The 122,909-nt window shown below is 41.4% G+C and overlaps 6 protein-coding genes and 1 long non-coding RNA gene across 13 annotated transcripts in view; 2 read left to right on the top strand and 5 right to left on the bottom strand.

Moving 5' to 3' along the window:
- pde9aa (phosphodiesterase 9aa) overlaps positions 1–10,716 on the bottom strand; it is a 53,257-nt gene extending 42,541 nt beyond the window's left edge. Inside the window, exons 1-3 of one of the 2 annotated variants that reach the window (XM_035651650.2) lie at positions 10,384–10,716; positions 848–918; positions 294–371 (exon numbers count right to left, since the gene is read on the bottom strand). In XM_035651650.2, coding sequence (XP_035507543.1) covers positions 294–371; positions 848–918; positions 10,384–10,446 — 212 coding nt within the window. In that variant the 5' untranslated portion in view covers positions 10,447–10,716. The remainder of the gene's footprint in view (positions 1–293; positions 372–847; positions 919–10,383) is intronic. The other variant, XM_035651649.2, reaches the window with a different exon arrangement.
- Positions 10,717–19,821: 9,105 nt separating this feature from the next.
- On the bottom strand, positions 19,822–45,358 carry slc37a1 (solute carrier family 37 member 1). 4 transcript variants are annotated; one of them, XM_047337202.1, is made up of 21 exons: positions 45,183–45,358; positions 42,723–42,930; positions 38,354–38,435; positions 37,371–37,497; positions 36,954–37,032; positions 36,053–36,188; positions 34,369–34,445; positions 33,614–33,780; positions 33,324–33,376; positions 32,930–33,004; positions 31,002–31,040; positions 29,938–30,060; positions 29,038–29,128; positions 27,956–28,018; positions 27,698–27,783; positions 26,870–26,918; positions 24,936–25,009; positions 24,762–24,840; positions 24,364–24,461; positions 22,646–22,710; positions 19,822–22,447 (listed from the first exon to the last, which is right to left on the bottom strand). In XM_047337202.1, the coding sequence occupies exons 2-21, from the start codon at positions 42,776–42,778 to the stop codon at positions 22,432–22,434; spliced, it is 1,635 nt and encodes a 544-aa protein (XP_047193158.1). In that variant the 5' UTR covers positions 42,779–42,930; positions 45,183–45,358; the 3' UTR covers positions 19,822–22,431. The 4 variants fall into 4 exon arrangements, with proteins under 4 accessions (XP_047193158.1, XP_035459556.2, XP_047193160.1 ...); XM_035603663.2 differs by having other exon boundaries at positions 32,930–33,007; XM_047337204.1 differs by lacking the exon at positions 31,002–31,040.
- A 9,825-nt stretch (positions 45,359–55,183) lies between these two features.
- On the top strand, positions 55,184–64,709 carry LOC118283153 (rho-related GTP-binding protein RhoE-like). Its single transcript, XM_035604874.2, has 5 exons — positions 55,184–55,435; positions 55,981–56,068; positions 60,368–60,477; positions 60,624–60,749; positions 62,344–64,709. Exons 1-5 carry the CDS (start codon positions 55,184–55,186, stop codon positions 62,587–62,589), a joined length of 822 nt encoding a protein of 273 aa, XP_035460767.2. The 3' UTR covers positions 62,590–64,709.
- A 663-nt stretch (positions 64,710–65,372) lies between these two features.
- Positions 65,373–72,609, bottom strand: nmi (N-myc (and STAT) interactor). 2 transcript variants are annotated; one of them, XM_035604873.2, is made up of 9 exons: positions 72,416–72,609; positions 72,262–72,327; positions 71,908–72,066; positions 71,704–71,820; positions 71,369–71,531; positions 69,888–69,994; positions 67,166–67,352; positions 66,577–66,680; positions 65,373–65,919 (listed from the first exon to the last, which is right to left on the bottom strand). In XM_035604873.2, exons 1-9 carry the CDS (start codon positions 72,452–72,454, stop codon positions 65,716–65,718), a joined length of 1,146 nt encoding a protein of 381 aa, XP_035460766.2. In that variant the 5' UTR covers positions 72,455–72,609; the 3' UTR covers positions 65,373–65,715. The 2 variants fall into 2 exon arrangements, with proteins under 2 accessions (XP_035460766.2, XP_035460765.2); XM_035604872.2 differs by having other exon boundaries at positions 72,262–72,345.
- On the bottom strand, positions 67,525–69,881 carry LOC124851002. Its single transcript, XR_007032134.1, has 2 exons — positions 69,045–69,881; positions 67,525–69,005 (listed from the first exon to the last, which is right to left on the bottom strand). It is a non-coding gene; the product is annotated as an uncharacterized LOC124851002 (long non-coding RNA).
- Positions 72,610–73,014: 405 nt separating the features above from the next.
- ubxn4 (UBX domain protein 4) lies at positions 73,015–90,344 on the top strand. 2 transcript variants are annotated; one of them, XM_035604870.2, is made up of 13 exons: positions 73,015–73,575; positions 74,040–74,142; positions 75,061–75,089; positions 75,370–75,488; positions 77,502–77,643; positions 78,577–78,664; positions 81,395–81,449; positions 82,642–82,806; positions 83,937–84,064; positions 85,080–85,182; positions 85,753–85,884; positions 86,795–87,009; positions 89,723–90,344. In XM_035604870.2, exons 1-13 carry the CDS (start codon positions 73,494–73,496, stop codon positions 89,859–89,861), a joined length of 1,500 nt encoding a protein of 499 aa, XP_035460763.2. In that variant the 5' UTR covers positions 73,015–73,493; the 3' UTR covers positions 89,862–90,344. The 2 variants fall into 2 exon arrangements, with proteins under 2 accessions (XP_035460763.2, XP_035460764.2); XM_035604871.2 differs by having other exon boundaries at positions 86,795–87,062; positions 89,723–89,819.
- A 2,655-nt stretch (positions 90,345–92,999) lies between these two features.
- On the bottom strand, positions 93,000–113,344 carry itgb2 (integrin, beta 2). Its single transcript, XM_035604869.1, has 17 exons — positions 113,264–113,344; positions 111,812–111,856; positions 110,849–110,900; positions 109,871–109,968; positions 108,311–108,512; positions 107,922–108,092; positions 105,436–105,677; positions 104,733–104,891; positions 104,399–104,494; positions 104,200–104,289; positions 103,925–104,062; positions 98,331–98,521; positions 96,618–96,850; positions 95,498–95,717; positions 95,187–95,398; positions 93,932–94,098; positions 93,000–93,502 (listed from the first exon to the last, which is right to left on the bottom strand). Exons 3-17 carry the CDS (start codon positions 110,895–110,897, stop codon positions 93,437–93,439), a joined length of 2,334 nt encoding a protein of 777 aa, XP_035460762.1. The 5' UTR covers positions 110,898–110,900; positions 111,812–111,856; positions 113,264–113,344; the 3' UTR covers positions 93,000–93,436.
- Positions 113,345–122,909: the final 9,565 nt, after the last annotated feature.

Raw genomic sequence — 122,909 nt, forward strand, 5'->3', positions numbered from 1 at the left:
AGACGCAATGAATCAAAATTGGCATGTTTCTTATGAACTCACGGTACGAACAAAGAAAGAGAGAAATTTAGAACAAAAATACAAAATGTTTTAGTATTGACTTGGCTGTTAATATAATTACTTGTGAACTAAATGGATTCAGGTAGGAGGGAAGTTTAGGAAGGTTTGGGAAGGAGCACAAAACACTGCTCAATTAGCAAATGAGTCAATTAGACAGCCATCTGATGGAGTGAACAGATGTTTTGTCAATCAATTAATAAGTCATCAACATAAGAGTAGTAATTTTCCAATACCTCTCTGTGTTGTGTGGCATGGTGGGGTCAATGGATACCATGGCTCCGGAGGAATCCAGCAGAGACAGATTAGTGTTCCTGCATGTAGACATAACAATGTGTCAGGCCTTTCAAAGGCCACTCAACAGATTGTACATTTATTTATTTTGTTTCTTAATCCAAATACTTCTGTCCTGCATTTTGCATTTGGATGCTGCGGAGACCGTGCCCAACGTTTTTGCAAATACGTGCCTACAGATTTGTAAACCATGCATTTCACCACGTCTTTATTCCATTAGCAAGGATTATTACGGAACATTTCAACGATGATCGCATCCCGCCTAGTAAATCCAATTTATCTATTTACTTACAAGCCATGGCCATCCTCAAAATGTAGCAATCCTTGCTCTCTGAAGAAAGAACTGGTTACATGCATGCACATGTCAAATCTGTGGGTGCAGATTGTAAAATTGTGGGCACGGCTTGTAAAACTCTGCAAATGGTTTACAAATCTGTAGGTATGGATTATAAATCTGGGGGTATGGATTCCAAAACCGTGCGTAGTGTTACTGTACCTTGGCACACCTAGGGCTGTACAGAACAGATCCTTGATGTCACATGGGCTGCAGAATCTACTGAAGACCACCTGAGAGAGAACAACACACATGATCACACATGATATTGACCTAAATTAAAATATTAACAACATTGTGGTAAACTGAAAGGCAGATAAAGTGAAATGTCCCATTCTTACTGCACATCATATAAAAAGAAGGTAATGTTTTGTTCAAATGATCTAAGGTTTGTTTCTAAAGTAGATTTAATAACTAGCAGGGGGTTATAGATGGATATTATTAAGATTTTTTAAGAGTGCTTTTACTTGGATACTGCTAGCCGATCAGGCACTTTAACTGTCCACTACTGACTAACTGTCCACTGGGCTTAAAATATGAAACAAAAGAAGAAATTAAGACTATAATTTACATTGCTTTATTTTCTTATATGTACTGTACATAAATTAAATTTCTTGAGTATTAAACTGCAACAGCATTGTTTTGAACAAATCTCAATTAGAGACATTATTGAAATTGACAATACAAAAAAAAGCCTTTTTTACAATAGGGGAAACAGCAATGTTTTTAACAAATCACCATTATAGATTATTATGAATGGGTGGGGCACACAGGCTACATAATGCCTAACAGTTCTTAGCCATTCTTCTGGAGAAATATCAGTATGTTAACCTTCTCTGGCAGAAGTTAAGACCTTTCCTGGCTTACAGTGTTCCCTGCAGTTAAATATTCCCTCTTGCTAGGGCTGGAGGAGGCTTGATCACATGGATAGCTTGTTGTAGTGTTTGTGAGGAGGTGCAGAGTAGATCTCTTCTCCCACCACATGACTATCTTTGGGGAAGGAAGGCTGTTCTTTGTAGAACTCAGGTCAATGTTTGCAGAGGGTAATGGACAAGGTGGCTGTTCTGTTGAATTGCCAAACTCAACTCCCTGTCCTCCACTGAGAACAGCTCCCCAAGGAACTCTAGATGGAGGGTCTGTCTACTGCATTTCCTAATCCACAGACTCCTCCTCCTGCTGCTGTTGCTGTGTTGTTTTGTCAGGAAGGCTTGAATGTCGTCATTCTGATTCTGCCCTTGGAGACCCCCCTACACCTTATCTTTGCTGGATATTTTCATGATTAAAAATGGATGCTCTTCTAGTTTTTGGATGGGTCTGATCTGCTCACAGATGGTATTCATTTCACTTGTCACAGTGTGGACGTCTAGAGGATTCATATTAGCAAACTCTTTAGCCTTATTAAGCCTTCATTATTCAGATGATTTGCTCAATCATTAGATAGTCAAAGTTCCATTTGGTCTTGTCATTAAGGATGAATGAGTGCTGCTGAAGGCCTGAAACAATGAAAAACAACCTAAATTTAAGTAGCACACTTGAATATTGAATTAGATAGTTGAATTTTGAAATGTCAAAATAAAACCTTTCTGGGTTTAACTGGGCTCTTACCTTCTGCTTTGCCTTCAAGATGATTTTGGAAATTGAGGATCCTAATGAACCATCCAATCACTGCTCTGATTTGGGCTGCCCATTCATCAAGGAGTAATTTGCTAAATTTTCTGCAACTGCTGGATTAAATGTGTGCAAAGCACCCAATTTTTTAGGATATCTAGCCTGTTGATGGCAACATCCACATTGTCCTTAGTCGCAACTACAATCTTACTCTGCTCCATCTCATACTTCTTGGGAATTACATATCTACTCTGCGTCTACTTGACAATTGTGATTTTTACACGGCCCTAGTGTGGAGGACTTTCTGTGTTACATTTGTTTGTGTAGTGCACTGGTCAGAGATATAGTAGTCCTACACAGGGTTTCAAAAAGACTTGCAGTAGTTGAAGCTATAGATAATGATAGACAGATGAATAGATGGATAGATGGACAGATGTACTTTATTCATCCCAAACTGGAAAGGTATTCAGGTATCAGGCACACAACCCATCAAAAAATGTTAAAAATATATATATATATAAAAGAAATCAAATGTAAAAATATAAGAACTGCAAAACTAAAATACAAGGAATATAAATATAAAGAAAAAAAACAGATTTTCTTAAGACGCAAAGTAGCACATAGAGGCAGATGCAACATGGTTAGAGAAGGACAGCTGGTCATCAAAAATGACAACCAGGTCTCTCACAACATTGGTTGGGGTGAGAGATGAAGGGGCCATTTTGATGATGATGTTGTGCTTGAGACATTGTTTGGCTAAGATGGCTAAGAGTTCAGTCTTAGAGAGGTTCAGTTGAAGGCAGTCCTTTATCAATGTCAGTCTGTCTGAGTGACAAAAGACTTTAGGAGTCTGACGGGAAGTCAGGCGATAGTTCTCATCATGAGCAATGTTAAGTGAAGGCTATTTGAGAAGAGATGTTACAAGTACAAGACTTTGAGAGTAGTTGATAATTTTCCCGAAGCCAGAGAAGCTTTTTATCACGTTTGATTGCAGGCACAATCGTGGGAGATATAGCTGAGAGAAGGTTGGTGGGAATGGGGTCCAGGGCATATATAGTAGGATGGCTATCAGTTAAGAGTTTTAATAGCTTGTTCTCAGTGAGTGGGGTGAAAGAGAGAAGTGATAAGACTGCTGCATGATATGCTTTTTGAAGCCTTGCACTCAACTAAAGGGCTGTGTGAAGGAGGTGGTGAGCTATTGATCAGAGGTGGCATATGGTAATTGGTCTATATTTATATAGAGCTGTGGACAACAATGGCATCCCGTGCCACATTAACCAGCTCTGACTGGCGTTCCCAGGCCAGTGTGGAGATATAATCTCTCCACCTAGTCCTGGGTCTACCCCGAGGTCTCTTCCTAGCTGGACGTGCCTGGAACACCTCCCAGGGGAGGCACCCAGGGGGCATCCTTACCAGATGCCCGAACCACCTCCACTGGCTCCTTTCTAAGCAAAGTAGCAGCGGCTCTACTCCGAGTTCCTCACAGATGACTGAGCTTCTCACCCTATCTCTAAGGGAGACACCAGCCACCTTTCTAAGAAAACCCATTTCGGCCACTTGTACCCGCTCTCTCGTTTTTTCGGTCACGACCCATCCTTCATGACCATCGGTGAGGGTAGGAACAAAGATTGACCGGTAGATCGAGAGCTTTGCCTTCCGGCTCAGCTCCCTTTTTGTCACGGCAAAGCGAGTGCAATACCGCCCCTGCTGCTCCAATTCTCTGGCCAATCTCACGCTCCATTGTCCCCTCACTAGCATACAAGATCCCGAGGTACTTAAACTCCTTGACTAGAGGTAAGAGCTCATTCCCTACCTGGAGTAAACAATCCACTGGTTTCCTGCTGCGAACCATGGCCTCAGATTTAAAGGTGCTGATCCTAAACTGATAGAGTGAGTGCTGAAGGTCACCGATGGTGCCATCAGGACCACATCATCTGCAAAGAGCAGTGATGAGATCCCCAGCTTCCATGACCATCGGTGTCCACCACGTTGTTCGAGGGTGACCGCCCCTTGAGGCACCTAAGACCTTGAGACTACAGCTCACTGCCGCAGCTTCTGCAATGGAAGCTTTTAACATTTCCCACTCGGGTTCAATGCCCCCAACCTCCACAGGGATGCCAGAAAAGCTCCGCTGGAGGCATGAGTTGAAGATCTCCTGGATGGGGGCTTTCTCCAGACGTTCCCGGGCCATCCGCCCTACACATTTGGGCTTACCGGGTCTATCCAGAGTCTTCCCCCAGCCCCGGATCCAACTCACCACCAGATGGTGATCAGTTGACAGCTCCGCCCCTCTCTTCACCCGAGTGTCCAAAATATGTGGCCTCAGATCAGATCATACAATCACAAAATCGATCATTGACCTTCGGCCCAGGGTGCTCTGGTACCACGTACCCTTTTTTGTTTGAACATGGTGTTTTTTGTAGACAAACCATGGCTAGCATAGAGGTCTAATAACAAACAACCACTTGGATTCTGATCAGGGAGGCCGTTCCTCCCAATCACGCCTCTCCAGGTGTCTCCATCATTGCCCACATGGGCGTTGAAGTCTCCCAGCAGAACAACGGAGTCCCCTACTGGGGCCCCATGCAGAACCCTACTGGGGCCCCATGCAGCCCCATGCTAACTTCAAGAAGGCAGAATACTCTGAACTGCTGTTTGGTGCATATGCACCACCAGCACCACCCAAAGGCCTAGGTAGGCGACCCTTTTGTCCACCGGGGTAAACTCCAACACAGCGGCGCTCAGCCGGGGGTTTGTGAGTATCCCTACACACGCCCAGCGCCTCTCCCCCTGGGCAACTCCAGAGAAGAAAAGAGTCCAACCCCTATCCAGGAGTACAGTTCCAGAATCGAGGCTGTGCGTAGAGGTAAGCCCCACCAGATCCAACTGGTAGCGCCCTCCCACACAAGCTCCGGCTCCTTTCCCCACAGAGATGTGACATTCCCCGTCCTCAGAGCCAGCTTCTGCTGCCCAGGTCCGGTTCGTCGAGGTCCCCGACCTTCACTGCCAACCGTGTGACAGCGCACCCGACCCCAGCGGTTCTTCCTGCAAGTGGTGGTCCCGCAGGATGGAGAGGGGATAGGTGCCACGTAGCTTCTTCGGGCAGAAAAAAATATTATATATATGTAGTAATCAGCTATGACGTTATGATAGTGTTTGGTGAAATCTGTATTAAATTTAATGACTCTTTGATGATTAACTTTATGCCCTTTTCAAAGAACAATGTAATTCAAAGTACAATGAAACACATAACTTACACTTAAAAATATGTTTTTCAATTAAATAAATGTAAATATATATATATAATTGTCATCCCATTCTCCTGCCTGTGTATATGTTCATAGCATTCTTTATTGCTTGTAATTGAGCTGCAACAGGATATTTTGGTTTCCGTCCTCCAACTTCAGAAAATGAAAGTGGAGCAATCTTCCACTGGGGCAAAACTCTTGAGTCTGAGTGTGCAGGATTCCCACGCTAAAGGCTCTTTTCCTGATGAAAGAATGTGCACACTGTTTCTCTTCATTGTTTTCTCATGCTACCACTTCATAAACAAGGTCAAGGCTGTCATTGAACATTGACCATTAGGTATTTGAATGTGATAGCATAGAAGACCAAAATAAGACAAGTTGCGGAGAGAGATGACATGACGAGGCCTGGCAGCTTTAGCAGGGGCAAGAGGTGGGGGCCGACGTAACGAGTGCTGTCAGGGGACGAGAGTTGAGATGAGGAGGAGCGAGGTGTAAGAGCACTTCAGCAGTCTGGCACTGGCAGCCTGTCACATGTGGAAGAGACAGGAACCGGTGGAGGTCAACAGGTAGAGAGCAGCACCTCAGAAAAATCACAACTACACCATTTTTTTATCTCTGGCGTTTGATTAACTGAATTTCACACTGCACATACAGCACAAACCTGAATTATGCAAAAAGAAACATCCTAAAAGGTTTGAGTTCATATTTTTCAGGAAAATTGGACTGATTCCACATTCTGCTGTGGTTACTGTTAAAACAATGTGAAGAAGCAATAATTAGGACTCGGGCTCCAACTGACAATTACTTTCATTATTTGTTGATTATATTCACAATTACTTCATTAATCATTTGGTGTAAAATAAAAATTTGCAGATAAAAAAAGAAAAAGTCACAATTTCAATCAGAATTTCCTCGAGCCAAAGATGGTACTTTCTTTGTCTAAGCAACCCTCCGAAGTTATTCAATTAACTTTCAAATAACTGAAATACTGATTCATTTTCTGTCGATCAACTAATCAATTATTTGACTCTTTACTGCAACTGAGCTGTGATTTCAATATGTGAAGTACTGCTCCTGTGAAATATCAACACCTTCATCAGATGCACATATATTCTTATCTTTAAAATGAATGTAATTTATGCATATTTCAATTGGCTGACAGTGATTTATTTACTTATAACTTTGTTTAACACAGCAGTCTGTGTGCGAAGACGTGATGTACATTTTTGCCAGGTAGGGATGGCAGTGTGTCATTTCATTTGTTGGACATTTTATGCAATAGCTTCAAATATATTCATAATAATTACATAGCTTTAACTTATTCAAATGTTCGCTAACATTAGCCTTCTAACGTTACGTTAGCACTCTGCCCGCACACTCTCTTGCACTTTCTCAGCTCCCAGAGCTCCGGCCCACCGTGCCCCTCCTCCACACTAATGCCCACTTCAGAATCATCTTGAGGGGAAAAGACTGCAAATCTGTGTCGCTCTCCTTTTTTTATGGCCTGGGGATGTCACTGACCATCCCGCATCCCGCATCCCTTGTCCCTGCAGCCCCCCTTTAACATTTTTCCAAATTCACAGATTTTAAGATGGGGGTAAAATACAACAGTTACACTGATGTTACTGTTCCCCCACATCTCCCCTCTCCTCCAATTCTCTCCTGTAAACTAACCAGTCAAGGCAGATTGTGGGGGAGTCTGGTTCAGTTGGAGGTTTCTTCCTAATAAAAGCAAGTTTTTTCTTTCCACTGTCGCTTAGTGTTTGCTCATTGGGGGAACTGTTAGGTTTCTCCATAAAATTGTAAGGTCTCGACTTAACTATTGTACGTAAAGTGCTTTCAGATATTGTTATTCAGCGCTATACAAATCAAATTGTATTTAATTGAATTTAAGAGAAAATTTTATTTTCTTTCTACAGAAAGATGAAATAAAATATCTCATCTGTAATTCCATATTAAAAGATGAAACAAGTGGTGCAGCAGTAAAGTGTCCCATAGAATAGGATGACAGCAACTCTCCAGAAGAGAGAACAGCCCCTCTGAGCATGCTTTGTTTCAATATTTGTCCTTGGGATGATTTAAAGCAGTGTTAATTAATTAATTATAATTACCATTGGTGAACGTAGTTTTAAGATGCTGTGACTCATTTCAATAACAAACCTTCTCATAAACAGCTGCTGCGTGCATCACCCAGCATGATGATGATCCCCCACCTTAAACCAGCCACTATTATGCAAATCAGAAGATGCTAAATTCAAACCTCATCACGAACGAGGCACACTAACCAGAATGTGATGAGCCTGAATAAGGACTTGAGACAACGACAAAACAAGGGTCTGTAATACGAGCTGCTATTTACCTAGCTGAATAAACACACATTTGTATTTTATAACAAAAAACGAATATGATTTCAATTACAACTGGAAAAAAGCAAATAAACACATATTTGTACTATTATATGTATATATGAGATTGTTTTGATTTCGGTACCAGTTCTTCATCATATTACAGCATTTAACATTCAATCTGTAACCCTGACCTTAAACTAATCTGTTAAAACCCAAATCCACATCCAGTCTAGCAACAGGTGACTACTGATCCTACGAAACAAACAGCTCAATATTACCAACAATCATTACAGAAGATTTGGCTGTTGGTGAAGCGTCAATTTGCATCACTCAGCTACAGGACAACACACACACACAGACACACACACACACACACACACAGACCAAACATTCAGATGAAATAAAAGGACGGAAAGGAAGGACGTATATTTGTATTGTGTCTCGGATGGAAACTGAAGTGTAGTCTCAGCACTGAATTCTACCCTTCAAATCCTGAATGGTCAATTCACTCTTTTTTCTTTTGTATTTTTATTTCACAAGACATAACAAACCAAAGTTGTCCCTGCTTGAAACACTTAAAGCTGTATGACCCTTTAAACAAATGTTAATCCCATCACCCTGTTGCATATCTTTTTCTAGATTGCATGGAGAGATGAGATGCGTTTTGTGCAGCGGACAGATACACACTCTCTGTGAACTCCATAAAGAAGACACAATGCAATAAATGCAAAGTGCTGGTGAGGCATAAACCTCATTATATGACCTTTTATGAGCGGCCGTTCCTCCACCATTGGTTTGTCAATGTCAACACAGCTCTGACTGCATTCTCTGCCTCAACACTCCAGTCTGGAGACAATCAGTGGAAACTCTCTCAGCATTTCAACAGTTACGGGACAAATATACTGAAGTCTATCAGTAATAATCATTCAGCAGTAGATGTGTGTTTTGTGTTTATATTTACATATGTATATATATATATGTGTATATATAGGGATCACGATCTTATATTTTACAGTGCACATACTGACTTTCTTACAAAAGCTGAAGAGTCATGATGTTTCCTGTTGGGGTAGTGATTCTTGTTTTTGTTCAGATCAAAATGAACCAGAATAATCTGGTGAGATCTTGGTTCATGTGGTTGTTCTTAAAAGTGATTTAGGGTCTTTTCAACTGAACTTGGCAACTCTGATTTTGAACAGGATAAAAGTTGGATGTATGTTTAAATAGGTCTGAAACATAAAAATATCTATCTAACCTAAAATGTTGCCAGCTATTGCTATTTTTTCCAAGTTTATTATCATCTGCAAGTTCATTAAACATTTCCTACGACGTATTCCATCAGTGTGCTCCTTAAAATGTAAGATTTAATAAATTGCATGGCCTACATTCGTTAATCTATATGTTGAGTGCAGTTACTCCTCATCGTCACAGCTCTGCAGTCTTCAGGTGGACCACTGGAGCTGGAACTACTCCCATCGATTTAACGTCCACACAAACCTGTGACATTATCATCTCATAGATACACATGACATTTAGACCAAAGGCCATTTGTCTACAATTTGCTCATCTTACACTAATTTGTAAACAGGCCACGACAATAAAAGTAGACCAGATGCTCACTGTGACGATTCCCTGTTACTATGTTTCTCAATACAACAAATGATTTATCATAATATGTTTGTAAGGATTTTATAAACCAATGGAACCATTGCTGTTTTATTTAGTTGAGCCCAGGTAGTTTGGATATAATAACGAATTACATTGGACAAAATAGAACTTCCACATCTGATTTTCTATAAAATCCAAATCATACATGAGTTCCACGTTTTCCATTGTGCACACTGATTTTTTGGCAACTTCATGAAATTTCATGGAATTTTATTTTATCATTAGAGCAATATTACAGTTTCAGTGAATTCTCTAACCAGAACCCTAAGTCAACAATGAAATGAAATATACGTTAATAAACAAATACTATTCCAATAGTACTTAATTCATTGAATATTAACAACATTAATATTGTTATTTTTAAATAATGATTATATAATAACAAAAAATATGTACATATTGTTTACCACTTTAATGTTTTGATATTGTCTTTTTATATCTTTTTTAAATGCAGATATGTGACCTGAAAACCGTACTATTGTTGGAATGCTGATTTTAATTGTCTGTGATTTGTATGTTTTTGTGAAAGCACTTTGTGACGCTACTTCTGAAAGGTGCTATATAAATTAAATTAATATTATTATATTATCATTATAGAGTATTTTTTCTTCTAAATTTGCAAAAGTTTGATTTCTTAGTCTTCATTTCTAATGCCTTTTCACGAGTCCAGCACATCCCTCAGCAGCAGCATCTGTTGCATACTGGTTATTTGGTTCCATATATTTTCGACTCATTTTGGCCTTTTTTCCTCATAAGGTAGCTCGCCTTTTCAAAGTGCTGTGAGGAACCAGAGGACTAAAAGACATTTGGTCTAGAGGGCTCGTACCTTCTGAGTCCTGCCCTCCACGTCCAGGTAGATGACCCGGTAAGAGGACGACGCGGAGCCCATGGTCCCTCTCCTCTACGCGGCGTGGCTGTGGCGCACGGTCTCCTGCGCTCCGCTCCTCCTCCCACCGCCGGCCGTGAAGGAACACTGAGGGGGGAGAGTGAGTCAGTGGCCGGACGACATGGAGCACCGTGTGTCTCTCTGATTCCCTCGGACTCTCCCTCGCGGCCCGTGCGCGCTCTGACCGCATCTCATAAAGCCAGTGCGCGCGCGTCCCCGCCTCCTCCTCTCAGTCCTGGAGTCCGCTCACCTCCTGGCACAAGAGCTGCACCAGAGAAACGTGTGGTGGGACATCACATTGTCTCCGTCGTGACCAATCAGAGACCAGATTGAGTCATCAACCCCCACACGCCGAGTCGCAGACCACGGGATGAGTCATCCACAGTCAATGTTCACCCTCCGTTAACACTTGACAGATTGTATCTATATAGGATTTTACACCTGCTATTAATATTTCCCCCCAGTGTACACTGGCTCCAATTACATCTGGCATCAAAATGCGTTTTGTATTCACATTTGATCTCGGTACATTTTAATCTGATTCCGTTTACTCCTTGTATGTGTCTCCAATGTCCATGCTGAGATGTGACCGTGATGTTCTGTGATTGCATCCTCCTCTCATACGTCCAGGAAAACTACAACAGAAAAGGAATCAAATAAGAACATAGCCATCATGTTGCATTATTATTTTTCGGTTTCTCAAGAGAAACCGGTTTCATGTGAATTGCCAAGTTTCTCTTGGAAAATTTCATTTGGTCAAATTGAAAGCTCTACATTTTATTGTTTGGAGTACCGTTACTTTTTCTTTCGGCAAGTTTGCTGGTACAAGTTTTGTCACTCTTCGTATTAAATTCTATGGTCTATTCACTATTCCCCTAAATAATCGACATGACCCAGGAGGCCCTACGTGACGTTCTCGTGAGAGTCAAGAAACAGAACATTAGCGTGCAGGTGCAGCAATGTTGGATTGGGAAAAATAAGAGAATAATATGTGGGAGATACTGTTGGCCTTCCTCCAAAAGGTCTCAAACAGAATGCAAACAGAGTGTGACGATAATACAGCGCTTCCAAAGTCATATCTTATTCCTAACCAAACAGCAAATGAAATTACAGATTTCTCTGGGTTTGAACATTGCTGGAAACATTTGGGATAATCTAAATACCCAAGTCAGCAAACTGTGTAAGACAGGTCCAGTCCTTTTTAGACAATTTAATGGACGTTATACATTTAAATAAATGTATGTTGTGGACAATACCAATATCTCCTGGTGTCTTTTATTCACTGTAGAAATTCATAATGGAATTCCTAATGGAATGTAATAATTCAATTCAAATTTATTCGTATAGCGCCAAATCACAACATACTTTGTCTCAAGGCTCTTTACATAATGAGGTCAATATTACAATATTACAGAGAAAACCCAACAAACAAATCCCACAATGAGCAGCACTTGGCGATTTGGTGACTGTGGAGAGAAAAAACTCCCTTATAACAGGAAGAAATCTCTGGCAGAACCAGACTCAGTTGTGGGAGAAACATCTGTCTCGATTACTACGATTTGCTGATTCCAGCTGTGAACCACTGAGAACATGACATTAAATAAGACTCTGGTGTTGTTGTTATTTTAGTCAGATAGATATGCAGATTTCACATCTTTTACTGCTTTGTGGTAGTTTGTAATAACTTCTAGTTTTTGCATTGTCGTTTCAATGATTGAGTACAAAACAGAACCTTGTGGTACTGCATAACTAACTTTTGTATGAATGGAAGATATGTTGTTAATGTTAACCAAGTGAAATCTATCTGATAAGTAAGACTTAAACTATTCTAGTGATGTTCCTTCAATCCCAATAATGTGTTCTAGTCTCTGTAATTGAATGTTGTCTCTCTTCTCTCCCCCTCCTTCTACACACCTCTCCTCTCTCCCCCATTTTCTCCTTTCATCCCATCCGGTCGCGGCAGATGTTTCTCCCACAGCTGAGTTTGGTTCTGCTAGGAGGTAAACTGTTTGGTTTACTGTTGAGGTCTCAACCTCACTATGTAAAGTGCCTTAAAACAATCTATGTTGTGATTTGGCGCTGTACAGATAAAATTGAAATTGAATTGAATTGGATAGAACTTCCTTTAGGCTTACTGAAAGTCAATAGCCTCCAAAAATAAGCAAGCATGTTGGCTGATTCAGGATACCCCTGTTGCAACTAAGCCCAAAATACCTTTCCTTGACTTGATGGCTTTCCTCACTGCTGGTATCCACTAGTGCAGGGGTATTTAAATTCAAGGAGGTCCAAATTTTCCTCAAGTAGAGGTCTGGAAAATCATTATGTCTAATTAGAATTATGAGTCAGTGTCATATTTGAAGTATGCTGGTTGTTTTGCCATGTAGCCTAATTATCAAAACCTGACTGTCAAATCAAATGAAGAAGGAAGGCCTGGAATTCAATAACATTTCAACATTTCATGGAAGATGAACCTAAGAGAACGCACAACATCGAATCGAACGGAACGACAAACACTAATGAATGGATCCTGAAAAAATTAGCTGCGGGTGTCAAAAGTGATAACTCATAGGGGCCCTGTGCATCCACCAAGGGAAGGCAAAATGTACCAGCAGCAGGTGCATGGACATCTGCTGGTGCACGCCCCACAGAATGAGCGCCATGAGGAGACACACAGCAGCGAACCTACGGCACTATCAAGAGAGGAGAGACCAATCTGACATCCAGTCAAGTGGCCCAGGGAGCCAGGGAGGCAAGAGAGGGAGATACTCAAGCTGGTGAAAGAGGCGGCTACTCAGGAAGTCCTGGAGGAAGGCGAATGAGAAGGAGGTTCTGAAGGCACTCAGGGACCACATCAGAGACAGGCTTGCAACCCCTGAGGAGCGCTGAGTGGATCCGGAAACGGAGAAGTAAGAAAGAGACCTCTTCAAGTGTGCCAAGGGCCTGCTGAAAGAAAAAAACAGGAAGTTGGAAACCACTGGGCAAGAGCTAGAGGAGCACATCAAGAGCCAACTTGGCGACCGTGAGAAGAACGTCCCACTTGACTTGCCAGGACATGTGCTGAGCCAGACGCCCAGTTCGATACCACACCACCTAGATGGTGGGTGAGATCAGGCAGGTGATAGAGAAGGCAAGATCTGCCTCTGTACCGGTACTTCCCCGGCTGTGTGGAACACTCAACCATGATCTAGGAGCAGATTCAGACAGACAAGTGTGAAAAATAAGCCCTCCACATTTTCTGGCTGGATCTGGAAAATGGCTATTGCTTCGACCCCCACAAGCTCATCACCTTTGCCTTTGAGTATTTTCACATCCCAACCTGTATCCAGAACCTGGTGTCCAACTATCTTAGCAGTTTCCAAGTCTGCTATACAGTACATCACAGGAGATACAACTGGTTGGCATCAACTTGAGAATGGCATTGCAAAAATGGGGTGCACAATCTCTGCCATCCACTATACATTATTCTGATCGGCGGGAGACAAATTATCCGAGGAGTGACATCACAGTCAGGCCAATGACTGCCAGCCTTGCAGAGTTACATGGAGATGTAACAAGCCTTCTCCAAATGACGGCCTGCACTGCCCATTTCCTAAAAAAAGTTTTGAAGAAACTCCTCTCATGGGCCAGACTGAAAATCAAAGAATCAAAGTCTCTCCATTCGTAAAGGAGACAGGAATGACCTCATCTCTTTTACAGTGGATGGATTCATTGCTGGCAGAGCAACCTGTCCGAAATCAGGGAAGGCTGTATAGAGCAGATCTGTCTGATAAGAATATGGCCACCACTGTCATGAAACAGCTCTCCGAAGGCCTGGAAAGGATTGACAGAAGCCAGGTGCTACCAGTTCACCCTATACCAGCGCTTGATTTGGCCCCTGAAACTGTGTGAGATCACCACATCAACAGTACGTTCATCGGAATGTGGCTGGGTCTTCCGCTGAACCTCTCCAGTACATGTCTGTTTGGAAGAAACACACTGCAGCTGCCACTGAAGTCAATGGGCTACAGACAGGAGAAGGCGAGGCTCTTGTCAGAGCCAAGAGACTAGTCAAATCCATCTGTAAAAAAGACCAAGGCCCCAGTCCGGACAGGACACAAGAGGAGAGCTGAGCGAGCAGTCGACCAGGCCATCAGCAGGCTGAGGCACAGTGAGATTGGCAGGACACAGTCCGGGAGAGCCGGCCTCGGGTGGGGAACAGTCCTTAAGATTTGGTAAAAAGCCACAAGGAAGGAGAGGAAAGAACTGCTGATCTCAGAGGTGGTAAGGACAGAGGAGGAGCAATACAAGATCAGAGCGCTCAGCCAGCGGCAGCAAGGAACTTGTACAATCTGGGAGGGAGTGGTCGACAGGACCGTAAGATGGGCTGACATGTGGAAGATGCCTCAAGCCAGGCTAAGCTTCCTCATCTGGTCCACATATGACTCACCCTAGCCCCAGCAACCTGTGGCGGTGGTATGGCTCTGACGAAAACTGCCAACTCTGCAATGCCCCAAAGCCAAGCCTGCAGCAAATCCCGTCCAGTTGCAAAACAGCTCTGGCTCAGGGTCGGTACAGGTGGCTCCATAACTGAATGCTACGGAGGCAAGAAGGCTGGAGTCGACCAAAGACCAACCATCAGCACCAGATCAGCTGATCCATTTCATTGGACAAAGAGCTGGGAAATATGGGTGTAAACAGGATCCAGATTGTTTATTCTGCAATTGTTTGCTTTGTTACAGAAAATACGATGAACGAGGAACAGCAATGGTGAAAAGTAAGACAAGGAATTTCTTTTCTTGGGCCAATGACGACGTGGAACTGTTATTAACAATAAATGCTTACAATGCTTTGCCTTCACCGCTGGTAGTAGAGTCATGTCTGATAAGAACCAATCAGTAATCAGTGTCATCATTTACAAAATGTCTCGGTTTCTGCCTGTCCATACAACAACATTCCAGATACTCTGAGTTTTCTAACTAAAACTGGCCCACAAGTGTTTCCAAACTTCTCAGTTTTAGAGACTGGAAAACTCTGGAGTAGTGTGGACAGCAGGCATAAACATAGCAACAGTGGTGTAGTCTTTGATTGCTCTCTCGAAAGGCCAATCAGGGTGTCCCATTTCACATATCTCCAATATGTCCAATGTGATTGTATTGTATTTTAAACCGTTTTTGTGAATAAACTGAACTGAACTGAAAGGGACTGATAACCTTTCTGACCACAGCATTTACCAGCCACCTCTGCAACTGGGGTTTGAACATGGCTCACTTAGACTCCATACCCTCAAACTCCCTCGAGATCCCCAAGAATTCTTTTATAGGTAAGAGTTGAAGACCCCACAGACAGAGGCCTCTGTCCAACATTCCCAGTTCATAGTCACTATGTGTTTGGATTTACCAGGTCTGTCTGACAACCTCCTCCACCATCTGATGCAACTCACCAACAGATGGTGATTAGTTGACCACTCTGCCCCTCTATTCCCCAAGGTGTCCAAGACATAGAGCTACAGATCTGATTATGGGGAAATTACCAAGCAAGCTTTATATTTTTAAAACTGATACTGATGTATCAGCATGCAAGGGGACTGTGGCTTCAGGCTGACTGAGAGTAAAAGCTCTACTGAACAGTCTATTCCTCCAACTCTAAGTAGCAATGATTTCATGAGTTTCTTTACTAATAAGATTATTACCATCAGAGAAAAAATTTACCAGCTTCTTCCCACTAATGGCACATGGTCCAGTACTGTAGGTTCTGAACCAATAGTATCGCCTAATTTTTATTTAGAATGCTTCTCCCCTATAGATCTGGCTGAGCTGACTTCACTTGTCACTTCATCCAAGTCATCAACCTGTCTTTTAGATCCTATTCCATCAAGGCTATTTAAGGATGTATTACCTTTAATTAATAATTCCATATTAGATCAGATCAATTTATCTATATTGACAGGCTATGTACCAAAGGCCTTTAAGGTGGCAGTAGTTAAACCTCTGCTCAAAAAACCAACTCTGGACCCAGATATCTTAGCTAACTATAGACCCATATCAAACCTCCCCTTTATCTCTAAAATCCTTGAAAAAACTGTTGCTAACCAGTTATGTGACTATTTACACAGGAATAGTCTGCTTGAAGACTTTCAGTCAGGTTTTAGAAAACATCATAGTACAGAAACAGCACTACTGAAGGTTACCAACGACCTTCTCATGGCCTCAGACAGTGGATATGTTTCTATTCTCGTCCTATTAGATCTTAGTGCTGCATTTGATACCATCGATCACAAAATTCTGTTACAGAGACTAGAACACATTGGGATTAAAGGAACAGCACTAGAATGGTTTAAGTCCTACTTATCTGATAGATTTCAGTTTGTTAACGTTAATAACAAATCTTCCATGCATACAAAAGTGAGACATGGAGTACCACAAGGTTCTGTACTGGGACCGATACTTTTCACTCTATATATACTTCCTTTAGGCAATATTATAAGAAAACGCCGCATCAATTTCCATTGCTACGCTGATGATACCCAGCTGTATTTATCTATAAAGCCAGATGAAACTAATCAGGTCGACAAACTTCTGGATTGTCTTAAAGACATAAAGGCCTGGATGACTTATAATTTTTTACTTCTAAACTCAGAAAAAACTGAGGTCATTATACTCGGCCCTAAACACCTCAGAGAAACATTATCTGATCATATAGTTACCTTGGATGGCATTACCTTGGCCTCCAGCTCTACTGTGAGAAACCTTGGAGTTACCTTTGACCAGGACATGTCCTTTGACTCACACCTAAAACAAGTCTCTAGGACAGCCTTCTTTCACCTGCGCAATATCAAGAACATTAGAAACATCCTCTCTCAAAAGGATGCTGAAAAACTAGTCCATGCTTTTGTTACTTCTAGACTGGACTACTGTAATTCATTACTGCTAGGATGCCCCAATAAGTCTGTGAAAAGCCTCCAGCTAATCCAAAATGCCGCAGCTCGAGTTCTGACAGGAACTAGAAAAAGAGATCATATTTCTCCAGTGTTAGAATCTCTGCATTGGCTTCCTGTAAAATTCAGAATAGAATTCAAACTACTGCTCCTAACATACAAAGCCCTTAATAATCAAGCTCCATCATATCTTACAGAGCTCCTAGTTTCATATTATCCCAATAGATCACTTCGCTCTGTAAATGCAGGATTACTTGTGGTTCCCAGAGTCTGTAAAAGTAGAATGGGAGGCAGAGCCTTCAGCCACCAGGCTCCTCTCCTCTGGAACCAGCTCCCAGTTTGTGTCAGGGATGCAGATACCCTGTCTACATTTAAAGTTAAACTTAAAACCTTCCTTTTTGATAAAGCTTATAGTTAGAACTGCTCAGGTGTTTAATAAACCATTTCTTTATTATGCTGTTATAGGCCTAGACTGCTGGGGGAACTTATATCATGAGCATCTTTCTCCCTCTCCCGTTCTCTCCTTCTCCCTCCCTCTCTCCCTTTATATCTCTCTCCTTCTCCCACCTTTTCAATCTCTCTCTCTCTCTCTCTCTCTCTGCCCCCATGTATCTACATTACATGTCACTAACTCTGTTTTCTCTCTCCCCTAGTAGATCTGACCCCAGATCTGCAGGATCCAAACCCGTCATTATTATTATTACTATCATTATTATTAATAACATCATTGTATTTATAAGTATCAGTTTTCACTAATTATAAGTATCAGTCTGGTAGAAATTAAAGCAACTGTTATACTACCCCCCCATCCCCCGATATGTTTACAGTACATGTCACTAACCCTGTTTGTGTTTTCTATCTCTCCTAGTGTATCTCTGACCCCAGAGCTGCAGGACCCAAACCTGTCATTATTATTATTGCTATTATTAATATTAATATTAATATCATCACTAATAATGACAACAACATAATTGTATTTTTTAATTATAAGTATCAGTCTGGTAGAGATTACAGCGGCGGTTGTACAACTGTCCTCTCTCTCTCTTCTCTCCTACTGTCTCTCCTCCCACCCTCTTTCTGCCCACCTCTCCTCTCTTCCTCCTCTCTCTCCTCACCCCAACCGGTCGAGACAGATGACCGCCCACAACTGAGTCTGGTTCTGTCAGAGATTTCTTCCTGTTAAAAGGGAGTTTTTTCTCTCCACCGTCGCCAAGTGCTTTGCTCATTGTGGGATTTGTTGGGTTTTCCCTGTAATATTGTAATATTGACCTCACTATGTAAAGTGCCTTGAGACAATGTATGTTGTGATATGGCGCTATACAAATAAAATTGAATTGAATTGAATTGGCTCAGGAGGAAATTCCCTAAGGTGAGTGGTTTGATCCCTGCCTCCTCCAGTAAGCATGTTGACGTTTCCATGGACAAGACACTGATGTCATGATGTGTGATAGAAAATCCTGGCACATACTAGAAGCACTGTATGACTGTGTGTGTGTGTGTGTGTGTGTGTGTGTGTGTGTGTGTGTGTGTGTGTGTGTGTGTGTGTGTGAACTTATAGTGTAAAGTGCTGAGTAGCTGTTAAGACTAGAAAAGTGCTATGAATGCAGTCCACTTACCATTCCTTTCCTCCATACTGGCTGACTTTATCCCTCCTCAGTGTGACAACTGTGGAAGAGTCTAAAGTCCTGTATAATTTAAGGATCATCCTAAACTAATACTAGGCTGCATTGGTTTTAATTAGACCAATCCAAATCTTCAAAAGCTGTTTTAGTACAAAATCTAATTATTCTTTCACTGCTGCTTGAAAGGAAATACTAGGGGAAACACCTCAATGGGGTTTTTCATACTGAAAAGATTGTTACTTTGGGAAACCACTTGATTAGGCTGAATCAGAGGAGTCTCGTTCAAGCTTCAGATCGACGTGCGTGCTTGTCGATCACTTCTGGGCTAGCAGGGAAAGGGGAACTAAAATATTGATGCCAGTAATTCAATAACCTTTTCAACATACATATGAGAATTTCACTATTGTTACAAAAGCCAGACTTTAAATAAAAAGGAGATCAATCTTTTCATTTTACAATACTCTTGGCATGAAGGTTACACGCATATTTCATAAAATGTTGAATTATTATTTTAAGTAAATTTAGCTGTTCAATCCAATTGCAAGTTGAATTTCTGTTTCTTTTCACTTCAACCTTAAGATGATAAAGGTTAAAGCTGAAAGTCAGTGGCATTTAGTGGCTTGACATGCCTGTAACAACCGCTTTCTGTGTTTGAGTTGGAGTGTTTCTGGTCTCTGCCTGTGTCACTGAGTGGGTTTCTGTTTGTCAGGAGCTTACCATTTCAGAGGACACCTGCCACCTCCAGCTGAGACTAAAGGCCACTCCATACCAGTATTTAGACAGATTTGGCCAACTCATAGTATTGCGCTACGAAAACAGCAATCAAAAACACAACCTCGACAGTTAAGTGAAGAAACATTTTCATTTATTTTCTTTGTTTTTCCTGAATGTTTTGGATGTGAACCTACAGTACCCTAAATCAAGATTGTTCAGATCAATGAAAACCTTTAGATATGTTTTGTTTTACAAAATCATCTGTCTAGTAAAAAGACAAACAACAAACAAGGCACACAATGTTTAAAGTCCTAGGCCTAGCACAGACATGATACATATACACATTTGACCTTTAGGAGTTCTAAGGAATGCATAATGTTGTCTCAATCCTACCACCATGAAAAAAAATGATCCCAGAGTTTGATATATACTTATATAACATTAACACATTTCCATTTCCTGGATTTTGTTCTAATACCATACACAACCAATATATCAATGGAAATGTAATTATTTCAACAAATGTGGAAGATAGAAACCCGTTTCAAAATAGATCTTTGTCTCTCGTTTTACCATTTTGAATGAAAGGCTTTCAATGAGTGGTGTTAACCTCACTCATAGTCGAGATGAAATTCAAGTCACTATGAGGAACTATTTAAAAAAATAACCTTACTTACATTATCTACATTGCACTGAAAAATATATCCACAAGGTTTAACAAGTTACATTCATAGTATCTCACCCCCACCCACACACAGGAAACATACATTATTATCAAGTTTTTGTACAAAAATACAACTTTGATGCCTTAAGTTCATAAACCACACAATTGACAGAAATAAGTTAAACAACGGTTTAAATTAGTCTCATATTTAAATTACAACTTGATCCCACAATGTCTTTGGTTAAATAAGGCAAAGGTGACAGTGACACAGCAGCGTCCACAAAGGAGAGAGGGCGGCCTTTTCACACTTAGAGCATCACACAGAATTTGAATTGTATTTGTGAATGAAAAATGTTGAAACAAGTATTTAGGTCCCTGTACCTGTTATTCAACAAGAAAGCTGTAAGCAGATTTTAAACTAATCTCTGACCACTAGTCTCAATGGAAACTGACAGCTTTTCCTGTTGGAATTGTTAAAAGAGGCACTGTTTCAGGAAAGATGTTGAATTTCAAATGCCATTTTTTAGTGTTACTAAATTCCATTCGCTTTCCTTAGTGTTGTGGAGGCAGAGCTCTCAGACTGATCCGTCTCAAAACCTACACCAATTAATCCAAAACTATCTGAATGATATATACAAGTACATGTAAGTGAAATATTTCATAATTTGGCTTAACTGCCCCTTAAAGGGCTATCTTAAGTTTTATGTATGGAAGGGGCTGCAAAAGATTAATTCTCATAGTGGCAAGACCTGTTCTTTCTCACTCCTGTTCTGGGCAAAAGTGCATATGGTTGAGTAAATGGACCGCAGCTTCACATCGGGGCAGGTTTGACAAAGACAGACCAACACTGTGACTGCAGATTGATCTAGATTCCTCAGTAAACATGAGTGACCGAGCCACTGTGTCCAACGTTTCAGCACAAAACATTTGCCATTTTGAAGAATTCAGCAATTATGGGTCAAAACAAAAAAAGAAAAAAGAGAGGACAAACGTCCGGTTGCAGCAGATTTGAGCTGCTGTGGGAGCCATCGTGCAGCCTTAGGACAGTGACAGGTTACTGCACTTTGGAAACTCTTTCCCTTCTCAGACTGAACAAACCACTGATCATGAGCCACTAGTCAGCAGGCTTCTCTAATTGTCACTCTGGAAACACGTGTTGTAGTCCTGAGCGAGCCTCAAATAATAACCTGACAAATCTACAGGTACCGTCTTTGTAGCTGGCTCTTGGTCTACAGCTGCTGAGTTTACATGAGTTGAGCAACAAGGCTTCACACTAAATTCTGGCATTTGGGCCTGAACTGGCATTTTTGTTTTATTTCATTATGAAAGTGAGTGTGCATCTGTCCTACTATTCATTGTGAAGGAGCATGGGAGAAACTGTAGCAGTTGCTAGGACGAGTAAAGATGTTTCACCACAACTATAGAGATATGTTGATTTTTAAGTTCTTCTTTTGCTCTGTAGGTTGACTGACGGTGCAACAACCTGGCTCTCACAGCCCATAATCCCTCCTGAAAGCTCTGACATACATTTCACATTCCTAATGAGCACAACACCAAACCTATTTGAGTTCAATAAGATGAAGTTATAGATGCCACCATGAAAAATGGTCCCTGCGATATAACATTAACTGGTATGGTCACAGATGTTGTGGTTAGGTCAGGGCTTGAAGAGATTCATATCTAGAGTAGGATCAATTAGAACAGAGTCAGGGAAGTTGTAGTATCGAAGACTGCTACCAAAATTAATTTACCTTCTAGTTTCTCTAAAGTCCTAAAATACATGTCACAGTAAGGCCAGTTTACATCCAATATCTGCCAATCATTTGAGTCTAGTGAGCTGGTTGTGTGTTCAAGTTAAATTTTGCAACAATAGGGAACAGGTCCAAAGGGAAGAGGAAGGGAAAAGACAAGGAAGGTGAGTAAGTGTGCGTTTGTGTGTGCAAGTACAGAATGCGCAGATAAATCCTCCAGACCAAAAACTGCTGCTGTTCCGTGTGGTTCATCAGGCAGAACTTGACCAGCAGCTCTTCCTCCTCCTCCTCCTCCTCCTCTTGTTCACAGCAAACCACTGTAGCTCAATGCTCCTTGAACCTGTGAAGCATCAACACCATATTGATGAGTGTGTGTGTGTGTGTGTGTGTGTGTGTGTCTGCGCGTGTGCATGCCAATAGTAAAAAAAAGGTTGAAACAAATTGTACTAGTTTTCAATGTATATCATTTGCATTCATAGTTACATTTGCTTTGGATTGAATTTGTCGGAAACAGAACATTGAGTAAAGCAGGACTTACTCAACAGTAGAGATGGGATGGGATTTAGTTGAGTCAAGCTCCTTGGACACAAGTCGGAGAAGAAGCTGTAGATACATAACAAAGTCATTATCAAAGTAGTTCATGTATTCATTTTATGACCTTATGAGTTATATGGTGACATCAACATATAGTTGAAGTTATGTTTGTGTCCACCTAATGAATTTAAGTCCACTATTTACTGTCCTTAAGCTCTGTCTTTAAGTCAGAACATCATCTACCTGCCAGTCTGTAAAATTCTACTGACAGAAAGGTGGCATGGGTGTTCATGTGTCCAGTGACCCCTGTCCTGTGCCATCAGCCAGCGGCCAGCGCCCAGTGGCCAGTGGCCAGTGGCCAGCGCCCAGCAGCCAGCAGCCAGCGCCCATCAGCCAGCAGCCAGCAGCCAGCAGCCAGCAGCCAGCGCCCAGCAGCCAGCAGCCAGCGCCCAGCAGCCAGCGCCCAGCAGCCAGCGCCCAGCAGCCAGCAGCCAGCAGCCAGCGCCCAGTAGCCAGCAGCCAGCGCCCAGCAGCCAGTGACCAGCAGCCAGCGCCCAGCAGCCAGCAGCCAGCAGCCAGCAGCCAGCAGCCAGCAGCCAGCGCCCAGCACCCAGCAGCCAGCAGCCAGCGCCCAGCACCCAGCAGCCAGCAGCCAGCGCCCAGCACCCAGCAGCCAGCAGCCAGCAGCCAGCAGCCAGTAGCCAGCAGCCAGCAGCCAGCGCCCAGCAGCCAGCGCCCAGCAGCCAGCAGCCAGCAGCCAGCAGCCAGCAGCCAGCAGCCAGCAGCCAGCAGCCAGTAGCCAGTAGCCAGCAGACAGCAGCCAGCAGCCAGCGCCAAGCAGCCTCCACAGAAACATTGTATAACAGCTGTGTGTACACGCTATCCAGCAATGCATTGTTTATCTCTCATTACAACTATGACTATCAATGCTTGGTCCTTGAAAACTTCTCTCAGTTTTACTCAGTGTTGTACAAATATAAATGATTATTATAAAGAACCTATCAGCGTGAGAGACTGCGACATGAGCAGAGTCCAGGTTCTCAACACAAGCAACAGAAGAGAAACAACAACAGCCAGATGATACGTTGTCACACTTGCTTAATAAAACACAGGAAACATCCAGGACATAGACTTACTGTTACTTTAACATCTTCGAACAAACTGCAACAATAACACAGTCTTCAAATGTTTCTGTTTTTCATTGTTACTAACGTCACTGATAATCATCCCCACCTGCGGTTATAATGAGGGCATAACCTGACATGAGGCGAAAAGCCTGAACAACAAGTTCTACAGAGAGATGGACGACTTGCTGAGAGGCGGGTTCTGGTTCTGGGCAATCAAGTTAGAATCATATTCTTATCCACACTGATCTCATACAGCACCTCTTTCAAATCCAATTGATGGAAAGATGCTTTAATCTGTGTTTAGCATGTCGGTCACTCTGACAGTTACTTTATCAGAGTTTTATCTCCGGTAGCGGCTGCTGCTGCTGGAGATGACACTATGAGGGTGACCCTCTTAACCCTCAACAGCTAAGGCAAAATCTGTTAAATCAAGAAGCTAAAACGCTCAGTATATTTGAGGGATACGGCAGAGTTGGCACTAAGACTGACGCATGTGGGCAACACAGGAATTTCAACCAACGTTAAAATAAAATCAAAATTGATTTGTGCAGTTTCTGGTATGGATACTTGTGTTTCCGGTTTTTAAAGCACTCACCAACAGAGCAAGGAAGTCAGCTGTCATCAGCATGTAGAAGACCTGATCCCACCCCCCCGGAGACAATAGGCCAGCCAGCAGGGGGCCCAGTGCTGCACCTGATGCCATAAATATGAGCAAATCATCCATACAGTGTGATGAAGAACACCACTGGATATCAGACAGGTTGAATTGTACGTGAACCTAACATGTCATGAAAAACACTGAGAAATAACCAAAGATAAACCAACATGAGCAGCACTAATGTCAGTGAAGAATCAGTTCAGTAAGAAAACATATTTAGTGAGATCTGCATAAAACAATATATATATATATATATATACTACTCGCCCCATGTGGGCGGTCTTGTGTCTTAACAAATGTATTTCAGTACAGTGTCAGATTATCATGGCACTGACCTACAGATCCCGTGCCATCGATGATGGCAGTGACAGTCGACAGAGCTCTGGCATTGCCTTTCAGGCTCTTATGGGTCCCCTGGGGTCAAAGGTCAAACGAGAGACACATGGTACTTGGCCTGTTTGATGCAAACTTAGTCACAGTGAAATAAGGCTCGAGTTGAACTTGTTTACCAAATCAGCCGACACTGCAGTTGTGATGAGGGCGTACGGTCCATTGACTAGACCTCCACACACAAGCAGCATTCCTAGATGAAAACAGAGAAGTTATGTTTTATTCATGATTTCAGTAATTAATCTTTGTAGCCACACAAATCCACTATATAACATCTATGCATAAGGCTTTAGGTGTTGGATAAAGATTAGACAATTTCAGTGTTGCAAAGTAAATTGTGGGCAATGTAACATTTAGCAGGCATGCTTCCTTTGATGACAATATGTGTTATGATAATTATATGACATCAGTGCTGCATCATACTGGATCATATAATGACATTTACACGTCCTTCAGCGTGTTGTGAGGATAATGAGCAGAACCTGAGACCATCGGATCTCAGTGTCAATCATCAGTCTGAAGTCATGTGACCTTATCAATCTGGACCTCATACATGACAAGCAGCCGGACACAGAGAGGGAGAGTTGAGTGTGGATGATCGAGGTGCAAGGCCCTATTGTTTCTGTAAGGATTTTTTTTCTTCTTTTTCTGCTACCTTTGGCCATCTAAAATTCATAAAATTTGGTCTACACATCAATTATTGTAACCGTTACCCAGGGACAGAGGCTTGGGCCCCGGCTGTGGCTCCATAGCGCCCCCTTATGGCATTGAGTGTTGTACCTGGCATATAGCATCACCTACATGTATCAAATTTGGGAGGCAGATGCATCATGTCCAGACCTACAAAAAAGTCAATTGGAGCCATGTCCAAAGTTTGATGATGGGGCCCGTTCCTCTCCATGCTCAAAACAGGCTTCACTGACTGTTCCACTTTTTGTTAATTTGTGGAGCAGGAAAGTGCCTGACGGGAGAAGGCAGCCATCACATGACCTCAACCGCCTCCAGTTGCCTTTTCCTGTTAGGCACTCAATCAGACAACAATCTGTCAGAGCGTTACATTTTCCTCTAAATGTTGTAACTACAACCAGAAAACTCCCTGATAGGAGAACGCCATCAGATGAACTCAACTCAAAAACACATCCAAACACAAAGCATCGTCAAACAGACAAACACACATATATTTGAGAATATATTCCTACCTTCGTATAAAGAAGCTCAGACTAACTTCAACCAGTTTCTGACTACATTCCCCAATGTCAAAAAACAAGGACTATGAATGTGTCTACCCACAATGCTTTTCCCCAAGCACTGAATCAGCCAATAGATGGCCTCCAAAGGTGATACGTCAGAACTTCAACAAATAATCCTAATGTATATAAAATACCTCATCAACAGTTCAACCTCTTTTCACAGCCAGAAAGTACTTTCACATTTGAGCTGCTACTAGTGTAGAGATATATGAATCGAGTTTCAGTTCTACAAACTTGCAAAATTTAAATGGCTGAGATCGACTAAATATGACTAAATCTAATGTGAACTTCTCAATACTGAGACTACCACCAAATCTAAAGGAATCGGACTAAATGAACACTTTATCATAGATGTGTAGATTATGGATGAGATATTATAGATGACTCACAAATAAAATTAACTTTAAATTCAATTCAAATAGGTTTCCACAGAAAATATGACAAATCTTTGGACAAAAACACATGCTGGGTACATCACTTCTCAAGAAAGCCCTTAAGAAGTTCTCAAACTATAATGCTTAGGCATTGACTAGGCCAACTACGAAATTACAATTACTACAATTGTTTGAATACTCTACTACTCTTACTTACTATTACAACTACTTTAATAAATGATTCATTATTGAGTGATCATTCTGCACCCTAACATCCCAAACTATTCAGCACAGAATGACGTCACATTAAGAAAAGTAGGAGAAACTGGATCTTTAAAATGTTTGGAATGAATAAATCCTTCTTCATGATCTGCTAATCATGTGGGAAACTAACTCTGACTTAGTAGAGGAGTGAGATCTGTCTCTTACCGATGGTTGGCCCCAGACCGAACTCACTGATCATGGAGAATCCATACAGCTGAAAAGAAGAAGCATGACAGTGAAAAGAATGAGTGTTGACTGGAAGGGAAACGTGTCACAAGCAACAGCGACGACCACAACCTTGAGAAGACTGAGTGAGGCTGGAGTAAGTGCATCAAGGACTTTTGCTCAGTGCTCCAAAGTCCTCTTTTCAGATGAAAGTACATTTTGCAGAAGCACAGAATGGCAAGTTTCTTGTACAATAGTCTATGGTGTTACGGTATATTTGTGCCTCTTTCCTTCTGTCAAATGAAAATAGTTTGCCTGCATATAATTTCTCTCACATAAATGTAATGCCATAGTAGTCCAGTGTGAAGTTTTTGCAGACGTGTTGATTTGGGTGCCATGTCATCTGCTGGTGTTGGTCCACTGCGATTTATTAAGTCTAAAGTCAACACAGCAGGAAATTCCCCCAGTTTCAAAACTACTACTAACAGGTTTGATGACCATGATATTAGTGTGCTTGATTGGCCAGCCAACTCGTCTGACCTGAACCCTATAGAGAACACACGGGTCACTGTCACTAGGGAAACACCCGACCCAACAATACAGACGAGCTGAAGCTGCTGTCAAAGCAACCTGGGCTTCAATAAGGCCTCAGAAGAGCCACAGGTTGATGGCTTATCGACTCCAAGCCTCACTGATGCAGTCACTTGTGCTAAAGTCGCCACATGGTATTGAAATATTTCACTTTATGTACAATGAATCTAAAACTTTTTTTACTTTTCCATTTTTTTGAGGTGAACCTGTTTTTTGTGGATAGTAGTTGAAACTTACAGTGGGAGCAGACAGGAGCAACATGACGGCACAGGTGGTGGCTCTCTTTCCCAGTTTATCAGAGATCACTCCGGCCAAGATTCCACCTGAGCAAACATGTAGACACACACACACACACACACACACACACACACACACACACACACACACACACACACACACACACACACACACACAAACACACACACCACAGTGGTCAGTCAATTGTCTCTCAATGTAAGAGCATAATAAGAGGAACATTTGAACAAAAGCACCCACCCACAATTCCTCCCACATCGAACAAGGTGGAGAGATCTCCAGCCTCCTTGGCATCCAGGTGAGCTGAAACAAACACACACATTCATTTATGACTTCATTATTTCAGTTCTCATTGTGGTACATGATAAAACTGACTGTACCATAGCACGATTACAACGTGACGATCAGATTATAGCAGTGCTCTTTGTCTCCACACACTTGGGAATAAGCCTTCTTTCTAGATGAGACATACATTGTCAGTGTTCGAGATAGGTTGTGAAGGTTGAAACAGTGAAATACAACTATCCCCTTTGTGATGTCACAGGGACGCATGAGGTTAAACCACAGTTAATGTAAATCAATATTCAGCTTATCAATATCATACAGCATGCAAAAAAATTGGAATTGAACAAGTCTTGTAATTCAGTGCAATGTCGGAGGAGTGGGGCCTCCATGGATTTGACTTGTTGGTCCAGCACATCCCACAGATGCTCAACTGGATTCATCAGACAAGGCAGCTTTCTTCCATCAGTCCGTGGTCCAGTTCTGATGCTCACATGCTCATTGTAGCTCGCTCACTGTGCAACAACCATGCACCGATTGGACGATACCAGCTGTCAATCACGCTGTATCCACGCTCCAATGTAGACGGTGCTTTATCATCTATCTTACTCTGAATGAGACCATCATTCGTGTTGAAGAAGACTTGAAACTAGAGATTGAACCATAAAAATGTTGACTGACGTTATAAATCAAGTGAGAAGTAGAGTCAGACTTCTGTACAACCTGACTTCTTTTTGCAACTTGTGGAGTCACTGGGTTCATTTTCTGGATTCTGGGACACGTCCATTTTTATATACAGTCTATGGTTTGGGGAAACAGCTGATGGTTTGAACTATGGTTTTTGGTTAAACTCGTATCATAAATGCACGGGTCCAACTATACAAATTGCTAACGAAGTTAGCAGCAATGCTTTTGGGAAACAGACCCCTGAACGAGTGGTTATGTAGGTTTTAGGGTTTCTGAGACAGAGGTCCAGCAACTGCTGAGATCAGAACCTTAATGAAAATCCTTTCCTTTCGTTCTGTTTGGTCCTACCTCACCTGCTTTAGTGATGTAGAGTGGCAGCCAGAAGAGGAATGTGTAACTGACTAGCTTGGCAAACAGCAGGCAGAGAGAGAACTCAATCACCCCCTGTCAAGACAAACAGACACATAATACAAATATACGTGTAGTAGCTTTTCTGTGGCAGCCCTGTCTGGCTCAACAGCTTCTTACAACAATTACCTCATGACCTGATGGCTCCAATGTGAAAATCTGTCACAATATATCTCAAAGCGTGTGGATGACGTGTTGATCAGATAAGTATGAACAATGACACTGTTGTTGGTGCACTAGTGATGAAGTTGGTCAGTTAATCTAAGTTTATAACTAAAACTTTTCACTGAAATCATTCTAAATAGTCCATTTGTGACTGAAAGTCAGACTTGTGGTCTCTATTGTTCAAACTTGGATCTCATTTTTGTATTTTTTTTATGAAATCTAATTGGTTATGATAGCACACTAACCATATTAACTGCTATAATCTTATATATATTGCGAAACGTCTAACTTCAATATACTACTATCATTTTTCTTTACAAATTTGACCATCTTTCTTGGTCCATTTCATTTCTTGATTAATTTCCATGTTCCAAGGTCACAGCAGTTAACCTGGATAGTACAATATTGTCATAAGTGATACAACTAATTGCTGAAACTGTCAATGTAAGAACCAGGGTGTGTAACAGTATTATCCCTGCAAAAACAGATCCAATGGATGAGCAGCCCAAAAACTCAAAGAAGCAGTTTTACACTTCCAAGACAGATTGTATCTCATTTGTTGACTTGACTGTGGCCCTGAACGATAAGGAGGGGAAACCCAATAAGCCGTGTCCTCCCTAACATCTCCATGCTTCAACAACCACATGGTGCGTCTCTCTGTGTGTATGTGTGGAACTGACTGGTATTCGTAGGGCTCCCATGAAGCTGATGGCGGATGGCTCTGATTCGCTCTTCACCACCACGACCGGTTGCACAGGGACGCACACTCTGTCCCTGGGCAACAACAGCTCCGTGTCGTAGCTCTGAACGGGAGGGAGAAGAGGGACGAAGAGTGAAGCAATTATCACATGCGCCCAGTCCACCTGATACTTTTTTATATCTACATGTTTTTTTGTTTCACTTTTTTCTCAATTTTTATCAGTTGAGTTCATGTAGCAAATTCACAATAATGATTTCTTGCTAATTGTGTGACAAATGAAAAAAGATCCAATTAAACTAATTACAACATTCCCCCTTTTATAACACACACTTTGTTTTAAAGGACCAGTGTGTAGATTTAAGGCGATCTAATGGCAGGCATGGAATACAAAATTCATGAATCTGTTTTCTTTAGTGTATAATAGCTGAGAATAGTTTTTCTTTTTGTTTTCATGGGCTTAGAATGAGCCCTTCATATCTACAGAGAGAGTAAGTCCTCTTCCATGGAGCCTGCCGTGTTGCATCGCCACGACATTAGTCCACAAGGGACAAACCAAACACTGGGTGTGGAGAGGACCAATGTAGGTTTCCCTTCAAGCTTGAAAAGGAAGGGTCGATTGAAGGGGTACCGAGTCGGTTGCAATCTGCAGCCTCACCACTAGATGCCACTAACTCCTACACACTGAATGTTTAACCCATTTGGTGTAATACAGGGTAAAATACACCACCTCAATATAGTTCAGGAAACCCTGAAGCTGAATTCAAAAGTCCTGATCTCTTATGGTCAACCGAAGACATATTAGCCATAATTCATCCAGTCCGCAAGGGTGATGTACGTGCTCTCTTTGATGTTATAGAGAATCCACGTGCCCGCACTGACTTGATGTGATGAGTGTAAGCATGTCAAGGTCTATATGACCGAAGTCCATAAAGGCCCAGTGTGATGAATGATATTTTAGTGTTCACCCAGCATCCCACACAACCTGACCAATGGGACAGCTGCTGAAGCCACCAGGAAAGACTTTGAAGCACTGAATGAACTGACCTTTTTCGTTCGAACACTATCATCGTAATAGTAGTATGCCTGAATGAATTACAATGACATGCGTAAGTTACTGCAGTATTTGGTTATTTGGTTAAACAGTTTTCACCTAATCAGGTAGACATATACAATCTAAAGCATTCTATTGGACTACTATTTGGTTACGTTGATCCGTGTTAGTGCAATATGGTATGTCTGAATGAATACAAAATGTGACATTTAGAGGACAAAAGTTATGCTATAAAACTCTGTTGCACCTTTCCCAACTTGCTGCTTTGTATGTGGGACTGAGATTAACATCAGATGCAACTTTTAAAAAGTTTCAGTGTGGACTTTTCCCATATAAAGCCCCTGAAAACATTTTCTCACTTAGCCTTTAACTATAAGTAATGAAAGCTTATTTTCTGCACAAGTTCAAAGTGTTTAAGTTATTTCTCATGATCACATCACAAATCAGGATTTAGCAACATTGGGCCTCACGCAACAGTCATTCATTTGTTTATTCCTTAAGGGGCAGTAAGCGATTCTAAAGTAATACACGTTTTATAAAAATCAGCGAATATTTCCTCGTGGTCCTCTAGCTGCGAGTGTGCGCCGGAAAAAAACCTGGGCTCAGCCCTGGCTCTGTAAATCAACACCAAAACAGAAGGCTCGGGTCACTCGTCGATACGTTTAGAGACCTGCTAGCGGGTGGCGCTGCAACTCATGCCCAAGGTCGCGGGTTCACGGCCCAGCCAGAGCAGGATGAAGAAGAATAACAAAGAGAGAAGCAAACTTTCTCCAAAGTCACTTAATGCCCCTTTAAGGGGTTTGTACGAGTGATTGAGGAAAACTTTCACCAATTTCCTGGTATTTTAAATCTTCTCTCAGGCGCAAACACGAGTGGTCCAGACCAGTTGTAGGGGTCTGCTTTTATTCTAATTGATTTTATATTTCATTCATTTGAAGCAATTATGAGTAAGTATTTGAATCACCCCATAGTTATGTCCACATTATTATGTTTAAAGCCCCAGTGTGTGAATTTTCTGGCGGCATCTGGTGCTAAAGTTGCAAACCTCAACCAACAGGGGACACTTTATGGCGGCGCTGATTCCAGTGTCTGGAAATTCAACGTGACATACTCTGGACCATTTTGCTCAACAACCGTATTCAACACGACGTAGAAACATGGAGACTCAAACGGAGGTCGGGTCCACCTCATGTAATTATATTTAACTCATTCAGAGGTGATTATACATATATGAACACATAGTTATGGACAATTCATCCAATTTCTGTGAATAAGTTCTTCTAAATATTACACACTATAATAAACTGATAAATGTTGTTGCGCAATGGCCAGAGGAGCACACAACTCCTTTGTGCTGCAAAATATTGCAGTTGGCAACATGCATCTAGTGGCTGGCAAGGAGAACAGACTCATTGGTTGGTGACACAGCATTAACAGCACTGCTTTTAATCTGTCCCTGAATTCCACTGTGGACGCTGCTGAAAATTATAGACTTTCCTCTTTAGATCTCTGAAATCAGGACTTCAATCGCCAAAATCGAGGACAAAAGTTCTTCTTTTGATTCTTTGAGGCATTTACACCATTATTTATTGGCATGTTCGCACAAACTCACGGTACGAACAAATGTAAGAGAAATTGAAGATAACAGCATGAAGATGTTCGTGGATGAGGCCCATTATCATTCGGATCGAGCCCACATCCTCCTGACGATGAAGATGAATCGATTTTTCGAGAGTTATACGTATTAAATGTTAAAGTTTAAAAAGCGTTAAAATGCCATTTCTAACTTGCTTGCTTATGTTGTGATGAACATTTAATGTTAAACAAAAGACTGTTTTAAAATTTAAAAAAAAGAAATATTTTGATTATACACGGTACAATACATACAATAATGCATCAAGATATACACAGTGACACACACCTGGGTTTTTTTTTCCTTGTATTGCAGATACACCTCAGTGTGTCCAGATACTCCATTCCAACTCTCGGTTGGAAGCTGCTGGAAGGGACAATAAATCACGTCTTTCATTTGTGTTGCCTGTTTCAGTCACATGCTCAAATGACCTTTTTTAAACTGTGAATCATGCCAAGCTTCTCTGGTGGAGTCCCAGAATAAATGAGTGTAATAACAGAACAATCTGCCTAACTTAAAACACTGACTAAGATGAGCTGAATTGTTTGCTATGGCACTAATGGATGCCAGTGAAAAATACCTATTTACACAAGCATACACCAGAATTATTACTTGAGACAGAGAATGAAAATGTGTTTCCATTTACTAACAAAAGATAAACAAAAAACCTCTCTGTACTCACACTCTTGCCAGGGGAAGAATTTTTAGCATACATGCTTTTTAGGTCATTTGGATCTGAAGAAGGGACAAGATGACATGAGGTTGATATGATACTCTTCTATTTACAGCTGTGAAGTCCTGGTAATAATAGAAACTTACAGTATTCTACTGAGATGAAAAAGGCTAAGCCCATTAATGTGTATACTCTTAAGAAAGTGCAACAAACGTGCACATTAAATCCCCCTCATATCTGCAAATCAGCAAAGTATCATGACTATCAATCCCAGCGGAAAATGAGGAGGCTGCACTCACGCTCAATGAGGAAGAAGAAGCAGAGAACACCCATGGCTGCAATGATTATCCCTGGTACGATGAACGACAGGCCCCAGTTGGAGGAGACCCAGTAGCCAGCAATCAGAGAGCCCAGGATGTTGCCCACTGAGGTGTGCGAGTTCCACAACCCCATGATGAGTCCACGCCTGACAGGAAGACAGGATCGCAGCATGTATCTATCTATAAACTAAACTGAAACATTTCATTTCTCTTAAAGCTATCATGCCTTTGTTTCAAATCCATTGAAATGCAAAAAAAATAGTGCAAACATTTTGAACATGTCAAAAACTTGTTTCTTTGAGAGAGAATATTCCCCAACACTGCCACCACTGGAAATAAAAGACTCATCATATATAGATAAGATCAGACGTAACACTTAAAATGTCACTGTGTGACGACTGTGTCTCTGCTCTCAGTAGGACTTGAACATGTCTCGAGCTAATTCAACTCACCTAACTTCAACTGTAGGGGGGATCACTCAATCATTGCTTGACAAAATAGTCACGTGACACATGCAGTTTGAAGACAATAAAAAAGATGTGAAGAATTAAAAAATAAACTGCTTGCTCTAACTTTAAAAAGAATAATCTCATGATTGATGTATTACAGAGTTAATTGTAAAATGAGAAATTAGTTTTGTTATGTTGGTAAGTTTATGATACCTGCAGCAGTGGTGGCGGCAGGATGGGGTTGGGGTATCACTAGGAATAAGAATAAAAATAATTAGATCGTACCTTCCCTTTCCAAACCAGTTGCCAATGCAAGTCACCACGCTGGGCCAGCCAGTGGTTTGGACCAATCCGTTGGCCACCTAAAATCACAAGAGGAAGAATGAAGACAGTATTCATTTGACATGACATTACATTTACTCATTTGGTAGATGCTTTTATTCACAGCAATTTACACTAAAGCTACAGTCCAGACAGATGTAAGTACCAGGTGCTAAATCTGAAAGATATATTAATTTTAAATTATTATTAATAATTGTAATAATTATTATTATCAATCATCAATATTATTATAATTAAGGGCTTTGTAGATTCGAATTTTACAGGAAGCCAGGGCAGAGATGCTAACACTGGAGAAATATGATCTCTTTTTCTAGTTCCTGTCAGAACTGGTGCTGCAGAATTTTGGATTAACTGGAAGCTTTTCACAGACTTGTTAGTGAACATCCTAACAGTAATGAAGTACAGTAGTCCAGTCTACAAGTGACAAATGACTGGACTAGTTTTTCAGCATTCTTTTGAGACAGGATGTTTCTAATGTTATTGATATTGCGCAGGTGAAAGAAGGCTGTCCTAGAGACTTGTTTTATGTGCGAGTCAGAATTATATAAACCATAAGAAGATGGGTTGATAATTAAAAGTAACTATTGGCTGTTTATAACTTCAGTCTGAAATGGCCAGAGCATCATCTGAACTCTTGTTCAGACATCCAGTTTAGAACACTCAGGCCAGAGATAACCATTGCTTGTGTGACGTACTCAAGTCAGGTAAGTTAGGGATTAGAAAAACAATTATTTAGCCCCTCTAGTGGGGGCTAAGGCACATATTGTTTGTCCGAACCCGTGTTAATGCAATGGTACATGAACCTCATGTCTGAGATCATGTGTGTGAGTTGTGTCTCCATCATGAGACTTTCTTTTGTTGGGAGTGGCACAAAATGCTTTTTATTCATCTCCTTATGTGGTCACACATCCGGAGAGATCTGATCACAAGTGGACGTCCTGAATGTGTCTCCTGTGACCACTTGTGATCAGATTTCACTTCCCCGCTCTAGATGCAAATTAACACGTACATCATTTCTCTTCGTGAAGACAAAATGATGTTGAGTAAACAGACGTGTGTCAGTGTGCATGCAAAAAGAGAGTGTGAGTGAATCACTGCCCTTAACTGTGCATAGATCGACAATGGATACGATTTTAACCATTTGAAAAAAAAAATAGAAGTCATTATGCTCTGGTCAGTGTTGATATCGTGGCTCTGAAAAAAAATCAAATGGGCACAGATGTGTAAAAATATTTTCAGTTCATTATGAAATTAGCTGGTCAGATAAGTAGGCACCCCAGACCACCTCCCAGAGTGATGAGATCTGAAGACACACTACAGAACCATCTGGGTGTTCAAAGCTGTTCACTTGTGATTGGATCACCCAGGACAGATGTTAATACCTGGTCTGAACAGGGCTACAATGGTTAGCTGACACTGAGCACCAAGCCAACAATTTAAAACTATTTCCCTTGCAACAGAAATACCTGTGTATGTCTGTGTCTCTTTCTGATGCGCTCAATGTGGCTCAATTTGACACATGACTGTTATAATAAGGGCAAGCAATTCAAGTTGGTTCATTGAGCCTCATGGTTTTTCAGTAAAAGTGGCGTTTCCTGATTTCCTAATGCATTATGATGTGTCTCACCTGGACAAACACATAGAAGCCCAGGCTGTGGATGTTGTAGACATGACCCAGTCCAAACAGGCAGGTGAACAAGCCGCTGGTCAGCATGCCCACAGTCAGGTACAGTCGAATGGGCAAACGCTCCCCGATGATGCCACTGCATGGGCACACATTGATGATTTCATATTAACCACAACAACTTACTCTCAGTTGTTCAGTATTCATCATTTCTATAACCCCCCCCCCGCCCCTTAATGTGCAATTCTTAGTTATTCACTAAATCTTATGCCCTGAATGTAAGATGTCATCTTTTTTAAACTGTGTTGCACAGAACAGAAGAGCTCTCCAAATGTCATTGTATGTTTTAATGTACAAGGACAATAAAGGCTTTCTATTCTAGTCTATCAGTTATTATTATTATTATTATCCATTTAAAAAGTCCATATTCTTGTCTGTGGTGTCATGTAGAAGTAGTGCTTTGTTGTTTAGGGAGCGAGTGTTCAATAGCATGAACGCTGCAGTCCTATTAGTATGTGCTGGGACAAGCAGCGCAGTGGGAAACGCATTGTCAACGCAGACCAGGGGCCTCAGATTGACAGAGCGCATGTGGTTTGTTGTGATGATGTCATTGCATTGTGACAGAGCGCCGGTCAAACAGAATAGTAGGAATAGCATGGTCCATGTACACAAACTAACACCGGGAGCCCCTATGTACATATTGGGGGCGAAGCAGGAGACAGTGAATTTAATGGCCTCGTGATGGATGTGACAACAGAGGTTCAGGAGTTCCGATGTGGATTATCAAGACGGCAATGAGGAGGCACTGGCTAGTTTAGCTACCGATGCCACAGGTCGGAGAGGAGGCATCCGGCATTGGACCACATCAACAGCGTTGCAGTGAAAACTGTCCTCTTCATCTCACCTGAGGTACATTCCGACAGCATAGGCACAGAGGAAGGAGTAGTCCATGGCTCCCAGCAGCTGTTTGTAGTTGCTTTTGTCTGAGAATATCAAGAAAAACTGTTTTGTTCAGGACACTGCCAGGTCTCTTTCCTGATCAAATCTAAATAAGTTAAACTGTAAAAGCTGCAGTGCACTGCTACTTAGTGTATACATTTTTATAATTATGTAATGAATTGTGTAATGCATTACAGTATCAGATTTGTACATTATTTTAACTGGTACATGCTTGAAGGATAGTAATCAAATAGCTGTACAACAGTATCATGCTGCTTCAAAGAAAACTAAGATGACTTCTGTACATCAAGTGCTCCCATGCCTCCAATTATCACTATGATATCCACAAAAAAAGCCTAAAATGTCAAGTCAAGACACAAACCAAAAGGCTTCCAGCTACAGTCCATGTCTGTGTGGAGAGTTGGCAGAGAGACCTGCTGGCTGTGGCTGATGCTGGAGGTGATGGTGGATAGCTCACTGACAGATGAGCAGTTCCTATGGAGCTCACTCTGCCAATATAAAACATTTGCAACATTCAGATAATAATAAGAAGGAAGAAAATATGTGGCTGAGATGTAAACATTCCATCTAAATCTGTGTCAAGTAAAAGAATAGTAAAAGTCATTTGATGACAAACACACATTTTTTTTATTTTAACTGACCGAACAGAGCAGGTAAGATTTGTTCTATCACACACTCAGGGAACACTCTATTAGGAACACCTGTACACCTGCTGATTCATGTTATCATCCAATTAATCAATCACGTGACAGCAATGCAGGGCATAACTTCCTGCAGATGCAGGTCTCATCAAATCGTAGAAAGGGAGATTGGCAACATGAATGTGCAGCTGATAAATCTGCAGAGCCGACTTGATGCAAGTCAATATGGAGCAGAATCTCAGAGTAGAGATTCCAACATCTTTTGCAATCTGTGCCATTAAGAACAGAGGATGTTTGAGAGCAAAGGGAGAAAATATCCTATATTAGTATGATGTTCCTGGTAACGTGCTGACTGAGTGTATGGTAAATACTCAGTGAGCAGCTGGAGCTCAGGGGGTAGCAGGTCCCCAGGTCTTACAGTCTGCATTTGTCTGGACATAAAATGCTCCTGAGGGCTGTTCCATCAGTGTGTGAAAGGGATGTAATAGTGGGATATACTATAGAGGTGCAGTTTGAGTGAGTTGCACAAAAAGCTACTACCCAGGACAAAGCTCAAGCCTCACTGAGATGATTATCAGCAGAAATCTCAATTGATTTTTGTAGTCTAATAATTCTATCTCTGTCTGGGAAACTTAGTCTGTGTGCACATGTTCTGTATGTGGGCTCACAAATACTACAGATTATAACAATGAGCATATGTTACCTTGACGATGCTAATGGGTTTCCTGGAGAGGTGGAAGCTGGTATAGAGCAGGAAGGTGAGGATAAATGTGAGAGCTCTGTACCTGCAGACAGGAAGCAGAAGATGGAGGCAATGAAACGTGAGGGACCACCAACACTGAACTGAATGACATCAGCATGTTTCATTTTATCGAAGCAAGTGGGTGGCAGGACATAGATTACACTCGTCATTTTATAATAATAAATGCTGTTGAACTTTTAAAGGTGCGATAGAGTCCATCCTGACTAACAGCGCCACCGTGTGGTACGCCAGCTGCAGGGCTGCCATAGGCCACGACCTCCATCGTGTGGTGGATGCTCACTGGGCTTGGCACCATATACCACAACACGCTCACAAAGACATGACACATCCTGGTCACTCCCTGTTTGAAACTCTGCCCTCTGGCAGAAGGTTCAGAACAATCAGACAAAACAAACAGACTTAAGAACAGTTTTTCCCCCAGAGCTGTGGCCTCTATCTCACCACTTCCAAACGAATCAGAAAACCACCGTTAAACATTCACCTTATGGAACTGGAACTGCTGCTAGGCTTTTAAAGCACTGCCGCTCTCTACTGCAGCTGCTGCTCTTACCTTTACAAAGACTTGTTTTTACTGGTATGCTGATTTTCAATGTGTATGCCTTTTAGTTTCTATTGTGTCTTTTAAATGGTTAAGTTATCCCACTGACAGCCAACCCAAATGTCATCATGCAATAAAGATTCATTCATTCAGTCATTCAAAGATTTTCAACTGGTTGATACTGAACAGTGGTTGGATCTTAAAGTTCTTCTTCTGGGCACATAATGTTTTAAATTCAGAATGAACTAGTGACAGGTGTGCATTGAATTGTATATTTACACACTCCTGGATGAAATTTCAAATTGACTCATTGACCAGTGAATAAGTAGGCAATTTGAAGTAATAGCACAGTAGGAATGTCTTGTTACAAACAACTTATCTCCATCAACAAGTCTTTTTTTTTTTTACTTGCTCCTGATATAAAAAATATACTGGTTAGCCATTTCCCGGCTCTAGCATTGGGAATGCTCATTTACTGACATGGCTTACAGCAAAACTTAATGTCATGGAACCATTGTTGGTGTTATCACAACTGTGCATTTCTTCTATTGACAAGACAAAATGTCTGCTGTGTCAATTGGAAAGATAAATATGGACTTTGTCCCATCCTAACAGGTGAAACTGTGTGGGAGATGTCAGTCAAACAGAGAAGAGGTCTAATCAGCCAGAGTAAGTGAAATCCTTTGTTTGATTTGGGTTATTACTAGAAAAGGTTTACATACTCTAATGTTCAGTAAACACAACCGTTTCCCCAGACGTTTTTCCAGCGTCTGTCTGAAACACTTGGTTTTAGCTCCTGTCTCCTTCAGACTGCTCTGATGGGCCAGCTGGCCCACTTTGTTGTGATTGGTCAACCGCATGTAGGAAGTTCTCTCACTCCCGCTAATGGATGTATTATAGGAACTGGATACCAAATGGAAAATGATGGCTCCGTTCAGCTTTAATAATAATTGCTCGCCTAATGCATACGCCTCAAAAAGTTCCTGGCTTCTGGGTTACTTCCGGCCCATAGATTTTGCACAGTAGAGTTACTCCCATCATGCATTACGGCTTGGAAAATGAGTGGACCGCGTCCTGGACATAGACTGTATACAAAAATGGACATAGTCACCGGGTCCGGACAATGAAGTCAATGAGGAAGTGCCTGAAACCTGTGTTCTCTGCAGAGGGCGACTCATTGGTTGCAAAACAAGCAACAAAGCAGGTAAATCCCATGAGCTCAAGCATCAGCATGTCTTTTAATTTGTCAAGTGAGATTTATACACCCTGCACAGATTCAATCCCAATAATGTGCTCAGGGGTGAGGTTGAACTGTCCTTCCTTTCTACTATTCCTTGACCTCAGTGGAAAATGTCAGGAAGAGGACTGATAGGACTTAGAAAAGTCGACAGCTGCTTTAGAGATTCCGACTCCACTTTCACTAAACTACGTCATTATGCAATGGCGGATGTTGTTGATGCGTCTGTCGTGGTGAAACTACAAATTTCCGAAGATGAACTACAATAACCTCAGCTGCCCCATCATCATGTTTCAGTGTTTTACCACCGTGTGACATCACACGTTATGATACATATGTAACAGTAACTTACATGATGATGTCACTTCTGGGTCATATTCATACTCTTCTTCTTGTACTACTTTGGATTAAACCATTTACATTTGTGCATGGCACATCACGTTAAATATCGCTGCCGCAATGAATTGTGGGGCGCCTATATCTCCTTACTCTCACATAGGAAGCTATTCCTGTGTAAATAGTCACATAACTGGTTAGAAACATATTTTTCAAGGATTTTAGAGATAAAGTGGAGGTTTGATATGGGTCAACAGTTAGCGAAGATATTTTGGTCTAGAGTTGGAGTAGGGGTTTACCTACTGAACCTTAAAGGCCTTTGGTACGTAGCCTGTTAATAGAGATAAGTTGATCTGATCTAATATGTAATACATCCTTACATATTAGGTGCCAAAAGGTGCAGCGGAAAAGAGTGGGGGGTTTAGGAGCTTCCCAACAACTGTCTACAACAGCCATAAGTTATAAATGATATGTTGTTGCCAAGAGCAAGCAAGGGAAATATTTAATACAATAATATGAATCATTATTGTACTTATCAATTTATATTCAAGACCTTTAGTACCTACTAAAACTCTTTGAGGGAACTGATTTGACGGCTTTAAGAACCTGCAGGTGCCCTGTACAAATAAGGATTGTCAGACATTCAAGCACAATGGTTAATTGGTGACATTCTATCAGTCAGAGAACCTGAAAATCAGGTTTAGACAATGGATCACAGCAAGCACACAGATACAGGAACTCTGCCACTGGAAAATGTTGACTGTCCTTACTCCACCTTAAAGGCTGATGTAAAAAGACAGTTGTGACAAAGGCAGGCTGACGTCCGTCTCCTTAAAAACATATCATCATTCATGTGTAGCTCTAATAATAAAGAAATATGATTGATTCTGACAATATCTGTTGTCCATGGCTGCTTCACACTGTACCACAGGCTTCTCATCCAGGTCATCCAATCAGGGCAGCAGGACATGTGTTCATTAATCTATTGACTCCACTGTTTTATTCCGGTGCAAAATGAAGCTTTTTTCAAACTTTGTTTGCAGTTTTTTAAGATGTGTTCTGGTAATACTGTCACAAGATATAATGTGAATTTGCAACTTGAGGTTGACAAAGCATAATTGTGGTCATTTGAACAGCCCTCCCTGTACAATCACTATGTGCTCAACACCATGAATTGACTTTGGACTTTGAAGGCAGGGACAATCGCTGACGTTTCTGATACTTTATTTGTCACTTTAATCACCAAAATAATTACACCATAAGCCCCACAGTCCACAAAATATTCAAAAGACAGAGGAAAAATGTCCTCTAACTCGAAATTCCACTTCTGGTTTTCTGTTTAGTTCAGTTCAGTTCAGTTCACCAAAATACCAAAACAACGGTCAAGTCTGGTTCTGCCCTGCTCATTGTAGGATTTGTAATATTGTAATATTGACCTCACTATGTAAAGTGCCTTGAGACAATGTATTTCGTGATTTGGCGCTATACAAATAAAATTGAATTGAAATTGAAAAATCTCTGCACTTTTCCCTCTCCCGTCTGCCTCGTCATTTGAATTACACATCTGGGTTATGATTTGAATGGTGGAATAATTTTAAATTGATTGAACTATCTCAGATCACACAGAAAAACTTGAGATAAGTAGCAATAGGTTCACTCAACTCCAAAGGTTTTTTCCCAGAATAGATTATCCCCCCTTTCTGGAATAACCCTTCAGAAACATTCCAACCTTGGTGGAATGTTCTCCAAATCTTTGTGCTACTCTCGACTTGTTTCACGCCCATGGGTCTGCAGGTCAAACTTCCATTGCCTCTACAGGCCACTGGATGCCATTTCAAGAGCAAAGTAGAGTACCTGTAATTAAGAGAGTACTTTTTGTCACCCAACTCTGTAGAAAGTTGCATTCTTGTACTTAGTCAATATTCACCATCTAAAGTTGTAAATATCACGTGTATGACTAAAAAGTATGTAGGTGTTACACCAAAACATCCTTACTGCACAAAAATAGCTAGAGTTATTGCCATTCAATAGACTTGGATTGGGAAAGATTCAGCAAACAAATGAATCTATCACAGACTGTAAAGACACAAAACTGTTAAAACTGTAAAATATTCACATTTTCACATTAAAAATCATACTGAATATGTTAAGAGACGATTCACGCAGACACATACACACACACACACACACACACTCACCACTGGTCCCTGTCAAAGGAAACCAACAGGCGGATCCCCGGAGGAACAGGGGCCATATTTGGAATGAAGTACTGACAACCGGCTGACTTGAGCTCACGCTGAAGGGACTGATGCGATACACGCTGACATGGTTGTGATGTTTTGCCTAGGCTCCATTGCAGAGGAAGTCGCTTGGAAATCTTTCTTTTGAGGATACATAGTCGGAGACCTGGAGATGAATGGAAAAAGACGAAAAGACAGGGCGAGTGGAGTGAGTGTTAGGTAATGCAGGACCAATAAACAGATATGATAAGAGAGGAGAAAGGTACAGTTGAAGAGACAAACCCTGAGGCCTGTACTACAAAGCAAGTTCAACCTATATCTTTACGATAGATGACTTCATTAAATCTAACACTGGTTGTCCTGATAACCTGTACTACCAAGCTTATAATAAACTGTCTCACTTAACCCTGTGGTCGAGGAGGAGTCGTCAGAACCATGAGGGTTAGTATTTAACGTGAGAAGAAACCCTGGTACCTGCACGTTTTGACAGCATCCAAAAGTAACCAAGTGAAATCAATTGGACTGACATATACTGAAATATAATAAAAGACATAAGGGTTTAGTTTCTATTTCTGCTCATGTTGTTTTGGGCTGCACGGTTAGAATAATAATCACAAGATGGAAGCTCTAAGTACACGTGTGAACGCATTGAGGATTCATCAGAGATCGGATCCCCAGGACCACAGTGGAAGGTGGTTCATCAGACAGCCGATCACCAGGACCACAGTGGAAGGTGTTTCATCAGAGATCCGATCACCAGGACCACAGTGGAAGGTGGTTCATCAGACAGCCGATCACCAGGACCACAGTGGAAGGTGTTTCATCAGAGATCCGATCACCAGGACCACAGTGGAAGGTGGTTCATCAGAGATCCGATCACAAGGACCACAGTGGAAGGTGGTTCATCAGAGATCCGATCACAAGGACCACAGTGGAAGGTGGTTCATCAGAGATCCGATCACAAGGACCACAGTGGAAGGTGTTTCATCAGAGATCCGATCACCAGGACCACAGTGGAAGGTGGTTCATCAGAGATCCGATCACAAGGACCACAGTGGAAGGTGGTTCATCAGAGATCCGATCACAAGGACCACAGTGGAAGGTGGTTCATCAGAGATCCGATCACCAGGACCACAGTGGAAGGTGGTTCATCAGAGATCCGATCACCAGGACCACAGTGGAAGGTGGTTCATCTGAGATCCGATCACAAGGACCAGAGTGGAAGGTGGTTCATCAGAGATCCGATCACCAGGACCACAGTGGAAGGTGGTTGATCAGAGATCCGATCATCCGATCACCAGGACCACAGTGGAAGGTGGTTCATCAGAGATCCGATCACCAGGACCACAGTGGAAGGTGGTTCATCAGAGATCCGATCACCAGGACCACAGTGGAAGGTGGTTCAACAGAGATCCGATCACCAGGACCACATGTGGCCTGCACCTTCTTTATGTCCTCGGCCACAATGAAGAACTGCCTACACCACACTATAAACTACAGTAAAACACTCTTTCCAATACAGCTTTGCAGGAGATAGTTGTATGCTTATTAATAGATATTTATATATATATATATATATATATATATATATATATATATATATATATATATATATGTATTTATATAATAGATATAATGTAAGCCTTTGATCCTTGCATCAACAGGATTGATAGTTAACGATCATCAAGAATAGAAATGAACATCCGAACTGCAACATATCAAATCAACAAGCATCAGGACAGCAATCTGACAAGTAAATCCACACAACTGTAGCAGAAGATATATACTGTCTGTATTCTCAGAACTCCGAAATACTACAACAGAAGAGTGACCAGAGGCACGGCCTTCTCATCTTTACATTCCATTATTAAATCATGTGTTTATTCATCAGTCCTCAAACTACCTGAGCATGTCAAACAGACATGACGTCATGGATTGTGAATAATAGCACGCTGAGCTGAGGGAAGCTCGTAGAGTGACGGTCGGTCTGAGATACCGCGCAGCGCGGCGCCAGCGCCACATCTCCTGTGCCGTTCGTGGCTCCGTGCACCACAGCTCGACCACATCCCTCTGGTTCTAACTGACCCGACAGTGTCCGACACTTCTGCTCTCAACCCACCGACCGACCGTCGTCCATCCCAGCAGCCTCCGTCGTGTTTACTGAGGCTGAGCGGAGCATCTGAAGCTACAGACGTGCTCCGGGTCCGGGGTCCTTCCCCCCTAACCCCTCGCACACATCCAACAATACGTCCCCGTCGTCAGGAGGACATGTCGTGTCCTCGACACACAAACCGTGGAACGCGTCAAATCACGTTCATCCCCATGGCGGAAGCAACGCCGCGGTCCCAGGCGGTCCCAGGCGGGCTACAACCGAGCTTCCTCTCCGTGGTAACGACGGACCGGCAGAGCTCGACTCACCGCCGACGGCCGCTCCGTCTCTCCCCGGACAACACTCAGCAGAGAAGGCTCCTGCGGTCCTGCGGTCCTGCGGAGGGGCTCAGCGGCACCAGGACTCGACGGGTCGCGTTCCTGCCTTCAGCGGAGCGACATGTCCTCCACTTCCTTGTTGCGCGAGAGCAAGCGACTGTCACCGAACACGCGCGCGCGCGCGCCGCTCTGACGTCATCCACGGCTCCATTCAATATGATTCTTATCTAATCTTCTTCATAGCGAACGTCCTGTGACAACACCAGGTTCCCTCTGCTTCTTTTGGATCACCTTCGATCCATTCATAAATACACTCATCTTGTTTTTAGACTTTAGACAAGGCCTTCCTGTCTTTGAATCCAATTTGATCCGTTTGCCAGTTTTGCAATAATTCTGTCAAAACACTGGACGTTCTCCTGTCAGACTCAAATATGGTATCTCGTCCGTGTTCACCACACGTCTGGTCTCTATTCTTTATTTTGTATTATGTGTTCACAACGAACGTGAGGCAATTACATACAAAGTCAATGCAAAGACACTAGTAGACGTGAATTTGGCACTACTCAAACCAGGCAATGAGATTAATGCAAAGGCGGAAAAATTCACCACATCAGCTACACTCCATCCATCGTCTACCGCTTTATCCATTTAAGGGTCACGGGGGGCTTTAGCCAATCCCAGCTAACATTGGGCGAGAGGCAGGGGTACACCAGCCAGCCTCTCGCAGGGCCACATACAGAGAGAGACAACCGTTCACTCTCACATTCACACCTACGGTCAATTTATTATCTCCAATAGTAAATTTACTATCTCCAATAGTAAATTGACAATGAACCTAACCACATTCTGCATATCTGTGACTGTGGATGAAGCCAGAGAACCCGGAGTGAACCCACGTATACACCGGGAGATCATGTAAACTCCACACAGAAAGGCCCTGGCTGGTTTGCACCGGGAACCCAGAACCTTCTTGCTGTGAGGTGACAGCGCTAGCCACTACGCCACCGTGCAGCCATTCGTTTCACTTGCGAGAACTAAATATTTGAGTGATGAGTTATTACGAAGGCCAGTTAGCACTGAGATATAATGTTGTGGAAGAAATGAACATTACATCCAACATAGGGATAATAATGATGAAATTACCATACGAATGATGGCGAGAGCAGCTTGGAAGCTCGGTGGTTATGGATGCATATGCACGCTCATTTCATTGAAAAGCAAGTCAAAATGCTCTCAGAGCCTTGATATTGAGATATTCATGACTCAAGAGTTGACACTGGCAAAAAGAGTTTAGAGGTCAAAAGTCAGTATGAAGGGAACATACTCTCTTCCCCATTTCTCTCCTCACCCCAACCGGTCGAGACAGAAGCTCCGCCCACAACTGAATCCGGTTCTGTCAGAGATTTCTTCCTGTTAAAGGGATTTTTTTCTCTCCACCGTCGCCAAGTGCTTTGCTCATTGTGGGATTTGTTGGGTTTTCCCTGTAATATTGTAATATTGACCTCACTATGTAAAGTGCCTTGAGACAATGCATGTTATGATATGGCGCTATAGAAATAATATTGAATTGAATTGTTCGGTGAACAGATCCTGTGGCTTGGGTATGGGGTACTGATCTACCCCTAACCATAGGTTGATAGATACTTTATAATCCCCCACATATTCTCACTGACTGATCCACCTTGGTATGTTCACAGTTGGTGCAGCCCATTCACTGTAATCAACAGGTGTGATAACCAGTGTTAAGGTGAATGCAGGAACAGAACCCAAGTGCAAAGTGCAGTAAAATAATAATTTTAATAAATAGGAAAGAAAACAGACTTACAATGTCCAATTTAAAACAAAAACAAAATCCAACTAAAGGTGTCTGATGTAGAAACGGGAAACATAATCTCAAGCATAATGCAACAGAACAGGTTGCAAACAGGACAGGTCACAAACAGTAGCCATAAACACAGACGAACTGACAAAGGACCGTGAGCACAACGACTAAATACACAAGGGAAGATTGAACAGGTGAGACACAAACAGGTACAGACAATAACAGGGGCAGGAGACACAGGCAAAGTAAAGACACTAAACACACAGGGGAACAGGAAGTGCATGACCTCAAAGTAAATCAGGAAATGGCTAACTTAATACAAGTAACACTACTTGTAAGCCAGAGTCCAGAAGTTCAGAACATCAAGAAAGTCCTTGTTCAATATCTCTTGGGGGCAGAAGCATAACAATCAGCTTCCATTTTTTAAAGCTGACCTTCCACTGCCTCCCTAGGTGCATAAGGAACAGAACGTGGTTTGCACAACAATGGAAACTGCCCCAGGCACCACTTGCAGTTCAGCTTTGATCCCTAGCACCTTCCCTAGGCCGGGCTCAAACCCCTCTGTGCACCTTCCACATTACTGCACACTCTCGGGTGCAACTCTGTTCACAAAAGACCACTTCGGTTTGAGCTTCCTGATCCAATCTCTCTCCGTTAAGGTTGGACCATTACCTTTGACCACAAGCAAGTCGAGTGTGCAACTGTTACCATTACATTTCACTCTTACAGAGATTTTCCCTTTTGGCCTAAATGAATGTTTACAGTAGGTCCTCAACACACAATTTGTAGGCATTAGCCGAACCTTCCCAAACCTAGGTTAAAAAATTGTTCAGATATCACAGATCCGGCTGCTCCTGTATCAACTTCCATTTTAAGTCGTTTCTCATTTACCCTTAGATACACATAGTATGGTTTTTCAATTTCTGCATCACTTTCAGAATAAGTGTCCTCGCCCTCAGTCTCCAAAGAATACAGTTCCAAACCTTTGACGTAACCTGCCTGGTACTATGTTACAAAGTCTGGTGGTGGTTTAGTCTTTGTTGTCTCTGCTTTCTGTTTCTGGGGCTGAACAACCTGGGTATCCACATCCAATGGTGGTGAAGGGACATCCACGGGCTGGTCTTTTCCACCTGCCTTTCTGGGGGATAAAGAGACCTGAGTGTCCACTTTGTGACACATCATGTAAGAATGTCCCGAATGAATCCTTCTTCATTTTCATCAGAGCTAAATTCATCACTTATCCCGAATGCAGCCGCTATTTTCGCAAATGCATTTCTTGTCTCAAAGGAGCTTCTCGTTGCAAAAACTCTTTTCAACCGGAGGAAATCCCATTGTCTTTGCCAAAAGTCTGTTGTGTCTCTCAGAAAGTTGTATGTTAAGTGTATCTGCAGTGAAAACGTCAGAGAGGATTAAGAACAGGTGGAGAACAACTTCTACTACTACTGGTGCATACACACACCACATCACAGTAGCGCCCTCTTCAGGTGGTAACATGTAAATGCCCCTTGTACCCCAACACAGTACCTGGGATCACAACACTACAATCTTCTCAGGTTATGCCTTTTTTCCTCTAAACACCACGGGGGCATGCAGGCAGTTTTTGTTTTTGAACTTCAACAGCCACATTCAAACATTACGATGTCAGCCTACTCTCACCTAAAGAATATATCAAGGATTAAAGGACTGTCTCAGCAGGATTTGGAAAAATTTGTCCATGGATTCATCTTCAGCAGACTTGACTACTGTAACAGTGTCCTCACAGGTCGATTAGACAGCTGCAGTTGATTCAGAACGCCGCTGCTCCAGTCCTCAGATCTTTACACTGACTTGCGGTTTGTCTAAGAGTTGACTTCAAACTACCACTGTTGGTGTACAAAGATCTGAATGGTTTAGGGCCAAAATACATTTCTGATCTTCTACTTTGCTACGAACCATCCAGACCTCTCAGATCGTCTGGGACAGTTCTCAGAAATAAACATGGAGAGGCAGCGTTTAGTTTCTATGCTCCACAGATCTGGAACAACTCCCAGAAAACTGCAGGACAGCTGCAACTCTGAGTTCTTCTAAATCAAGATTGAAAAGTCTTTTCTGTTTGTCGCTGCCTTTCAGTAAATAAACTATCTATACATTTCTTGTACTACACTGTAACTTTTACCACCTGTCTAATTCTACTTTAACATGTTTTCATTTTCTCTTTTAATTATTGTGTTTTAATGTGATTTGATGTTTCTTCCAAATGCCTTTAATGTTTTATCTAAAGCACTTTGAATCACTTGTTGTTGAAATGTGCTGTGTGCTTACAATGCTCCCTGTTATGTGAACAACAGCAAGCCACATATCAGGTCACGCATAACATTCATATATTCATATTCTGTTTGATGTCAGTGAGGGCTGCATGCGCAAAGGCGGTGAGGGAGAGTGGGTCTAATATATATCAATCTTACACTTTTTTTCTGAAATGAAAAAGGTTTTTGATCATCCTGTTCAAAGGCAAGGAGGGTTCAAGTCAATTATTAGATAGAATAGAAAAGATCTTTATTGTCAAGGAAATTGAGGGTGAGTCGGATCCTTTATATTACAGCTGGTTTTCTTTTGGAGTTGGCCAGTGTAGATGTCTCTGAGGGGGCTAGTGTCGACCAGATGACACACGCTCTGCTGCCCTCGCCACCCGCTGCAGGTCCTTCCTGTTTTCTTCCGTGCAGCTGGAGAACCACACCCTGCAGCAGTAGGTCAGGAGGCTCTCTGTTGCTGTCCGATAGAAGTTGGTCAGCAGGTGGTGAGGGAGGTGAAGCCTCTGTTGGGCCTTCCCCACCTGATGGGAGATGTGTGTGGTCCAGGTGAGGTCAGCCAAGATGTGCACACCAATAAATTTAAGGCTCTCTACTCTGTCTACCTCCTTCCCATGCATATAGAGGGAGAGTGATCCACCTGTTGGATCTCCTGAAATCCACGATCATTTCTTTCGTTTTTGTAGTGTTTCAGTCCAGGTGATTGTGAGAACACCATTTTGTCAGATGCCTAACCACCTCCCTGTAGGCTGACTCGTCTGTTACCCGACCTACTATGGTGGTGTCATCAGCAAATGTGACGATGTTGTTGGTATGATGGATGCGGGAGCAGTCATGGATGAAGAGGGAGTAGAGGATGGGGCTGAGGACACACCCCTGTGTTGTGCCAGTGTTCAGGATGAGAGTGGATGATGTGTGATCTCCCATCCTGACGTTCTGGGGTTATGTTGCTCAGGAAGTCCAGTGTCCATGTGCACAGTGAACTGCCTAAGCCCAGGTTGCTCAGTTTATGAACTGTTTGTGTTTGTGGGGAATAACTGTATTAAAGGCTGAGCTGAAATCCACAAACAACACTCTTACATAGGTGTTTACCTGATCAAGTTGTGTAAGGGCTGAATGGAGAACTGTGAATACTGCATCCTCTGTCGACCTGTTTGCTCAATATGCAAACTGGTGTTGGTCCAGGTCAGCAGGGATGGCAGATTCAATGTGAGAGAGGATGAGTCTCTCAAAACATTTGGTGATGATGGGGGTTAGAACAACTGGGCGATAGTTATCAAGGCAGTTCACTGTACTTTTCTCTGGTACTGGGATGATTGTGGCTGACTTGATGCTCCTCTCCTCTGGAACCGGGAGGCAGACGACATCTCTAAAACCTTGGGGGAATTCCCATCATGCATCTCTCTCTCTGTACCCCATGTATTTAAATTACATGTCACTAACTGTGTTTTCTCTCTCCTAGTGTATCTCTGACTCCAGAGCTGCAGGAACCTAATCCGTCATTATTATTATTATTATTATTTATTTATGTATTTTTTGTAATTATTATTTTTATTATTATTAATATTATTATTATTATTATTATTATTATTATTATTATTATTTTATATTAACTTTTTTTATTTACTTCACAAACAGTCAACAATAAGTTTACACGATGGTCAAACTCTTAATAAACACATCAGATAAACTATCTCTGCCCAGATAAGTTTGCCTCTTACTTGCAGGACCTTGTTGTCTTCTTGCAGCCGAGTATATTTCTTCCCCCGCATCTGGGGCTCAGCTGGTGGCACCGGGCACATGCTGAGGGAAGTCTGCACACAGATCTGTAGCTGTCCTGCAGCTGTGTGAACCGTGCCTTGGTGCACTGCGTTCTGTAGCTGGGTTCTGCAGTGGAGCAGCAGGAACGTTTAACCCAGCAGGTCAGGGAGAGGGAGCTCTGGCTGCTGACCAGGTATAGTTGAAGTGGTCAACCACTCTGCAAGTCCTCATTGCAGACACACTTTTCTTAATTGTTTAGGTTGTTCTCCTACTCTTGAGAGATGGGAATGGAGAGATACGATCACACTGTCAAAGAACCTCTATGGGGGCTTCAGCTCCAGCCACTAAGGGTCCCTCTGGCAACTACTTTCACCTACCTAGTGCTGTTACTGACCTCTTGTGGCAGGTTGCTTTGACTGCTGAAAGGAGGACAGACGAGGTTAAAACCTGGGGCTTACAAGCCAGCAGTGTAATGCTGAACATTTTCATAAATCTATATCTTGAACCGGCAGGGATCAAACCCACAACTATTGTGTAATGAGCACCAGGTTCAAACAAGTTGTGTCACAGCTATGTGAAAGAGTGTTGGGATCTAAGAAACAAGAATAGCAATCTAAAAGATAGATATATAGATAGATAGATAAATCAGCCTATTGGACAAGGAGCTCCGCTGTCTGTCCAGTGTGAGGTGGAGAGGATGGTCCAGGTTATCCATGATGTTTGTTCATAGTCCTCCTCTCCACCACAGATTCAAACGCATCCATCTTGCAGCCTATCACGGAGCCAGCTGTCTTGATCAGTTTGTTCAATCTGTTGGTGTCGCTGGCTCCGATGCTGCTCCCCCAGCAGACCACAGTGAAGAACAGTACACTGGCAACAACAGACTGATAGAACATACTGATAAAAATGCTATTAAAGAAACTTCAGGGTTTATAGTTATGAATTGTTGTACATAAATATTGCAATTAAGCTAGTATTTGGAGAGCCTCACATGGGGCATCATTTGTCGGTAATAGTACCATTATAGTTGATCAGTTATGGCTATCAAAAATTAATAACGTATTAAAACGATAGCCAATTTACTGATTCAGTCTCATTTACAATGTACTAACTGTCAATTTGAAATTCTGATCCCTAATTAGATTAATAATTACAACTAAAATCACCACCTTGGTAGTTAGCAGAGCATGAAGGATTTGGAGTCCTACCAGTCAGCGGTTGGCAATACTCACACTTATGCAATATTAAATAGACCAGACCGCATATTTAATAACCCTTTATTTAAATATATAATAAGTTGAAACAACGATATCTCATCTAACAAATGTAAATACGTAAAGGTCTGAGAGAGTGAGTGTGTGTCCCAATTCAGGGGCTGGATCCTTCCAGGACATAGCCCACGCGGCCAACGGAGGTGATACTCCTTCGTTTTTCCTCAGTGGAAAACATCATGAGCTTTTTTGGCCTGATGACCCCCTGGGGTCTGGAACACACAATGGCAGCTGGAGGTCGGAGGAGAAACCATTTGACAGTCCACCACACCCACTCACTTAATGTCTCATGAAAATAACCTGCCGCGCGCCCAGGTTCATTTACTTACTGACAATATCAATGCAGCAACAACAACATTGATGTAACACCATCATGTAGGAAACCCATAAAAGGTGGAAGAGTCATGCATCATATGTAATGCACCGCTCTTTTGCTATGGTGGCTGCTCTGTATTGTTAGGTGACCCAGATTTCCTGTTGTGAAGTCATTTTAGAGGCTATAAGTTCCATTAGGATATGTCAGTCAGTTGGTACAAAATCTTGAATTGCACACAATGGTAATATGACCTGAGGGGTGGGGGGGCTGTCTCAGGGACAAACAACCGCAGCACAGAGTGGTGGAGTGGCCTGGTGGTCCCCTCAGGGCCCCTCTCACTGCTCTTTTCTCAGCACTCTCCGACTTTTGGAAGCCATATCTACCAACGACCTGTTCAGTGAGTGCTCTCTTTCTCTCTCTTTCTCGTACGTCTGAGGGAGAGACGGTCACTTTCAATTATGCCAAATGGATTTTCCACCCTGATTGACAGGAGAAATGATGGAACAAACTCAAACTGCACTAAAGTGGACTATTTGAACAAAAGCATTTAAGATCTTCAGCTCTCCTGCTGACTATCACACCCAGCGAAATGTGTTATAAACAACATTGTGTATTAACTAGTGTGTCCTTTTTACATTCTTGTCACCAAACAGCCAACAGCTTTAAAGTAGCCAATGCCAAGACTGTCAAGTCTAGATAGATTCTTTTCGGACATGGAATCTGTAACATTGCTGGATTCCTCCTCCTTAAACATAGCAAATGTTCCATAATGACTCTGTTCCAGTTTGTAATATTTGCACAACATTTGGTGCCTGGTGCATTAGAGGGAGTGGCACTGTTAGTGAGTTAGAAATGACATTATAATATGAAGGAAAGAAGAGTTTGTGCAGATGAATGTGATCTATCTCTATGACTTTATTTTTGACCACTGTTAGCACACTTCATCTGATCAGCCCTGAAATCATCTCCTCGCAGTCATCATTTATTGAACAAATATGAAATTCTGCTGCCAGTTAGCCCACATATAGACTGTGCAAAACGCCTGGTTGAACATGATGAGAAACGACAGGAAGGATATGCTGAGTGAAAGATGTTTTGCTGCATTCATTATATATTAGCAGCTGGCATGAATGTGAGCTGAGGATTTACAGATAGTGATGATGTTTCTAACATTTTGATCTGATCCAACAAGACTGGAACCTCTCAACAACCTGAAATTGTTGCCCTCTTGTTAGAATTTGACGTGAGTTCTTTAGGTCATTTAACAGTACACATTCGTAGATATCAGTCCCCTTCCCTCACAATGATAAAGAAAATTTCATGGAAATCTGTTCAGTTGCGTAATCCTTCTGACAAACAAACAAATGGACAGGAATGAAAATGCCTCCTTGGCAGAAGTTTCCATCTGATAACATTATACGCTGAATAAAAATACAAATTTGATATTTGTATTGCCAGTGTCAGGTATGTGATTTCAATCTGTTCAGTATCATAATCATTCTTTTGACAATGAGCAATAACTATCTGTGGAGGTTCTGCCAGTGGAACTAAACCTAGACTGTCTGGACGTAGTCAATGAGAATTGCCTGAAACCTGAATTCTCTCACGTGAGCAGCAGAGAACGACTCCACTGGTGACACACGAAGTTCAAAACAGAAGTTCACAAACATATGACAATCTACAGTGACAGCACCCATTTTTATATACAGTCTATGTTTATCATATTGTCTATTATATACGTCATGTTGGGTTGCCACTTGACCAAAACCTAACCAAATCTCACCATAACATCGTCACGTTGTGGTATTGTTGTGATTTATTTCAAAGGATTTATTGTGCAATGGAAATCCCTGTCCCCGTTGGCTCTGAATGATCAGCTGATAATTTGCCCTGTGAGTTATGCTACAGAAAATGGTTAATGGACTGTTTTCTAGTCTTATTGCCCACTCAAAACACTTGACACTACAAGTCACATTCCACCATTCACACACCATCCATACACTGCCATCACAGTCATTAGGAGCATTAATAACTAATGGCATGAATGGACAGAGGTCCGTTAGCGTGAACATGCTCTGTAAATTTCATGATGTCTTCCCATTATTTTTGAATATTTATTGTGTACATTTTGGTCATATGGTCTTTGTTGAGGAAATGAATTGTAACATCTGATATACATAGACCTCTGTCTACCGGCTTGAGATCCCTCAAGCGCTATAGGCTAAATGAAATAAGAAAATACAGTATTAAAAATAATACTTGCAGAAGTCCAAGCTCTGAAATGCTTGATTCACTCTAATGAATGAAAAAAGCAGAAAACACAAAGCGGGAGAAATGTCAAACACACTATGATGAAGATGGAGGAGGTGTTTGACAAGATATAGGACCCTCATATAGAATTCACGTGTTGAGTCCAACATAAATCACCATGCTGCAGACTCTATAAAAAGACTGCAACGTGTAGCCCACATGTAATCTTCTTCTTTTTTAATAAACAATACTTTCATTCAGTTGTGACTGTGCCTATCGTTACTATGGAGATGAGGACTGACAAAGAGTCTGTGCCCAGTGACAGAGCCCCTCCTCCCGCCCTCCTGCTGGAGGAGGAGGGACCCGGGCACAGGACCGATCTCTGCCCCGTCGGAGGCTCCGAGGCTCGACCTGCAGCACGTGGACACCTGGCGGGAGTCGGGATGGACGTCCGGTGGAAGATGGTGGCCGTGGGAGACAGTCAGTGCGGGAAGAGCGCCCTGCTCAACGTGTTCGCCAAAGACCGCTTCCCTGAGGTAAGAGAGCCCTGCTCCCGGCCCCGTCCCCCGGCTCCCGTCCCCCGTCCTCCGGCTCCCGTCCCCCGGCTCGCGTCCCCCGGGTGTGGTGCCAAAAAGTGATAGTCTGCCACAAAGTGATTTCCGTCCTTTTTGGCGGGTAATAGACTATTATGTGTTTTATGGGTTGTATAGTAGGTAGGTATTTCAACAGGTGGGAAGCTGTAGGGGTTGTGACAGAGCAGGTGAAATAATGCAGTCAAGCTATAATTTCTTTATTTTATATGACCCATTACCATATATAAAGTTATTTGTTTACATATTCAAAATAAACATTTCAATCAATCAATTACAGTGTTGTAATACTAGTCATACAAACCTTAAAAACAATAGGATCATATTTCCTGATGACGCTCCACAATTGTGATCATTAAAGTTCCATAAAGACATATCTTTGATATTACTACATACATAAAGTTGTGTCTTGTGCCCGTGATGAGAGTTTGATCCAGATAAAACCCACCCCAGTGACACGCTGTGATCTGACCGTGGTGTGTCTTCTGCAGAGCTACGTGCCAACAGTGTTTGAAAACTACACGGCCACCTTCGACCTGGACGTGCAGAGAGCGGAGCTGCGACTGTGGGACACTTCAGGTAGGGACCTCCAGGGAGTCTCTCCCCAGAAACAAACCCAATCTGTAACCCGTAACTCTTCAGAAGTTTACTTAAGTAACTTAACTGGAATGAAACTGTGGCTCCGCCAAGGCCCTACATCCATCATCCATATCTTTTATGAAGATTCTACTCTTTGTTCACAGAGCGCATCTGAATACACTTAGTATATGATAATCTATGAAAATGTAATGATTGCTCAGTTTTTGTCACCGTAGCGATGGCTCTGTTGACTTGAGGTTCAGGTTAAAGTGGTAATGTAGTTTTTTGAGCTGTGAACCAATCGATACGATGGTCGAGGATGAAACAAATTTGTGGGGGTTTTAATATCATATTTCTGAACACATATACCACCCAGTGTTTCAAACCGTCTGTACGTCATGAAATTTATAATAAAGTTAACGCCCTCTAATCAAATGTGGGCGGGTTCATTATCAGACTGGAGACATGGTTTTTCTAGACAAACTGTCTAGTCTTATTCCAGTAGCGTACTTTTGCCTTGGGCCCATCCCTACAACACACCTTCTCTTAGGGAGACAGGCTGCAGCAGTGTCTGCACACACGATGGCAGTGTGTGACTTCATTGGTTGGACATTTTATGCAATAGCTACAAATATATTCATAGTAATTACATAGCTTACATTAGCCTTCTAACTAACGTTACGTTCCAGCTCGGAGACGGCCCCCACCCTCTCTCACACTTGCATCGAGAGGGGAAATGTTCTCCTCTTCTAGAGCCCTCTCTGGCATTGGTGCCTTGTAAATCTGTGTCGCTCTCTATTTTTTTATGTATGAGGATGTCACTGAAAATGACACTGCCACTCTCACCTCATTCTGCATGTGAATGCAGTCATGGAAATGTCAAATATATGAGATCCCTGGCCTGGAAAAGGTTTTATGTTATATACTGTCAGGTTGTACATGGATCGTCAGAGTTTTTGACAGTACTAATACAGATATGGAACCAGACATGTCTCAAACATAAGATTTTGGGCTGAATCCTTAATGTTGATTAAATACAGTATGTATCTGATAATCAAAGTTGCATCGAAATTACAATTGTGGAGCTCATACACCATTTTTTTCTCAGCTTCCTCATTTTAATTCTGAAGTCTGACGTTTACGAATTTAAATTCCACCATTAAATTAAGACATTATTGAGTTACTTGGAGCAATATAAAAACAACCGCAGCACAATGAGTAATTTTCATTTGGCTTAATCATTTATCTGCTTACAATTCAAAATCATCATTCAGAGGATACATATCAGCAAATGGTGATGGAGAGCCCAAAAACCACAATTAACAGCACACAGAAATCATAAATACACTCATGTATGGGCATGGGACACAGTGAACTGTTTCTATAGGGACTTATAGGGCATTAGGTTCAGCCCCTGCTCCCTCAACGTCTAAAAGAGATGATTCCCTTCAGGTTGTGGACTACTGGACTGGGTGGGAAAAAGAAAACAACACATGATAGGGTTGAGTGGAGGTTAGGAATCCTTATATCATATAGTCTTGAAGAGCAGTTTTCATTTTAACAGCAGGAAAGATTCCCTGGCACTGGATAGTGCGAGTGTGTAATTGGGGAGTGGCCTGATGGGAACATTTCATATGTTGTCCACAGTGAAATCTGACTCTTAGCAATGCTTCGCCTACATTCCAGACAGACGGCGTCACAGTCTCTCTGTTGAACTCACTGGTGTTGGATAAATTACAGCTTACACCCCTGCTTCACAACAGGCCACCCACCCACCCCTCAGTTTGAGAGTTCAACTCAGACACAGTTTTTCCCCCTCCCTGTTTAAAGGCTGTAGGTTGACTGACTTTTGACAATAATGCAATTTTGCCTGTTTTGATAACCCTAACTTATTCAAATCAAACATATAAGAAACTTGAACACTTGAACATACATCGTTGTGATAAGAACTACCTAAGATGACAAAAAACATCTCTGAGAAAAATCTATTTAACATGTACTTTGATTTTTTGGTCCATGGGAACGTTATCTGCAACCTTACCGCAGCAATCCTCCAGGTGGTGATCCAGAGGATTTGGTTCCTCATTTGGGGAGCTGTCATGTCGTCCATCTTTATCTAGTTTGTTTTACACCAACCACATCAGTATTCATATCATCAGCAACAGCATCCAGACATGTACCCACCACCTCACTCAGTTCAGCGGATGTCGACCATGATGCACAGAATTGGTCATTATTAATGTAATTCCTATAAGTACTGGTGCTTCTGACTGACAGTACTTCCATCTTGAGTCCAAATTTAATTTCATTCTGAACAAATTACATTTTTCTGTCACAAGTACCTACCAAAAGTGGTCTAAGGAAGGACACAGTCATGGGTCAAAGACTCATTGAAGTGCTTGGGGAAAAAAGGACAGACTGTGTTGTCTGATTCCACAGAACAGCTACTGTAGCACAAGTGACTGAAAAAAGTTGATGCTGGTTCTGATAGAAATGTGTCAGAACACAGTGCATCACAGCTCACTGCACACGGGGCTGCGCAGCCACAGACCGGTCAGAGTGCCCTTGCTGACCCATGTCCACAACAGGCATGTGAGCATCAGAACTGGACCACGGACTGATGGAAGAAGCTGAGGTCTTGTGGAGTTCATGCCACGGCGGGTCAGAGCTGTATGGCTGCAAGAGAGGGAGCAGGTGGTTATAATGTTATGGCTGAAATAAGAGATGTATATAAGCGATAAGATAAGATAAGACTTTATTAATCCCACACAGAGGAATTTTATTTGTGTAAGGCCAAATGACAACATACATCGTATCAAGGAACTTTAAATGTCGACACCTCACAATATTACAGAGAAAACGCAACAGTTCCCACAATGAGCAGCACTTGGTGACTGTGAAGGAGAAAAAATCCCTTTTAACAAGAAGAAATCTCTAACATAACAGAACCAGACTCAGTTGTGAGCGAAACATCTGCTCCTGCAAATTCATCCTCCACAACATCAGGAGGATTCATCCGATCCTCACTGAGAAGGCAAGGCAGGTGTTGGTGCAGGCTCTTATCGTCTCACACCTGGACTACTGCAACTCCCTACTAGCTGGTCTGCTGACATGTGCCATCCAACCTCTACAGCTCATCCAGAATGCAGTGGCCCGGTTGGTCTTCAACCTACCAAACGTTCTCCAACACTCCAACGCTCCTCCACACCCTGGCTTCTGTGTGGTGGCTCGAATCCAATTCAAGGCACTGGTACTAACCCAGAACATGGTCAAACTTTATACTCCAGCCGGTCCACTCCGCTCTTCTACTGCCAAACGGCTTTCTACTCCCTCACTGCGAGGGGTGGACAGCCACCGCTCATCTGAATCCCGTCCTGGTTCCTTAATGGTGGAACGAGCTCCCCATTGACATCAGGACATGTACTCAATGGTGCCTCTGTAAAACATGGTCATGGCCGGGATGGGGAGGTCCTCTCTCTTCAGCCTGCGAAGGGAGTGAAGGCGCTGTTGGGCCGTCTTGATGACCACTGTGGTTTTGTCCTTGGAGGTCAGCTCATCTGTCAGATGGAACCCCCGGAACTATGTGCTGTGAACCCTCTCCACCTCTGAGCCGATGATGGTCAGTGGGAGATGGTGCTGGTGACCAGTCCTTCCAGAGTCAACATCTTCTCGGTCTTATTGGTGTTGAGGGCAAGGTTGTGTTTTATGCACCAGGCTGTCTGCTGCTCCACCTCCTTTCTGTAGGCCAACTCATCGTTGTTGGTGATGAGGACGACGACTGTGGTGTGGTCGGCGAACTTTATGATATGGTTGGTGTTGAAACTAGCAAACAGTCATGTGCTTACTGTGGTTGATTTAGATGTTACGAAACATTACATTCATTTAGCAGACACTTTTGTCAAAAGCGACCAACAATAAGTGCATTCAACCATGAAGATATTACCCCAAAAAGTGCAAGAATCATGTCAGTACATAAACATTTATCAAAAAGCTTCAAGTGCTCCTTTTTTGATGTTTTTCTCTGCTTTAATGATTTTTAGTTTTACTGATATGGACCTTTAAGTCTGAAATGAAGAAAAAAGAAGTGATAAACACAGAGTCAACCAGCAGCTGTATAAAAAAGTCTCTGTGAGCCTTCAGGGAAATTAGAAGAAAAAAAAACCCTGTATATGGCTCAAGGTCACACGGTGACCCAATGTCCACTTTCTTCTTCCCCGACGGACTCTACCAGGTTGTCACGAACATGACAGTTCATGATGTAAAACAACTGACGTTGTGGATGTTTTTCTTTGATTAAAGGTTCCTCCTTCTATGACAACGTGCGTCCTCTCTCCTACCCGGACGCTGACGCAGTCCTCATCTGCTTTGACATCAGCAGACCAGAGACATTAGACAACGTGCTTAAGAAGGTGAGTGTTAGGAAGGTCTGTGATAGAACCACATGACATGTCAGTTGACCTGGTGTTATATGTATCAACCATTCACACCAAGGTCAGATGTCCATCATGGTCACATGATAATCTGTCATGTCTTGCTCTTTGTTCCCTCTGTTCAGTGGAGAGGAGAGGTTGAGAAGTTCTGTCCCAACTCCAAGATGCTGCTGGTGGGCTGTAAGTCCGACCTCCGAACAGACCTGTTCACAAGGTCCCAGAGCAGACACACTGCAGTATCATATGACCAGGTGCGCAAAAACCTCTGTCTTGTTGGTCGAGCAAGTCATAACGCGTTAACACTGTCTGTGTTATTATGAATGGTTGTTTTTGGCTTCAAGTAAAGCCTGGTTTGTTCACGATTTTCTCACAGAAACAAAGATCAAGACGTAGCACACCAACATCTCTTGATGGAAATGTTTTTCTGACACACCTTCACACAGCAGACACATGTATGACGCAGGTCTACTCAGCATGTGTTCAACCTACAGTACATAGGACCCATTCATATAAAACACCCGTCAGCATGATTTTCACTGCTGGCACAGTCTGCAGTGTACTTCATACACTTCACTGTAAACATGACATTTACAGTTAGTGGTCATTTTATCAGGTACACCCGAACAATTGGCTGTGGTCCATTACAACAGCACTGCAATAAGGTTTGCCTACAGTTCCTATTGTTTTGTTCTGTTGATGCTGTCAGGAACCCTCTGTTTATCACTGAGCTGCTGTGGTACTGGACTACATTGTGCTGAGATATCTGTTTCCATTACACACAAGGCAGCCAGTATAATAGGAACACATCCTAATATCAGACCTGCCAACTTGCATGCATTTTTCGTACCGATTAGGTATTTCGACATCAAAGTACACCTGTACGACAGCTGGTGATCCCTGTGAATTTAATCATAACATCTGGTCAGCGGTTTATTTAAAAATGCATCAATACTCAACGAAACATGTCTAAATTCAACGCTGAGAGTTTGAGGCTGATGAGATGAACGGTTCTCAAGATATGAGAGACAGACAGACAGACAGATTTCTTGGACAGTTAGCAGGATTAGTAAGAAGACGTCTCCAGCAGTGGATAGTAGCCTCTCTGCTGTGAAAGGGAATTAAGCGTGGGAATATGGTACTCAAAATATTTCCCCAAGGTTGGCAGGTCAGTACAACACCATCACTGACAATGAACTCAGTAATTGAAAGAAAAATAATTGAAAAAGTGAAGTAACAACAGACACTGAACGTTACAAGCATCAAACTTTGTCAGAACTCTTGATAGGACTGCATCAGACAGTAGAGCTGTACCCAATAAAGTGGACATCACACTAGATTAAAGTTAACTTTCAGTTTCCCCTCTGCTTTTGGACACATCTGTGTAGTAACAGTTGTCATTTGTCATTTTGGTTGATTAATCTGTCTCACGGGGGTGGGGGTTGTGGCCCAGAATTACTTGCACTTGCAATGCAGATAGTAACAGGATCTCATCTCATCGTATATGAACCTGGCTGCACATAAAATATTATTGAAATATTGGAGTTTAGAGTTAGCAAAGATTTTTTTATCTTGAATATGTATTTTTCTCTAGATAGAATAACCAGTAAGTTCATTATCTGATTAATTGTGGTTCATTAATTGTGTTCATGGACAAATCCACAGACGCCTGACTATGTGTCACTGGAGGCCTGATCAGTTCCTCTGCCGAACTTCAGCTGGAACAAAAACCTCCATACTGTTGTCTTTATGTGTGACTGATCTATTGATCAACTGTATCAACTTTAATTATCAGTCTAAAGACTTAACCATCAATCTTAATCCTGTTGGTGGTTTTTCCTGTTCCAGGGCTCAATCACAGCCAAGCAGCTCAACACCCCCTACCTGGAGTGTTCCTCGTTACAGTCTGAGAGCAGCGTCAAGGATATCTTTCATGTGGCCACGCTGGCCTGTGTCAACAAGAATAACAAGAGCACAAAGAGGAGGAAGTCCTCCAGAGCCACTAAGAGCATGTCTCACAGTGGACGAGACATGTCCCCTGTCGTATCAACCCACTACCATCAGACCAAAGCTAAGACCTGTGTTGTCATGTAAACACAAATACACACTGCCGGAAGAGCTGTCAGAGGTAATTTAGGATTAAGTGTCTTGCCCAAGGACACATGATGGTCTTTACCCTGGAGCCACAGCCGCTCCAGGGTTGCCAAGCAGACTTCTCAAACTGAGACATTCAATCGTAAATGGATGGTATATGGACTGCATTTATATTGCGATTTTCTAGTCTTATCAATGACGTAAAGAGTTTTACAGTACAAGTACAGTACAAGTCACCTTCACCACTATCCCTCCAATTAATGGACGACCCACTCTCCCTCCAGAACCACAGCCGGCTGCAGTTATCACCTGCAACCACAGAGAACTGCTGAGGAGCCAACACTAGATGTTGTTCCACCAGAACATCTTCAGTGCTCCTCGTCACAGTGAACAGCGTGTTCAGTTGGTCTGGGATCTGGTGGCAGTGAAGGCCACGGCGCATAAATGACATTGTGACATTGAGTCCTGTAGTTGAGGACAGCTTTAAATCTTTTCCCCTTGCCACTTTGATCCAAAATCCAGACCAACTGGGCCTCCTCAACATTTGTATACATTACACATAGTATAGTAGGAGGTACCAGCAGTTCATCTGAAGTTAACCTGTATTGAAGCATCTACACTCTCCATGCTCCTCCAACTATTTATCTTGTATATACACCTATCTGACAACACGTATTATCTTTAATAATTAATTAATAAGTGCTGTCATTATCACAAATCAAAAAATGTAATCTAACCTCAGCATGCTCAGTAAACAGAGTCAGATCTAGATCCAGATGATCACACATAAACAGCAGTTAGAGGTCGGGTGTTGTGAACTCTAGTTAGATTTTGTATGTTGTTAGGATCAGTGGTTAGCACTGTTGCCTCAAGGATGACAGTTCCTGATTGGGATCCAAGTATGAACCAACCAACCAGGGTCTTTCGGTGTGGAGTTTGCATGTTGCTCTCATGTCTGAGTGGGTTCTCTCCGGGTTCTCCGGCTTCCTCCCACAGTCCAAAGACATGCAGATCGGGGTTAGGTTCATTGGAGACTCTAAACTGAACCTAGGTGAGAATGTGAATGGTTGTAAATGGTCCATAATTATATAGATCTTTTCTAGTGTTATTGATCACACTTTACAGGAGAAGTCACATTCACCCATTCACACACATTACAGTAAGTTAGGGTTAGGGTTACAGTAAGTGTCTTGCCCAAGGACACATCGGCATGCGGACTAGGGGAAGCTGGGATCGAACTGCTGACCTTCAGGTTTGTGGACGATCGACTCTACCTCCTGATACCTAATGTAGCGCTTTGAGTTTCATGAAAAGCGCTGTACAAATCCAATGTATTATTATTATGTTGTATGTTGGTAGAGTGTACCTCGGCTCTTGCCCAATGTCAGCTGGTATTTGCTCCAATCCATTTGGTTGGGAGCCACATGTTCCAGCTGACATAGCTTTTATTTTAGCACTTTGAGATTGCTTTCAGCAATGAAAAGTGCTTCATAAATGATAAATAATATTTATTATTATTATATCCTATGATGATTTATATGAGGTATAAGAGGCAGGAAGATGAGGTAGAAGGATAAGGGCAAAGTCTTGCATGCAGTGTAATCTTCCTGGAGAATTTTATTTACCATCAATTATTTACCATTTTTGTTCAAAAATGTTTTGTTATGCTGAGATGAATATAGTTTATGACAATGTGTCTGCTTTATGATTTTGCCCAGAGGGAAATATCCTGACAACAACTTGACTGATAATCGACAATCAACATTCTAAAGTACAACAGGAACACGCAAAACCAACACTGTGGTTAAACGTAATGATTCCATGACATTTCCTGCAAAACCGCAGTGCCCTCAAATCTGACATCTTTGTCACACCACTGCTAGTTCAGCATTTTCAGCTTTCAGTGAAATCTTGTATTTCAGATGTAGGAAATGAGATCAGTAACCATTGTTGTAATTTAGCCTAGCGTTTTCAAAGAAAAGAGGTGCATTGTACATACCCTATTCAGGCAATGCTAACTTCTGTCACTTATATCATATGTATACGAATGATTGGTTAATATAAATAAGCCAAAGATGGTCTGTTATGTTACTGGTTGTAAAATAAACATTGCTAAACTATATGCTGTCATTTTCTGACTTCATAAATGATTGTTCTGTTTGTATAAGCTTTACATTGTCACTATTATTTGTGGAGAAAATGTTTTTCTTACCATATTTTTGTTTACATTGACCTTCGACTATATCTCTTTAGCCAAAGCCATCCCCACTTTCCTAAAATTTCATCACTCCGTAGGGTCTTTAGTCAAAATGGTCCTTACAAAGATATTTGTACAAGTACAAATGCGTGGGTAAAAATATACCCTGCTTCTGGCTAAGCTGGCATGCAGGGTAATCAGGGTAAAGTCTTATTTATAGTCTTAAAAAACTGTTTGCGGAAAAATGACACTGGAAGTCATAATTATGAGATCATGTAAACTGTTCTTTTCATTTCAGAAGAATGTAATAAGTAACTCATCATGACTTTTTGTCATTTTACATTTCATTTTTCAAAAACATGATGAGAATAACAGTCACAGCTGGACAGAGATGCATTACCAATCTGCACAATAATAATGTAACAGATGCCCCCTGCAACTCTGAGCCACGACGACAGTCCTCAGATAGTATGAATGGTTACATTTTACACTTTAAAAGATAGAAGCTGAGTGGTGTTTATTTCACTTGACACTGTACATGCAGGTATGTATGAATTCAGTCTGAGTCAAATAAACACAACTGTGATTGAATCAGATCTTTTAATAAGCACAGTGTGGAAGAGTAATTTTTCACACAGGGCTACAGTGTGTTTGAATGCAGCTTCTGAATAGAACAAGTAGCCTGTTAACCACCAGAACCTCTTATGTCTCCAATCTTCATGATGATGATCTAGGGCTCTGGATTAAGTGTAAAAGAGACATTCCTCACCAGACACACAATTTTCTGAACGAAATACATGATTACAGATGTGAAGTGTGGTGTGTGTAACATAGGACCAGACATGTACATACAATCAGGGTGTGACATATACATATTAATGTATTATTAATGTTTTAGCCGTCTGAGGTTTGATTCCTGCAGTTGACAGTCAGTCTTCCCTCTTCCCTGCCTCCTCACAGAAAAGGGCCTGCATGACCTTCCCCCCAGATATGTACTTGATGCTCTGTATGTCGCCGCCACAGTTACTTTTCTTCTGGAAGTGGATCTCCAGATGGTCCTGCAGGTCCTCCTCTTCCTCGATGTCTTCGATGTCATCCAGGAGGATGGTTCGCTTCGGAGCGCCACAGAACGTCTGTCAGACAAGACAAAAATCACATTCATCAGCACTGATGGTGTTGACAGAGATTTTTCTGGAGCGTTATTACTGCAGTCGACTCAGGATGACCACAGCTGTTCCATTCATATTTATTAATTATATTAAATATTATTATGAATAATTGCACCATCAGTGTGTATTGGTTACTAACAGTTTTTCATGCCAACCACTGACCAATACCACAGACAACAAAATGATAAGTTCAAGGTCTAAAGAATACAGAGCAGGTGAATGCTGGCTGTTCACGTGCCACTGTAGGTGCATGTTACTAATTCATATTACTGTTGACAATGAGATATCAGTGTAATGTAAGACCAACACACCCTTGGGTGGTCTGATGGGCACAAGTGCATTTGCTATTTAAACAGTGCAGTCGCTTAACGGGAAAAAGACAACTGTCGGCCTGAAACTAACAAAGACATCTGCATGGGGTTTGTGCTGGGTGTGAGATAGGGCCCATAATCTCATCATTTAAATGTAGTGAGTTAAATTTGACATTTTAACCATTCATAACTTTTTACATGATAAAGAACATTTCACATTTTGTATCTCAGTGGCCAGTGAAGAAGGTTCACTTCTGCTCTGCAGTGTGTATGTGTGTAACCAGTGTGCTGTTCCAGTACTGGATCTTACCTGAAACTTGCACAGCTGGTGTTGGTAAACGGGTCCAACCAGCATGTTCACCTCTGATTCAAGATCCACTTGGTAACTCCCTCCCAGAGCCAAGATCTCAGCAACTACACACACACACACACACACACACACATACACACAAGAATAATATGCTGGCTCAAAGTTATGAAGAGCTTCAGTCCTGAAACGCACTGAAAGTTGCTTTTCAAGGTGAACCACAAACTTTAAGTCATTTGAAGATGTGTTCAAGGAAGGTGAGGATGATTTCAGTTGGCTAATTGGCTAGCGTTGGTCTAGATTACTTAAAGCAATTTTGGAGAGCCCATATTATGATTATGAACCTGTAAATGTTCAAAGTATAGGCACTTGAACAAACTCGAATGACCTAGATGGACAGTAAACTGTGAAACGGCTTATTGTGCACTCCTTCCTTACTTTGATAAGACCTTTATTGTGTTGGTTGAGCTGCAGTCACCCCTGTGTTTCTAAGACATCCACAGTTCAGGAGGATTATATTTAACCCCCTTTAGTTCCAGGTGGAGTTTCTGTCTAATGAGTGCATCAGGAGCTATGGCTTAGGGAGCTGTACCTCCAGGGTGGAGAAAGGTGATGTGTCCTGTCCCGGTGCTCTCATCGTACTCCACTCCCTGCACCTCTGCTCCTCCTCTGCTGGGCCGAGAGAAACTTATCATCAGTCGATCCCTCATTCTCTCCTCTGGCATGGAAGGGGGGATGTTGGAAACCACGAGCTTCCTTCTGGAGACATCAAGGTGGACCTACAGTGATGACAGCACACGCTGGTCACAGGGCAGTTAGGACCAGAGCCGGCCCTCGGCATAGGCTGCATAGGCGACTGCTTAGGGCTCCGTCACCCATGGAGGGCGCCCAGACATAAAGTGGAGGTCATGGATGCGACTTGACTTTAATGCATTCTGTCTATTAGTTCTCTCTGTCTGTGTGTGTGTGTGTGTGTGTGTGTGTGTGTGTCAGTGGACGTGGTCTTCCTGAGGTCCCTTCCTGATCAAGCTCGTTATCTCTGCATTAAAGCTGTGACTCTTCGACTCCTCGTCACCAGATTGTTTCTTTCGACCATGGTTAACCCCTCGGACAGTTTCTTCTATGACTTTGTTTAGATCTTGTGCAGTGATTTTCCCAAAGCTGATTCGCCTTCTCTGATCGTTTAGGTCACTTTCTGAGGCAGGAAGTAGATCTGGCAGCGCCAGGTGTGAGTCCTGCAACTCAGCCCAAGACTGGAACTCAGTCAGGAAACCATTGCTGAATGCACGCTGCCTTGCTCCTGCTTCTCTACCTTACTGCTCTATTGATGGAAAGACTATTAAATCTGTGAGAACTTTCATTGAGTCTGGTTGTCTGCATTTTGGGTCTGAATTCATGTACTGTATGCGCCCTGGGGGTGGGGGGTGCCGACCGAACATCTCGCCAAACATCTCGCCAGGGCCGGCTCTGGTTAGGTCAAAGAATTCTTAGCAGTCCGGTGTGATCAAAAGAGTAAACCACAGGGTGACACATAAAGCACAATTTTTCTGTCAGTATTGATACAAGGGAGAGAGGCGTGGTCCACTCTTTGTTCATTCTGTCAGTTCGGAGACAATGAATCCACAAAAATTTAAAAAATCACTCATTTCTGTTAAATCCAGTAACTACAGAACAAGATCCGAGATTTCCCGATTGGCAATCCCCCTATTCAAACTAATCTTGGAAAACTGGTTTGAACTATTATGCAGCTTTTAAACGTAATGAATCACAAACAGTTATTATTAGCACACTTCACCGAATCTCGCAACTGCCTTTAGTTGAGGTGTTTGTCTGTTGTCTGCTCTTGCTCTCTGTAATTTGTGTCGTCTTTTATTGCTGTAAATGTTAATTGTTCTAAGACCTCTCTTGAAAAAGAGATTTTAGATCTCAATGAGTTTGCCTGATTAAATAAAGATTAAATAATTGTCGCGCTGTCGTGATGAACCATCGCCACAGTCTCAGATCACGTTCACTCTGGAGCAGGTTTTCTTCAAGTACCTCTGTGAATTGGCTGCATTCATTCTTCCTGCAGTCCCTGCTGCGTTTACAGAGGGTTCCTGGGTCACGTTATATACAAAGATGACCAGTGATTGGAATCAGGACGTGTACAGACTCAGTCAGTCGGATCCGGGTCAGTTCCCCTTTCTATTGTCGCGGGTCCCAGGTCTGTTAATCATTATGTGGAATACCCGAGTGGATCCGTGATGGAGCTGGAGCCTGCTGGAACTAATGCTGTGTGTGTGTGTGTGTGTGTGTGTGTGTATTGTGTGTCTATTCATAAATTGCAACATTGTTAGGGCGGGAACACAAGAGCCACAAAGAGGTGTGTGTCATCAGAAAAGCAGAGCAGTGTGGTGCATGAAGTCTGCAGCCCGGGTCGAGGTCCAAGTTTCCTAATAATGGGCGGATCCGGCTCAGCTCTGGGTTGTAACATGGCTGCGTGTTTTTGGGTCCGAGAAGACCTCTAGCTGGTGACATCATCAGTTTAAATGCTGTGACACACCGTAGAATTACCTACTGTTGTTTCTTTGTCAACTATATCTGCAGCTGTTTATGTTTTTTTTAAGAAAGACTGAAAACTTCAAATAACCGCTGTCCTGGCTTCAGGCTTCTTTTTAGTAACTTGCTTATACATTACATATTGATGGGGAACAGGGAAAAGAATACGTCATTTGTGAATGAGTCATGTTGAGTGTCACTAAACAAGTTGTGCCAGTTGGCCACATCAGAAAACAAGGCAGTGCCCCTGAAAAATGTTCTGAATATTATCTTAAAAACACCCTAGCATACTTTTGCAAACTTAAGGCTACATGTGAGGAAACAAAAGTTAAATATTCAGATGTTGTCAATCCAACAAAAAGATTCAGTGTGTAAATGTGATAGTTCATCTGGATTATTGCTATAGATCACAAAATGGACTGAACACATTAGACTGGACCGAATTCTAACACTCAGATAGCAATAGGGTCAAATCTTATGGGATAATAGAGACTGATTATACACTTTCAATTGTTTGCGACTGCCCACGGCCCGGTCGTTTCTGACAGATTTCATGTGAAAAGCACAATCTCAGTCATCAATACTGTTGGTCAGTGTTATGCAATGTAGCTTGTTTTGTCTTGAAGAATTTAGAAGGTTTGGTTTAGGGAAGTATATCCACAACCTTGTTGTTACCGATGGAGACAAACAATCCGCAGACTTAAGAGTGTGTTTTAAAATGCTGCACTTGTGACAGTCTGAAAGCAGAAAACCAGTGTTACTCAATCCGAATGTACCTCAAACTTTACAGCAGGATCCATGGTTATTCTTTTTGGTTTCACATCCAAACTCATGTCCTCACAGGACACCGAACACTTGGGGATATTCAGGATCTGAGAGGCCACTGGAAGACAGAAAACATGAGAGAGATACTCATCACCATCTCCCTTTTGTACCACTACTGTATCCTTTAGTCACTGATAGTGAATCAAATGACACTCAGCCCAGTCCCAAATGAGGTCACTTTGTCAGTCATTTATCTTCTGATACATGTCCAAAGCAGCATCACCCCCTGCTGGCTGAATAAGCACACTGCACAATAAAGGGGGGTGGGGGGGTGGGGGGGGGGGGGGGGGGGGGGGGGGGGGGGGGGTGGAAGGCACCAAAGACGAAACACTGGACTATCCCTTACGAAAGAAAAGGAGAAAATGCCGTGCCACAATTCATTTGAAGCAGCACAACATTGTAGTTGCACCTGGTCAGACCCACGGAAATATAGAAATGTATTTAAGGAAATTTGGGGAAGCCAATATGCATGGGCCTGATGGAGCTGATAACATTTATAATTAATGAGTACTATCTATAATTTACAGTTACTATGCTTAAATTTGTCAGTAGAGGAGATGCTTGATCGTCAGTTTGTTTCTACCTCAGTCTGTTCTGTGTAGATCTATTTATTCTCAGACTGACAGATGTAGGGGAGCACTGGGCTGTCAGGTGTAACTGTGAGGTCATGAGTCAGGTAGGAGGGGCCTTAGCAGAATGTTGCTTGTCGTATTTTCTACAATATATATATTTACTGGAAGAAATGCCAACAAGCACAAAAAAAGAAAGAACTATTGCAATTATTTGAGATCAAACAATATATATATTTGGGTGCATGACATATTGCATTGGGATGTTAGCAGGTCTGTATGGCATTTGTCATGCTTTGGTTGGGTCTTAATTTTTTCTGTAGTATGTAAAGTAAGCCTGTACTTTAGCTATATGTTCTTGTAAACCTAAGGTGTTCATGTCAGAGTTATTTTTTTTCATGTAAAGTCAGAGGAGAGGGGGACTTCAAGAATTGTCACACTGGGGCACCTGAGGGGGTTAATCCAGGCCTGCACTTTATCTTTATGTAAGAAATAGCTGTTAGATGCTATATTAATGTTTGAAATATTGTATGCATAACTTTAAATCTGTAATAAAGCCATTCAACTTTACATTCATATTTTATACATTATGTATTATATTATAATGTATACATTATAAACCTTTTTTTGCAGGGTGCCTCATTGGAAAGTGATACTGAAATCCTGTAATGTTGAGTTGAACTGTGCATGTTTAACCATGATCATCTTCACTGAGAACGACAGCTATCAGGAGCCGTGGTTTCTGGTGGTGTGAGCATTTATGTGTAAGTGTATAAAGTGTACACACCATAGACTCACCCTTTGAGCACTGTAGTAATATTCACACACACAGGTGAAGAGTAAAAGTACTCTTCATAATGTACCTTGCTCCTCTTTGAAGGTGATGAGAGCCTGTCCCCCCCGCAGAAGAACAGTGGGTCTCTGTTCAATGATGAACACGCCTCTGATTGGCTGACTGTCGTCATCACTCTCCTCTTTGTCCTGAGCGCTGAACCTTACCTCTGTGTCAGGAATCTGCACAAAGATCTGGACAAGAATGCAGCACAATAATGTCATTGTTATTGATATAATTATTGTGCTACAAATTGTCAAAGTGTTGTTATATTATTCAGACATATTGTGCTGTCCTGTTATAAATCAATACACTGAAATGGATGCAGTTGATTTCAATCTGGCTGGCTGCCCTGAAGACTTTCACCTTGAATTTCTGCTTCAGTTTGGTGGACTCGGCCCTCTTACTCTCCAGTTGATCCTGACACATCTTCAGTTTGTCCAGCAAATCCTGTTTGCGCTTGGCAAGCTTCAAGAGTTCACCCTGAGACAAGGAATCAAGTGAGAGGACACATGAGTTCCATCTCATTTCTCCCCAGCAGCCTGTGCTGTAGTATGGTAAAGTAACTACCTGCACTGAGCCCATGCTCTGAGTGAATTCCTTCTGACACTCGTCCTGCTTTTTGACCCAGGCTATCATCTCCTGCTTGGCCTTCTCCTTGGCTTCATCTTCTTCCAGTTTTTCCACTATCAGCCTGGATTTCACATCGTCGGCTCTCTCTGCTTTCATCTTGGATACAAAACAGGAAGAGTTCCATGGAGGAAGCGGGATGCTGATGTGGATCACCACGGTTACAGGGAGGACATTTTTTAAAGACTTGGTAATAAATGTCATGTTTAATGCTGAGAACAGCACAATCTACTTCCTATTGACGTGCTTCGTGAATCCCACAGACAGAGATCTTGTATGTGAAGTGTTTCCTACCTTCCATGTCTCCAGTTCCTTCTTGGCCTCCCGGAGCTGACTGTCCTCCTCCAGGCCACCGTCCACCTGACGGTCACACAGGCCCTGTCACAACCACACTTCACGACCAGTCGTCGAGGCCTCCTCCAGACTCAAACACCGGAGCGTCTCTTACCTTGGCATGTGTCTCCCGCGTATTGTCCGTGTCGCCCATGACCTGACCGACGAGAACGAACCCCCGATGTCGACAGAATGTGTCCAGTTGATCAGATTCACTCCACACTGATCCAACAGAACCGCTTCTGTGTGTCGTGTTGTTGGAGGCAGAGACCAGGTCCCAGTGACTCAGCTGAGCTCGGAATCAAAAGTGAAACTTTAAACGGAGTCCCAATCGACGACCGCTTGGTTATATAATAATAATAATAATTGTAATAATAGCAAGGCAGATCCGTCAATACATACGGACTTTTTTATTCATCGTTAAGTTCGGGGGTAATTCATTTAATGAACTATGACTTCGCCACACTGAACAGTTGTTTAAACGGATACAGACTCGGCGACACTTTGCTTTTGATTAAACCCCCATGGATTATAATATACCATGCAAAGATGAATGACAGGCTGGAGGTTTCCCGTCAACAATATTACAGAGGGCTCCTTTATAATGCTGCAAGTGAAAATGTGTTTTGGACAGCGGAGGAGTTTTGTTGCAATACCGCAAGTGACCACGGGGGGTCGATGAGCAAAAATGTAAACAGGATAAGAGATCGCAACGTCATCGGTTGTACAGTCGCTTCGTATTTCCGTTTCCTCTGACAGCAGCAGGCTGTGTTGTCGTTTTAAAGATGGAGTGATTCTTCGTTTTTGTTTTCATTTGCATAGGTTGTTGTCGTCGTTTGATGATCACTTGAGTCTGCAACGACAACGACGCCTTACCCCGACCCTTCTCTAACCCAATTGAAGTCAAACGCAGCATTTATTTGCTTTTTAAAGTGTAAAATCAAAGAAAATGCATGAGATGTTACGTCGATCGTCCGCCATCTTTAGAGCCAGGAGACGACACAATACGCATGCGCAAGCGATGAACCAATGAACGACCTCATTGTTATCGCGTCATCGGTACCGTGTTGTTGGCCTCAGCGCCGTATCCGGGTCTCCACAGACGCACCGTGACCGTGGCTCCAACTCTCTAAGCTTTGTGAACTGATGTCACACGGAGCATAGCTGCTACACGGCGGGAACAGCTCGGAGACATGCTTTGGTTTGAGGGAACGATCGCTGAGGCCATCAACTCGGCTAAACAGCGGGGCTTCGTTTTTGTCGTCGTCATTACAGGTACCGTGTGTGTGTGTTTGTGTCGATTAGCCAGCTTGCTAACATTAGCTTGTATAGATTACAATTAACGGGGTGCCAGCCAGCTGCCCGTGATAGTTGCCATATTGAGCAATAAGCTAGTGAGCATAAGTGACCAGCTGTCAAAGAAGTGTCGTTACGTCGTGACACCGAAAGCATGGAGTCAGACGAAGTAACCTGAATACGATGCTATCACAAGCTGTTGGCCACCGGCGGCCTGTGTGAAAGAGTCCGGTGTCTCAGCTCAGGCAGCTACGACCATGTCAGGTGGTGACATGGTCGTAGAGAGGATGCGGACAGCGGGTTCACATGCGGAAGTGATGCGTGCGCCTGGCAGTGTGCGATTGGGTCGTCGTTGCACTATAAGCATCAGTATTAGCATCGGCGCTGTTGGTCAGCTGCTCCACCGCCAAGTGAGAGGATGGTTCCACTGTGTCTGTTCCCAGGGGCAGATGAACAGTCCGCACAGCTGATGTCCAGCTGGGAGGACGACCGAGTCTCAGAGGCGGCTCTCCACTGCTGTGTGGCCATCAAAGTCGATGCCAAAAGGTATGATGAGTAGTGTACTCGGCTGCAGGTGACTCTCCACAGTATATACACTCTGTCAGTTTATTGATTCTTCCTGTTGGGGGAATACATGTAATAAATAATGAATCCAACTGCATCGATATAGACTGGTCATAGTGACCAGCTAAGACAAATCCAATCTATCTGCCACTCACAATTAAATGCACATTTACTTTTATTACACTCCCCATTACACATCTTTCTGTTTGACGTGTAGGAACTGGTGTAACTAGTATGTATATGTCCAAAGCTTCAATGTGGCTGACCTCAAGAAATCAAAAGCCAAACTTCTGTGGATACAATTCTACTATTGGCTTCATTATTACTGCCCAACTTGTTCAGAAGTCTTTCTTGAATTCCCTTTTATTTCTACTTCCTCTTCAACAACAATAATAATTATAAATATTTTAATATTCTTTAATTCCACGCAAAACAAAAAACTAACTTCTCCATCTCGATCACACCCACAACCTATTTAGTGCAATCAATTACTAATGTGGCTGCATGTCGCCTCACAGCAAGAAGGTTCTGGGTTCGAATCCCGGTTCAACCAGGGCCTTTCTGTCTGGAGTTTGCATGTTCTCCCCGTGTATGCGTGGGTTCTCCGGCTTCCTCCCACAGTCCAAAGACATGCAGAATGGGGTTAGGTTCATTGGAGACTCTAAATTGACCGTAGGTGTGAATGTGAGAGTGAATGGTTGTCCGTCTGTATGTGGCCCTGTGATAGGCTGGTGACCTGTACAGGGTGTACCCCGCCTCTCGCCCAATGTTAGCTGGGATTGGCTCCAGCGACCCCCCGCGACCCTTATATGGATAAAGCGGTAGACGATGAATGAATGAATGAATTACTAATGTGCACGGAGATTCAAATCCAATCTATGTCCTTCTTTTTTTCCACAGTGAGGCATGTGTGCAGTTCTCCCAGATCTGTATCTTTTTGTCGCTCGAAATATTGGCAATTTCTCTTTTGTCTGAACTAATGTGGGGCCTCTAAAGAAAATGTGTTTATATTGGGCAATAGATATTGTTTACCCAAACCCACATGGCAGACTAGTTTCTAACAGGGACCAGAGCAGTTCTTGTCTGGTTTTATATCACAAACCAGTTTGTCAGGCTATAGGCTGCAGTAAAGAATTACTGCTTGTGTAAAAATACAATGTTACATCAGTTGCTGGGCACCTGTTCCTTAACCTTTCGCCCTGTGTGAAGATCCAGTGGTGTGCATACCCTCTAGCTTCTTTATCGGAGAGAATGGAATTCCTCTGGAGGTCATCGCTGGTAGTGTGTCTGCAGAAGAACTGATGAAAAGAATCAACAGAGTCAAGCAGGTATGGCCACACATTTTGGATTGTATGCAGTTTACATATAGTTTATACATTTTTCTATCTCACACACACACACACATACATGAACATGAAGTTTCCGTTCACATACGACGAACACAGCAGAGATTGTCCTAGTGAGACACGTTCTCACCAGCAGGAAATCTCCGGAACATTCTGTGGCGTCTGGCTGGATCATGCAGGAGGCAGGACATGAGCATACTTCAGCTGGTTCTGTTAACTGTCATCAAGCTGTGAATTCTCTGGAGGTTTTCCTTCTGTATTCTCATATGTCACAATCAACACAACACAAGTGTTTTGAATGTGAAAAACCTTGTTTATGGTCACTCAACTGAATTTGGATTTCTCTTCATGTTTTCTGACCATAAGACAGTTGCCAACGGTAATTTTAATTTGCAGCTCAGCTGCATGGAGTATGACTGCTAGTCAACATGTATTCATGAGACTGATCAAAGATTATGCTCATTGATTTTTTAACAATAAAATCAACTTAAAGTTGACAGAGCAGGGGCCTGTACGTATCGAGGGAACGTCAGCTTTAACTCTGGTTTCTGTCCTATGAAGCTGGTTCTCTTCTTACTGGGATGAATCACCATGGTAACTCATGCTTAATGACTAACATGCTCTGGAGCAGGTTATGTTCCAGATAAGAAATTGAAACCTGTGGACAGCCAAACTACTGCCCAATCACATCACTGGAAACCAGAGTCCTCATTCAACAGGATCCCATATGGGACAACAGAGTAAAAAGTGACAAATAATAACAAAGATGATTTGATTCGCGACAGATTCATTTTACTTTCTTCTTCTATCACTTCAGCTCGGAACAACACGAGTAGGCGAGCAATAGTAACAAAAACTGAATTCTTTACCTTTTATCAGTAAAAATGTTCCACCCACTCATCAATATTCCTCATGATCATGAATGAACAGGTCAGTGTGATTAACTTCTCTCCTCTGCTTCAGCAGCAGAAACAGTCTGACATCACTTCAGCTTCTCTTCATCGTAGTTTGATCATCATAGTAGATAATGGAAACATATCCTGGGTCTGTTGAACTCGCTTTGTAGTTCAGGCCTGGGCCTGGAGTTGACTTAACAGATAATTGGCCATCTCCATCCGTCAGACAAAGGGAGGCTGTGGCTCAGGAGGTAGAGCCTGTCATCTTCTAATCGATGTTTCGATTCCCGAATAGTCCTCTCCACAGGCATGAAAGAGATTCAGGACCATTACCATGAATGTGTGAAACAAACTAAATGCATAATTTATTAGTTTTAATAAATATTAATTTACAAGTGAATCTTCTCAGGTGGTTGTGATGCAAGAACTTGATGCGCCTGGAACTGTGTGCATTTGAATGTAATGTAAAGATCATGAGATCAGATGAGACTTTATTAAGCCCATGCCAGGGAAATTCACTTAACATTATCAAAGTGAAGCAAATGCTGAAATGCCTAAAACCTGTTTTCTCTCAAATGACCAGCTGGAGACGACTCCAAATAGAAGTCGGTTTCTATAGACGTCTATGAGAAAATTACTCCACTTCTCACTTTATAACTTATTTATAACTTCAGTAAACATTTTCCTGGGGAGTTTATGGTCCAAGACTTCTTAAATACTGCATTATGTTAATTTTGTAAATAGGCCATGTGATTGACAGCTAGTACTGTCCAATTGTCGCAGGTGTAGGTGGACATGCAGTGAATAAGCTCTCAGCCAGGTCAATGCCCCCATTCCTCCAAATATGGTTACTTCTGGTTTCAAAAACCAAAGATGATGCTTTCTAAAATTTAAAATGGTAGTTCACAAACAACTGGGTGAGGTCACAGTGGGTTGCCACTTGGTGTTATTTGGTGAGGACTTACACAACCAACTTTACAAAGGAACACAGTAAATGTTTACTTGGAGGTATATGTATTACAACTATATACATGAAGATGACCCTTCAACAACTAAGCTACTGAATGTTCCTGATCTTCTCCTCCCTGTTATCTAACAGATGCATGCACAGCTGATTGGACCTGCCATAGTGTCACTTGAGGCTGGTGCTCTTCTGGAGACCAGAGGTACACAGTCGGTTGTAGCCTCAGATCCAGCAGCAGAGGCCATAGAGCCGGCAGCTGGACCTGGATCTGCACAAGGTGAGCGAGCCTGGATTTAATCTAATGTTTGAGCATTACAGAGAAAGGTTTATAAATTCCAACCACCTCCACAATGTGATATATCAGAAATCTAACCCTAATCATTCAACACCAGAAATTATATTCCAGCTGAAAGTGATGATAATTTGTCATTCACCGTGCCAGAAGAGGTGAGAATCATCATTGTTCACAGGGCGTTATTCTGTTTCTGTAGCGGTTCTGAAGATTGACCTGTGACTAGGGTTGCGACGGTATGAGATTTTCACAATACAATAACCGTCTCAGCAAATATCATGGTATTATTCTTGTTATTATTATCAGTTGAAATGACCCTAAAATAAATGAAAACAGAAGGACTTTTTTGGTTTGGTCCAACAAATGCTCTCTTTTTTGGAAGTGTGTGTAAAAATAATGGACCAGAAGCTGGTCACCTCCATTTGAACAAAATAATTCTGGAGGGACCTTCATAATCTCTTTTTAGAAATGAATACATCAAACTTTTTTTCCTTTTGAACTAGTTAAATGCCGGGGAAAAAAGTGTGGGACCTTTCTGATCCTATTTTCCTGAGTTCATACAATTATGTATTATGTCATTAGATTATTTTACTGATTTACTTGCTCTTTTGAACAGTTTTGTATCCAACTGCAACTAATAGTTATTTTCATTATGGATTCATCTGCTGGTTATTTCTTCCATAAATCGATTGATTGTTTGGTTTATAATATTTCTGAAAGTGGTGAGAAATGCCGTCACGAGTAATAGTACTCGTGACGGCAATTTAAAAGAAATAGTTGTCAAATGACTGTAGGTGCGCGACAGCAGACAGACACACAAAGTTAAGTGCAAACAGAATTCCAGGGTGGATATGGATAGATTAGTTTGTCAAGTTGCCAGTTAACCCAGTGCTTTCCTTCTGTTCCTGCTGTGTGTAGCATCACTGTCCAGCCCAGGAGAGGATGGCAGCCCCACAGCCACACATCGTGCTCAGAGTGAGGACGACCTGGATGCTAAGGTGCAAAGGTAGAAACACAGATGTTCTTGACAGAAAATGTGTTCTGTTTTGATGTGTTGGCACTGTAGACGTCATCTGTGTAGGTCAAAAGGCAGCCAAAGGAAAGACAACACTTAAAAATCATAATTTCTGCTACAAAATAGACTATTGATAGATATAAGATCTATGCTGATATCAAGTCCCATACAATAGAAAGACTTTTCACATTGAATTTATCCTATGGGATTCAATAAAGGTACATCTTATGTTATAATGGAGTCCAGTATCAATCTAATGAGTTAGCCTTTAGAATCAGAATCAACTCTATTATTTTACCAAGTATGGTTACACATACTCGCCCAATGTTAGCTGGTATTGGCTCAAGCCACCCCGTGGTGTGTGGTGTTTGCGCGTTCTCCCCGTGTGCGTGGGTTCTCTCCGGGTTCTCCAGCTTCCTCCCACAGTCCAAAGACATGCAGAATTGGGTTAGGTTCATTGGAGACTCTAACTTGACCGTAAACTAAACTACGTTTTACGCTTGTTTCATTTCATTCATTCATTCATTCATTCATTTCATTCTAATTCCCTGTCTGATTTGTGTTGTGTGTGTTTCATTAAACCACAGCGTGGTTGTTGATTGCAACTTGTTATGGAAAAGCTGTATGTCTGACATCTGGGTACTTACACTGAACAAAATAATAAATGCAACATTCTTGTTTTTGCCCCCATTTTTCATGAGCCGAATTCAAAAATCTAAGACCTTTTCTATGTAGAAAAAGGCTTATTTCTCTCAAATATTGTTCACAAATCTGTCTAGATCTGTTAGTGAGCACGAGATAATCCATCCACCTCACAGGGGTGGCATATCAAGATGCTGATCAGACAGCATGATTATTGCACAGGTGTGTCTGAGGCTGGCCGTAATAAAAGGCCACTCTAAAATGTGAACTTTTACTGTACTGGTGGGGTCCGAAAACCAGTCAGTATCTGGTGTGACCACCATTTGCCTCACGCAGTGCAACACATCTCCTTCACATAAGAGTTGACTTACGACATCTGTGGTATTGTGCTGCGATAAAAGTGCACATTTCAGAGTGGCCTTTTATTGTGGCCAGCCTGAGGCACACGTGCAATAATCATGCTGTCTGATCAGCATCTTGATATGCCACACCTCTGAGGTGGATGGATTATCTTGTGCTCACTAACACAGAGTTAGACAGATTTGTGAACAATATTTGAGAGAAATAAGCCTTTTGTGTATGTAGAAAAAGTCTTAGATCCTTGAGTTCAGCTCATGAAATATGGGGGCAAAAACAAAAGTGTTGCTTTATAATTTTGTTCAGTGTAATGTTAGTTCGACATGAATCTGGTAAACTCTTATGAACATATCTACTCTCTGAGACAAATCAATGTACACATTTGACATCAACAACAGCTGTGTAACATAAGTTTGACACAGGGGACATCTAGCCAGTTTCTGGATGCTGGATGATGAATCACATCATCAAATGACTGTGATTATAAGTCTCATGCTGGTCTTCATCTACTCTTATACCACTTTCACACCAAAATGACCGGAATTTGTGGCTGAGATGGCAACGAGTAGCAGAAGTTACCGACGGAAGAGACAAGCCTTCATTGCCTCCATCATCGCGCAAATTAGCACGTTCACGATTATTACCCTGGACTATTGTAGAGTCATTTGACCCGGGGTTGAATTCCGATTAAACGTTTTTCAAAACTGCAGAAAATGCCTGATGTTAGTGGGTTTAAACGGGTGTGAAGGGATTCTATTGTAGCTGTCAATAAGTGGTGAACAGCTGCATCAACTGATGACATCTAACCACAGTCCAGTCCAGTCCATAGACTTTATATGGATAAGGACATAGACTCTGTGTCTGTAAAGTGACAGGAAATATCTGAAACCTGTATTCTCTCGAATGACCAGCAGAGGGCGACGCCGCTGGTTGCCAGTAGATGTCTATGAGAAAATGACTGGACCTTTCACTAGGTCTAAACGCTTTTGGGAAAATATCGAATTGAGATTTTTCTGACAAATATTGCGATTGGGATTTGATTTGTGATTAGAATTACGGGCGCACGCACACACAAACACACACACACACACACACACACACACACACACACACACACACACACACACACACACACACACACACACACACACACTGAAAGAGCGAGATGTGATGACGAAGGGAAGGGGAGTTATTCAATATGTTCTGGCGTGACCTAAGGTAACACTTAAAGGGGCACTAAGTGATTTTAATCTAGTACACGTTTTATAGAATTCAGCAAATATTTCCTCATGGTCCACTAGCTGTCGGTTCTGTGTGTGTACCGAAATAAAATCTGGTTTTCGGCACAGGCCTGGTTCTGTAAATTGAAGACCGCACCTCACAATACTCAGGGGTTTTTTCCCCTGCGACCGAGCCCCGATCAGTGCAGTCAAAAAATCTACAACAAACAATCTTTCTCCAGAATCGCTTACCGCCCCTTTAATGTCCAGTATTCTTAGGATTTTGGTTTCGATTTCTTTGACGAGTGTAAGTGTTTATGGTGAGATATATCTGAGAGAAATGCGCACAGTTTACAAAACTGTTAGAGCACGGTTTACACATGGCTCTTATTTTCTCACACCTTAGAAATCCAATGCCCCCATATATCAAAAAGCCTGCTATAGTCAAATATATCATTGTCAAGGTAAATGTGATAACGTATCACTTCCTTTTTTCTTTCAGGTTAAACAAGAAACTGGAGGAGAGACGAGAGCAAAGGATCAGAGGAGAAGAAGAGGTAAGGGGACAAGGACAAGAACTGGGCTGCGGTCGAATTGTCAAATTTGCAGTTTCCTAAATCTTGAATAGACCCAGAAGTGTTTCCTCAGCCCCATGGTAATGTTCATATTCTATAAATGCTAAGGAAAGGAGCTTCAATGCTTCCTTTCCTTTCTCCTTTAGTATAGGGTACACCCGACCTTGCTATGTGAAAGGAGAGGGGAAATAGACCCAAAATTCATTGCAGCAGCGATATTTAACGTGACGCGCCATGCACGAACGTAAACGATTCTATCTGAAGAAGAGGAAGAGTATGAATATGATCCAGATGTAAGTTACTGTTACAAATGAACCATAACATCTGATGTCACACAGTGGTAAAACAAAAAAACATGGTGATGGAGCTGCTGACGTATGGGTAGTTTATCTTCAGAAATTTGTAGTTTCACCACGACAGACGCATCAACAAAATCCACTGTCATATGATGACGTAGTTTAGTGAAAGTGGAGTCGGAATCTCTTTTCCTAAGTCCTATGAATCCTCCCTTACACCTTTCCTTGACCTCATGACATTTTCCACTGAGGTCAAGGATTAGTAGAGATGAAAAAATGACAGGAAGGACGATGTGAATCCACCCCTGCACCCAGTGTTATACAACTGACTCCAGAGTTGGTGTTCACAGAACTCCTGCTTCATGTGCTGTGCCATACACTGATCTGTGATCTGTAAAACAGTCTTCAATCACAGAATCACAGTATGTCAACGCTGTTATTGATGAACACATCAGGTGTGTGTGTGTGTGTGTGTGTGTGTGTGTGTGTGTGTGTGTGTGTGTGTGCGTGTGCGTGTGGATTATAATTGTAAGAGTCATTACATTACATTCATTTCAGCTCATTATTCGACATTTCCCCCTTCAAACAGTGTTTCCCACCTTTTAAAATAGTGTCGTAGTCTATCAACAGGTTAGACGCAGCAGTTGTAACTTTGTAATCGCAGGCGCTGCTGTCTGTGGTTATTAACTGTCTGTAATGACTGTAGCTATGAGCACAGGCACAGCATCATGTGAGCAGCATTAACGATTGGAGCTTTATTTTATTTGTGCCCAAGTTGTTTTCAGTTGTATGAAGTATGAAATGAAATGCATTATTTGTATTTCATTAATGAAATACAAATAATGTTGTATTTCATTAATGTGTTGCATATGATTCAGAATGAGATTAAAAAGGAAATGGAGCGGCGAAAGACTGGCAAGGACACGCAAGACTATAAAAGGAAACAAGAAGACGACAAGACCAAGCGACTCCTGGAGGAAAGGAATAGGGAGAAGACGGAGGAGAAGGCTGCCAGGGAGCGAGTCAAACTGCAAATTGCCTTGGTAACCAAATCTTCTCTGTTTTAAATGTGAAGGAAGTGAAACAGTTGTCCAGCTACTGCAGTGTTTTTAGTGTTGGGCGGTGCTGATGATGCCTTTAACACTTAAACATCCCCTCCAGTCAAGGTTTAAAGAGTATAAAAATAATCTGCTATGCCTTATATTTTGTTTAACATTGTTTAACTCTGAAATGGGGCTGAAAACCATCCACCCTCTCTCCCTCATTGAGGAATTCTGAGACTGAATATTCATGATATGTAAATAACACAGACCACGCTCGCACTAGGTTGACCGCTGGAAGAATGTGATCAACAAGATGGCTAGAGGCAACATCACTGAGATTCAGCCAGAAAAAACTTTCACCAACTGCTAATGCTCACGCTAACTGTCAGCTGACACACCTGCCGTCCTCTCATGATACGCTTTGCCTCACGTTTGCATATTGGACAACAATTGTTTTTTGTATTTGTGACATACCAAATCTAGCTTGAACAGGATTCGTTTGAATTTCAAATTGCAGATAAGTGCAACAGAATGTAAAAACAGCAGGTACAAGTCCCTATAGTCAATGTCAGACATGTAAGAGGACAGAAACAGAAGAACAACACTGTTTTGAGTGGAGGGGGGCTTTGTGGTCAAAATAAAAGAGAGAACCTTGAACAGGCCCTTCACATCAACCACAAAGAGAAGGGGACAGAAGAGGCAGATCACAACATTTTGTTTAGATGCCTCCAAAATACTCCTTCTTTGCACCGGTCTTCATTTGCTATTGATATTTCATGTTTACTTGTTGTGTTGATGTTGACCTGTTGTCATGTAATCACAGACAGGAGACAGAGAGTTTACATTGTGAGCTGTTATATTAGACATAATTGAGTTTCTTTTTCAGCTCTTATTAGAGTTCTGTCTTTGTTAGTTGGGCCAACAGCTTTTCGATTTGACAATTTCCAGTGTTGTTGTTGTTTCATCTTGGTCACAGATCATGTCAGCTCTAAAACTTTGAAACTATAAAACATGGAATGATACATTAAACAAATAATGCATGTCATGTCTAATTTCTCCAAGGCCAAAAAGACTCAATCCAGGTGAGACAAGCAGCTTTAACTTGATCTGTTGCACCTGTTTGTCCTCAGGACCGAGCTGACAGAGCGGCCCGCTATGCCAAAACCCAGGTGGAGGAGAGGTCTTCCAAGGAGGCCCTGCTGCAGGCCCGCCAGGCAGAGCAGGAGGCCAGGAAGGAGGCACTGGTCAGGCAGAGGAGGTAAAAAGTCCACAGAGGACTGAGATTTCTATACACAATCTATATGCCTCAGTCGTGTGCATATCAATACCAAGCAATTTGATTGGGTCACTTTGGGCATTTTATCACATAAAGAAAATCACAACTGTAACTAGAAAGTATACAATAAGTGTGATTGCGCTGAAATTTTCCCTGGAAACATTTGAAAGGATTGGAAGTTGCAGTCAAAATACTAAAACAAGTCTGAGGTCGGTGAATTTACGTATAGTGTTGAAGTGGGAGTTTTGTAAGTGATCAAAGCAGATCTACAGTTCTACGGTGAGTATAATATTACCATCCACTCGAGGTCTGAAGATTCTACACGGTGTATATAAAGATGGACCACATGCCCCCTGGTGGCTGCTGCAGCATAGGTCATAAATCTGGCCTCCGCCATGTTAGTGAATGGTACATGGACCAAAATACAAAATGTTTTTCTCAAATATGCTTTTTGTAGTTGAAGGTTAAAATGGGATTCATTTTAATAATAAAATATATGTTTAAGAGTGTTCATTGCAATTGGTGCGGATTTGCTATATGCTTTATAGATCTTAGTGGAGTACAGACATGATTCATTTTATGAGGAACACTACATGTGTTGCAGAGTAGTTAATGTCCATTTATAATCTTGAGAAATATTGAACAGTGTGGTTTTTTTTTAATAAAACAATTGCAGTTACATTTTTTTTGGATTGCTCCAAATCACAACATACATGATCACAAGGCTCTTTACAGAGTGGTGTGGCAGTATCTGTGATTGTTGTCATATATATATATATATATATATATATATTATATATTAATGATGGCAACAAATGTTTTCTTGTGCTACAATTTTTGAACTATGATACAAAACTCTTAACCTCTTAAGTATCAATGCTATGTGCAAAAAATTGCCCTCTGTAGAAATACTCTGTCCATACAGCTCACTTAATTTCTGTGTGTGTGCGTGTGTGTGTGCGCGTGTGTGTGTGTGTGCGTGCGTGTGTGTGTTCAGTACCATAGCGAGGATACAGTTCCGTCTCCCAGACGGCTCATCTTTCACCAACCAGTTCCCCGCGCAGAGCACACTGCAAGAGGCTCGTCACTTTGCTGTTCAGGTCTGTCTCACAGTCGTCTCACTTCTTGTTAGTATGTTTCATTTTATTTCCCCTGATCTTAAGATGATAACTTCTGGAGAACCAATCCCCCACAGAACTTGGGAAATGCAATCATAATATCATGCCTAGGATTCCAGTAACTGATCTTGCCAGTTTTAAGTGGCCAATATCACAGATGCCAGATTACTTATCTTGCATCATCACATTCATCCACGTTGTTTTGTTGTGTGCACACTGAGACATGTGGTTGTACCAGGAGGACGATGGCTCTTCACGAAGCCTTCACGTCTGTTAAAGCTACTTGTTGACGACCTGCAGCTTTTTAATTTCTTCAGTTCATCCATAAGAAATCTTTTGCCACAGAGCTGGACTGTGACCTCCCAGTTTTGGATAAGGTTTCCTACATCAGTAGGAGGTGTACATGGATATGGGTGGGAGCAGGGGACTACAGGCTGTCTACAATAAAGTCCAAATCATGTAGCCACTACTCTCATGGAAAAGTTGACAAATATGTGGCATGTGCAACCCTTTGGAATCGCTGTCAAAACGTTTGTGCTGGTCCTGTCTCAGGAAGTGGGAAACCGTTACGGTAACTTCTCCCTGGCAACCATGTTCCCTCGGCGGGAGTTCACCAGTGAAGACCTGAACAAAACACTGCTGGAGCTGGAACTGGCTCCCAGCACTTCCATCGTGCTTCTGCCGGTGAGTCCACCGTCCATCTGTCAGACCTGCATGATACAGATGTGTGCTGCTCACACCTGCCGCTCACTGTTCAGTACAGAGCTGAGTAAGGATGAGGTTAGCTTAGCATAGGGGAACTAATACACTGATCTTGGCCTGTTGCTCCATATATTGTCTCAGAAATGATTGTGATATACATTAATGTAGTCATTTTTAGACCAGGAGTCATGTGAGCTTGCCATATAGGCCTATGGGTCACTACTAAACTAGTGATTCTCAAACTGGGGTCCCCACATGGTTTTCAAGACAATTTTTGCCGGTCGTCAGACTGATATGGAGAAATAATTAAATATTAAACAAAATATTCAAACTAAATGGCATATTAGCCTGGGAATTTTTTAACGTTCAATTGTCTGTAGCAGTGAAAAGGTCTGCTTTAGAATAGATGTAATTGAGTGTGTTTGTGAGAATCCAGGTCTCTGCACATGCTGTGCTCTAAGAGGCTCAGGGGTACAGGATGCATTAGGGTTAGGGGACTCAGCCCGTCTACTGAGCCGACAATAATGAGTGATCGGACCAAAATATATATATTTTTTAAACAAATTGTTATTATTCAAACTCAAATCACCAAAAACAAGCAAGAATATGTGAGTAGGAACAACTACCAGCCTAAATTATTCCAGTGGGTTACGACTCTAAAGGTTTGAGAACCACTGGCCAGAATAAGTTTTCAAGCAAACGCCAACAGTTGCTGAGCTGGAATGTTGTTGACATTATTCCTATGACAGCAAGCACGCATGTGAACACCATGGCATTTATTGAGGTCAATAAAAATGATGGTATGATTAGTTAATAACTTAATTATTGTGACCTACACTGATATCCCTCAATGTTAAAGCATTCCTTAAATGTTCCTCTTTTATCCCCTCAGTACTCAGGAAGGCCTGCTAACAGCATGGTCCAGTCCTCTGGGGGGGGCGTCTGGGCTGTTCTGGGCACAATCCTCTACCCTCTGCTGGCTGTATGGAGATTCCTCAGCACCTTCTTGTTTACAGCCCCCCCTCCTCCTGGACCAGCATCCCGAGGCCCCGCCCCGCAGTCCGGCTCTTATACCAACTCAACACCGTCCTCAGACAAGGACAAGAGGTGAGGGACTGCCCCTGATCTACCTAAGCAACAAGCACACTCTTTATAAATCAGTAAGTGTCCAGTAGGCCATACATCTGGATGTGCTCAGAATGTGCAGATCCAGGTGGTTGGTGATGTAAACTGCCTCTAGATACGTCACCTGCCCCTAGATCAGCCAATAACAAATTCAATTGCAATAGCTGGGTTTCGACCAGTAGAGGGCACTTCTATGCATATTTACCACAAAAAGTGTAGAATTCATCCCCTTAGTGCTAAAATGTCAAGATTTGGACCAAAGTGGTTTAGGGGTGTGGTTACTCTGTAAAGCACATTTCTATGTCAGGCTCCAGACTGAGTGATCACATTTTGAGACATTTTTTTAAGACTTTTTTGTAAGACTTTTTTAAAACGACTCGTGTGCTACACACAAATTTGCAGAGGGATTTTTTCCCACTCATGTTGAAAAACCTGGGGAGAGTGTTGGTGAAGATGTGTCTGAGAGGGGGAGGGGCCAGGAGTGATTGCTCAACTGCGGGGGTCACATCACCTACACACGTCGGTGTGTCTTGCTGATAAGACCCATCTCTGACGCAGGGATTAATGTTAAAGATTAAAGTTGTTTGTTGATACAACGGATATCCGTCAAGTACATTTCAGAGAGGTCACGCAGGAGATCAGTGTAGATCTCAACCACCTCCTCTGCCAATGGGGCGGTGCCCGGATTGCGCGCGCATGCGAGACATAAGAGATGCGCCTTCCATGTTCTTTCGCACCTGTGGCCGGCCTCCGGGTGCCCTGGTGCGTTTAAACCGGAATGGTGCGCTCTCTCATCCCCAGACCGACGTCTTGTGTCGCTGAAGCGGGAATTACCCAAATTTCTTATTAGTTCATTAATGAATTAATGAACTAAAAAAAAATTATGTTGTGCAAGCGTAGTAAACCGGGCTGCACGGTGGTATAGTGGTTAGCACTTTCGCCTCACAGCAATAAGGTTCTGGGTTCGAATTCCGGTTCAACCGGGGTCTTTCTGTGTGGAGTTTGCATGTTCTCCCCGTGTATGCGTGGGTTCTCTCCGGGTTCTCTGGCTTCCTCCCACAGTCCAAACACATGCAGAATGGGGTTAGGTTCATTGGAGACTCTAAATTGACCATAGGTGTGAATGTGAGAGTCAATGGTTGTCCGTCTCTGTATGTGGCCCTGTGATAGGCTGGCGACCTGTCCAGGGTGAAACCCGCCTTTCGCCCAATGTTAGCTGGGATTGGCTCCAGCCCCCCCGCGACCCTTAAATGGATAAAGTGGTAGACGATGAATGAATGAAAGCGTAGTAAACCTGCTTTGGGAAGAATATCAATATGGTGAATGATCTTTTAAACTGTAACATCTATCAAACTTAACTTGAGCTTCTTAAATCTACCTCTGTCCGAGGGATGGGTATCGTTTGAATTTCATCAATCCCGACTCTGCTTATTGATTGTGGTTCTTTTTGGAAATCTTTCCTGCCACAAGACATTACACTGTACAACACCTCACCTGTCTGACAGAGACACTCTGGAGTTCAGGCTCTGAGGACGAGAGGGCGTCAGAAGTGTGGACAAACCTCGAAGCCCTCAAAGAGGAAGTCCCTGACGGGAAAGCCGACACCCTTACAGTCACCATGTGCACTTCCTGTGGGGTCAGCAGTCACTTGTTAATTAGTCAGACTTTCCAATTTTTGCATAAAAATTCATCAGATTATGATAATGAGATTAAATTATATTCCTTTACAAGATGTTAAAATGTTATTTTATCACGAGAACTATAACCTCTTTCCTCACATTGAAATGATTGAGACACAAACGAAACAATTCAATGGTTAAATAAAAAACTGATCATGGTATGTAAAAATATTTTAAGCAAACATAGCAAAATCCTTTGGCTGACAGTTTAACACTTTCATTTTAATTTTTATTATTATAATTTAAAGCCACTACTTTGACCTTTAATACTGTCAGGACCTTTCTGTCTTATTGGTCTGTGGATTACATGATGAAGCAGGTTAATTATAATGTGAATGGAATAATAAAAAGGTGTAAAATGTTAAATAACCATAAGAAACAAAATAATAATAATAAACCAAGCAGCCTTTCAGGCGTTGGCTCGTGCCCTATTATTGAAATTGCAAGCAGCTTTGATCGGGTCCTTCGCACATACGTGCACGTTTGACATGCAAGGAAGAGGAATGTCCCATACTTTGCAGAGAGGCCACGCCCCCATGTACCCCTGATCAGGAGAACCTTCCTGTTTCATGGCGAAGGCTCGAATATCACCATGTCTTCTCCACGTCGTCACGGCGAGGGGCTATGACAAAAAACTCAGGATTTTGATAACTTTTGATTCCGTATGTCTTGAGATGACACAAATGTGGCGTTGCGGGTCAATTTAAGGTGTGCTTCTACATTTTTCAGTAAGGGGTCAAATCATTCAGAGCTGATGGCACTATGATTTTCATCTAGATAGACGCTAAAAGACACGGTTGTTCAGGTTGATCCCCTGGGGTTGTCTCCGTCTCTGTTCTGGTTCCACCAGTACCTCTTGTTTTCTTAGCAAACGTAAGATTGATGTTGCAGTGTGTCAGTTATTTGTGATATTATTGAGTTCTTTTAAGTTCTCAGAGTAGCTTTTGGGATCAGTGTATACTGTATGTACATAATGTGCATGTGTTCAATGACAATTGTCCTCTTTGTCCTCTCAGAGAAACTCCCTCCAAGCACACTCTGGAGAAGCAGCCCAAAGAATTCAAGAAAGAGGGTAAAGTCTGCAGTCTGAGGACTCAGGAGGACAGCGAGGATGAAAACAACACCTGGAACGGGAACTCCACCCAGCAGATGTAACATGAGAATTCATTCAGTCTGATCCTTTAGTTTTCTCTGGGTCTGACTCTGTTCCAGAAATACATCCCGTCTCCTGACCTTGCTCCGATTACAGCAGCTTATACATCCTAATTAACTTTATTTATGATTTTTTTTATGAAATAATATTGTCATCAGACACTAAACAGCTGACCTGAAGATGGCATAATCTGAGACCAGCCTCACAGGTTGTTATGGAGTTATTACCGATTAGAAATGTTTAACTTTGAAAAGTGATTAGCTGATTACCAGCAACTTATCTAGAATCCTATCTAACAGCAGAATGAAGACATTTTTGTTTTGGATGTATAAAATATTTGATCAAACAGATTGCAGCTGCTGGCAGAGGACTGTACATCTACACACACACACACACCATGGCAGTATGTTTCTACCAGCTGACAGTAGGCAACTACTGTAGTTCTCCTCATTCAAAAATGAAAATAAAAGCGTTTTGTTTTTTCAGATTTTTGTATTGGTTCTTTTTTTTTAACCTGATTCCCATTCTTCACACATGGGTGACTATATCTATCACAATGAGACCTTTCTTTTGCTGTTTAAGTTGTTATTTTGAAATAAAGGCAACATAATGGTTAGCAGATCATATGAACTTGTCATGTTATCTAATCCTGTCAGACCCTAACCCTCCAAATTGACCCACCTGACCCCAAATTGTAACGCAAGTACATTTCATTATTCTTTGTATTCCTTTGTCACTATAGTCCAAATGTCATTCAGTAGCATTTGTTCTGTTACATTCAACACCAATCTACTGACCTGTATAATATTAAATAGTATAGTATCATTGGTCCAGACGGAGTACATATTGTAAGTTGGTTTGAACCAAGTTTGATAGAAGAACAATGACTGATGACGGACAGAGCAGCTGGATGTAATGATCCATGGAACAAACTCAGGATTCAGTGTTCTGATGACAGTATCTGTTTCTGTTGGCTCTTAACCCCTCACTGTGTAGAAGCTCAAGGCTTTTGACTTTACATTGAATTTATATTTCTCTCTGGGTTGCACATGGAGCTTCCCTTATAATTAGTTATTTTGTAAATTCAGGTTTTCTTAACTTAGGTCGATGCTTCCTGAAAATCTATTCAGTGTTTGTGTGGGGTTCAGATGACCATCACTAACAATTTGCTGTTTATGTCTCTGCAGATTTGATTCTATCTTGATTTCTATACACTAAAATCTATATTAAGTGTTAATGAGGGTCACCATCTGATGGCTTTTGACTTGACTACTTGTGAACAGACCTGTGAATGCAGCCGATGGAAAGTAACCACGTCACAACATAGTGATGATCACTCCGCTGCTGCTTCGAGAGGACAGAGAGAAACCACGCAACCACAAGATGTCGCGGAAACAAGCAGCCAGTGTTGTGAAATTTCCGTCGTTCATGGCCTGTTTGACAACACTCGTCTAAAATAAGAACTCTTGACAATGCAATTGTAGGTTGCACCCTTCTCAGTTTTTTTCCGATTACTAAATGACAGTAGAGCCACTTGTAACTCTCGTTGGGTTTTCACTGCTTGAACACGGTTTTCAAAAGTCTACACACTTCTCCCTTGACTGTAACCAAAACCTGCACAACTATGTGGATTTACAGCACTTTGTTCAAATGCTCACGCTGCTGTCCAAACTGTTCACCACACGTTCAGAACAGGATGCAGCTCAGCCTAGTGCATTTCAAACACCGCTGATCGCTATTTCAGCTGAAAGTCAAGGTGCCTTGTTTTAGACTTGTTAGTGAACACAATACTGTATATATATATATATATATATACAGTATTGTGTTCACTGCGGATGCGTGGAGGAAGCAAACTGATTATTTTCATTCATGTTATAAAAATAATAATTTAATGTGAAAGAATTTCACTCTTTTCTTTACCGTAAAGAAAAAAATGATTTTTGCAACCCTAAGTTACTCAAATTATTCAAACTGTAAAGATTAAAAGTTTCTAATTTCTGTATTGGTGTTTGAGGGTCGTGTTTTTACTCTGTGTTCTGTGTGTGTGTGTTCTGAGTGACTGTGTATGTGTGTGTGTGTGTGTGTGTGTTCACTGTGTGTTCACTGTGTGTGTGTGTGTGTGTGTGTGTTCACTGTGTGTGTGTGTGTGTGTGTGTGTGTGTGTGTGTGTGTGTGTTCACTGTGTGTGTGTGTGTGTGTGTGTGTGTTCACTGTGTGTGTGTTTACTGTGTTGTCTCGATGAGGATTGTTCAGTGTTTTGCTTCACTCAGCCTGTTTTGAGACGTGTGTGAAGAGTTGTGTTGTTTGATTAATAAAGAGCATGTGGATTAATAAAGTGCATGTGTATTAATAAAGAGCATGTGGATTCATATAGAGAATGTGGATTCATAAAGTGCATGTGTATTAATAAAGAGGATGTGGATTAATAAAGTGGAGGTGTATCAATAAAGTGCATGTGGATTAATAAAGTGCATGTGGATTCATTAAGAGCATGTGGATTCATAAAGAGCATGTGGATTAATAAAGTGCATGTGTATTAGTCAGCAGTTTGTGGTTGTAGTCCGAGCGTTATATGTCTATAATATGTTCATTCGTACAGGACTTTCTTTAAGTGCAATATTTCAACTGTCACTTTTTTCCCCTATAGAGTTATTTAGAGTAGCTAGAGGTTCACCAGTGAAGTCTGTAGTATATGAACATTGACATCAGTCATCTGTCTCTTTGTCTCTGTCTCAGACATGGATTCTCACCTAAATATTTCTTTGTTACCTGTAAATATTTCTTTGTTACCTGTTACAGCAGAACGCAGTCATTGGTACTGGAGAAGCAAGTGGGATCATACTGCAGTCGAAAACAGGGTCTAATAATATATATATCAGATATCAGCACCTAAGGGTGAATGAGCTCAACTGATGAAATAATACTATGGACGGACACAGGTCTCTGCCCCCCAGATGCTAATCACAGACATTGTGAACAGCAGTCTGTCACAGGGGATTTGGAAATAAGGGGTTGGGGGGTACAGAAAGCAGACATTTGTGAGTCTTTCTTAAATGAACTTGAACATCTGCTTCTATACATATGTATAGACATTATCCTCAGAACAGTAAAGAACAAGAAAGTATTTGCATACAAACTGCTATTTGGACAAGAGAAGCTGTTTATTATACCTGACAAAGACAGGGTGAAAGGATTTCATCGAAGCCTTACAACATGACCCCCCCCCTTACAAAAGTTTGGATATGAAAGAAAAAGGCAATTGACAATGAATATTATAATTTCACATCAAATGTGCAGAAATTGAGAAAAAATATCCCTGCATATACAGAGCAACTGCAGTCTATCAATGAATGTCATCCATCAGTTAGCACTTTGAGATCGCTTTTAGCAATGAAAAGTGCTCTATAAATGAAATTTATTATTATTATTATTAGTATCAGTTAGAAAGTAAGCAGGTCCCAATTATACCAGGAGTGTACATTTGCAAATAGCACATGGACAAAAGAAATTTCTCTACCAACCATACGTCTATTTCACGGAGCACTGCTGCGTAATCGCTGTGCTGCAATACAAGACCTCACTCTCCAGTGAAAGTGGGGTTGGCCACAGTGGTGGTGGCATCCTGGTACAGCGGGTTTTCAGCCTGTAACAGAGATAACACTGTGATTAGTTTGCTTTAAGTTCAACATTTGATTGGAACAAATGAATGCTTAAACCACCCAACCTCCATGTTGGGTCTCCTGACTCGCAATGTCATAGAATATGATCCTGTTGATTGGTGTGATATTCAATGACATTTGCTCTGCATTAAAGTTGAATATCACATGTCCACACAACACTCTGTCCTCCGCAGACTCCACAGGTTGTCATCAGCCTCACTGCACAGCACTAGCTCACAACACTATGAAATCCCTCGTCGCAGGGTGAATGTGACTGTATGAATGTGTGTGTGAATGAGTGGATGTGACTTGTACTGTACAGTGTCTATATATAAATACAGTCCATTTACCATTTAAATGGTGATCATTTCCAGATGTGTTAGCAGTAATTAATAAATTCTAAAGCATCTCACCTTTGCCCACTTGGATTTCTTCTTCTCATCTTCAAATTTCTTGAACTCTTTCAGGTCCCGCATGTGGATTAACATCTTGATGAGCATCAGCAACACAATGCCAATGAGAGCCACGGATGCTATGGAGCCTCCAATAATTGCTATGACGCTGGGTGGTTCTGGACAGTCTGGAATGAGAGTCATAAATCAGAGAAGCTTTTAAAAGGCAATAACTTTAGATGAATATTCTAGGTCCATCATTGGGTCAATGTTTCAATATGTCTGATACTGTAGTTTGCAGAACTTATTGAGAGGATATCCCCCTGAGATGTAGCATCTCATTTTTGAGGGGGTCCTTTAGACACAAATACAAAACGATAAAACATACAATGCTGACAGATCAGCATTATTAAACATACACTGCAGATAGCTCTCTCATGCCCCCACCCCAGATCTCAGCTGTTGTACAAGAACAATGATTTGCGTACAGAGCGGTGGGGTGTAAGGTATGACTATGTTCTGGATGTAGGAAGGATCTGAGCCGCTGGCAGCGCGGTGGGCGAGTACCAGTGCCTGGAATTGGATTCGAGCCGCGACCAGAAATCCAGAGGAGCGGTGTAGTGTGGCAGAACTTGGGAACTAAACATGGAGTGGCAGCGTTCAGTCTCTATGCTCCACAGATCTGGAACTAACTCCCAGAAAACTGCAGGTCTGCTGCAGCTCTCACTTCTTTTAAATCAGGACTGAAGACTTTTCTGTTTGCCGCTGCCTTTCAGTAAATAAACTATCTATGCTGCACTGTAACTTTTATAACCTGTCTTATTCTACTTGTCTACATGTTTTTTTATTCTCTTTATCATTTTTGTATCTTAATGTGATTTTATATGCTTCTTCCCAATGCTTTGAATGATTTCAGTAGAGCACTTTGAATTGCAATGTTGTGCTATACAAATAAACTTGCCTTGCCATACATGCTTGCTACACATCTGCCTGTTATAGGGAATGGGACATTCCACTCTGAATGCATGTTATGCTCATAACACGGGATTAATTATGAAACTACCTACAAGAAAACCCTTTTCAACCATGCATTGTCACTTTTTTCCATCATTAAACTAGCCAAAGTGAATTTGGACATGCCATATATGAACCTACAACATGTACTTCAGACAATCCGCCCTAAATTGTTACAATATAACCCATTATCTGGTTTATTGGTTTATAAACAGCATATCCTCTTGAAACTCCTGCTCTCTGTATTTCATTAGCAGCTTACCTCTCTGTTTCAGAATTTCAGCACTGTACTCCTCTCCAAACAATTGGTCCATCTTAAATTTGATCCAGCATCCCTCTGAGTCCTTGTGCTGGCACTGCTTGGTAGCTATGGTGAACTGGTCTACCATCATATGAAAAATGGTCTTGCTGCAAGCCAAACTGCAGTTTTTTTTAAAAGGACCAGAGTCGAAGCCGAGGCATTCAATGCAGTTCCTGGCAGATGAATAGCAACAGTTCAAGTCAAGGTCAAGGTCATTTGGCAAACTAAGTCTTTAATGATTTTAAAGTCAAATGTTATTTTGGAGTCCTCACTGTTTGGTCTGACATGGGTCAGGGCAGCCAAGGCACAGCTTGCAGTGTGGCCGCTGGTATCCCTCCTTACACTGACAGTGGTCGCACTGGCAGGTTCCTCTGCCGAAGCACACAGTGTTGTTGAGCGTTTGACAGTCCCTCTGAGACTTTTTGCACTGACAGGCGGAACCCTCGTAGCCTTCGTTACAGTCACATTTGCCACAGTTGCATTCACCGTTTCCTGCATGTTGGGAGGAACAGAGAGGAGAGTTAGAGCATGGATGTTCCTACACATTGGTCTCGGTTGCGTTTCCTGGCAGCAGACGCTTTCCTCTTTGCTTGATATTTTGATCACATTTCCCTCAAAACAAATAATCATGAATATTTATTGAAAGAAAAATGATGTATGGATTGAAAGACTAAATCCACTCTTAAGTCACACAGCAAGCAGGTAATGGGCGTAATATTCACTGAACAAAAACATGCTACTGGAATATTTCTTGTCATCCCCAAACACTCTTGGTAGACCTACTAGCTTTACTTGGCGGAGTTTGCGCTTCATCGAATTTTCTTTTTATTTAATGAAACAAGTCCTACACAGAACTTCCTGACAGCTGTAGTGGTCATCCACAAGGGTGTTGAATCAGGAGCAAGTGGACTTTGTTGTAGTTTCTTGAAGACATATCACCTTCATCCCAGGGGTTCAACCTCTGAGGGCTGTGGGCTGTGTTCATGCTCCAGATGGTTCCAACCACCATCGTTGCATGGTCGTTAAATGCATTTAACCCATATCTCTTGTGTAATTGTGAGAAATATTCTAATCAGTTAAACCATGAATGACAAATATCTGACAGGCGATGCATACTGACAATATACCCAATCAGGCAATGCTTGTTTTTTTTATAATCTAATAATGCCATGTCATAATGACATAATTCCTGCTACATGATCATGAATAATTTTTGGATCGACATAAGCTTTAGGTTGTGTCTATTGTATTATAAGATGCAGAGATACTTTGAACTGCGCATGACATCATTTTCTGACTTCTTTGTGGCTCCTTCATGACTACACTTAAATGATAAGGGAAAAAAAGACATAAAAATGCAGATAATTACAAAAAAGGTAAAGAAAAGTCTACCTCCACAAAGTTTGTTCTGGAACTTTTCACAGTGATCATCATCACACTCGCAGAAGTCACCATGGTAGCTCTTTCCACTCTCTGTGGTGTGGCACTTGCACCTGCCACACACACAGTCTCCACGGCCCTCACACTCGGTGCCATTCTGCCTCTGACAGGATGCCTGTAGGGTGCGCTCGTCTTTATCGCCTATGGCGCACTTGCAGAACTGACCAACAAAGCCATCATGGCAGCTGAAGAAGGAGAAAATGGAAAGGGCAGTTAAACCTGTGCATATTGTGGGATTTCTTTGTTGGTTTTCCCTGTAATATTAAACCCACTGTATAAAGTGCCTTGAGACATTGTATGTTGTGATTTGGCCTATACAAGTCAAATTGAATTGAATAGAAACCTGTAACAATGTAAAGAGCTAGCCTCTTTTTTCAGCTCTATTGTTAATTTTTCAAAATCACTTTTGTGAGCCAATGCCCATTTTCTCATCTGTCACCTGAATTACTTTATTAGTGTGGAGATTTAACAAACAAATTGTTAATTTGTGAGCTTTAATTTTAACCTTTGCACTGTTTTTGTAGATGCATTCAATGGATTTTAAGTTTTATCCCACAAAAGCAGAAGATACAAGACACGTATGTTTGACTTCAAGTCACTTATGTTTTCACTAAAAACAAAAAGGCACTATCTATTAGGGATGTCCCGATCAAGTTCTTTTGCCCCGGTCCAGATCCGAGTCATTTTATCATTGACTATCTGCCGATACTTACAGTGGCGCAGTGCACACTTGAAGTACATTCAAGTTTTTAAACTTAGCCTAGCTTTTGAGAGCAGGCAAACATTTAAACATTATTGTAACTGACAGTCTGTGTGGTCACCTCTATTCTTATTGTAATTTACATGCTAACTACAGCTCCTAGATTCCACAAAACTAGTCATCCTTTAAATTATTTTACTTATTTATAATTTTAACTTAAATGTGTTTGTTTATCTATTTATTTTTCAACACCTATAGATGACTAAATCTGTATAAGGCTATAGAGATATAAAGATCATATGCATGGTTAAAGAAATCAACAATGACAGTTATGACACGTTGTAGATTTTTGCCTATTGTGTCACAGGGAAACAGATACCAGAACCTCTACGCCCTGTTCACACTTCCTCTGGCATTTGTGGGTATGTTCAACAATAGACACACAGCTCTGATTGGATAGTTAACTCCTGTTGTTACAATACTGACGGTTGATATTGTCTTTATGATAAGAGGGAGAACTAATCCATTCAAAAGGCTTAATTAAGAAGAAATGAGAAGTAACAACTGAGTTAACTCAGAGATAAACCAGAAAGTAAATTACTTAAAGTAATTCAAGTTTAAAATTGTCTCTCAAACTCAAGTATGTTAAACTCAAAATGAAGTAAGAAAGATAGGGAGAAAATATTATTTTTTCAATATTTTAGAGATTCAAGGGATTGGATCACTATATGTGTGTGATTTGGTGTTAATTTATGTCTTTTGTCTACTACTATTGTTCATAAACAAGCCAACAGTTCTCCCCATTGGTTGAGGTACTCTAACACTCGGAGTTGTAAACAGCTCAGACTTTCATGAGAGAATCAAGTGTTCAAGGCCACCAAACACTAATGATGGATGCATGGAATAAAATCAACACATATTGTACTTCTGTGTGAAATCAACATGTAGTCGGTAGTAAAGTGTACCTGCAAATACCACAGCTGACTCCCCCCTTTCTATTGCAGTGTGTGTGGTTGCTGTCGCTCGGGTCCTCACATTGACACTCACAGTTTGTAGATAAGCTCACTGTCAGTGTCTCCTTAATGCCCAGTGGTCTGATGGTGAAAGACTGGTTCTCCATACATGAGTGTGCTGTCACTGTGACTTCGAAAGCAATCTGGACAGAGCAGTAGAGTTGGGGAGTCAGAGAGAGAAAACATTTTTAATCTTAACATTTAAAAAACAAACAGTTTTATCCAAATGTCAAAATAGAATATTGATATTCTTCATCCTTGGGTTTCTCTCTTTGAAATTTGGTGCTTTACAACTAAAATTGAATGTCATTAAATGTCCAACTCCTCCTGAAGCTGCATGAAGTGTAACATCAGCTGGATAACCTTAAAGCCAAAGTGTTTTTTTTGATCGAGGCCACCTGTTAGACACAGCATGCCCAATAAAGACTCTACTCAACTGAACACATCCCATCTGATCTGGGGATGGGATCCCTTTGCATCTACTCAGAGGAGCTGGAGGAGGGGGCAGGGGAGAACAGCTTGGGCCTCATGCAAGAACCACTCCTACTAACAGACTTGTTCTTAAATCGTGCGTACCAGGGATTTAGGAGAACTTCCCACATTCACCAATTTTCCCATATTTTACGATTTCTTTGCAGTACGAACAGCATTTACGAGACGTCGAGACCTGTTACATGAGTCACGTAAATTCGTCTGCTGTAAGTCAAACCAAGTTTTTCCACTTATGAGTTGTTTTTTCATCAATTAAATTACATGTAAATATATATATATATATATATATATATATATATATATATATATATATATATATATATATAAAATTTGTTATGGTAACATTATTCTGTTTTATTCAGCAATTTGAATAATAATAACATAATTCTACATGATAAAAGTGTTGCGCAATGGCCAGGGGAGTGCACATATTTGGCATTTGGCATGCTGCCCACAGAGTTGTTGGCTTGATATGTTCATTGTCACCATGCAAACTATTTTCACATCATCTAATAACATCCCCTTAAACACAGACAATGGCAACATTTCAGTCTTGTTTTACTGGATCTCAGTGCTGCATTCGACACAGTCAATCACAACATATTACTAGACCGACTGGAAAACTGGTTGTGACTATCTGGCACAGTATTAAACTGGTTTGAATCCTATTTGAAAGATAGGGACTACTTTGTTTCTATAGGTAATAACACATCTGAGCGGGCAAAAATTACATGTGGAGTTCCCGAAGGCTCCATTCTGGGGCCTCTTCTGTTCAACATCTACATGCTCCCACTGGCTCAGATTATGGAAAACAACAAATATGTTACCATAATTACACAGATGACACACAACTTTATATAACAACATCCCCTGGGGACTATGGTCCAATACAAGCACTGAGTAAATGCTTCTAATGTTGAAAACCACAAACCAAGCCAGAAATCTGGGTGTGGTCATGGACTCGGACCTGAACTTCAACAGCCACATTAAAATGATTATGAAGTCAGCCTACTATCACCTTAAGAACATATCAAGGATTAAAGGACTTATATCTCAGCAGGATTTGGAAAAACTTGTATATGTATTCATCAACCTCAGAATTTTTATCTGAATTTTCAGACTTTTTACCTGAGTCATAATAGTGGGTACTTTCAACCGCAGTCTTAGTTCTGCCTTTAATTCACTTATAGACACAATTGGTTTTATTCAACATGTAAATAAACCCACTCATTGTTTTAATCACACCCTCGACCTCGTCCTCACATACGGCATAGATCACTACTTAGTTACATTTGAATTCTCGATTATTAACTTCACTGAATTTGGAGAAAAGTTCTATTCAAGGTGTCTATCAGAAAAATCTAAGTAAATTCCATGAAAAATTCCATCGTTATTTCCTCCACTGCCATGTGTCGATGCAGTGCAGGATAGTTAACAAAACTTTACTCCCACACAAATTGATGATGTTGTTGATAGTGCAGCAGCCTCACTACGTTCCACACTTGACACTGTCGCCCCTCTGAAAAAGAAGACGGTCAAACAGAGGGGGATAGCTCCATGGTTTAATGCACAAACATCTGCTTTAAAACAGACGTCACGTAGGTTAGAAAGGAAGTGGCGTTCCAATAATCAAGATGATTCTCACCTAGACTGGAAAATTGTTTCATTACATACAAGAAAGCCCTTTGAAATGCCAGAAACACATATTATTCTTCACTAATAGAGGAGACTGAAAATAACCTCAGGTTCTCCTTCAGCACTGTAGCCAGGCTGACAGAGAGTAAAATCTCTACTGAACAGTCTATTCCTCCAACTCTTAGTAGCAATGATTTCATGAGCTTCTTTACTAATAAGATTATTACCATCAGAGAAAAAAATCATCAGCTTCTTCCCAAAAGCACAGACACACTGTCCAGTACAGTAGCCTCAGATCCAACAGTATCATCTAATTTAAATCTAGACTGCTTTTCTTCCATAGATCTGGCTGAGTTGACTTCACTGGTCAATTCATTCATTTTAGATCCTATTCCATCAAGGCTATTTAAGGATGTATTACCTTTAATCAATAGTTCCGTATTAAATCAGATCAATTTATCTCTGTTAACAGGCAATGTACCAAAGGCCTTAAAGGTGGCAGTAGTTAAAAACCGCTGCTTAAAAGCCAACGCTAGACCCAGGTATCTTAGCTAATTATAGACCCATATCAAACCTCCCCTTTATCTATAAAATCCTCAAATCTGTTGCTAACCAGTTATGTGACTATTTACACAGGATTAGTTTGCTGAAGATTTTCAGTTAGGGTTTAGAAAACACTGTAGTACAGAACAGCACTACTGAAGGTTACCAACAACCTTCTCATGGCCTCAGACAGTGGATGTGTTTATATTACATCAGACAAAACTGAGGTCATTGTGCTAAACACCTCAGAGAAACATTATCTGATCATATAGTTACACTGGACGGTATAACCTTGGCCTCCAGCTCTACTGTGAGGAACCTTGGGGTTACCTTGACCAGGAAATGTTCTTTGACACACACATAAAACAAGTCTCTAGGACCTGTAAAATTCAGAATATAATTAAAAATCCTCCTCCTCAACCACAAAGCCCTCAATAATCCGCTGCAGCTGAGCGGGGTCTCTCTAACAAGGCTCACCTGGAACTCTTCTCGTTATTCCTCCACATAAAAGCCTGGTCACGACTCCACTCCTGTGCCAGATTATCCTGATGCAGTCGCTAGTGTTCTGTGTCTCTTTGCATCTATGTTTATAGTTACCAAAGTTTTTCTAGTGTGGGCAGACAAGTTGTGTCGTATTTTTTGTTCATCCATTTTGGAATTGAGTTTTTCTCCATGTGCATGGTTTCCATTGGGCCAGCGTTCTCCAGTTCTCAGCTCCTGTGAGTCTGCTGGTCTGTTTTTTTTTTGGCTCATCACCTGCTATGCCAGCCAGCCCCCAACTGCCACCACCTGCCTCTAGCCAGTTCTTCAGAGACTATTAGTTTTTTTCTCTATAAACATCCTTGAAGCCGTCCCCGCCTCCATCTCTGCATTTCAGGGCCCAAACACAAAAACCCAAACTTCACATCATATCTTAAGCTGGGCATACACTGTGCAATTTAAGGCCGTTGTTGCCTCGATTTCTGAGTCCTACAACTCTTTTTATCAGAGTCGGACGATTTTCAGCTTTGTCATGCATTGTCTGCCGTGCAGTGTACAGGGGGAGCGAGCAGCGATTAATTGCTCCCGACCTGCCGTCGGACGTTCCGATAAATTTCTGATGTCAAAAATTGGGTCGATTCCTCAAACTCGTGCCTTTTTCCTGACTGCAACTGCGTAAAGTGGTAAAACGGTCGATTTCTCTTTGGGGATAAGAAATAAATGGTATATTAAATATAATAAATAGTCAGTGTGTTGGAGCATATCACTAGTATGGAGGGTCCCTTCGCTGCTGAACGGTTATTGTTTGTACTATCAACAATTATAGTTGATTATATATAATAAAGTCCAATAGTTAATTGGACATACATATAGTGCATGCGTGAGTCCTTAATCCTTATACACCCGCTCCTCTTTTTTGAGGTTTCGAAACACAGATTATGCACATTTCTGTCTTGTCAGCATCTCCTTCTATGGTCAACACAAACTTTTCTGTCTCGGATGAGCTTTCCGCAGGAGCCGACGGGCGTTTCACATGCACAGTGTGAGCAGTTAAGTCTTGGCTGACGGTCGAACCGGACAGTGTGAGCACATCAATTCTGAGCTTTGGCTTCACATCGCAGACAATTTACTCGGACAGTTTGAGTAGGATTTTAACAACAGCATTTCTAAAATCGCACAGTATATGCCCGACTTTACAGAGCTCATAGTTCATATCATCCCAATACATCACTTGTCTCTGTAAACTCAGGACTACTTGTGGTTCCAGAGTGTGAGGCCGAGCCTTCAGCCACCAGGCTCCTCTCCTCTGGAACCAGGAGACAGACCACATCTCTTAAACTTTCCTCTTTTTCCTCAGATCTTTACACTGACTTCCTGCTTGTCTAAGAAGTCTGGGACGGGTCTGCTCTCTGTCCCCAGAGTCAGAACTAAACATGGAGAGGCAGCATTTTGTTTCTATGCTCCACAGATCTGGAACCAACTCAGCTGCAAGTCTCAGTTTTTTTATATCAAGACATATATAACTATCTTTGCATTACTTTTACTGCATTGTAACTTTTATCAACTGTCTGATTCTACTAAAACATGTTTTCATTTTCTCTTTTTAATTATTGTATTTTAATGTTAATTGATCTTTCTCTTCCCAATGCCTTTAATGTTAAATGTAAAGCACTTGGAATTGTCTTGTTGTTGAAATGTGCTATACAAATAAATATGCCTTGCTTTATCACAGCTGGTGCACCAGCTAAAACATGAACAACATCACCGGTTATGGCACATTTTTTCGTACATATTCTGAGACTTCACCCTGACGTCCCTGCAGTGATCATCTTGCTGTGGCAAGTGTTTTTCATATTGATGCATTTAATCTTTATTTCAATAACAGTGTGACTCACAGTTGACTCAGTATTAACAGATCTGCTTTAGTCACTAAACTCCTGCTGACGCTGCTAAAGTATAGACTTTCATTTATGAATGTTTGAACGCAGAACTTCAATCTTTGATCTCGTAAACTTCTTCTTTATACACTTCATGAATGAATTCTTTCTGACATGAGGCAGGAAGCGAAACCTTATATGGTATTTTGGGGGCGTTGGTTATGCTAATTTGCAAACAAATACGCACAGGTGAATTCATCCTGTTTACGCACGTGATTTACACATTTACATTTACCATAAGTATACAAAGATGTTCTTGCATGAGGTCAATCGTCCGGGTTGCTAAGATACATCTGGTCCCACTATGACCTGGACCAGCCTAAGCAGATGAACAATGAATGATTTACTTTCTAATGAGAGTCAAAGTTTAATGATGGGGAAATCTACCAGAAAGATTTAAACTGAAAATGATGAACAGAGAACTGTGTGCACTTAAATAAAAGATAAAAAAGAACTGACCTCTTGTCCCACATGTACATTGTCACAAACCCCTTCGCTGTCCCTTGCTGGTCCTGGATTTGTGCATATAGGTGTGTAGACCACTTTTACTTTCTCAGGGAGATTGTCATGGGTCACAGTTACTTTGGAGGACAACCGCTGTCATGGATTACACATTTGAGAAAACAGGAATTATTGACATAAAAAGCAAAAATCATGAGGAAAAAAATATAGATCCAACAGAACATGTGTACACAAAAGGAGAAAATTAGCAAAAACTCGATAAAACAACTTACATTGTAGGCACTTTCAATCAATTGAACAACATTGTTCGAATCATGTGACAAAACTCCCACCTCTGATTTTGGAATCATTTTAGAGAGTTGCTGGAAAAAAAACAAAAACAAGGTGAAATAAAAATTCAGTCAGTGACAATGTTATATTTGTTTTTTCTTATTTATTCTTTAGGAAAAACAACATTTACATTAAACCTACCTTGTACACAGTCTCCATATTTTTTGTCACTGCAAATATTGGCTGAATATTGTTTTTTTCCAGCTGCATAGCTAGTTGTCCAACAGAAGGGTAGTCCTGCAGACAGCAAGCAGTGAAATGTTGAGAACCTGATATCCATGATTCATCTCGTCAACAAGTTTCTGAGGTGTAAACCACAGAACAAAACTCATGAACATGTTTTTTTAAGAAAATGTTTTGAAATCAGTGTGATGAGAAGAAGTCCTTTGTTTTTCTTAACTACACCCATAAATCATTGTAACATGGTGCTGAAATCCTGTTAACTAGTGATTCCCTTATGTGATTCCTTACCTACCATCTCACTACTCTTGGTATAAAGGTTGTTGTCCATGTGGCACTTTTCATCATTGGGTTCCAGTATACCAGCCAGTTTTCCATCGCCGGCCATGTGGAATCCAGCATCAGTGGTCAGTACAATGAGCCGAGTGCTGCTGTTCCTCCATCCGATTTTGTCCTAAACAGCAATTTAATATTGTGAGGTCTTAACCTATATTGGTATACATGGAATTTAATTTAATTTAAACATGAGAGAGAGATAAAACAACTTTTTATCCTGCTGGCAAAAATCATTAAAATTAAACAAAACTTAAAGCTGCTGTTGGTAGGATTGAGAGAAGCGTGGACATAGTCCCCACCCCCCCCTCCCTTGCTCTCCGCTGCACCTCGTTTCCACCTCAAAAGATAAAATGGTAAATGGTCTGTATTTATAAAGCGCTTTTCTAGTCTTATTGACAACTGAAATCACTATAGGACAAGATACTTAACCCTAAATTGCCTCTGACGGCTCCTCTTGCAGTGTATGAATGTAACAGAAAAAGTGTGTTAAATAGGAGCTTTGAGTGGATGATAAGACTAGAAAAGCTCTATATAAATACGGTCCACTTACCATTTAAAAAGCCTGCCCTATGAAATAGCGTGTAACTTTCAGTAAAAAGTCATTTGTTTGGTTAAGACTTAAAAAAAAAAAAGCAAATTGGATACCTTGGTTAAATTCTTACCCCACATACAGCAGCCTGTATCATGGCATCAAGACTCCCTTCAGGAGAGTCCAAGTTCCCAGAAATGAACTGCCGATTCACCTCATTTCTGAAATCATCCTCCCTTGGTGTCATACTGAGCACATGTCTGTAGCCAAAGGCAGCCTGACACTGCTGGTAATTCTCATCACATGGCTTCCGCAGTTTCCCCTCGTTGGTGTTTGTGTAGGGGAGGACTGTCTTGTCAACGAAGGCACCAAAACCTGTAGTTATAGAAACGGCTATTAATTCCATATTCTTGTTTTGTTATGAAGTAGCAAACATTTATCACACATTTCAGACCACTGGGGTGTGTAAATATTCAACATACTGGTATAAAAAGGAAGTCTTTAGAATAGAGCCTGTTAACTTTGTCTAAATAGACGAAATTGGAATGACAACTGATGAATGAGTTTCGTGATTCCTTTTGTGGCAACTATCCAATAACAATGTATGATACATAAAAGGTAAATACTACTAATAAATGATAATAAATTGCAAATTCACAGATTATTAATGTCTGTATAACACAACTCTGTTGTTGTGATATTCCTGCTCCGGCTGGGCCGCGAAACCGGGTCTTCAAAAATATTTTAGTGTGCTGTGTGAAACGTTCTGCTGTTACACCGGAATTTCCCAGCTTGGGATAAATAAAGTAACTATCTATCTATCTATCTATCTATCTATCTATCTATCTATCTATCTCATTCAAACTCCTGTGAGCTGGAATTAGCCAAAACTACGAAACTCGAAATTGCGAAATAACAGAAAATGATGTGTAAGATTGGCCAAATGGTGGCGCTGTAACTAAGGGCCAAAAATTCCATTCTGGAAAGACCACGCCCCTCACACTGTGACTCTGATTGACTTGAAATTTGCCACAAGTCAAGTTCAAAGTACAGACAGCCTCTTGAATCACTAACGTGCCAGGTGACAAAATGTTGCATTAAGTAGCAAAAACTGAAATACAGTAATATGAATAGAATTTCTGAAATTTTCACTTTATCAACACCAAATTTGGTAGGCCACCTTAAAGTATTAACATACAATTTTCTATTATAAATGAGCTAGATTGGTCGAAAAACATGGCCGCTTCTTGTCAATATGTCCTAGAGGCTCAGAGGAATATTGGCAATAGACCATTACCTATTTGTCCAATTATCACAAATCTTGGTACATAACTTACAGCTGTGATTAGCTGATCTACTTAAAGCATTTTGTTGTATTCATCAAAATTTGAAGCGCCATCTTAATTTGTTAAAGTGTGCGTGGCCTATAGCATATATGCTCCCAACTCAAGGTGCCTATGACGTCTCATGACCAAACTCACTGGCGACATCACACGTCATCTTTTCAACATACACACCAAGTTTGGTTTATATCTGATGAAGAGGGGACAAATGGCTGAACTTTGACCGTGTTATCAAAGGGTTTGAACCCTCCAATCGCTGCTTGTGGCTATATTTTTCACTATTGTCTATCACTATGTGATTCACCTACAGGGAGTTCATTATTACTCCCCAGCCCATGATCCCAGAATGAGATCCCACAACCATTATGCATTCACATTGGTACAATGTGTCAGAGTATATGTGTAGGCTTTGTGAAGAAGTAGCCAAACCTACCCATCTCACTCATAGGCAAGGTGCATCTATTGGTATTTCATTGGCTTGGAGTACTCCCACTCTCTGGTGCTAACACAGCCAGTGATTAAGACTTCTATTGCCTTGATTGGCAGAGTGTACTTTCCTCAGATGGGTGCTAGGTCAAGCTAATCTTGCTGTTTCCTGTCAAGGAACATCTCTGTATTTTTACTGCTGTCTTTACTATTATTAAGCCTTTCGACCTCTAGAACATTTTCTAAATTTAACATACTAAGGACCACTTATAATCCAGTGTCATTTGTCACCATGCATCAGAAGAGACTTTTACATTATTTATTTTTTTCATTTTGCTTATGCTTCTCTCCAAAGTGACTTACAATCTTCGCGGCAGTTAGCATTAGGGCCCACACTGGGATCACCTGGAATCGAACCCCGACCTTCAGTACCAAAGTCAGCGGCTGTGACCCAATTGTTCACACTAGTGCATAACTACATGCACATTAATTTCTTAATGTTGCCAAGGGCCAATCTATCTAGTTCCATCAAGTTAGATCACTAACACCAACAAGGAATAGAGTGCAATAAACACAATTACAACAAGATTGTTAGGATACACAATGTACCTTCCTCCTTATACAACTCACATTACTGACCATGTCTATCGTTACAATTGTCATCGCCACTCTGCCTTCCATGGCCCTGCTCCTTTATCTGCCAGTCAATTTAGTTTTGCATAAATGCTTTAAGCATTTTTATATCTCCCATTTATGTTATACATTGGGCTTAATGCAAGAACATTTTCGTATTCTTGTCCTAATTCTAAATTTCTCCTAAATTCTTGTCAGATAAAGATTACCTTATTACCTATTTGAGCATGTGCTGTGATATTTTTCAGAGCTGCAAAAAGTCTTTGTCCTAGTCCTTTGACATTTTCCAAGTCATCTTGCATGGAGTAAGACAGGTCCATCAGGTAGTAGAGATCAACTGGATAACCCTGAACTCTTTTAAAAGAAATGTTGAATTTGGTTGAAAGCCCTGCAGACACAAAAGACAGGAAGACTAATCAAATTTGGTTTGATAAGCTTATGGTGCAAAATATGAAAACATTGTAAGATTTCAAGAATTTACCACTTTTTCCCCCAAACCAAGATAATGACATAGGTGCAAACTGGAAATCACTCTGGTTTTAGTAGGATCTGGAACCTGTCTACCACAGTCCTTTAATTATGTCTGCATTAACTGATTCAACTAACCTGGTCGCAGTTTTAGACTAATCTTCTGTGGACGGAGCTGAACAGCCTCCTGCTGTTTGAATGAACTCGAGAGTGGATTGTCCTGGTTGATGATTTGACTGTTATGGGGGGAGATGATTTCCTTCGTCTTGCATCCTCTTGCTATCAACTGAGCTCGGGTGTCACAACGTGCTGCTTCCTGCTCACCAGCTTTGGTGAAATTCTTTAAAAAAGGAAGGCAAAAACACACAATAAGAGATTACACTTGGCCTTTATTCTAAAAATACATGAAGTTCACTTATCTGTCTGTTACCCCCTTGCATTTGAGCAAGTTACACTATCCAATAAATGATCAAGTAAAGGCTATTATTCAATGCCAGTCTCAAATAAAACAATATAGTTCACAGGCTATAATCAGTAGAATGTTTATTTCTACTGCACGAATTCCACCAGTACATCATCAGGAACATGTCATACTCACCACTCTGCTGAAACAGATTAAACGCAAAACTGTGTATATTCTCACATAATTTCCAGTCTATGCCACTTTGCAATTTACCTGTTACAGGTTGTCATTGGTAAAACTGGTCATGCCTCCAATGAGCTGGTCTGAGGCCAGACAATCACTGATGCCTGTCATCCAGGAAGTGTTTTGAAGGGAGCACATTGAGCACCCTAAGGTTCAGATAAAGCCTTCATTTGTTCTTGCGGTTGGCAATAAAGGCATTATCGGTGCATGTTGAGGCACATTAGTGGCTGATACAGCTGAAAAGCTTAACAGTAATTCACAAAGCAACAAATTATTAAGTAGCTGTTCTGTTCTTCATTGCCATTAATGAAACTCCATACTTCCACTGGAAGACTGGAAATTAAAAAAATGAGTACAGGAAGTGTTGAGATTGGAAATAGTTAGAGAGAAGAAGCTAAATATCTGTTGAGGAAAGTTTTGTCTGCAAAGCAGCAAGGATGACTGTTTTTGTAATGATGACATTGTGCAGGTGAAATGTATTGTTGACACACTTTGTCTTTGTCAGTACCTCAGCAGTGTCCTGTGAGATGGTTGTCTCCAGGTGTCTGACTGATTGTATCCAGCTCTCACCAGGAACTTGAGTGTAATATTCTGTCCCTTTTGTAGATTTGAATTTAACCCTTTGTGTCTTTTCAGTTCGTGTCCTCTGTGTTTCCCAGCCTCTTGACCACCCTCATGTGTTCTCTGCTTACACAACATTCCCCCTGCGGTTTCCGTACAGTTGAACCTGTTTATACGCTGCCCTGTGTTCCCTGGTCTTCTCTTTGTATCCCTTTGTGTGTGCTTTACTCTTCAGCCTTTTTCGCAGAGTCTCCACTTACGGTTCATTTACTTTGGTTTGTTGGTTCAATTGTTTTTGCTCACTGCCTGTTACTGCGTACCTGTGTAAGACCCTGGACCTGTCGTATAAAATACTTGCTGTTTCTAATTTCATCCTGCCCCCTGTGTGTTTCTCTACACCCCAGTCCCAGTGTTTATCAGAGCTGTTCCATATGATTGTACCTTGATATAACGCCTGAGCAGGGACATGTTACAGTAAGTGTTTTTCTCACCAGCTGTTGGCACCAGACACAATATGGCCCAGATCTGATGCAGTCATTGCAGGTGTTGATCACAGACTTTGAGCAAACTTCCTCTTGTTGACACAATCCTGCAAAGAAAACCACAAACTTTATTCAACGCAGACTCAACGTTTGAAATAGCATGCTATGGACACAAATGACAAAAGTATCTTTTCTGTGGACCTCATATGGAAACTAAATGTGTTTCGTATGAGGTAATAATTCCTGCTTTGAGATCTAAAGCTAGTCTCTGTTTTTCTTTTGTTTTTTCATTGTGTGTGATATAGAAAATAACTAAGGTAAAAAATAAATGTTTCATGTTTGTAAATCCCTCAGTGGTAATGAGACTGTATACAGAGGTTGTCTTTTAATAATACATCCATCAGTATACAGTACGAATTGTTTTCTGTCACTGCTTGGTATTGGACTGAGTAGCTCGGCTTTCTGTGACAAATTAATCTTCACAGGGTCTTGGTACTCTCAACACTAATTTACTTATAGTGAAATGAAAGAAACAAACATATCATTCATGAACAATGCAAATAGATAAACTGCAATATAGTCTTATCATTTCATTATTCCTGCTGTGATGAAGGAGCTGTGAGGTCCAAGTCTGATGTTTTAAACCAGAAGTAAAAATCAAGGCTTTTAGCATCTGTTTTCTTTTAGTTTTGTGACTAGGTTCTAAAACTTTAAGAATAACAGCGGAACCTGAGCAAGACTATTGCCTCTACATCCTTTATTACTGAAATTTTCTTTTTCCCTTTGCCGTTAAAGGGATAAATTAATTTCAGCCTTACCTCGCCTCTGAACTGGTCTAACATACTTACATTTGGTACAATCCCTGGGGTATTGAACATTGTTGTTAAATTCATTGATTCAATTGAAATATCAACTAAGTCATTTAAAAAAATATACATTAGTTGAGCTGCAACTAATAATCAATCCAATGTCACCGTTAATACTTACCATTTCCACCCATCAGCAGGAGCAGAAGAGACAACAAACACAGATGCATCTCCTGATGAAAAAACAGACCAATCAATTGTGGATGGATTTAGTTGGAGTAAAAATACCTTAAAATATAGCCACACAGTAATATTGAATTGCAGCTGTTGCAGGTTACCAGCAGAGTACCTGTCAGCTTGATTTAAACACTGACATTTATGTTACACAGCCTACTACAATAATAATTATTATAATTACGTCCTGAGCCACTGACAAAGTCAGAGCGCGGAACCTATTGTAATTGTAAGAATTATCTATTATTCTTATGCAAACAAATCGCCAATTTGAGGCTCTAAATGTTCTCTGACCCGCCCGAAAACCAGAGGTGCAAGGCCCTGGTGTTTCCGTAAGGATTCATATTATTAGGGCCCAAGCCCTAATTATTTAATAACAAGGGTTAGTTTACATAATTTTGTCCAAAAAGCTTCCATGCTGAAAGTCAGCAGACATTTCCATTAAAGCCTTTTTTTATGTTGACATATCCAACCTGTTTATTCCATCTGTAGATTTAGTCTCACTGTAACAACATCACTTGACTTTCTCCTTTGCTCCTGATGTTGTTAGTGATGGTTCTGTGCTGGATATCATTATATTCATGGGTTTTCCCAATATTCTTCCCCCTCATGTTTGTAAATGAAATGACAGAAACCTACAAACTGCATGAAACAGTCCAGAAAAGTATAACCTCAGTAGTAAACGTTCTAGGTTTAACTATTTTAAAATCAAGAAGAGTGCATTACTTAGACTGAGATGTGAAAAGAGCACAGACAACTAGGTCACATTTAGGTCTGCTCATGTACAGATAGACTGAAGTGCTTATCAAAAAAAACAAAAAACATTTTGTCCATTTGCCATAAGATGTGGTTATGTGTCACTTAGTAAGAATTATCTCAATAAATGATCAAAATCAAAACAAGAACTTACCCTTGGTGAGTTGGTTAACCTGTGATGAGTGGCCCACGGCTGCAACTAGAAACATCTGATGTTAGAATATCCAAGATCCTTGGACTATCACGTACACAGGGAACTACGTATGCCAAAGGCATTACTTGTCATTTTCAACTTGTCATTTTTCAAACATCCACCCACTGTCTGAGCTCAGACTGTAATACTGAATATGAATACAATGGTTTCCTGTAACACTTTCAGTGCCATAAAAGGCAACAGGGAAGTGTGAAATGTTGGTACATTTGTATATTTCCTCTTTTGGACTAATAATAAGTTAATGAGAAGGCACACTCAGTTGCTTGCATGCATGGTTACACACAATAACTATTTAGTGTGTAACCATAAATACAAAGTTGACACTTCATTAAGTACAATACAAAACACATTTTCAGATGAAATTTTGGATGAATAGATGTTGAGGTAGCAGTTGTCACAGTTAGGTTATCTAAACTCTTACATTACACAATTATCCCAACAAAACACGTCTTTGGCAGTTTTCTATGGGAATGACTTTTTTCTTTTTAACTGTGGCTCTGTTTCAAAGTCCTAATATCACAAGTGTGATACTACATGGACTTAAACTGTTACGAGTTTAATTTGAATCATAAATAGGTTTGTAAATTAGCTGCTTATCAACAGAGCTCAGTTATGTAGAAGTAGCATTCAGCCTGCATGAAGTTGGTGAAATGCAAAAGGTCAGTGCAGCAGAAACGATTAAAACATTTATTACATTTTACATTTCTAAAAATATAAAAGTAGAGATAAGATTTTAAATATACTCTACAGAGTTGGATGTGTAAGCAAGTAAGCCGACCCTGGAGCACATCTTATCTTCATGTAAGAAAGCCCTAACAGAGGAAGGCAGATTAAGTATTAACAACAGTGCAGGGGCCTGTACTACGATTTTACGAAGTTATCAGGGTAAATGTAGGTTAGGCTGCCACAATGAGTTGTGTGGCATCTATTTCTCCTTTCCTTTCGCAGAGGAAAGTCCAGTGTACCCTATTCTAAAGGAGATTGGAAAGGAAGCGAATAGAAACATAACTGTACATATCACATTTTCTTTTCCTTGATCACGCAGACCATTGCAATTTCCCTGTGTTGTTGAATACAAAAATAATCTCAAATTCACATTGTATAGTTACAGTTCTTGATTCAGAAAATAAATATAAAACACAGACAGAATTCTCTCTACACTTTCCTCGAAAATGTGTCAGTCTGTAGTCAGTTTAGTCCACCTCCTCTCTGCGAATAAGAAGCTTCCTCATTAAGCTTAACATAAACCAGCACATTTTTTCCATGTTATGTTCTCAAAGTGTTTGATTATTTTAAAGTTTATTTTGTCCTTCAACCAGCAGATTTCTGGGAAGAATAAAAACAAATGGTTTTACGAGTCATGAAAACTATTCCTCCATAAAGTAAACTTACCACAAACAGGAAGACGCAGCTCTAGTCTATGGTTGACAGCTGTGTTGAACCCTGTGTAGACAGAAAGACTCCACCCTGATGACAGGAAGTGCGACGCAATGTGTTCAAGATGACAAAGATAGAAAGGGTTGTGTCTTACAGTGGGCCATCATCACAACTGGATATTAAATGAATTACACTGCAATGTGAGACCTTGTACCTATTAGACTACTTTCTTCTTTCATATTGTTGAAGAATAAAACTCTGTGGCTGGTTCAGACGAAGTGGAGACAGAGGATCATGGCAAAGCATTACAACATTGGAACGCATTGAACCGAGGGAGCGAGGGACGCCCCATGCACGACTCAGTCCTCAGCTGTTTCCTACTGGAGGCCACATGAACGCGCGCACCACGCTGCTCCGCCGCTGCCTGACCGATCATCCGGCTGTGCACACAGTCGATCTGCCTGCCAGCCTGTTCTTCAGAGAGAGTTACTGTGCAGTGGCCTATTTGTCTATTTAAGTTACATATTACAAGTTAAGCATGTGGAGTTATTTTATCACACTTGTGAACTATATTACTCATTGAAAGTACCACGCATGCAGCTGTGGACAGCTTCTGAGGTACTTGTACTCGAGTAATCCGTTTTAAGTTACTTTATACTCCACTACATTTAAGATGAAAATATACTCCACTACATTCTTTTGATACATTTGGTTTATTACTGCATTACAATTAGCCCAGCTGAGACATTTGAGATATTAACACATTAATGCATCAATAGTTACAATCCAACAATACAATATACATTACTCTGACCTGGACCTTTTACCTTCTACTCTTAGTATATTTCAGATGCTTATAGTTTTGTACTTAAGTTATCCACACATTAATTCATCAATTTTAATGAAGAATACTTGTCTCTCTATTGAACTCTGCCCCCCGAACTCTGAACTCTGTCTCCCTTCCGAACTCTGCCCCCCGCTGACCCCCCTGCCCCTGCATATCTCCTCACACCCATCATCCCCCCACCACTCCTCCTGGTCACACACACACACATCTCTCATCCACCTGTATTATTGTCCACTGCAACTAAATCTGTATAGTATGTTCATATCACCTCAATAAGTTATCGACCTGTACATTTGTCCATATTCTATATATTCTGTATATTATCTGTTACCTAGCATAGCATGTTCACTGCACCTTAATCTGTATATTATAATCTGTAGAATACACTTATACTTATATTTATAGTATTTATTTATATTTATAGCATCCCATTAATCCATCCATCCATATATACCCAATAATTCACATTTTTGTCTATCTGTAAATTCTGTAATTGCTTTTGTACATAGCACAGACTCTTGCACTATCTGCTTATTGCACTTCTGGTGAGATGCCAAACCTCATTTCGTTACTCTATACTTGTATATGTGTAATGACAATAAAGTTGAATCTCACCTCTCATCTCATCTCAAAAATAAGTCTTCTCCCTACAGATCTACAATGGACATGATGGGAAACAAAAATCAAGTCTGAAGCACAATGGATCGAGATGATCTCATTTCATTTCAATTTGGGTTTGAGTCATCAGGACATACTTGCAAGCATATCTTCATATGGTTTTATTTTAAGCAAGAGACATCTACAACGACTTTTTCGCCGACATTATTCTGATCTACAGGAAGTAATAGACTTTATTACGGATCAGTTGAGAGGTCCTGGGAGATTCGTGGTTACAGGTGGATGTATGTGAAGTGTCAGGAACATGGCATTCAAGCAAGAGAAGATTTTGGCAGAGCTTGACCCTGTGAGTTCTATTGCCCGTCGGAGAAGGCGAATGAACAGGCGGCAATATTTTTCCCAAGGACCAAACTATATTTGGCATATAGACTCCTATGACAAACTGAAACCTTATGGTATTTGCATTAATGGATGGATTTTCCAGAAAAATGATCTGGTTGAAAGCAGTGATCCCCATGTCATATTAATAAAACGGTAGCTCGAATGATAACAGAAACTGTTATCGTAAAAGATTTAGCACTGAGCATAGAATTTTCTCTAAATACTGAATGATTTTGATTTTAGTAATTTCCAGGTCTGGTTAAGTCTGGAAAAAAAAATTGTGTTTCCAGACTGAAGTCTAAACAGACGTGAATCCAAAGATTTTAGAATACGAATGGTCTGTCTCAAACTCTCTCTAGTCTAGTGAATCATTTTCCCACGGTCAGTGATGAACGTCGCTATAGCGACACACTCTCTGTACCTGCCCCTGCTACCTCAGTATCTACAGAGCCGTGGTTCACACATGACTATGACAGGCGGAAGGATAAGTAGTTCCTTTCAACCGGGCCAACCTAACGGGTGATAAATTTGTCGACCTCAAAGTCAATAATACTTTTCACATCATCATCATCCTCAAACACTTGTATGTATTTATTTTTGTGTTATTTAAATATGCAGTCATTGGTATTGTTGCCGCCATTTGTTTTGGAGTTTGGACATTCACGAAGAAAAAGCAAGGGCACGATATTTTTACACCTTGAAATGGCTTTATCCCTTTTGTGGCTTCACTGTGTGTTTTGTTCTCAGATCATCCATTAACAGCACTTGTTCCTTCCGACTCGTTTGTGACTCTGTAATTTCACACTGTCTAAGCTTTCTGTCAGTTATCACTGTCTGGTGCATGTCTAAGCTTTCTGTCAGTTATCACTGTCTGGTGCATGTCTAAGCTTTCTGTCAGTTGTCACTGTCTGGTGCATGTCTAAGCTTTCTGTCAGTTATCACTGTCTGGTGCATGCTGAAGTTGGTTATTTAGTGAAGCTTTTTGTCACAAGGGGGCGCTGTAATGACCCCTGAAAGTACTCTCCTGCACACAGCTGTCAGTCACTCTGCCCCGAGTGCCTTCAGGTTTTAATCATGTTGGTATCAGTTATCGTTGCAGTAGTTACATTATCGGACGTCTTTCTATCCATGCATACCTTTTTATGAATGTTGATACTTGGGCGTGTTTAGTGTCGTTATTATTATCAATTTCTATTTATTTTTTGGGCAAACAGATTAGGACGAATGTGAAGAGCTATAGGTGTAGGTAGCATTTCATGTGCTTCATGGGTAAACAGAAGGCAAATAATGTCTTTTAATAACCAGTCAAGCAGTTATCGGTGAAAGACATTTCTAGTTCCAATAAATTGTTTCTGGTTCATTAAATTTTTACATTTGATAATTTTACCGCTGCAAAATGGGTAAAAATTGTTTCTGGAAACGTCTCGTTGCTGTCGGGGCAGAGAGTCTTTGAAGGAGCGTGTTTTCAAATCCTCAAAGGGCTCTTTTTAACAAGAGTGCATACGAGGTGATTACTGTGTTCATCTTTTTTTGAGCTCATTAGGAACAGAGTTTTAAATTTGGCGGGAGACGTGGTGTGTGTTTGCTAGAATTCGACCGATATCGATATTAGGGAGTGCAAGATTTGTGATACACTCTCTACAATTTGAAATATATAATATTTATATATATATATGTATATATTATTATTTATGACAAAGAAATGTAATTGGGGCATGATATTTGAGTTTTAACCATAAACAACTATAAATAAAAAGAAAACAAAAAATACAACTAGTTATATAGAATTTGAATTAAAAAGATAAACATAATTTATTTTATGTAAAATGTCAAACACTTTTTTTTCTGCATTGTTAATAGTGTACAATAAAAAATTGATCTAAGCGCTGATACTGATGTGTCTGTGAAAGACTCGTATCGGCCGATCTTATCGGTCAGGCTCTAGTGTTTGTGCCGCTTTCTTTCCTTGACGCATAGACGGTCCTATATTCTTGTGAGGTGCAGGGGCTCTTTCTCTACACTTGCTTATAATATCTGCACTTCCTGTCTACTGGCTCATACGTGAACAGTAAAGTTGACCAGTCATTATTGGATTGCAGCTCTCAGATACGCTCTTCTGACAATGAGGCTGCAAAAAATGAAGAGGGAGTTCCGCTCTGCGTAAGAAAACGGACCACTGAGCACACAGATAACGATGACGTGAACAATGTGGCAGAAATGTTAAATATGTGTTATTGCAATAACACCCAAGATGTCTGTTTGACTTTCCTCCACGTTCTCCGGCGCTGCGAACTAAGAGTGTTCATCAGACACATCTGGAAAATCTCCCATTGCAAATGATGTGCATAGATATTTCTTTTCCTTTATTCACAGGGCTGTGGATTGTTTTTGTTTTTTCACCTACGATTTGTCTCCAAAAGAAAAAAACCAAGAGACAAATTAACACAATGTTTCTTTGCCGGCAGTAAGCGTCACGGTCCTGTTGGTCAAGCTCTGATGGATGCCACAAAGAGCTGAAGATGAACGCCACCGCAACAAAACCTTTGAATGTGCTTCTACTCGTTTATTTGATTTAATTTATTAGAATCAAAATATAGTGGTGCAAACTACCAATAGTACAAATAAAAAGACATCATTTTTAAGACATAATTTCAGTAACAAATATTTATTTCACATGTTGTTTTATAGTGACAGTCTTACTTACCACATGTAACATCGGCTGGGACGACTGGTACCGGAGCGCACGTTACCGCAGTCAGTACCGACCCGGTGCAGCTTCGGACCCGGTGCAGCCTCGGGGCCGCAGCGCCAGCCGGGTAACTTAGCCTAGCTTATTAGCTTAGCTCCTTAGCCTCAGCTAACTAAGAAGCTTCGACGTAGGTGTGCACGTGTCAGCGACCGGTCTGCATTCGACCCACCTCTATGTCCATATTTGGATTAGCCAGGTAAAGGAGGAGTCAGGCCCTGCCAACATGGCGACGGCTGAGCCACTGCGGAACCGCCCACTTTGGGCTTCAAAACCGGCCTGCAGAAACCAATGGGTGACGTCACGGACGCTATGTCAATGGTTATATACAGTCTATGGTAGAAACTTAATGTTGGCATTTGGTATAAGTTTGATATCCACTCCCACAGGTTTAATGTAGTCAGAACTAGCCAGTCAACCTCACCCACCATGTTTAAAGCGGCCACAGATGACTGTCTCTTTGTCTACAAATGGGATGTTCCTCTGACTGGGGGACAGAAAATGGTAGACAAAGCTAAATCTCCAGTGCACTCGTTAGCTGACTTCATGCTACCAGACTGTCTACACTGTACTGCGCATGTGTCTCATGGACCTAACCCTGACTTTGAAACATTAAGGACAGAATGTTCTTTCAGGACAGAACTGACTCTCTGACGTGCTCTACTTTGTTCTGGGAAACTCACAGATGTGCAGTTTCCGTCTCCCTATCTCTTCAACAGCGTACTTTGTTTCAAGTGATGTTCTCTTCCCCACACATCTCCTTGTGCAAGGCCAATGACGATCAGTGGAGCGACATAGGTGCTTTTGTGGCCTTTTGTCAAACTATAACTGACTGGGAGCCGACTTCATGTGCAAAGGTCATGTATTCTCCTTTGCATTGCATTTACTGTATAAGGAACCATTCGAACTGAGTACATTAACACTGAGAGATGTGTGTCTGATTGATGACAATGATGCCCCGACACTTTCTAACTATCTCCTTGATGTCTCCACTCTCCCCACAGCCATACAGGAAGTTCCTTCCTCCCTGTGGGCCACACATAAGTATGACGTGGGACACATCAGGAACGCCCAACCGGTGGTCATCACACCAAAATCTGATTTCAGACCACACAAACATCAGTATCCATTAAAGACAGAGGCCATTGAGGGCATTAAACCTGTTTTTGATTCTTTGTTGCAGGCTGGAGTATTTGTCCCCTGCCCAGACTCACCCGTCAGGAGGCCGATTTTTCCTTTAAAGAAAATCAGAGACAAGGGACAACCTGCTGAATGGAGATTCGTCCAAGATCTGCAAGCAGTAAATGCAGCAGTTCATGCGAGAGCACCAGATGTGCCCAACCCTTACACCATTCTGTCTCAAGTGCCACCTGAAGCTAAGTGGTTTTCTGTGGTTGATCTCTCTAAGGCCTTTTTCAGTGTTCCCGTTTCTAAAGACAGACAGTTTTGATTCGCATTTAATTTTGATGGTAAACCTTACACTTTCACTCGTCTGTGTCACGGTTATACTGAATCACCGACCATTTACAAAACTGCGCTGAAAGAAAGCTTGGGTCCACTCCAGCTCACTCCAGCTTCAGCGCTGCTGCAGTACGTCGATGACATAATGATTACAGCCCAACCAAACAGCAAGGCCAAGAGGACCCTGTCAAACTGTTACACCACCTGGCTGCCGAAGGCCACAAGGCTAGTGTGTCCAAGTTAAAGTTTGTGCAGGAGGAAGTGTGTTTCTTGGGACATAAGATTTCCAGAGAAGGTAAAACTCTCCCCCAAGCGCATTTCTGCCATCGCAAATCTGCCTAAACCTCAGGCCAAGAAATAAATGATGTCCTTTTTAGGCATTTTTACTACACAGACAAACTGAATGAGAACATGCTGTAAGAATGCAGTGGGGAATCGGGTTGCAAGCTGAAAGTGGTGAAATAAATTATCTGTGAAATAAATTAAAATACATCTAAAATACGAGAGTTGCCGAACCCTCACATGTAGAAAGCTGAAAAAAACGTGCTGTTTGGAGAGGAGTGTTTGACTTGAAGTTTGAAACCTATGGTTTTCCCTGGAAAATGAAATGTCACTGCGATTCAGGTACCTGTTATCGATAAAATAGTGTTCAAAATATAAAATACATTCATAGCCGTCTGAGTGTGTGTGAATGTGGAGATCACAAAACTTAACAAAAAAATAAAAGGAGGGGGCTTGGCTCTAGGCCAGTGTGTGTGTGTGTATGAGAGTCAGCCAGTGCACTGTCTGTGAGAAAACCTTGAAGAGCTGCGTCTCTCGCTGGACAGGGGCGAACTAAACTAAGTGGGGCAAAACCAGAATAAATGATTTTTGTAAGTAAAAATAAAATGTTCAACTATAGGCAATAAGTAAGATCATGTCAACAGAGTCCAACTATTGATAATGGTGAATTATTAAACTGATTGGTCAACCATCTGAGTTATTTAAGAACTTGCCTATACAGTAAACATAAGCAGTGTTTAACTAATAATTTAAGAGCCGTAGTAATTGAGTAACAAATTCAACTAAGGGGTTAACAGTGTTGTAACAATGGGAAGTAGAAATGTGGGTTTTTGATCCACAATATTGAACATCGAGGCACAGTGTAAGTGATTGAATTAATTATTAAATTTAATGGTCAAATGCAACCATATGGTTTGACTAATTGTCTGAAAAACGTAATTGAACAGATCCCAATTATAAGACATTACTTCCTGCTCCTTCAAAGTGCCAACGAATGGACACGAATTAGAATGATAAGATCCTTAAGCAACCCAGGAAAATGAGAGTAACACCGGCAGCCATTGTGGAGACCAAGCCCGCACAACACATGAAAGACATTCAAAAACCTTCTAAAAAATGGGCAAAGTGGACTAAGGGATTAGATCCCTCCTGGCCCAGGGAAGGCACGTTTGATGTAGGTGTGTGTGAGGAAATGGAACTGTGCATGAAAGACCAATGTAACTAGAAATTATAAGACTGTTCAAAAGCGAAGGTCAACAATACAGAAAGAACGTGAGGGACAGATTGAATGATTTCAAAGACAAGAAAACTGAATCTGACAGAAAATACCAACAACAGGAACTTCATAACACTGCAGGCCTTTATCCACCTCTAACAGAAACTGTTAAGATAAATGGAGATTTTGAACTCATGGACATAGACAAGTGTCATGACAATATGCATAATAAAGTTAGCCCAGGACCATGCCAGCATTGCCTGTTAAACTCAAACATACCTCCACTTTTACTAGTCAGTTCATGTTAATAGACACGAGAAGAGAACCATGAAGAGTATAAAGTCCTGTCGTAACAAAGTACCAAACAACCAGGAAGTGAACAAGGTCACTGTAGCTCCAGTTGTCTTGATTATGCCCTGGTCCAAGTGAAGTGAAGGTAATATTAGTCCTGCACCATATTGAATACAGACACTGTGATTAAAACTACAACAGACATTCAAGTTCCAACTCAGAAAACTCCCAAACAAACAACAGCTAAGGTTGATAAAATCATCCCTGCATGTGCAATAACTAACACACCAGGTCCAACCCCACTATGCCCACCACATTGAAGGTGAACCTATAGAAGTAGATAAAACGCAAAGAAACATATTCATAGATAAGACGCCCAACCTGAAGAATAGTTAGATGTATGCGTGAGACTGAGAAACGTGAGATTGCAGTTTTAAATGAGATGTGAAAGATAAAGATAAAATGCCTCTGTGCTAAAGTGTTAATGTTTAAAAAGCTTAAGATTAGAAGCAATGGTTTTACAAATAAATAGACGAATAAAGTAGAGAAATTGACTGTGTGTGTGTGTGTACAGCCCTAACCCTGTACACATGAACACACACACACACACACAGTCAGCAGCGAGGGAGACTTGATATTTAGATGAGCATTATAAACAGTTACAATACGACTTTGAAAAAATCAGTGTGAAGATCCAACATTTCTGTTGAAGTAATTAGATTATATGGAACCACTCCTAATGACAGAGATTAAATAATAAAAGATATTAAATTTTTATTGATGGTTGTACTGCACCACATTCAAAAATGAGACGATTAGACCAGAGCTGTGATAAATTGTCCATGACCATTTCTTAACTTCACCTGTTGAATGACAATCCCAATAGCACTGCATACGATGGAGCATTTTCTGTAGCTATGGCTAAGATGAGGGGGCTGAGACAGAAGCTTAAGGAGAATGCTGTCAAGGACAAGTGGTCATGGGATTGGTTAGGAAAAATTTGGGAAAATCTGGAGCACTGTGTAGAAAGACATCAGTGCATTGGCTGTTCAAATTATAATTCTTCTATTTGCATGTTGCATCGTACCAATTCGGAGGAGGAAGTGTCAGAGGACCATGGACAGACAGATGAGCATTACGGCCAACGATCAACTGGCGATGTGATGAACGTGATGGCGACTGAGCAGAGGGACAAGACTCAGTTTGCTCAAATGGTGATTGGAGCTGAGGGCCGGAGCTGAGGACTCATTCTAATGATCACCATAAATCACATGTTACATTGTAGAGCAATCTGTCTGTCCATGTTACAAATTAGCTCGTTTTTTAATTAGATATGTTTTTAGTTTGTTTTTAAATGAGAGATGTTTTAGGTAGTTTTGAGTTTAAGCAATTTGTTTTCATATTTCGTGTGTACGCTGATTGATCACACAAGTATTATATGCATTTTGTGGTAGAATTACACTGTTGTATTTTATCTTGAATTTTGATGTTTTAATTATTGTTTTTATTTTATTTACATTTTTGTCCATTGTTCATTCATTATGTAAGGCAGATTCAATTCATGCCAAGATGGTGGTCGCTCTACACAGGAGGGGGCCATGAGGAAATTTTCCCTGTGAATGCAGGTTATAGGTTTTTTCGTCCTCATATGCTTTGAGTCTGCGGGGAACTTGCTAATGTTGAAGGCATTGAAAATGTGTCATTGTTGATCAGCATCGTTAAAGTATTTTCAGAATGATTTTCAGGTATTTAGGGTTAGGGGTTAGGGGTTAGGGGTTAGGTGAAGGGGAATGAGCCCATCTCCCGGAGGAGACGGGAA

Source organism: Scophthalmus maximus, chromosome 14 (genome assembly GCF_022379125.1).
Source record: "Scophthalmus maximus strain ysfricsl-2021 chromosome 14, ASM2237912v1, whole genome shotgun sequence".
NCBI lineage: Eukaryota > Metazoa > Chordata > Actinopteri > Pleuronectiformes > Scophthalmidae > Scophthalmus > Scophthalmus maximus.

Coding starts and splice junctions, on each gene's coding strand:
- slc37a1 (XM_035603663.2), bottom strand. CDS start 42,778: ATGGCCCCTGTTCCTCCGGGGATCCGCCTGTTGGTTTCCTTTGACAGG. Junction 31,041..32,929: donor ACAAGGAAAAAAAAACCCAG/GTGTGTGTCACT, acceptor TAATTCATTCAG/GCATACTACTATTACGATGA. Junction 30,061..31,001: donor ATAGTGTTCGAACGAAAAAG/GTCAGTTCATTC, acceptor CCTCCCGTTCAG/AGCTACGACACGGAGCTGTT.
- LOC118283153 (XM_035604874.2), top strand. CDS start 55,184: ATGGAGATGAGGACTGACAAAGAGTCTGTGCCCAGTGACAGAGCCCCT. Junction 60,478..60,623: donor TAGACAACGTGCTTAAGAAG/GTGAGTGTTAGG, acceptor CCCTCTGTTCAG/TGGAGAGGAGAGGTTGAGAA. Junction 60,750..62,343: donor CTGCAGTATCATATGACCAG/GTGCGCAAAAAC, acceptor TTCCTGTTCCAG/GGCTCAATCACAGCCAAGCA.
- nmi (XM_035604872.2), bottom strand. CDS start 72,454: ATGGGCGACACGGACAATACGCGGGAGACACATGCCAAG. Junction 71,821..71,907: donor AGAGCATGGGCTCAGTGCAG/GTAGTTACTTTA, acceptor TCCTTGTCTCAG/GGTGAACTCTTGAAGCTTGC. Junction 66,681..67,165: donor CACCTTTCTCCACCCTGGAG/GTACAGCTCCCT, acceptor GTGTGTGTGTAG/TTGCTGAGATCTTGGCTCTG.
- ubxn4 (XM_035604870.2), top strand. CDS start 73,494: ATGCTTTGGTTTGAGGGAACGATCGCTGAGGCCATCAACTCGGCTAAA. Junction 75,489..77,501: donor GAATCAACAGAGTCAAGCAG/GTATGGCCACAC, acceptor GTTATCTAACAG/ATGCATGCACAGCTGATTGG. Junction 82,807..83,936: donor TCAAACTGCAAATTGCCTTG/GTAACCAAATCT, acceptor GTTTGTCCTCAG/GACCGAGCTGACAGAGCGGC.
- itgb2 (XM_035604869.1), bottom strand. CDS start 110,897: ATGCATCTGTGTTTGTTGTCTCTTCTGCTCCTGCTGATGGGTGGAAAT. Junction 104,290..104,398: donor ATATGGAGACTGTGTACAAG/GTAGGTTTAATG, acceptor TTTTTTTTCCAG/CAACTCTCTAAAATGATTCC. Junction 94,099..95,186: donor TGAAATTCTGAAACAGAGAG/GTAAGCTGCTAA, acceptor CTCTCATTCCAG/ACTGTCCAGAACCACCCAGC.